The following is a 144,179-nucleotide window of genomic DNA, read 5'->3' as shown; positions in this document are numbered from 1 at the left end:
TTAATCAAGTAGGTGAATCCAGCAAGGGAAGCTGAATTAAAGGTACACCAAAGCAACTTCTTATGAGTCTAAGGTTACCTCAGAGTAGTTTATCAGATTTTTATAAATCATTGGCTAAATGATGCTAGGATAATTGGCTCTTTGGGGGAAACATCACTGCTGTTCTTTCCGGATGCCATACTTCAAAAAGATATTTCAGATGGATCCCAGGGTTATCTGTAAAAAGTCAACTTTGTAAAAAATCAAAATGAAAAGAATTAATCTAAACCTTAAAGAAATGGAAGAAATCCAAAGGTAAAAATGGAAAACTTTGATTACATAAATGTAAAATTCCTGTTAAACATTGTAAACAAAGTTAAATTTTCCTTAAAAGGCAATTTCAATTAAAAGGCAAATGATGGTTGGTGGAAAACTTATTTGTAACATGGATGGTTAAGCTGTGTGGCCTCGATTTGCCACTGCCCATGCAGACAGTGCTGCAGCCCTGAAGCTGAACTCAAGAAGTAGTCAAGTGCCATCTGACTTAGATTAGTGGCAGTGATCTCTCTATTCACATGATTCCAGAGGCCCTGGTACAGGGAGTTAACGATACCCAGCTCTAAAAGCTCTCCACCCACACTTCAAAGAGCAGTGCTGACTTGTATTTTAATGTGACTAATTCTCCACTCAGTTCCTCCAAGGAGAGAGCCCAAGTGGAGATTCTGTCTGCATCATGGTAGTCATCATGATAGTCTCTTTAGTAGGCGACTGGGGAGAATTTAGAGGAATAAGGCAGGGAGGTACATGAGCTTGTTGAGAGGCTGTGTTTGCGCAGGAAGGTGGCCTTACACATGCATTCCCAAACATAAAAGGTGTTCCGCATGTCAGCTCTTTCTAGTATTTTGGCACAATCTGTAGCTTAATATATAAAGAATTCTTAGAAACCAGTAAGGAAAAGAACCATAGGACATGGAAAATTGAAAAATAAGCAAAAAACATAAAGAGGCAATTCACAGAAGAGATACAGATGATCAGTAAATACATAAAAATAGCTTAATTTCACTATTGGTAAAAAAAAAAAAAATGCAAATATTGCAATGCCAGTTTTCACCTACAAAATTAGTCAAATATTTAAAAGTAATACTAATTGTTCAGTGCTAGTGTATTTCTGAAATATAATAATTTTTCTAAATTGATTTTTGGATCCTGCAAGCTTGCTGAATTCACTTATTAATTGCATAGTATTTTCTGCAAACAGTTGTTTATCTGTGAATAGAAAGTATTACTTCCCTTTTTTTTTTTCCCCTCTTGCCTTAAGGTACTAGCTTAAGACTGCTAACACAGTGCTGTACAGGAATAGTAAGAACTGCTCTCGGTGCCTTATTTCCATCTTATAGAGAAAGGACTCGGCCTCTTACCATTGAGGGTGATGTTAGCTATAGGTTTTTTATTGGTGCCCCTTAATCATCAGATTGAAGAACTTTCCTTCTGTTCCTAGTTTGCTGAGAGTTTTTATTATGAATGGAGGTTGAATTGCCAAATGCTCTTTCTGCATCTATTAATATGATTACATGTTGTTTCTCCTTTATTTTGTTAATATGGTGAATTACATGGATTTTCAAATATTGAACCATCCTTGAGTTCTAAGGATACATCTCTCTTGGTCCCAGTGTAATATCCTTATTATGTATTGCTGGATTTTATTTACTAATATTTCAAACAAATAAAAATTATAAGCAAATTTTATGCATAAAACCATGAGGAATTTTTGTCTGCAGTTTTCCTTTACTCGTAATAATATCTTTGTGAGGTTTTGGTATCAGGGTAACAATGGCTTCACAAAATGAATTGAGAAGTGTTCCTTCCTCTCTTACGTAGAACTGGTATTTTTCCCTTAAATGTATGAATTTATCAGTGAAGGCATTTGGACCTGAAATTTTCTTTCTGGGAAGATTTTAAACTACAAATTCAATTTCTTAAGTAGTTAGAGATTTAGTGATAGCTTGTGTCTATCAAAGAATTTGTACATTTTAAAAAATGTATTAGTATAAGTTTGTTCCTCATCTAAGGATCCCACATTGTTCCTAATATAGGATAAATTGTGATAGCATCTCTTTCATTCCTAATATTGGTAACTTGCTTTCTTTTTCCTGCTCAGTTTTGCTGGGGTTTATCAATTTTAAAGACATTTTCAAAAACAAACAAACAAACAGATTTTAGTTTCATCAATTTTTCTTTACTGGTTTTCCTTTTTCTGTTTCATGGGTTTCTGCTGTTTATTGCCTTTCTTTTTCTTACCACTAGACGGGCTACAATTAAAAGGACAGGCAATGTCAACTTTTGGAGAGTCTGTAAATCAACTGAAACTCTCATATTGCCGGTAGGGATGTAAAACGGCGCAATCACTTTAGAAAAGTTTGACAGTTTCTTATAAAGTTAAGCATACTTATAAGACCCAGGACTTTTAGTCCTATCTATTCAGCTAAGAGAAATGGAAAACATGTATTTACTACTAAAACTTCAAACAGTACAGGAATAAAGAGGCTTGGAATCCAGTAGGAATTGGTAGGTCACACCACAGTAAAAGTCATAGGTGCTTATTTATATTGATTTTATTTACTAAGGAAATAACATCATGTCTCTATCAATATGATAAGCTCATTCTGTGCTCCCAAGTCAGTGGATTTCTAAGTGACTCTATTCTTGGTGAATTTCACATGTCTCCAGTAGATTTGGGTGGAATGGTGAGTAGAGAGAAGTACTCCGGGGATTCTAGGGCATCTGGTTGTAAGACCACCATGGAAATTGTTTAAAACAAGTTCTTCAGATTCCTCATTTGTTACTGAGCACAACAAATGAGTCTCCTCTCTTTGGAAGCTGATGGGTTCTCTTTCACATTGGCTGTGAAATAAAAGTGTACCAAGCCTTGCAACTTGTAAGAACACTAAGGCAAATAAAACATCCAGGTACGTAGTAGAGTGTCAGTTTCAGAATAAATAGACTGGGTGGCTTAAATAGCAAATATTTATTTTTCACAATTCTGGAGGCTGGAAGTCCAAGATCAAGGCGCCAGCAGACCTGGTATCTGGTGAGAACACTCTTTCTGATTCACAGACAGCTGCTTTCTTGCTGTGTTCTCACATGAAGGAAAGCAGAGAAAGAGAGAGATCATCCCTTTCATGTCTATTTTTATAAGGACACTAATCCCATTCATGAGGGCTCCATCTTCACACCCTAATTACTTCTGGAAGGCCCCACTTCCAGATACCATCACATTGGGGATTTAGGCTTCAACATATGAATTTTGGGGAGCTACGAATATTCAGTCCATAGTAGTGTCCTAAAGCACTCTACACACAACAGTTCATAGATGTTCTTCTCACTCAGGGAGAAAAAAGAAAAACCGTTCAGTACCTTTTAGCTCATTTGCTTATATAAATAATTTGGTACATTGATTATAGTTTCTAGATAGGAATTAGGAAACCTAGCTTCTTGACCTGCTTCTAGCATTAGCTGGCTGCACAATGTAGACCTAGGCCAACTCACTTAACCTCTCTGAATATTAGTTCTTTCATCCTTAAAATGGAGATGTTAAAACCAGTCACACCACCAGTGTGGAATGACATATGTGAAAGTAATTGTATTAAAAAAAAGAGCTATTAAATGCACAGAATTATACCATGTATAATTGCATTACCTGGGAGCCTGCCTGGGTAAATTTTCCTTGGAAGGCACAGATGGGTTGGAAGGGAATGGAGAGCTTGTAGTTGCTTCCTCTGTTCTTCAAGAGGAATGTCAGCTTTGGATAGCACATCTGTTCTTAGCCAGAAGAGAAGAAATCCTGAGTTAGGTAGAGAGATGCCCAGGAAATAGAACTCTAGAAGGAAGAATAGGAAGAAGGCTAATGGGAAGTTAAAACAACTAAGGTGTGGGAGAGAGGAAAACATATGCCTGTTTAGCAGCAGTTAAGTTTACTTTAATAAGACCTTATTAAAGGTCCAACATTAATAACAGAGAAACAAAGTAGAAGCACCTAAACATCCCATATCTTTAGCTGTGACTTGCTGTCAACAGACTTCTATTTTGGTCTCCTGTGTTACTGAGAACTCTTAGATTGAGACTTTATTAATTTTAAGGTCATTCAGGTGTAAGTGTAGTGCCTTAAGGCCTTTTGTTTTTGTTTTTTGCCTGTGGTCATGATCATCTTTGTTTGTTTTTGTGACCAACTTTTATTTATATCTGTTTCAGAAAAGGTATTGTTTTTCCCACTTACCTAGCCTGATTTCAAGCTGCTCCCTCAAAAGTTTAGCTGGTGTTTGTAAAATATTTTTATAACTTAATTTAATTCAGTTGCACTTAAAATGTACAGTGTCCTGTGCTGGTCAAAAATAATAAGTCATCTCGGTGATTTGTAAAATGAGATATCAGTTTATTATTACCACCATTACCCTATTGTAAACAAAGTTGTAATATTTTCATTAGCATATATGTATCCTTAATAGAATTTATTAAATCCCTAGGGTTCAAGGGATATATATGTTAATTTTTCAGGGGTGATAGATCCGTTTCACCACTTAAAATATTCTTTCTGATTATAAAAGTAACATAATTATTGCAGAAAATCTAAGTAGAAAAGATAGAAAAACAATTTCTTAGCTATTGTTAATATTTTTTCATTTTCTTTTCTCTATACATCTTATTTTGTGTATTTGAACTCATAATGTATATAAAGTGTTTTAATCTTTTTTCTGTTAACATTGTAATCATTTTCTCTCATCATTAAAACTAAATTCCTGTTTAGTGATTATATAAATTCATAGTACAGATATTCCATCATTTTCATAATAATTTCCTAAAGTTGAATGCTTAAATTGCTTCTGGTATTTGGAAATGTTTGCTAAGTTGATAAGTGAATAATATCTCTGTAAAGTATGTATTTCTTTAATTACTAATAATATTACATTTGAATATTTTTCAGATGTTAGCCAATTTTTTAATGAACTGTCCAGTTTTATCCAAATGTTCTTAGTAGTTCTTACTAGTTAATTCATATAATTTTTTTTTCATATAATATTTTATATTAAGGATATTAGCTATTTGGTAATACTTGTAAATACTCACAATTTGGCTTAACATTTTTTCTGATTATAAAAGTAAAATTCAATCATTAAATTTTTAAAGTACAAATGAGTACATAGAAGAAAATAAAACTTATTCCATCAGCAATAACATGTGTAATTTTAATGGAATTAACACTAGACAGTCTTGTTGGTACTCTGCTTAGTTCAGGTGACAATATAGAATACTAGAAAAATTTTATTAAATATTTACATTTAGAATTGTTACATAGTATTCCACTGTACACATATGCCATAATTAATTAAGGATGGAAATTTAGTGTTCAATTTTTCACTACTCGAAACCCTGTGGTATTCTTAAGATAAATTATAAGTGAAATTACTGGACCCAAGTATGTTCACACCTTTACTTGATACAAATTACCCTTCCGAAAGGCTGTGTAATTCAGTTCCCATTGGCAGTATTCAGAATACCTGTTTCCTTGTTGCTCACTAAAAATCCATAGTTCTAATTTTTAATCAACTTTGTTGTATAGTTTACATATAATAAATGTACCCATTTTAAGTATACTGATCAATGAGTTTTAACAAACACATACATATACTCTTGTAACCACCCCCCCAATCAAGATGTAAAATGCTTCCATTACCCCAAAAAGTTCCCTCTTGCACATTTTCATCAATCATCAATTCCCTCCTCCTACCCCAGGTAACTTGAGTAACCACAGATGTTTCCTGTCAGCATAGATTATATTCTATCACTATAAATTATATGGAGATTTATATATATATATATATATATATATATATATATATATATATATATATATAAATGGAATCATATAGTACACGTATTCTTTGGGGTCTAGATTCTTTTGCTCAGCATGTCTTTGAGATCCATCACTGTTGCTGCCTGAATCACTATGTTCTATTGTTGAGTAAAAAGCCATTTTACTGATATACCAAAATGTGTCTATCACCAGGTGAATGATGAAACATTTGGGTTGACTCCAGGCTGGGGCTTTTGTGAATAAAGCTGCATATATGTGCACAGGTCTTTAAGCTATGACTCTCTAAAAGGAGATCCTTCATTTTCTTACCTGGGAGAAGATTTGTGGACTCTAGGTATATCACCTACTGTTTCAGGTCAAGCAGATTTCTCAAAGGCAAGCCAAACCTTGTTTTAGGGTCCGATGAGCAGGATGAGGCAATGGGGCAGGATATGATTTTGAGAGCATCTTGGAAAGCTATCTGGGGAGCACCTGATCGCCTCCTCCTGTAGCAACCGCAAGCATAAGGCTCCCATTGCTCACAGCCCTCCCCCACAATGTCTTCTGGCTCCTGACAAGTCTAAGAACCCTGCTAAGTCAGGCCTGGCCTCCTCCCATGACGGCGGGTGGGTCAGAGGAGAAAATAACGACAGGCATCATGCTGTTTACTGCCGCATCCCCTAAATAGCTCCAGGAGGCAGTGGCAGGGTCAGGCTACACTACAGGCCACTTGAGCCCCTGCCCAATGGCCTCTAGGGTATTCTGTGCCCTCCTCAGCTACATGAGAATTGTGTGCTCATGACTCCATAGAATTCCGTGCAGTGTGTGCAGGGCCTACCTTCTGGAAGTAGAATGCAAACTTCTTGAGAGCAAAGGATCATGCCTTATACAAATTTTTCTATGTACGAGGCACACGGTAGGTACTCAAATAGGGTCTTGGGTAATGTAAAATCAGAACCTGAGACATGGGCATGGCTTATAAACACTCAATAGTATTTGAAAGTTAAAGTAGGGTCTCTAACAAGCAAATGCTTCCGATAACGTAGTTTTCCCTGGAATTGAAATTAACGATGGGAGGGCAGTTGTAGCTTTTGTTTCGTGTTGTTGTGCACATGTTATTTTATACAGCTATTTTTCAAACAAGAAACCAAAGACAATCATTAAACACCATTCCCTCTCTTCTCTTCCCAATCTCCCTTCTGTGGCAACCTCTGAAATTCTGAGATTCTAAGAGAAGTTTCCAGAACTTAAATATGGGAAACAGCTACATTTGGGGAGTTATTTGTATTAAAGGCAATATGATAACAAATGCCATGAGTGGGATGGGAATAAGATTTTATAGAGAAATAAATGGTTTACAGACAGCTTTTCAGGAAAATCTCTCTCATAATAAAGGAAGATAGTTCGTTAGAGTAAGGGCCTAAGCTTTCAGACCACAAGAGCCTGGAGTGATTACACAGATTACACCTCATTACACAGTACATCTGTTACTAAGTCTAAAGTCATTCTGCTCACTGCATGACAGGCAGTAAATCGGGAGACAAGTTATTGGGGGAACTTTATTTGGAAAGCCAGCAGACTGAGAAGGTGGCCGACTAATGTCCTAGAGAACCATATTACCACAGTCAGAATTCAGGCTTCTTTTATACTAAAAGGTGAAGGGCAGGGGGTGAAGGGGGGAGTTGGTTGTTGTAAACTTCTTGGTGCAGGAATCCTTTGTTCTTGCAGCTGTCCACATAGGTCAGGTCACTATGTTCCTGTAAACTTCCAACAAGACAAATGTTATTCTCTGTTCTGCAACTTTTTGTCTTTATATGAATGGGAAAGTGTACTCTTAAAGGTCAGAGCCTTGAGAATGGGCTGTCCTGTATATTGCAGGCTATAGGCAACATTCTTAACTCGAAGCAAAAGCCATAGAATACAAAGGTTGAAGTAAAAGAAACAGATCTAATATGGAGTCAGATTTGTTCTTCCCTATTACATCTCTTTCACGAACATCAACTCTTATGTTTGCTCATGGCAGAATGAGGTTTTGATGGGGCGTGTTTCTCTTCCCTCAGTTCACTGACATTGGGACCTTCGAGACGGTGTGGCAGGTCAAGTTTTACAATTACCACAAGCGAGATCACTGCCAGTGGGGAAGCCCCTTCTCCGTCATTGAGTACGAATGCAAGCCCAATGAGACCCGCAGTCTCATGTGGGTGAACAAGGAGTCCTTCCTCTGAAGATGGCGCTTTCTGATGCTGTTGGACAATGTCTTCAGAGATCCACTTTTAGATAACCCAGCACAAGCCTTCACCAAGGCACACCACTCCATTGCTGTCTCCCATTGGGTGCCAATTATCTACTAGCCCTGATTATTCTGAAAGTGTAATTCCCCTCTGATGCAATGTCCCTGACATAAAAGATCATGATGTACCCTGCCCGAGAGACTCCCTTTCTGTATTCTGTGTTGGTGTTCCTGCCTCCAGTTGTTCTTGGTCTTGCTGGTGACCACTTGGAGGAGCTCCATGGAATCCGCAGGCTGTGTCCCACACTTAACTTTTCCACTGAATGCTGTTTTGTTTCCAAGTTGAGTGCTTCCCTCTTTTTTGTTAAATGTTAAATAAAAAATAACAATGTGCTTGGGTTCCATGCCAAGTGTGCAAGGGTAACATGTAACTTGGGATGTTTTGCAGCTGTGTCAAAGTAGGCTTTGTGAAAATGTGATGCAAACAGCAGTCAATGGGACTCAAGTGTTGTGCTTTCTATAAACAGCTCGGCTATTTCAGGGAAGAATAATGACGAAAGAAAAGGACAAATATTTAAGAAGAACGTATTACAACTCAAATAATGTAAGGTATTGTGCTGTGGCCTAGTGGAAGTGGGAAAGAGCCTTGTGTGGACCACTGTTAAACAAGGTGACCAAAGTGACAGGGTTAACTCTTTGGCAAGTGACTGTGGTGTCCAAACAGGCATGCTGATGGCCTCCCTACATTCCCCTTCACTTGAACTTTGTAAAACTGTGTATGGAACTATAATCAACTTTTGATATTTCTTAATAAAGGCATTGAAAATCATCCCTGACTTGCCTTCTTAATTTGGGCAATATCTGTCTAGCAGGTGGACCTCTGCTCCAGGCCAGCTCTACTAAGATTGCTACTGAATCCAGGCTGGTACTGCTCACCACACAACAGGCCAGTAAATCAAGAGATGAGGTGAAGGGGCACAGAATAACGACTTTATTCGGAAAGCCAGCAGACCAGGAAGATGGTGGACTACTGTCCCAAAGATTAGAATTCAGGCATCTTTTATATTAAAAGGGGAGGCAGTGTGGCTGTTTGTTGCAAACTTCTTGGTGCCGGAATCCTTTGTTCTTGCAGCTGTCCACGTAGGTCAGGTCATGATGTTCCTGTAAACCTCCAACAAAACAAATGTTATTTTCTGCAACTTTTTAATCTCTATATGATTGGGAAAGTGTCATACTTTTAAAGGTCAGAGCCTTGAGAATGGGCTGTCCTGTATATTTCAGACTATAGGCAACATTCTTTTACCGAAGGTGCAGAGCCAGCATGACAAAGCACAGGCAACAGAGCACAAGGGTTAGAGCTAAAGGAATAGATCCAATATGGAGTCAGGTTTGTTCTTCTCTGTTACAAGACCACCGTCTGTGTTGCAGGGTGAGGGGGATATACCTGGAGTAGAATTAGCACACTTAACTCATAGATCAATTCTGACCATTAAACAGGGAATACTCTACCGGCTGCAACAAAGCTAGCACAGTCTCGGGCTCTTGGTGGACAATCAAAAAATGCTTGTCCCTATCCTCTCTCCATTCCTCCTTCCAGGGTGACCACACCCCTATCAGCCAGCTATGTAGCTGAGCAGCTTTAGGATGTGGTGCTGTAACAGTGGATGTGCATCAGGATGGAGACCTCCTTGCCTGCTCCCAGGCACTGCAAGGTACCTGGCACAAAGCCTGTACTCCATGTAGATTGAGGATGAATTCCCTAAGAAGCAAAGAAACATTCTCTTGAAAAGTAATAATATTGTAATGTTCACTTGGGAAGCACAAATCCTATTGGGTTGGAAAAAGTTAGTTGGGGATTTGTTTTTTTGCTGCCTGTGAACCTTCCATGTAAGAATATGCAAGGTTAATGGGACTATTGCAAAGAATCAATTTCTTGTGGAAATGAATTTGGAAGGCTGGCCCCAAACCCTCTGCACCTGTGTTACTTACCTGCAATGAGGCTGTGCTGCCAGCAGGGCACAGTAATGCCTTGGATTTGGGCTAATCACGAGCGGTGTTAAAACAGAGGAGTATGCTTCTCAATTCGCTTGTTTTTCCAAAATGATAGTGTCAGGCTTCCCTGGTGGCGCAGTGGTTGAGAGTCTGCCTGCCTAATGCAGGGGACACGGGTTCGAGCCCTGGTCTGGGAGGATTCCACATGCCACGGAGCGACTGGGCCCGTGACCCACAACTACTGAGCCTGCGCGTCTGGAGCCTGTGCTCCGCAACAAGAGAGGCCGCGACAGTGAGAGGCCCGCGCACCGCGATGAAGAGTGGCCCCCGCTTGCCGCAACTAGAGAAAGCCCTCGCACAGAAACGAAGACCCAACACAGCCAAAAATAAATAAATAATAATTTTTAAAAAAATGATAGTGTCTATTAACTGCTGCTAAATATAAGCACGAATCCATTCCTAATTACTGTATTTTAAAAGCCAACACTCTTCAAACACTGAGATATTTCAAGCAATGGGTTTACTGTAGACAGAGGCTTAAGTTTTATTCCAGAATATCCAGTGGAAATGCAGTTATTAGAAGGTGGGAAAATGTGAAAACTACATATCTTAGCCTATTGAAACATTTGATGAGTAAATATTTTCATTTGGGAAACAAGAACTCTCAAGCTAGTGACTCATCCATCAGAGTCTTAGTATTTGCTTTGAGGGGTGGAAGCAATATTGCGGCTTTTGCCCGTTTCCATTTTTGAGTTGGGAATGACTTAAGGCAGGGCTGGGGGAAATATGGCCCATGTCACCGGACACACCTTCCCACCGAAGAGCCCCAGCCCAGAAGCTGGAGCATCGAAGTCCCAGAGACACACTGGGTGAGTTCAAGTGTGCACCATCATTCTGCTTGTGGCTAAGGTGAGTTCGGCTAGTGGACTTCTAAAGCACATTAGGATTTATGGTTTGTACCTCTACTTTATTCTCCTTATTTTGTTCAGATGTGTGTGTGTGCGTGCATGTGTGTATGTTTCCCTTGAGGCTAAGAGGTAAGGTTGAATCAAGGGAGGTGGGGAGGAGATGGAGAAGAAGTAAACAGGAAATCTTAACAGCTAATCTGCCACGTTAAGTGATCTCTCCTGGCATCTACTGTTCTACTTATGATTGGACTCAAGCCCGGTCTCTCTGGCTACTTCTCAGCATAGCTCTCCTCCTACTCCCAGATTCAAGTGCTCAGCTATATCAAGCTGCTGAGTTGTAACTTTGCCCCTCAGCCATCTGGAAGGCTATTTTTATACAAGTTGTAGCCATGTCTCTCTACTTCTAAGCATCGGTGGCTACCAAGAAGCTTGAGGAACTAGGCCATCCTTCTAATTATTATGATGACTGAAACCCTTTGGAACAGGTGGGAGAGTAGAAATGCCTTGAATTTCTATCTTGTGACACCTTGCTTATTGAGAAGTCACTTATCCAACCATCTAAGCCATCCAGATCCCAGTTGAGAACAGAAAACATGCCAAAAAGTAAAGATCTCTGTCACAGATGTCACCAAGTCCATCCACTAAAGGCTTGGGTCTTCTCTCAAAGCCTCATGACTCATATTTTAAAGACGGTTCTAACTTATAAGGTGATCTAGTTTCTGGCTCTTAGGAAATTGGAAGCAGAATAATTAGAGGAAAGAAGGCAATTTGTAGAGACAGATATACTGAAAATAATTTTTTTTCACAGAGGACCAAGAAAAAATGTTGAAAGAAGATAAAATAAGTCAAAAACTATAATAGATAGGGACATAATCCTGAATTAAACCACAATAGTTTCTGTGGCTATCAAATAACAATTGATATACATAATCATGACTCTTATTTAGGAAGATTATCCATTATTTTCAGAAATGTTTCATCATGACCCAGTGTTTAAGAGTTCAGATTCTGGAGCCAAGATGCCTCAATTCAAATCCTTATTAACTGTGTGACGTTAGACAGGTCACTTAATATCTCTGCGCTTACATTTTTTTAAATTAATTAATTATTTTTGGCTGCATTGGGTCTTCGTTGCTGCACGCGGGCTTTCTCTAGTTGCAGCGAGAGGGGGCTACTCTTCGTTGCGGTGCGCGGGCTTCTCATTGTGGTGGCTTCTCTTGTTGTGGAGCACGGGCTCTAGGCACACGGGCTTCAGTAGGTGGGGCTCACGGGTTCTAGAGCGCAGGCTCAGTAGTTATGGCACACGGGCTTTGTTGCTCCGTGGCATGTGGGATCTTCCCGGACCAGGGATCGAACCCACGTCCCCTGCATTGTCAGGTCGATTCTTAACCACTGCGCCACCAGGGAAGTCCTGTGTTTAAAGTTTTTCATTTGGAAAATGGAGATAATAAAAATATTTACTTTAAAGAGTGGTTGTGAGGATTAAATAAGTTAATGTATATAAAATTAACTGTGACTGGCACGTAACATTATTACTTGGTACATTTTGTTTAAAAAGTCAGCGAGGACAAAATACATTTTTAAACAAAAGTATTAAAAATGCAAAGAGGAAAACTGAAGGTGTTTAAAAGAATATTCCATGCATGGATAACGGCCAAAGTTTGTGCTCTGGTCTTATACAAAAAATGAAGAAGCAGAAGATAAAGAAGATGATGAAGGAGAAGGAGGAGAGGGAGAGGGAGAAGAAGGAGAAGGAGGAAGAGGAAGATGAGAGGGAGGAGGGGAAGGAAGGAGAGGAGGAGGAGGAAGAGGAGGAGGAGGAAGAGAAAGAAGAAGGAGGAGGAGAAGGAGAAAGAGAAGGAAAAGAAGAAGGAAAGAGAGGAGGGGAAGGAAGGGGAGGAGGGGGAGGGGGAAGAGAAGGAGAAGAAGGAGAAGGAGAATGTATGTAGAGACAATATTTTTAATTATTTAAAAATAAATAGCTTGGGGCTTCCCTGGTGGCGCAGTGGTTGAGAACCTGCCTGCCAATGCAGGGGACACGGGTTCGAGCCCTGGTCTGGGAAGATCCCACATGCCGCGGAGCAACTAGGCCCGTGAGCCACAACTACTGAGTCTGTGCGTCTGGAGCCTGTGGTCTGCAACAAGAGAGGCCGCGATAGTGAGAGGCCCGCGCACCGCGATGAAGAGTGGCCCCCGCTTGCCGCAACTGGAGAAAGCCCTCGCACAGAAACGGAAGACCCAACGCAGCCATAAATAAATAAATAAATAAATGGATCATCACGTTTAAAAAAAATTATAATAATAAAATAAAATAAATAGCTTGAAGTAATGTATTATAAGGTATGTTAGGGAAAGACTTTCTCCACAAACAGGCTTCATAGAGTCTCTTTTACAAGGACCCAGTTCTTAATAATATGCAAACATCCGGACAGAATCAGAGAACTTAAAATCTGATAAATGTCAAGAGTGATGTCAAAAGTTCTATTTGTTATTTCTTCTTTTTTTAAAAATAAATTTATTTATTTTTGGCTGTGTTGGGTCTTCGTTGCTGCGCACCGGCTTTCTCTATTTGCAGCGAGCGGGGGCTACTATTCGTTGCGGTGCACGGGCTTCTCATTGTGGTGGTTCCTCTTGTGGAGCACGGGCTCTACGTGCGCGGGCTCAGTAGTTGTGGCACGTGGGCTCAGTAGTTGTGGCTCGCAGGCTGTAGAGCACAGGCTCAGTAGTTGTGGCGCACGGGCTTAGTTGCTCCGTGGCATGTGGGATCTTCCTGGACCACAGATCGAACCGTGTTCCCTGCATTGGCAGGCAGATTCTTAACCACTGCGCCACCAGGGAAGTCCCTATTTGTTATTTCTTTTAATCCTCCCAACAGCTCTGTGAGGTAGGCAGCGCATGTCATATGTCCATTTTACAGAAGAAAAATGTCTCAGATTTTGAAAAATAAGGCTCAAGTTTTAAACAGCTGATTTTACAAGAAACGACTTTATTTGATCCTCAGTTTTCTCGTTTGTGAAATGGTGACAATACTATCCACTTCACAGAGTGTGTTAGGATTAAATAATATGTCACAAGCAAAACACCTTCCTTCTCTTCTCCTCATCACCCTCCTTCTGATGCATTTTATTTAAAACGACTTCATCCTGTGCCCACACTCCTGCCGTGTTTGTTTTTTTAACTGGTGGTTTTGCCTTCCTTTATTTGCAGTCTAGTAGATCAATGCCTTTCCCCCCCAAATTACTGTGAATTGATTAAGTCTATATAGATGACTCTAATTATTGTCAATAAATAAAAGTATTCCATTTCTAGAAACTCTGTTTTCAGTTAGAAACCTATAGCTCTCTGCACAGCAAATTACTTGAAGAGGACCTTGACTCTTTGAAGTCGTAGGAACTACTGTTAAAGCACTAGATAAGACTAATTCTGTTGTTTTTCTTAACAGGTATGGTATTTTATTCCCCATTTACTGACCAATGAAAAATATGACAATATTTTTGGCCTTACTCTCGTGCTGGAATAGTAATCCTGACAGGCACTCTAGCCTCTGGCCACGGTGGATTTCTGATTCTCCTTCAGGTATTCAGAGCTGGGACAGTCTCCTTGACACCGCACAGCCTGTACCCTCTGCTTGGAATGCCCTGCTCCATTTTCTTCCTAGCAGATGCCTTCAAGTGCCAACTTAAATGTCACCTCAGCTATGAAGTCTTTCCTGACTCCTCTAAAATGTGGAGTCAAGAATAATTTTGAAATCGTGTTTATTCAAATATTTTCTTTGATGAGCCCGTTTCTGAAAAGCGTCACCAGCTTCCATCTAACTTCTGCCTTTCTGAAGTTCTCTGGATGGCTTCCACGTTTTCTGACTGACTCAGTGAGAATGAGCTGACTCAATAAAAAAAAGTGATGAGATTCTAGAAAGAGCTAGCTGGCTGGCTGACTGGCTGGAAAAAAAAAAAAGCCAGCAAGGAGTTTGGAATATATTAGTCTTTAATGGGTTAGTTCTGCTCCCTTTAAAGGAGACTGAAAGAAGGCAGGTAGATGAGTAAGAAAAAGCATCCGAGTTTTCTCTCTGATGTTTCTTGAAGTGAATATGCCTTTTCATGTTAGTATGATTAATGATGACGGGGTTAAGGTGTGCAGTGCTTTGAAGGAGTCTATTTATGTCAGGGTCGTCATTTTGTGCTGCCCACAAAATGTTTCCAGCCCTCCCCTGCCTAGGCACATGACAGGACTGCACTCTCATGATTGGGGTAGGGCCATGTGAGAGGAGCTCAGGCCAATGAGTTGTGAGCAGAAACGATGTGTGTTGCTTCCAGGCTGAAATAGCCAACCGCCTGTGCAATACCCAGCAGAGCTCTCTTTCCCTTTGCCATGGCAACCATCTGCTTTCAAGATGATCCATCATCCTGCATCCTGGAGTGAGAAGACATGGAGCAGAACCCTAGCCAACCTTTACTGGACCTGGAGCATAAGTGAGAAATAAACTTTTCTCCCTAAACTCTTATTGTGAAAAATGTTGAAATAGGCAGAAAACTTGAAAGAAGTGTACAACAGAAATCCACAACCCATCACCTGGATTTTATAGTTAACGTTTTGCTATCATTGCTTTATCACTTATCTATCCATCCATCCATTCCTCTATGCTACATCAATCCCTCTTTTTGGAGGGGGGAAGAATGAGAAACTATTGTAAAACACTACTGAGATTTGGGGATTGTTTATTATCACAACATAATCCAGCCTTTCCTTCTCTACAGCATCTGAGTTGCCCCGGCCAGCTACTCTCTTTTTCTGCTGAGGACCCTATAGTGGAACTACTCCAAAAAGAAAAATTGTTTTCAGTTGGTTTTAATTGTTTTAAGTTAGTTCTAAGAAATCATTTCCTGCCAGGGAAAGTTAAAAATCCTGGGATGAGTTAGGAGAAAGATTAAGCCATCTTTTTTCTCTTATGGGCTTAAAAATAAGATAAACTCTGACTGAGCTAGTTTGGATAGGGTTCTGTTTAGAGGCGGGTTGTGGGGGATGGATTAAATGGGGAAAAGAAACGCAAAAACTCACATTCACTGTGCACCTGTTTTGTGGCAGATAGTCTATGTATAGGATCTTGTGACATCCTTCAAACCACCCCATAATATACATAAGATTTTCATTGTTAACATGAGGATATTAAGCTCAGAGAGGTTAGGCAGCCTGCTCAAAGTCACACAGCTAGTGTGAGTGGAAGAGGCAGAATGAAAACCCAAATGATTCCAATACATTTATCCTCCACTAGAAGTCAAGGAGGTATGGGGATATAGGTAGATGTATAGCTGATTCACTTTGTTATAAAGCAGAAACTAACACACCATTGTAAAGCAATTACACTCCAATAAAGATGTTAAAAAAAGAAAAAAAGAGGTCTACGAACCCTTGATCTCTGACAGCCCCAGAAGGTGACATTTCCCTCCCACTGAAAAGGCTGTCCACAGAGAGACATGGCCCATGAGCTAAGTAGCTCTTGCTTGTCTGAGTAGGAAGGGAGAGCTGAGCCAACTTGCTTGGGAAGACAACCTAAGAACCCATTTAGAACTTGGGATTGTGAGAATCTGTCCTCATCCTGTAGAAGTAATTCAATCCTGAATGACCATTCCCTTCAAACATTGAACACAGGTTATCTTCTTTAACTTTGCTATGGAGCTTAACCTTTCCCTAGCGATCTTTATGAGATTTAAGGCCTTAAAATAAAACTTGGATACTCAAAGGGACAGCATGAGGGAGTTTCCTAGGTGATGGAATTGTTCTGTATCCTGGTAGTGGTGGTATTTGCATGAATCTATAAAGGTGCTAAAACTCATAGAAATGGACGCAACACACACATACACACACAGAGTTAATTTTACTGTATGTTTACTTTTTTAAAACCTGAAGACACTGATGCAAAAGGGCCCCTGAGACTGGAAATCAAGCTGTCAGGGTCAAACCATCTCCACAAAGCATCAGGGAATAAAATTTCAGAGGGCAGACCACTGAACAGACTTCCAAGGGGTAGGTGCCAGTGCAGTCCTCTCCTCTTTCCTTCATTTATATAAATCCTTCCGGAAAACTGACAAGTCAAATGTTCCTCATAAACCATCGGAGAAGAGTTCACTGTTTTCCACAGATGGTCTGCTGATCCTCTGTGTGTCTTCATCGAGGCTGGAGTCATGAGGCTGAAGACCAGGCAGGCCAAGAAGGCCATGCCTGAGAAGGCAGGACCTAGCAAGTGTGGGTCAGAGAAGAACCTAAATCAGAAACTGTGTTAATTCAACTGGGTTAACCTCAGCGGATCTGAGGAAATCAGAGTCTGTAGAGCTGAGAGGCGTTTATCAGAAGGAAAGTCACGGGAATGAGAAGTCAGGGCAAGTCTAGGCAGATCCACGTGGCCGAGGCTGGAACGCCTGGACTCCCAGAGAACTGGAGCTCTGCCCCCGGTGGACATCTGCTGCCTGAAAGTCCCACCTCTGCACAGGAGCCTAAGCTGTGTCCACCTCTGTCTCCGCAAGAGCCCTTTGGTTAGTGGTTTCGAGCCTTCACTTTGGCCAAATACATGTGGTCCTTGGCAGTCCCGCACTGTCTAGAGCCTGTGAATCTTTTCGGAGCTCATTTATCTCAGGAGGGAAATTGCCTGAGCAGACTTGAAGGCAGGGGTGGGAGCCACCTGCTGAAGACACCAGGGAGCATTTGGCAGGGTGGGTGGGGAAAGGAGACGGAACAGAGGAGAGGGGGCTGGGAGCTATCCCACTCTTTCCCTCCCTCCTGCATCTGGTGCCCCAGGAGCTGCTCTGAGCAATGCCTCTCGAATGCGTTGGCGTGAACTTGTACTTGTTCCTCCCTCAGGGAATGAGAGAAGACAGGCTGAAAGCTGCTAAAATGCTTGGAGAACATCCAAGGAGAGGCTTGTCAGAAATGCAGTATATTAATGAAAACAGCTTGGGCCTGGCTAAATAGTGACTCTTGGAACAAAACAAACAGATGGGAGTTGACGACAACTGATCTGAAAAAGAAAGAGTCCAGGCCTTGTATACATAGAGCCTGGTGCTTCATGGGAGTCTTCACGGAGTTCACTGCACCCTGGTCTTCTTCAGCTTAGGCCAGTATTCATTTATTCTCAGGAGCGCCAACAACCACTACATCAAGGCATCCCTTATGGGCATAAGCACATTCTCCAGTGTCTGCCATCTCCAGGAACAAAGGTTCTTTGCTTTTTCTTTTTTTTTCAGATTATTTGCTTTGCATTAATAATCTGCAAAGGGCCTCTCACAGGCCATCGGAGTGATCTCAGATGCTTGTTAAAATGTAGATTCCTGAGCTCTGCATTTTCACACCTGACAAATTAGGTGGACTCTCTGAGAGTAATTCCAAAGCATCTGCACGGTGGTTACCAAGGGGGAGGGGGTCGGGGGAGGGATGGAGTAGGAGATTGGGGTTAGCAGATGTAAGATATTATGTATGCAATGGATAAACAGCAAGGTCCTAGCACAGAGAACTATATTCAGTATCGTATGATAAACCGTAAAGGCAAAGAATATTTAAAAAAAGAATGTGTGTATATATATATATATATATATATATATATATATATATATAACTGAATCACTTTGCTGTACAGCAGAAATTAACCCAACATTGTAAATCAGCTATACTTCAACAAGAATAAAAAGCATCTGCATTTTAACAAGCACCTTCATGATCCTTATCTCAGTAAAGTTTAGAAACCACTGCCCTAAGGTCTATTGACTGTAGTCCTCCTCTTTCTTTAATGTTCATTTACTTGTTCAACAAACCTTCATGTGCCATCTACTCTGTGGGACAGGAAATGGTGAGGGTACTACGATAAATATTCCAGTTGCTCATCGCCAAATAGTTATAATTAAATGTGGTAAACGCTCTACTGGAAGGGGATACAAGATACATGAAAGGATAGAGGAGGAGCCTGCAGGAGTTGAAGGCAGCTTCGTAGATGGTATTTGAGCTGCATCTTGACAAACGATTCTCTTCAGGAGGATGAGAGAAAGCACATCTGGGGCATAGAGGAGGTGTGACAGGGTATCGCAGGTGAAGGCATATGATCCGCTCCAGAAGAAGGGATTCTGGAGCACAGGGAATGGTGGAGGAGGAAAGAGGCACAGCCTTGACCGTGAGGCGCTTTGCACAGATGCTGAGCAGCTTTGGCTTTGCCCAGGCCACGGGATGGAGAGGTAGAGGGGCTGGAGCTCAGGACAGAGAACGAGGTTGGTACACATTCAGCAGGGCACGTGATAATGGCCATTCTGAGTCAAGAAGCTCATCCAAGGGAAGGTACTTTCAATGCTCACATAACTCCTCCAGCTCAGAATTTGAAAGCCAACCTGACACTGGAGCTTGTGAGCATATTGTCATGTCTGGGCCCTTTGGTGATAGTTTCTGCTGTGCTAGGGAATAGGTTTAAAGATATCTGGTAAGTCAGACAACAAGGTCCCACTGTATAGCACAGGGAACTATAGTCAATATCCTGAGATAAACCATAATGGAAAAGAATATGAAGAAGAATGTACATATATATATGTATAACGGCAGAAATTAACAAAACATTGTAAATCAACTCTACTTCAATTAAAAAAGATATCTGGGAAGTGGAAAAAATCACCCCATAATATTTAGTTTGATTCCATTTCTGTTTTTAGAAACTAAGTGCAGGGAGACAGACATTGTGAGAGAGAGAGAAGGAGAAAGAGAGAGAGAGAGACAGAGAGAGAGGTCGGGATTTGAGGAAATACATAGCAAAGGCAGGTTACTATTAACAAGGAAGAGTAGTGGGGTTGGGAGAGAGAACAGTAGGACCCTTGACAATTTACTCTGAATTCTTGCACATTTTTAAACTGTTCTTAACAATGAGTTCTATTGATGTATGCTTTTTGTAACTTTTTACAGCAATTTTTTAAAAGATACTTACACATGTTCTTGGCTGCCACTAGGTGGTACCGGCGGCAGGACAGACTGGACGACCTTGAAGCTTCTTGGGCTCGTCCATGACACCTGAATGTGGGTCTAACTTCCTAACTTCAAAGAGTGAAACAAATTAATGCACCAACTATTAGAGCTCAGGGCTCCAAGCCCCAGACTTCCCTCTTATTCCTCTTTAGATGTGAGAAGAGGATTTTCTATTTAATTGGTATAAAAATATTTTCAAGTAAAAAAAAGTTCTTTCCGTATCAATCTAAGTTGTACACAGTTTGGTTCACATATATTCAGTTCATCTCAAGATCTCCACCTTACAATGATATTCCCAAGTCAAATCTTAATCAGATTCATAAAAATAATCGAACTCTTCTCTGCGATGCAACCTCATTACCCAAGGTTCCCTAATTCCAGGACCAGGCCTTTCTTTCCATCCACTTACCCTTAATTCTCTTGGGCAGTCACATCTTCCATCACCTCAATTGATGTGGGCAGGAGAGAAATGTTACACTTATCTTCTTTCTCCATCCCATGATAATGCAACATTTGTGATTTCAACAGGGCTCTTCAGCAGGGCTTCTCTCCTCTCCTATTCTGGACTGGTCTGAACTAGCTAATGTTTTGTTCTTTGTTCTAAAGCAATATTTCATTCCAAAACCACGTGCCTAAGATTCCCAATCCCCAAGATAGCATAGCCTAGCAGGAAGCAGTGAAAATACTCACGTGCTCTCTTCAGGACACCAATGAGGCCAGCCTGGCACACAGAAGCTACTCAGTCCCAAAGGGTGGAATGCCAAGAGGTGTCTGCAGTGGCTCTCGCTTGGCTAAGGCATGCTCCTGGTCGTAATCCCCACTGCACCTGGCATGATTTTTCACCTTCTTACCCCCAACTCCCACCCCATCCTTCCCACAGGGGCATTGTGCTGAGTTGGTCTCTGGATAAAACCCAAGGAGAAGGGCACCAAGGTTACAGAGTTGTACTTGACACTCCCTGTATGGCCAGTTGAGCCGCAGATAAATACCAGAGGGCAGAGTCAGGAACATTCCATGCAAAGGACACTAGATATTAAATGAATATTAGCCACTATCCATCATTAATAATAGTAAAGACTACTATTCATTCGAGTTCTTGCTATTTGCCAAACCCTGTGCTAAGTATTTCATACATTTCATCTTATTTGATTTCCTCAACCACCCTGTGGCTGAGCATTATTGCTCCCTTTTACAGATACGGGAACAGAGACTTGGAAACTTTCAAGTGACAGGCTCAGGTTCATCTATTTTCAAAGCTTGTCTTCTTAATCCTTATCCTGTTCTGAAGCTAGTGAAGGGCTCTGATTGTTCAGAGATCTGTTTACACTCCATTTCAGAGACTACTGAGAACCCCGAGTCTTCCTCTTCCCGACCCTGCAGTTCATTATCCTCTCCAAGGGGAGAGAAAATGTCAAGGCGAGAAAGTGAATGTAAACAACCACATGCTGGGCTTCCCTGGTGGCGCAGTGGTTAAGAATCCGCCTGCCGATGCAGGGGACACGGGTTCGAGCCCTGGTCCGGGAAGATCCCACATGCCGCGGAGCAACTAAGCCCGTGCGCCACAACTCCTGAGCCTGCGTTCTAGAGCCCGTGAGCCACAACTACTGAGCCCACGTGCCACAACTACCGAAGCCCACGCGCCTAGAGCCCATGCTTCACAAGAGAAGCCACCGCAATGAGGAGCCCGCGCACCGCAGCGAAGAGTAGCCCCCGCTCACCGCAACCAGAGAAAAGCCTGCGCGCAGCAACCAAGACCCAACGCAGCCAAAAATAAAATAAATAAAATAAAATAAATAAAATAAAATAATAAATTTATAGAAATAAAAAAACAACCACATGCTTTGTACTAATATTTAGACTTTGTCATACACTTTTTAAAGGTAAGAACTATGCTTTTCCATTACTTCTTGTCTCCCCTCGGCACCTCCCAATATGCTCCACCCACAACAGTTTTTTAATACTGTGTTGCCTCAGGGACTGACTGGCCTCTTGTTCACATCTGGAGTCAAGAAGGTGAGTGATGGGCTATAACCCAAGGTTTGTGATTTTCTGTGGCTCAAGATTATTTTTCCCATCTGTTTTCCCTTACCATGAATCCTTGACAATGAAATGTCATTTGGTTTCCAAATTGAAATATTTCATCTAATCAGATGAGTCTAATTTCATTATTTTAAGAAAAACTTATCAAGTGTGGTCGGTTGAAAGGAGTAAACAAGAATAAATCTACCACTACCTTCTCTTTCCTAGGAACTTGGAGCTGGTGCTTGTTTTCATGATATAATTAGGCAGGGACTTCTGTGACTTAATTTAAAAGCCTGAAGAGTATAATCACCTTTCTTTTCTTTTTTTTTTTTTTTTGTTTCAAAACAGTTTTCTTCTCTGCTACCCCCGGGTGAACCTGGCTCTGCTTTTCCAAATTCAGGGATGTCAGGTCAGCAGGGAGCAAATTTGAGACTGTACAATTCCCATCAGCTATTAGCTGGGGACATCTTTCTGTCCCTAAGGTCTAAGTTAGTTCTAAAGGACAGGTTTTCTTTTCAACAAATGTGGTTATCCCTATTAACGGTAATGGGTGTTTCACGTGAATGGGCAGAAGACTTCGTACCCCTAAGTTTTTCCCAAGAGTGAATTACGTGAGGCCAAATTAAACACAGTTTGAATCTTTGGCTCCGTCCTCCTTTGTGTTCAGATAAATGTTGATACTCGAATAAGATTCTAAGTAATGAAATGCCAACACATGTGGCTTCTGCATCTGTCATCTAAAGGATGTGCCTTTAAAAATGGATTCCTTTCTTCTCTGTTTAATTCTTGGCCTGGTAAACCACTGTAACCCTGCGAGAGAGGCAAGGAGACATTTCTGAACAGTTTTTTTCTGCTCCAACATCAAAAAAACTTGTGCCAGTGAGTGAGATATACCCAGTACCGCATTAACATCCTATTCTGAAATGCTTGTACCCTAGGCTACCTCCATTGATTTGATCAGTATCAGATACTCTGACGTCATGAAGTGAAAAACAGGCATGAAAAAAAAAAGCGACTGAAATATGGATAACAAACTGTTCAAGAGGAGACAGCCAGTTCTAGAGGGCTGGCTCCACTGGCTTAGACGTGTGTACCAACGCCAAATAAGACGAAATAAGAGGCAGCCTTGTTTGTGTAGTAGTTAATAGGCCCCAGAGGGGAAAGTGACAGCTCAATGAAACAATCTTGCCTAATTTTTTCTTAGGTTCTTTACTCTATTGCATGTAACTCATGATTTAGAAAGGCCTCTAAAATATGACGGTTGTAAGAACATCAATCAGCCAAGGCTCTTAAAATGTACGTTAACAGCTTTGACCTCGTTGTCTACGAAGCTATCTATCGAAGCAATGGCATTTCACATGTATTTAAACTCAGTAACTTCTACAAAGGAAGGCCTTTACTGGCATTTATAAACTCTTCACTAGAAAAAAAGTCGGAAATAACATGATTAATAGTGAGCTGAAGACTTTCATTTCTTCTGAAATTATTTTTAAGGATATAAACAACTCACCCCCTTCTTTGCTGGTATTAACCTACAAAACACAAAAAGTCAACTTGTGGTTATTTTTTCATGACGGTTGACCTCAATTCCTGGCTCAGGAGACAATATAAAGCAGTTCAACTGGTTTTGTCTTGTTTGAGAAACTAAAATTAAAATCTCAGGAGTTATTTATTTTAACCCACAAACAGGAAAGAAAGCTGTCTGTGAGAAAAAGTCATAAAGACAATTCCCAAATGTGTGGATCTTTTTAACTTAGTACCAATCTAAAAAAAAAAAAAGTGCTCTTTAAAAATATTTTTAATGTGGGTTTTTTATGGCTCTCTCTAGTTGCAACTGGACACTTTAGGTTTTATTCTCATCTTTCAGCTACTGGCATGTCATAATCTACTCTAGGGAATAACTGCTTAAATTACTATATCCATAAATATTCTAGTGGAAAACACTTGCAAGGCTTATTTTCAGAAGTATGCTGCAGTTACCTCAATGCTGAATCCTAGCTCATAAGACCAAATTCAATAAATGAGGAGGAAAAAAAAAGACCAAATTCAATTCTATTTTTCTGTATTATAGTCAACAATTTCCAGGTGTTATTTTGAACATGGAAACTCCAAAAGTATAACAGAAACGAGTTATATGGATGCTACATAAACCAATATTGCAGTTTATTATGGAAAAAAATCTACCCAGTGATGGTGATTTCCATCTTTCATACTACCCAATACTGATGATCAAGTACCCTCTGTTATTTACTCTTGGCTAGGATAAGTGATTTTTTGGAAAACAAAATTTGGACAATGTATGTTTTTCTGACTCTTGACACATTCAATCTCTTTCTGTTTTTAAAAAGTCATAAATCAGACTCCTGTTGTCAAAGTTTTAGCTTTTGAAGAAGAAATCGCACGAGGTGTTTATTTATCAAAGTTAACTGAGCTGAAGTCATAATGGCTAATTCTGGCTCATTCTTCTAATCACAAATTACTTGGTTAAACCAGTAAATGTGCTTTATTAATTGAATATTTGAATAAGTAGCTGTGTATACACTGTGTTATCAATTATAAAACTTTCTATAATAGTCACTGGTCGATCTATAACTGGGAGGGGTATCTGTGTTTCAACCAATAAGTCTTTATTGAGTGCCCTTTAAACACTCAGAAGAGGAGATTGTAAAATAATCTGTGGGTTACCTTACAAGTTACAATGTTGAGACAAAAATGTAAAAGTAAAACCACAATAAACAAGTAAATCACTTATCTGCTTAGGGAGAAGATCTTTTATTTTCTTTGTTGCTTTTGATTTTTATTGTTTTTATTCAATTCCATTTTTAATCCATTTATAGGAACAATTTGAAATTTACTAAGTAAATTTAGATCTCAAAGTTTGAAGTGTTAGTACTACCAACACATGATTTGTGATTGCAGGTCCTGGAAACAAATAGCTAACATTTTTGAGAGTCTCAGGAGGACACATAAACCACTCTCCCTCAACTATATCAATCTAAAGAGAAGCAGAAATGTTTTTATATATAAGGAACGAGTCTCTTCTTAAGTTGTAAACACACAGGGCTCTGATCCCAACCTTCTCTGATTCCCTTTTCTGGCTGGGCAACTTCTTCCACATATCCCCAGGGTAAGTCACTTGGCCTCATGGAATCTTCATCTCCCTGCCTGTTAAAAGGGGAGGAGGGGTAATAAAGCTGTTACCACAGGGTGTTGGTAAAAATTAATTAATATTTATAACGTGCTCCATTAATGTCCTCAGGTAATTCATAACTCAGAATTATATGGCACTTGATCACTGCTTAAAGTTTTTAAAACCGTCCTTGGTTTTTCGATTCCGGCAAAAAAGATAACAAATCTTTATACTTCAAACAGTAGGATTAAGCGTAGGAACATTTGTCTTTCCTAGGAACAATTATTTTCCTGAGGTGAAAATATTAGCATGTTACAAAAGCTTATTTCCTCAGCTTTAGACTATGAATAGAGTAGCTTTCATTTATAGTTGATAAAAGCCAAAGGAAGAAGGTTTTTTTTTATAAAACCCATTTTAATAGCTTATTCTGCCATCTTTGGGGATGTTTTCAACTACTTACTATTGAAAGGGAATTGGTTCATCTATTTTACAATGAGTTAAGTCTAGCATTTAAAGGACATCCAAGGGGTCGTTTGGTTGATGTCTCCTGCCTGCAGTAATGGTATTGAGCACCTACTCTGCAAAGCCACATTCTCATATTAGAGATGAGGAAACCGAGGCTCGGTGAGCTTAAATAACAGAGCAGAGATTGAAACCCGCACAATTGGACAGTCCATGCTCTTTTCACCACCTCAAACAGCCACTTCCAAGAAGTTATACCAAAAGCTCCCCTGCTCTGCACACACATGCGTTTCTTCTCTGTCCCCGTCCTCTCTCTGAACTTAAAAATTAAACTAAGATATTCTAACAGAACTTCAATCCCATCCCCAGAGAGCCCAAGAGCACCTCCAAATCATGTGGTAAAACTTATTTTGAAGGATAGACAGTTTATCACTTCAAAAAAGACACTTTTATAAATTTTTATTGAAGCAAAAAAAAAAGCTACCTATATCTTTTCTTGAGAATTGACTTAGTTCACTCAGTCTTAGTAATTTCTTATACCGAATCAAAATGCATGTTATATTATCAAAGTCTTTAAACTTTGTATTGAAGTATAATACACATATAGAAATGAAGTATACTGGGCTTCCCTGGTGGCACAATGGTTAAGAATCCGCCTGCCAAGGCAGGGGACACGGGTTCAAGCCCTGGTCCGGGAAGATCCCACATGCCGCGGACCAACTAAGCCCGTGCGCCACAACTACTGAAGCCCGTGTGCCTAGATCCCGTGCTCCGCAACAAGAGAAGCCACCACGATGAGAAACCCATGCACTGCAAGGAAGAGCAGCCCCCGCTCGCCGCAACTAGAGAAAGGCCGCGTGCAACAAGGAAGACCCAACGCAGCCAAAAATAAATAATAAATTAATTAATTAATTAAAAAAAAAAAAGAAATGAAGTATACTTAATTTTTGAAATGTCTAAAATCCATCCCATCTTCACCTTGTGAAGACAAGATGCCATTTCACATCTCAGAAAAATGTATATAAGGAATAATAAGCTCTAATAATGTATAAATTAGCTCATATACCTAAGAGTGCTTTGAAAGGTTAAGCTCATTATTTATATTAAGGCATTATTGGTAAAGCATTATTATAATTGTGATTATCACTTAAATGATAATAATATATTTTCTTATGTCTTTGGACAGCAGGCAAGACAAGATAAAGATAATTAAACAGTTGTAGGCACACTATCACTATATTTAAACAGTGATTAACAACCTATACAATGTATAATATGCACAAAATTTACCTCCACATAAATGGAATAAATCATCTTCATTGCCTATTATTGGTATGATATGGCCTTAAAGTCCAGAAGTACCTAAGAATTTGAATAGCAATTGAGAGAAGTCAGTCTTAAGTAGATATTCATCTTTGTCCTTTCATTTTGACTCATATTCCTGTTTAACATTCACTCACAGTTAAATGGGTGGAGAGCCTTTATCAAACTCACATCACTGTTCTAAGCTGGTAAATATCAGACTCCCAATTATGGAGACTCAGTGATGCCCCTGGGCTGGGAACACATATTTATTGAAATATTACCCATGAGCAGAGGTCTTTTATTGTACTTGGTTGCACTCTTCTTTTCTCTAGACAATGAATCAACTCAGCCCTACCTTTAACTTAGGTAGAAGGACATAGGCCACCAAATATCCTGCCCTATGCCAAGACTCAAATTAAATGAAAACAAAGTAGCCATTCCCCACATACTACCTTGAAAGATTGGCTTGGACTTAATCCCTATTCTCAGTGTCTATTGTGGCAGGTACAACAGCTAAGCGGCCCCCTGGGTACCACATCTCAGCTGTGCAGCTCCCTTCTGGTCATGGGGCTCTGGCACCATAACCAGAAAACACCCCGAGGAGATCCCCTGAGGGCCTGAATTCAGCTTTTGTCTGCCTGGTGAAAAACATAATTCTTCTCCAACAATTCCCCTAGGGTTTTCCCCAGGGAGTAACATATAACACTAAACCAACTCAATTTGAAGGACAAGTTAGCTAGATGAGAAAGAAAACAATGTTCCATAAACTCACTGACTGAAACCTCAGTAGTTTGAATTTAACCTGCTATTAGAAGTTGATTAATTATACTCATAGCACTAAATCCTGGCTGTAAGATTTCAGGGGAAAAAAAATCATATTTTTAAAGAGTATTAAATATAAATGCAGATATTTAAAAGATCATAAAAAACTTTTTTATTTAAGAGCTTTGTTGAGAGTAACTTATTTATGAAATTTATAGTCCAATATAATGACTTATTTAAATCATTTGATTTTCTAACTTCTCTTTAGAGTTGAAATTTTTACACTGTTTTAGTTCCCCCCAAAATTTATTTATATAGAAATAGGTTTGGGACTTCCCTGGTGGTGCAGTGCTTAAGAATCCGCCTGCCAATTCAGGGGACACGGGTTCGAGCCCTGGTCTGGGAAGATCCCACATGCCGCGGAGCAACTAAGCCGGCGCACCACAACTACTGAGCCTGCGCTCTAGAGCCTGCGAGCCACAACTACTGAGCCCACGCACCACAACTACTGAAGCGCGCGCGCCTAAAGCCCGTGCTCCGCAACAAGAGAGAAACCACCGCAAGGAGAAGCCGGCGCACCGCAACAAAGCAACAAAGAGTAGCCCCCGCTCACAGCAACGAGAGAAAGCTCGCGTGCAGCAACGAAGACCCAATGCAGCCAAAAATAAATAAATTAATAAATTAATAAGAAAAAGAAATAGGTTTAAAGGTCTTCATTTTGTAAACACTATATGGTCGAAGAATTTAAAAAATAAAACAACCAATTTAAAAAAGAAGTTATGGGGTGAGGGGTGGAGAGGAATTAGAATTAATCCATTGGTCATATAATACGTCCTCCTGCTAAATCAGACAGAGGAATTCCAGGTCAGTGGATAAAAAGCTATTCCAATTTCCCTTATAAATGCTTGCTATCACTTTAACAAATCCCATGGTGGGAAAGTGCTTTCAAGTATCCAAAATCAATGATCAAGAATGAGGGGTCATTATCTGCATAGAAACACTGTATTTTTGGTACAATTAAGTCAAAAATGAAATTCATAAAGAAACTAAAAATAAGTAAACAGAAAGTCTTTATGAATCTATTTCAGAGACAAGTCTTTTGACTAATTCAGAAAGTATTGGTCTTCCCTCCCCTTCCAACACTCACTTGATTTCCTTAACTCATCTAGTTACATAACTGATTCTAAGACTTGTAAACAAACAGCCCCATTGCTTGACAATTCTGGATCTGTGGGTTTGTACTGCTGTTTCCCTGTGGAGGTTGAGAGCTGCGTAATGATTTATTCTTTCCCCGCCCCTGCCTTCTTTTCCTATTTTGCTCCTTTTTTTTTTTTTTTTTTTTGTCAAAGTAGGTTAAAAAAAAAAAAAACCCAGGGGAACTAAGTAAGTGTGAAAACAAACCCTGGTGCTGTAGGATTGAGGCCACCAATTTAAACACCCTAGGCGCAAGGAATGCAAAACGTGAGGGTCTCATACTCAGACGAGCTCCCCAGAAAGAGACTACTAATATGTAGTATTTTTCAGCATCCCCTGGACTCCAAAGCATATGCTTTTGTATAAGGCAGCTTTGATTCCCCTGATTTCCCACGCATGAAGCTCTCACAGCTTCAAAGAGAGCTCTGCATGCAAAAGGTACATGGGGGTGTAGTTCAGGAGGAGAATGGGGCTAGTAGGCAGAACGTGGGTGAATTAACATTCGGGTCTATGCTTTAATTCCAGTGCTACCTTCCAGCGGTGTACCCCAGTTATAACACTGACTGCTGGCAAATTAGAAGTTTTCTATTTTGGTAATTAGACCTAATCAATTACCTGGAATTAAAACGCACCTAATTCCACCATAAAGAAGTTAGATTTCAGATTGGTTCTTAGGTTGTGGATTCGATTTATTTTTGATAGCATAGATTAAGAACAATTTATACTATGGCATGTGTGCCATGCACACACTGTGTCGCTGATGGAATCTTCAGGAAACATTTTCATTGCGTAATAATTTAATACAGATAAAATAAATACAGAATAAATTAAGTATTTTGAGTTTTTAAAAATCTAGAAATGTATGCGGGCTTAAGTGAAGGAAGACAACAGAGCCTTTAAATACCTTAAGTGATTACATGAAATTTTAACTAATTCTCCTTTTGTGTGTGCTATTTTAGGAGATCTTTATTTATAAATAAACAGATTTTCAAACTGTTTTCTCTCCCATTTATCACCTACTCTTCTAGTAGTACGGGCATTGAAAATTATTTCTACGCCAAAGATTCTCTTGGAACGTTAGAGTCTAATCTACTAGTAGACTTTCTTCTTTAAAAAAGCTCCAGGGGACTTCCCTGGTGGTGCAGTGGTTAAGAATCTGCCTGCCAGTTCAGGGGGCCCAGCTTCGATCCCTAGTCAGGGAACTAGATCCCACACACCACAACTAAGACTTGGTGCAGCCAAATAAATAAATAAATATTTTAAAAAAAAATTATTTTGTCATGGGAAATTTCTTCTATCAGTATATTCCCTAGCTTTAGTTTTTAAATTTATTTTCAGGTGTATATCCTGAATAAGAATGCCCGATTCTCTCTGACTTTGATCCATGTGATTCTGGTTGAAATGAAAGTGGCAGGTCCCAGTTTTGCAGCCGCTAAAATGAGATTCTGAAGTGAAATAGTTACTGAGCCCAAGAAATGAAGAGGAGCCTCTTTGTTCTCTCAGAGGCTGCAGTTGGAGCTTGCTGGGTTTTGTTCTGGCAGGTTCACAAGGTCTGTTAGAAACAATGGAAGCATAGACCTTTAGAGCTGGAAGGAATGAGGCTTAGTCCTCATTTATTCTAAATCCTTCATGTTAGAGATGTGAAAATGCATCCCAGATAGGGATTGTGATCTTGAGAGGCATGTTTTCTATTTTTATTTTTCTAAAGCCATTTTTAAAATTCCAGTTCAACAATATTTATACCCTACTAACACACAGGGCCCCCCAAATTTGTTGTGATTACTCCATCCACATGGTGGAGGAATTGGAGGGAAGGACTATTTTGCTCCCCTGAAAAAAGGGAGCAAATGCAGAGCAAAACTCTGGACAAAACTTAAGGACCTGGATCTGATTCACCAACCTCCATATTAATAAAATACAGTCTCTGATGTACTTTATATAATCACAAACTCCAAACATGAAATATAAAAATAAAACAGTATTATGGAGGACAACATGTTCAAGCAAGGAAACTATAGCTGGGTTTAAAATGAAAAAAAGATAGTTTAAAAATTCACTTTCTTCATATATCTGCTTCCTGTGTATCTTGGAAACACATTTATTTACTGTATAAACAAAGTTGTAATTTTTTTAAAGTTTACTGTTACATATGATTATCTAATAGGTAGAAACACTAGTTGAGAAGACAGTGGAGAAGATTATATTTCTGCTATTTCTACATAATACCCCATTCCAAATAAGAAAAACATTCCAAATGAGAAAAAGTTGGTGAGTCTGTGGTCATGAATGTTCCCAAATGTATCCATGATTTGGCTGTTTTCACAAAGTCAGAGAAGTTGGACCATTGTCTTTCCCCTCATCTCAACTTCTGGGCTTGCTATCTGACAGACTAAAGGCTCAAGTCATTGGTAGCTTTAGTATGGCCTTCTGGGATGATTCTTTATGGAGGGAATTGACCTTTGTTTAAATATGCTTCTTAGGCTTAGGGTTGGGGCCCTGGAACCATTGTTACCAGAGCTCTCCAAAGCCTAGTGTGTTACATGAACAAAAGAGTTACAAGACAGAATGACCTTATTTTATTTGATTATTATTTTTTAATTTTTTATTGGGGTATAGTTGATTTACAATGTTGTGCTAGTTTCTGCTGTACAGCAAAGTGATTCAGTTATACATATACATATATCCACTCTTTTTAGATTCTTTTCCCATATAGGTCATTACAGGTGTTGAGTAGAGTTCCCTGTGCTATATAGTAGGTCCTTATTAGTTATCTGTTTTATATAAAGTAGTGTGTAAATATCAATCCCAATCTCCCAATTTATCCCTCCCCTCCTTTCCCCCCTGGTGACCATAACTTTGCTTTCTATATCTGTGACTCTATTTCTGTTTTGTAAATAAGTTCATTTGTACCATCTTTTTAGATTCCACATATAAGTGATATCATATGATATGTTTTTCTCTGTCTGAATAACTTCACTTAGTATGATAATCTCTAGGTCCATCCATGTTGCTGCAAATGGCATTATTTCATTCTTTTTATGGCTGACCATTGTGTGTGTGTGTGTGTGTGTATATATATATATATATATATATATATATATATATATATAGACATACACTGCATCTTCTTTATCAATTCATTTGTCAATGGACATTTAGGTTACTTCCATGTCTTGGCTATTGTAAACACTCCTGCAATGAACACTGCGGTGCATGTATCCTTTCAGATTACGGTTTTCTCAGATATATGCCCAGGAGTGGGATTGCTGGATCATATGGTATTTCTATTTTTAGTTTTTTAAGGAACCTCTGTACTGTTCTCCATAGTGGCTGCACCAATTTACATTCACACCAACAGTGTGGGAGGGTTCCCTTTTCTCCACACCCTCTCCAGCATTTAGATCCTATTTTATTTTATTTTTTTGATAAATTTATTTATTTATTTATTTATTTATTTATTTATTTATTTATTTATTTATTTATTTATTTATGGCTGCGTTGGGTCTTTGTTGCTGCGCGCGGGCTTTCTTTAGTTGTGGTGAGCGGGGACTACTCTTCGTTGCGGTGCACGGGCTTCTCATAGCGGTGGCTTCTCTTGTTGCGGAGCACAGGCTCTAGGGGTGAGGGCTTCAGTAGTTGTGGCTCGTGGGCTCAGTAGCTATGGCTCACGAGCTCTAGAGCACAGGCTCAGTAGTTGTGGCGCACGGGCTTAGTTGCTCCACGGCATGCAGGATCTTCCCGGACCAGGGATAAAACCCGTGTCCCCTGCATTGGCAGGTGGATTCTTAACCACTGTGCCACTAGGGAAGCCTAGTTACTATTTTATTTTAAAAGGAAAATCAAACACATAAAAACGGTGCATGTGTGCATACACACACACACACACACACACTCACACAGGCATACACCATGGTTATGCACCAAACAGCAGTATAACATGGTGAAAAGCTTGAGTTTTGGAGTCACACAGACCTGAGTTCTACCTCCAGGCCCAGAACTTAATCTCCACTCTTCTTAGACCCACAAAATTATTTTCAGTCAACTAAAAATATTAAAAATATGGTATGAGTTTCAAAGTACTTAAGTTTGTATCTTTATAAATTGTTCATACTCATTCCCACGCCCTTCCAGTAACACCTATGATTCTCTATACCCTGCTAGCCAGCCAAGCTCAGATCCCTCTTTGCTTCACCAACGCTTGGTACTGGAGCACTCTTTTGGGGTTCACAGTTCTTAAACTCAGTCTTTATAGTGCCTAATCCTTCCACCCACCACTGTGTAAACATCCTGAAGACCCTGCCTGTCCGATGCCTATTCACTCTATGACAGGAACATGCGCACTTCAGCCACTAGTTGATTTGAGTCTGCTGAGCCCCCTTTCCTGATCTCAACCCCCTAAGTCCTTACTCTTAAACACACACACTTTGATCACCAGGATCACTTTGTCTTCGTCCTCCAAAGACCAGTCTTTTCCTCAAGGCATCTGCTAAAGGCAAATGATGAACTTCAACATCTCTGGTGTCCCGATTAATGAGGTTTTATTCTACACTGAAAATATCCATTACTAATCAGATCTTGAACATGCAAATATTTAGTTAACTTAAAATGACTACTATTATGCAAAAAGTTTTCATTTTATCAAACCTTTCTTTATCCTATATCGTTAAGAAGAGTTTCCTGTATTGCTGCATATCTTAGAAAAGGTAAAAATGAGAGATATAGTCACAGTTTAAAAGGACCATAGGGTTTCAGACTTCTCTATTAGAAGAAAGTCTTTCTTCTATAGCATCAAGATTGTTTTGTAGTGAATAGCAGATTAAAATATATCATGATGGGTTGTGCTCTTACTTTGCAATTTATTCAGCTGCATGACAGACAGAAGGAGGTTCTATTCAGTCATAGCCAAGTATTTCCCCAGCATTTAGACATCCCAATAAATTTTAAAGAACTTTCTGTAACCTGCTTTCTGCAAATAAAACCATCCTTTGGCTCTTGGATGGATACATTCTAATTGCTAATTTTAGTGTTTTATAGCATCCCATCAAAGGAAACAAGGAAACAGGGAGACCCAGGGACTGAGTGTGGGTTGGAAGAGAGTATAAGGTGAGGATATCAAAGCCCAGAGCTTGGGCTTCCCTGGTGGCGCAGTGGTTGAGAATCTGCCTGCCAATGCAGGGGACACGGGTTCGAGCCCTGGTCTGGGAAGATCCCACATGCCGCGGAGCAACTGGGCCCGTGAGCCATCACTACTGAGCCTGCGCTCTGCAACAAGAGAGGCCGCGGTAGTGAGAGGCCCGCGCACCGCGATGAAGAGTGGCCCCCGCTTGCCACACTAGAGAAAGCCCTCGCACAGAAACGAAGACCCAACACAGCCATAAATAAATAAATAAACAAAACAAAAAACAAAACAAAAAGCTCAGAGCTTGAGATTAGTGTAGGGGCGAGAAAGGAGGGGTGGTGATCAGGAAGAGTACAATTAGAATCTGGATTTCTGGGTGGACCTGGATGCAGTTGTTATGCTGGACCGGAGGCTCTGCTGTTTCCTCCTTCTATTACCCTTCACTGTTCCCCATTGTCTTTTGCAGAGTCCTTTTGTTTCTTGGCAAACTGTGCTTCTAAGGCTACTGATGCTGCCACTGGGAAGGGACAAAGGTCCTGCTAATTGTAAATACTTTGATAGTGAAAGAGAGAGTCTTCTCTGCTGAGAAGTAATTAATGATTATAGTAGTGTCTTGGAACTAATATGAGCAGCTATTTAAGGAAAAAAAAATGGAAAAAGCTAATTGAGACTAAGCACAATCATCATTGACAAAATTCGTGTGTAAGGTGGAATGGGCCCTGAAACTCAATTGCTTCTGGGCAAAGGTGATATGCTTGTATGTTTTTTTGTTTGTTTTAAATTTTTTATTATTATTCGTTTTTTTTCTTTTTTTTTCGAAGTTGCTTTTTTCAAAAATTAATTAATTAATTAATTAATTTTATTTTTGGCTGTGTTGGGTCTTTGTTTCTGTGCGAGGGCTTTCTCCAGTTGCGGCAAGCGGGGGGCGACTCTTCATCGCGGTGCGCGGGCCTCCCACCGTCGCGGCCTCTCCCATTGCGGAGCACAGGCTCCAGACGCGCAGGCTCAGCAGCTGTGGCTCACGGGCCCAGCCGCTCTGTGGCATGTGGGATCCTCCCAGACCAGGGCTCGAACCCACATACCCGGCATTGGCAAGCAGATTCTCAACCACTGCGCCACCAGGGAAGCCCCTGCTTGTATGTTAACATCTCTCTTCTTTTTGATTTGTCACTCAGAGTGGTTAAGAGAATGTTATCTGATTTTAAGATGACCTGAAGATGCTCTTTAAAATCATGGAAAACAGAATTCACTGGACGAAACTTATTTACCAAACATTTCAGCCTTACTCAAAAATATACAACTTTTTAATTAAGACACTTTCTTAGAAATACAATCAACTTCCCCAATCTGAAAAAATGCATAAAATATATCTACACTGCAATTTCAAGCTATGACCTTGAGAATTTTAACACTAGTGCAATTTGCCAATTTTACCGAACAAGTTCTATTTATAGTATTATAAATTTTTTGTATCTCATATATGTTTATAAATTCTTTTCAAAAGAGGAAATTACTTTTTAAAAAGCATACTCAATTTTAGCGATACAATCTTGAATATGCAGGCATGGTTCATTTACTGAATATTCTTAATTTACAACATTATATTGTATATTTTTATTTCCACAAGTATATTTCTTTAAAATATGCCTTTTTGTTCACTCTTACATTTTCTGGAAGAACAGCATTATAGAGAATATGCTAGTGAGAAATTCAAATTTTTGTTCCAACCAGTTTGCCCTGAAAAAACGAATTTCTATGATAAATTAATCATTACAAGGAAAACTGATATAACTAGTCAATTCTTTTTTTACAAAAAAGATATTTCTTTTTTAAAAATTTTATTTATTTATTTATTTGCCTGCATTGGGTCTTAGTTGTGGCACGCGGGATCTTTCGTTGGGGCGCGTGGGCTTCTCTCTAGTTGTGGCGTGTGGGCTTTAGAGATTAGCTGCCCCGCGGTATGTGGGATCTTAGTTCCCCGACCAGGGATCGAACCCACGTCCCCTGCATTGGAAGGATTCTTAACCACTGGACCACCAGGGAAGTCCCCAAAAGATATTTCTAATTTAAAATATTGCACAAGGAAGAACCCATTCCAGCAGAAAAACAGAATGCGAATTAACTACCCAGAATGGATCTTGGGCTTATGACTGTACTTAGTTATGATGTTACTTTTGTTGAAGCAGATTGTTTTCATGTATTCATAGAATGTAAATGTAGAGGAACTATGTTGCAGTTACATTTATGTACAAATAATAGGCTGGTTTAATTTTCTGTAATTTACCTTACTTAGGATACCATGGAGAGAAAGAAAAATATGATATACATTTTTGTGTAATTTTTTGAGTAGTGTATGTACTTGATAGAGAAAAAACATAAAGTAATGTGTATCACACATACCATTTTATAACCATATACATTGTATAGGCTATGTGTGCAACTGATACAAAATTATGACAAAATAATGCACACAGTTGACCCTAGGTCATTGACAATTTCAGAAGGTATCTTCAGCGGTTTTCAGTCTCTGAAGATTTAATTTTTGGTTGCGTGTGTAGTTCATTACGTGGCTTTGATTCAACATTTTCATACGTTACTTTCCTCTTCATTGAAGAATATGATTGACAGATCAGTTTTGCTTCTCTTTAAGGTCAAATGAAGTTTTGAATGAATTGGATTCGCTATTCAATAGAAAACAGAGTAAGTAGCCACGGTCAAGTCAGCCTTAATTAACACATACTCTGTAAGTAAATAGTGGTTGGTAATTTACTAGATAGTCTACCTTCCAGTTTAACCATTGAATATATATTCTAGAATGTTCAGCATAGGAGAGATAGATTAATTATATGAAAAAAGTTCTTACTTAACTAGAAGGATATTTATATATTAAAGGTATGAACTTTTTAATTGTCATCCATATGTTATTTTCCCCCCATATGCAGAATGGAAAAATAATCTTTAAAAATGCCACAAATAGAATCAAAAGTCAAACTACAAGCTTGGGTGAAATCAACCTAACACATGATAAGGGGATCATATCCTTCATATACAAAAAGTTTTTATAAATCACTAAAAATGACAAATTTCCCCAAGAAAAGTGAGCAATGAACAGGTATGTCACAGGAATATATTCTCAGCAGTTGAGTTAAAAGATCAAAACTTAAGAAAAATGTTCAATATTACCAGTAAACTAAGAAATGCAAATTATGATGAGGTGCCAGTTTTTTAGAAACCTACATTTAAAAGAAATCTCAATACATAGTTTGTACAGTTGTTGGGAAATATGCACTGCTGGTGGGAGTCTACAATAAGTACAAACTTTCTTGAGAGTAATCTGAGACTCTTGTCTCTCTCTCTATATATATATATATGATACAAAACCTTTAAAATGTTTATACCCTTTGGTTCTATAATTCCACTACTATGAATGTATCCTAAAAAAACAATCAGAGATGTGCACAAAGATTTACAAAAATGTTTAATATACTGTTGTCTGTAATAGGAAAAACTGAAAACCAAAATCAAAATTAAGTTATAGGAGTCATTAAATAAATTATGGCATACATTAACATTACTGAATATATAAAAATTAAAAATCACATTCTTGAAGAATATGTATAGGTGTGGGAAACATTTCCAAAATAGTAAGTAGAAAAATATGTTATAAGACAGTAGGTCCCAATTTTTAACATATATATAATATACTTATATATTATATATTAATATATTATATACATTTATATATTATATATACATAATTTTTTTCCTGTGTATATACATAGAAAAAAGATTGGATACACATCCAAATATAAATAATGATATCTCCTGCTAACATGATTACAGATGATTTTTCTTTTTTGTAATTTTCTGTATGTAAAACATTTTCCATAATAACCATGTTACTGATCCAATGGTTTTCCCCCAAGGGCCCTTTCGAATTAAACTCTTCCATTTATGTCACTAAACAATAACCCAGGGTCCAGTGTCACGTGAAAGAGAGAACCAGGCTTGCTTAAAAGTGGAACGTTCAGAGTAGTTCCCTCTAGTGGAAACAATGGAGGTAAAGGACAGGTTACTAATGCCTCATATTGAGCTTCAGAGTTCCCCACTCTCCACACATCCGTCTAGAAAATGCCATCCTAAGCTATGACCCAGTTATGGTTTACCATACCGTAAGGGTATGGTTTTCCCTTAATGGCACTGCAATGGCATTGCATTGCCTCCTCACTCCCAAGAGAAGTCTGGGGGCACTTCTGAGATCTGCCATCTAAAATGAGTAATCCCTAGTACCTGTGGGTTATAATCTGCAAAACACTGTTCCCTTTTCTAGGGCTTAGCCTGATCCTTGTGTGCCTACCTTTTCATATATCAGCTGGGTTAAGTCAGTGAATGGATATTCTATGCCAAACCAATCTTGTTTTGCCAGTTTACTCCTTTCCTTTCCTTTGGAAGCCAAGGCCTACCTTGAAAATTCCCTGAGAAAAACCCTGATCATTGAAAGAAGAGGATTCAGTATGCTGTATGCTCAAAGTCCTGATTCAGCACTAAGGAATGTTATTTTTAGATGGAATATAAAACTGAAACCCCGATCCCTTATTTACTAAAGATCTCTTAGGAATCTTTGTGAGATGACAGGTTTCATACTTTATCCCTTATACATTCTCTTTGCATTTTAAAGCTTCTCTATAGTGTCCTGATTGCTACTTGAAATCTGTATTAATGCTGTGGATAAAATATGGAAATCAGATTACAGTAAAAAATAAAACTCTTTTGGGCTTCCCTGGTGGCGCAGTGGTTAAGAATCTGCCTGCCAGTGCAGGAGACACGGGTTCGAGCCCTGGTCCGGGAAGATCCCACATGCCGCGGAGCAACTAAGCTCATGCGCCACAACTACTAAGCCTGCGCGTCTGGAGCCCGTGAGCCACAACTACTGAGCCCATGTGCCACAACTATTGAAGCCCACACGCCTAGAGCCTGTGCTCCGCAACAAAAGCCACCACAATGAGAAGCCCGCGCACCGCAATGAAGAGTAGCCCCCGCTCACCACAACTAGAGAAAGCCCGCACGCAGCAACGAAGACCCAACTCAGTCAAAAATAAATAAATTAATTAATTTTAAAAAATGTCTTTAATGAAAACAAAGTAAATTAACTATTAATTCTATGCAGTTGCTAAAAATATTTTTATAACTAAATTTTTTATTATGTTTGTTGCAATACAGTTAGATGTTGAAAAAGCTAAACATTTTAATATAGAATATATGCATTTTTTGTCAGTAAAAGTACTGACAATAATCTTTAAATTTTTAATTTTTCAGTCTCTCTCTCTCTTTCTAATATATTCACATTGCAGTTTTTTCCTGAGATTAGTACATTTTCATTTGTTCAGATATACTTTTCTGTTTTGTGTGTGTGTGTGTGTGTCCATTACATGTTTGTTCAAATGCCAAGGGCACCTAAGCTAGTTTCAATTAACTTGTTGTATTTGAAATTTGCTTACCCTCATAATAAACAAACATTATGTTACTGGTTGGTGATGAATATTTTCAGGTAAAGGACTTCGATGAGTGCTGTTCAATAGGACTTTTTGTGATGGCCAATATGATAGCCCTTAGATATACAGCTATCAAGCACTTGAAATGTAGCTAATGAGACAGAAGAACTGAATTTTAATTTTATTCAATTTTAATTAACTTAAGTGTAAACAGCCACAAGTGGCTGGAGGCTACCACACTACACAGCACAGACTTAGATTTAAACAACTATCCAAAATTCATAAATGGAAAATTCATAATTCATTCAGAAGCGTACTGGAGCCAGAGGTGGGATTAGAAGTAGGGTCTCACTCTAGTGCTACACATCGTCTTGTGTGGAGCATGTGGGGATAATGTGAGTGTGCAAGTATATATGAGAGTTAACAAGTATGACAAACAGGTTTTCTCTAGTGTTATATCTGTTTTTCATTTAAATCATATTTTCTGTTATGTTTAGGTAAATACTGTTTAGGTAAATGCTATAAGGTAAATACTCTTCGTAAACTAGTAAAATGGAAATACTATCAGAGTCCAAATAAATGGCTTTTTCTTGGTCCTCATTTTTATGTGTAAGAGAGCAAAGAAATAAGTGAGAATTCTAATTCAGAAAAACTATTTCAAGACACACTCTAGGACATCTCAATGGATATGTATGAATGTAAACCAATTGCCTGCGCTACTCCATCTGTCTTGGTCCTCTTTGACAACACTGCTGGACCACCCCTTTCTCTTGAACCCCTCTCCTTCAGCTTCCTGAGCATCCTCGCTGGGTCTCCTGCCCTTCTGCCTAGCCCATTTTCTTTTCTGTCACTTCTTTCTCTTTCAGCCACTTAAATGTAGATGTTATCTTTGGTTCTGCCCTTAGTCTGGCCCTATTGCTTCTATGCTTTCTGATTTCTGTCCTCTCTCTCATGGTTTCAACTGTCATCTTTATGCAGACAATTACTTAATTGTAATGTACTTATCATCTAGAAGAATAATCAGTATAGAAATATAATAAAGTGCATCATGTAAAAGGTGTTTGTTAACATATTGCCTTTAAAAACACTGTGGATTTTTTGTTCAGCACATGGAATTAGATGTGGATTTAAGAGGTTCAGGAATAAATCTCAGGAAGCTCCTTCACCCCCTTTTCTTTTTTGTCCAGTATATAATACAGGAATAACTTATATAGCCAGTTTACCACATAATTTTTGGAAACTTTTCCTAATTAAGAAATATTTCTAATCTGGATTTCATCTGAAAAGTAAATGATAGAGAATATTTTATTTTGAACAGATTCAATATTATTAATTCTCTTTACGGGAATTAGAAAAGCTGCATACGCTCCATAATTTAAAAAGTAGTTAAGCTTAAAATTAAAAAAAAATATTCCATCCATCACTTGGTATACATTTCCCTCAAACTCATTAATTCATAAAGCTATATATTTTTAACAGCACTGTTTTCTATCATTGTGTTTTTAATAGCAAATACAGAGTTTCAGCTACATTATAATTTAAGTAGGCTTTTGTAAGAAGGCCATTGTTTATAGAACTCTTTGTGAAATGGTTTCTATGGAGAAATGAGTTTCCCAGATGGAACTCAGAATCCTTGGCTCATACCTCTGCTGCTTAGCAAGAGGGGAACTAGCCACTTCCCTGCCATCTCAGGTGCCAAGGAACCTTTGCTCAACCACACCTTGGAGCAGGGGGCTAGCTGGCATCCCTGCTTTCCTCTCAGTATAAAAAGGGATTCTGGGAAAGAAGGTGATTTCTTCCCCATGCAACCTTGGTGCCCACAGCAAAGAGAATTGTGTGTGAAACTAGGTGGCAGAAAGGTACAAAATATTCTTAAATCTTGGTTTCTTGAGCTGGGACATATATATTTTATCTAGGAGGAGAGGTAGATGTTTCCTCTAAATGTATGTTAACAGATGTGTACTAAAAAGGAACAGACATTACTGATAAGTTGTTTTAATTGAGTCTCTTTTTCAATTGGCATTTTCTTCCCATGTACGCGTATAAAATTAAATGTGGTTTCTCGTTGACGTTAGTCAATATAATCATGAATGAAAGTGGGTATTTTGGGGTAATACTGCACTGGAATGTCTTAAACAACTACAGAAATGGTAATTTAGCTTTTCTGCCACTTTTATATATGATATATAAGTAAATAACAGCAATCAGACCTTTACTATTAGGCAGATTTCTGGATATCACAATGATCTGGGTAAAATTACCTGTGACATATCTAACTTCTTAAAGATAACCATGGAGATACTGAAACCTAAAGCTGCTGTGGTCAAATATGACTGTAAACATTACCCTCTCTCTTCCTTAAAACTTAAAAAAATTTTTTTCTACTTAGCAGCTTTACTACGATCTTGGGGTCCTTTCTTTTTCTTATCACTAAGTAAGGGGACATTTGAAGATTTCAACTGCAATCTCTTTTTCAGTTGATTCCCACATCTCTCTCCCTTTCTACCCTGCACCTCCGGCTTCTTTCTACTTGGATGCTTCCACAAAGATATCTCATCAGCAACACAGATTTAGCATTTTAAAATCCAATCTCATCTCTTTCACTCAGCAATCAAACTCCTCCTGACTTCTCTATTTCTCTCAATGGTAACACTATTTTCTGTCATCCAAACTAAAACTAGTCATCTTATATTTCTCCCTCTTCTTGTTTCCTACATCCGCTAAGTTGCATAGTCAGTCCATTTTTACTCCATGTCTTTCCTATTGACCCCTTCCTTTGTCCACCATTGGTACCTCTCATTACTGCATGCCTAGCTGTTACCATTCTTGTAACTGGTATCTCTATCTTAAGTGTCTCTCCTTCCAACTCACCTCCATAATACTTCCCAAGAATTATCTTTTGGTTGCTAAGCTTTCTAGGAATAACAATCCACTTATTAGATATGTCCTTTGACTCTTCACTTTTCTAATTATTTAAAAACATGTGCGTTTTTGGCAGGGCTATTTGGTACCTGTTGCCTTAGTGGAAAATGACAAAAAGGAGAATGATTATTTATCATACTTCCTTTTTTGACCTCAGGGGAAAAACATGGATATTAAAGGTGCATTTTGGATTTACCTCTCTTAATGGAGTCCGAATAATTTGTTTCAGTGTCAGAGATGCTACCTGCTACGTGTCTGTATTTTATGCAGTATACACAAAGCTGGGAGAATGTAAGTGGTGAACTCGGGTACATTTGCAGGATGGGAAGAAACAAGTGAACTGGCCTTGTGTCTCTTGCTTTCATCAGGCACAGAGGCTAACCAACCTTTCACAGTGCTCAGCTCCTGAATTCCTGATTTAGGTTCACAATAGATATCTGTTAAATGATTATACTCTGAATTGGCTCAAATCATGACAAAATTATGGGTTACTCTAAACCTACTGCATCCCATATAGCTCAAATTCCTTCTTAGTATTTAATCCTCAGTCAAAATGATAAATTTGATTTTCACTAAATATGTCCGAGGGACACACACACACACACACACACAAACGCAGTTACAGTGATTATATTATCTCTGAGATGTGGAGCTGAGGGGGAGGAATGTTTAAAATATTGCACTTAAAAAAAATGAGCCTGTCTTAATTATATGATGAAAAACTAATTAAAAATAATATACCTAGAAAACGTAAACGACAATTTGCCTTAGGGATTTCCCCCTGTTTTGGAATACATTTCAGAATCTAAATAGCAATATATCTAAGTCAAGACTCTTAAACGGTGGAAGAAACAGGGTCATTTCTTGGCCTTTCCTTGATACATTCACTGTGTGATACAGCTTGTCATCAAAGTTACTTTTCCTTACTTATTCTGACAGGGAAACAAAGTAGTTCTTAAAGAAACGGAGGAGTGGTGGGGAGACCTAGCGCACATCACTGAGCTTCTGTTACAAAAGATAAGTGCTTATCACAGCGCATAAGAATAAAACTCTCACGTAAGGAGCTTTAACAGACTGCCTTTAAAAACACTATAGCTTTTTACAAAACTACTCAAAAGGATTTGTCGATAAGGAATTTCTGACCACTCAGTAAACATCTCTTGCTCTCTTTCACTCACTCACACACACGCACGAGATTATCCAGACTTGAAAAGGAGTTAAGTGGTTAAAACTGCTGCAAAATGTTTTCTTCATTATCTTTATCACACCTCTCCTGGCAGCTTTTTCATAACTTTCCTCCTTATGCTTTTCTGGACTCCATTTCCCACCGCTGTCTGAATTTTCCGGGAATGGTAACTGCCACCAAAGTGGATACAGCCCGACTAAAGGGACAAGTGATCAATCTGTTTTATAACGTTTTTCCAAAACAAACACTGCCTCCCCGCGTCAAAAGGTAGCCTGGAGGGTTTAAGGAAAATCCAGAGCTGGGTGACAAGGGCTTTGCGGCAGTGGGAAGCAGCCCCTCTACTCGGTTGTCCTGTGACTCCCCGCGCCTCAAGCTGCGGCCAACTCTGGCTCTTCTCCTGTCTTTCCAACCCGGCTCCTGACTGCCAACCCATATTGGAGTGTGGGCCTGCGGGTGCTGCACCGGGGTGACAACTGTCTAGATGCAACATGCATTCTGTAGGGGGTCCAAGCCATCACATTGGTGCAAAGATACCTGTCTTCGACTGCAAACTGATTCCCTCTAGCCCCAGAGCCGAGATTGTCTTTTTTTTTTTTCTTGGTGAGGAACCTGGGTGGTTCCGACCTTAAGGCCGCTCATCTGCTCCTCCTTCCCGACGAGGCTCCCACTCCAGGGTCCAGGGCTCCCTACGCCCGGTGTTCGCGCACCCCTCGCATTTCCTCCCTCGCGGGGCACCCTCGTATTTCCTCCTTCCCCTCCCGGCCCTGCCTCTCCTCTCTTCACCCTCCCACCCCGCCCGCCTGCAGCCACATGACAGGAAGGGCTCCGCCACACGACGTCACCAACGTCCGCGCCCCCGCTCCCGCGCTCCCCCCGCCCCGCACGCAGGGGGCGACCGGCGGAGGGGCGAACGTGATCGGCGCGCTCCGAACTCCCCAACCAGAGCTCGCCAGAGCGCCGCCACGGCGGCCGCCGCCGAGCCGGCGCGCGGGTTCCCGGATGTGCGGCGCTCGCAGAAGCCCCGCCCCCGCTGCCGGCTCCGCGCGCGCCCCCGCCCTCCGCCCAGCGCGCCGCTGCGCTCCGCTTTCCCCTCCCTGTCCCGCCCTCCCCCTTTTTCGTGCCTTGAGGTTGCGGGTCAGCGCGAGCCACTGCAGTGAGTCCGTTACGGCTCCTGCGCGGGCGCGAGCACGAGCGCGAGGCTGCAGCCCCCGAGCCTCCTGGCCCCCTTTCCCCCCCGTTTCTGTCTCTCCCCCTTCTCGCCGTCTCTCCTCCCGCGCTCTCCGTCTCTGAATCTCGACCTTAATTTCTCTTCTCCCTGCCCGATCCCGCGTGCCCAGTCACCCGGCCGGCGCGGTCCCCGCGGCGCCGCCTCCCCTCCCCCAGCCCGCACCCCCTCCCCCGCGGGCGTCCCGAGGGCCGCAGCCTCCCCAGCAGACCGTAGTTGGGCCGCCGCCGCCGCCGCCGCCGCCGCCGCCGCTTCCTGCGGGAGCCAGTCTGAGCGCCGACACTCCTCCGCGCGAGCGAGCCGCCGACCGCCCAGCAAAATGGTGAGCCTTTGGCTTCCCCACGCACCATCGCTCCCCGCCCGCCGCTTCCAGGGGCGGGGGGCGGGGGCGAGTCCGGACGCCCCGGGGCGGCTTCCCCCAGTGGAAAATTCGAGAGACCCGAAAGAGCCCCAGCGGCCCGGGGGCGGCGGGCGGCCTATTGACAGCACGGCGGGGCCCCCGCCGTCCGCCCCCGGGCCTCCGCGGGGCGCCCCTCCGCACCACCCCCCCCCCCCCACGCCCCCGGGATTCCGCCCCGGCCTTGACCCCCCGCTGCCTGGGCCATCCGCTCCGGACAGTCCTCAGATCGGCCTGCCTTCCGTTTCTCCGGACCCTCTTCCACGTGGAGCCCCCCCTCACCCCCAGATTCACTCTCTCAAGTTCGGGGAGATTCCGGAATCATATGGAAATCATGTGTGGCAAATGGCCCTTTATATAAGACCCACTTTCTCTCCAGGGCTGTTCTTTCTCCCACTCATACTCTGTTTTCAAGCAACGAGCCTTGGAAGGAATCCTGCCTTACTTCCCCCTCTCTAGTTCGTGTTTATTTCACTGCTGTTTGCAAACGTACGAGGTTTTTTGTTTTTTGGTTGTTTTTTGCTGCTGCTTTACTCTGCAGTGGCGAACCGGAGAGGTCTAAGGTGTAGATTCATGAAAACAAGTCTAAACTCGGTTTGTGATAAACGGAGATACTTGTCTTTTAGTGCTTACTTACTGCCAAGGGTTTTTCGTTTTCTTTGTTACCTTCGTAAGTCTCTCCTGTGCTGGTTGTTTTTGAATCATGGCGATTTAAATTTGTCTTTCCTTAGCCTCACATTAATCCCTAGGTAGAATTCACTGCTGTAGTGTTTCCGACCGACGCTAGGGGTGTGTCTCCCGCCTCTGTCACTGTAGCCAAGAAATCAACGACACCCTTTTAGCTTGTTACCCTACCGGTTTTCTCGCTCTGGCTAGCCGGTGCAGTTTCCTCTTTGTAATCAAGAATTGCATGCATAGTAGAAAAAGTTTGCAGTGCTTTTTCATCTATATCAGATAACCAAACAGGTGATTTGGTCGTTAGGCTTTTTCTATAAGTCTTTAAACAGTTGTCCGAAGATTTTTCGACGGATTTCTTGGCGTAGAGTAATGTCTTGCACCTTGTAATTGCATTTATTTCACCTTGTATGTAGAATTTAAGCATTTCAAAATAGAGCGGTGGGTGAGTGAAGAGAGAAATTCTGTGGACTTCAACTTGGGATCAGTTTGTGTGATTGGGGGGGAAGAAAGTGACATTAGTCAAGTAAGTCAGCTTTTATTTAAAACAGGACAAATGATTAAGTGCACCTATTAGTGTCCTTAAAATTCAGATTAGGAGCAGACTTAATAAATGATTAGTGGTTTTGATATGTAGAGGAAGTTTTACCCTGCCAACTTTGGAGGCAGCTCAGAGACGATTTTGGCCTTCAGAGTCAAAACTTAGGCTTTTCGAGACTTACAGAAAACAAGTTAGAGCGGAGCCAGCCATTCATAGTGCAACCTTTTTTTTTTTTTTTTTGCATAATCTTTTGGAGTTATGAATTGAACTTTAGTGCTTTAATGCAACTTCTTTATACATGTATTTTACCTGAAGGTCCAGATATTGAAGATCTTTGTCCAGTGTTTTTACCTTTATTTATAAAGGTAAAATACATTTTGAGGAACAGTGACCTAGTCTTGTTGTTTATGCAGTGTATAGCAGAATGATCTGCTTTCCAAATAGTTTTTTTTTCTTGAACAACAGGCTGAATTTTGAAAATTCTCTTTTAGGTCTTAAATTTATCTTCCTGATACTCAGTGTTTCCTTATTTTTCAAAAATATTTTAAAATCACTGTATGAGATTTTTTTCTTCCAGGTCATTATTTCTCTCTTCTTTACAGTTTCCTTTTTAGTATTTATTTTCTGATTCACTCTTGGCTTTCTTTCCTGCCGTCCTCTCAATAACAGTTCAGGACATAATTTGTTGTGACAGTGGCCCCTCAACTTTTAGGATTATGTTGGTCTGCTGAATATAGCACTGGTTCAAAAGTGTCAGGACTGTAGCTCAACTCTGCCATATGGAATATTGATTAATTCAAATAAATTGGACTTTGGAGTGATCTGGTTCATTTATCTTGTTAATTGGGCATACAGTTCTGAAAACTTTCATTCCCTTTGGAAAATCTTTATAACTTTTACTGAGTATTATGGGCATACATTTTTGTCAACAGATTTTAATTTATGAATATCAGTGATTAATTCAAGTAAGGGGAAAGTAAAAAGGCTTGAGATTGAATTGAGCCTATCAAGAATCTTTTTTGACAGGTATTAATTTTACTTGCTACCTTAAGAGTAGCCTACTTCTTTTTTTTCCTGTTATATCCCTTCATCTCTATTTGGGTCTTATTAAACTGTTGAGTAGGTGGGTTGAAAATTATGCATATGCATATAAAAATGTGAGTACTGAGCTCCAAAGAATTTTTCTTGAACCATTAATGGTCAGTTGTCTATGATTAAATAAATAAATGGATGTTTATTTATTGAAATAAATATATCATCACAATATTTTCTCTAGGTAGATATGTATAGTTTTAGATAGAGTACTTCAGTGTTACTGACACACAGAGGTAAAATAAGAATAAAATAATCAAGTAGAATGTTTAGATCGGTGTGATTGAAAACAGTCTCTCAGTAATTTTTGAAGGAGTAAATTTTGTAGGGGCATTTTTAGAAACAGTTAACTTTTTATGTATCAGATGTAGTTTTTACTGTGTCATTAGCGTAACTCAGAAATATGACCAGGTTTTTTGGTATCTTTTTTTCGTTGGAATAGGTAATATAAATTTTGTTTTAGATGCATATATGAACATAGTGCATAAATAATTAGCTATTCTTTTAAGTTTTGTTTCTTAGGCCAACCTTACATTTCATAAGTGACCTTTTTTATGTTTTTGTGTTTTTAAACTTTGTATTACAATTATCTCCACCATCTGTAAATAGAACCTAAAACACATTTATTGCTGTCTACAATAACTGCACTTGGAGTTGTACACAGCATATTTTAGTTTGGATTCTCTGACCAAGAAAGGCTACTTGAGAAAAAAGCAAGCAACCTGTCTTATGGCCAGCAGAATTAAAATTCACGTCAGTCATAAAGAGTAAATTTCTCCATTTACTATGTCCCATAGTGGTTAAGAAAATAAAAGGGTTCAGAGTACAAGGTAAAGAAGCTGACTAAGGGTCAGTCAGCAATGAGAGAGGGACAGACAAGTGTGGGAGGGTCAGGCATCTGTCACAGGTTGTAAGGCAAGCAAAAGTACAAGGCAGTGTAAGAAGTCAGCTTGGGCCAGGAGGATTAAGCGAGTCAGACAGACCCGTGGGCCCAGAGTCCGGGCAGTCTGCAGGGATTCATTCAGATGAACAAATACTTGTAGATTTTGTTTGCATTTCACTGGTTACCGTGCCAGGTTGTGGAGGATATCAAAATGATTAAGGCAGGTTTCCTCCCTTCATTTAAGTAGAGAACATAAGACAACTGCCAATAGGTGTGAAAGAAAGTTAGCATGTTACCATATGAATAATATGTACAAAGCTGGACAGAAATTGAGGAAAGAGCAAAATCAGTTTCTTTGGGGATTAGGGCAAGTTTTATGAAGGAGGTGACAATTGAGCTGGGTCTAAAAAGATGAGCATGGCAGTAGGCAGAGTTGGAGGTAGCTAGGAAAAGACTCTAAATCCTGGAGCTAGGAAGAGACAACATAGATTTGGAGCACTGTCACTCAAAATGTGATTCCTGGACAGCATCAGCATCATCTGGGAACCTGTTAGGTCCCACCCTGAACCAGCTGAATCTATAACTCCGGGGCTGGGGCCAAGCAGTCTAGATTTATATACCTCTGGGTAATTCTGATCTATGCTAAATTTTGAGAGCCACTGTTTAGAGAGTAGCATGGAATGTATTTATTTAAATTTTAGTTGAGTGTCTGTTAATATACCTAGCATTGACTATACAAACAGAAGACATAATTATAGTTTCCAAGGAACTTAGTCAACTAGGTGAACAAGACAATTATTATGCAGTGTGATATGTGCTATTAACAAACTAAACATGGGGTGCTGTAAGAGCACATGGCAGGGGAGAGGTGTAATCCAAACTGAGGTGGGGATTGGATGGAGAGATGAATGAATGTCACTCAAAGAAGGCTTCATGGAAGAGATGGTGCCTGAGCTGAGGCTTAAAAGGATGAATATTTAGCCAGTGGGAAAGACACTCTAGGTAGAAAGCTTTATGTTTAAAGCCACTGAGGCATGAAAATATAAGCCAGTTCAGCATGGCTGGAGGGTAGGGGGGTAGGGTGGAATGGAGAGAGAGGGTGGTCAGGTAGATTGATGCAGGATCCTAGAAGGGTTTGCATATTACATGAAGGAATTAATTTTTTTTCCTTGAAGCCTGTGGGAAGTTATTGTTTGTAAGCAGGAGAATGACATCGTCTCACTTACTGTTTTAGAGAGATCAATCTTATGGTCATGTGGATAAAATAGGATAGCTGATTGTAGACATGGGGACCAATTAAAAAATTATTACCGTAAAGTGAGATATTAAGGACCTGAAAGAATGTAATAACAGTGCAGATGGAGAGGAGGGACCAGGTATGAGACACATTTAGGAGATAGAAGATAGGACTTGGTGACTTGGATTATGGGGAAGGAAGGGGTGAATCTTGCTGTGGCTTCTGGCTTGGGTGACTGGATAGATAATACTGCCATCCACTCAGCAAATATTTATCAAGAGCCTATGTACTTGGGTAAGATTTGATTCGAGGGATACACTAGAATGCTATTCCGCCCTCAAGAAACATCCAGCTTTCTGGGATGACTGTTGTTTCATCTCTAGTCTTCTCTTATCATTTGGTAATTAATGCTTAGAATGCTATGTTGCAAGAGTCTAAGTTCAATAAGATAGAGTGTTGTGAAATATGAACAGTGCCTGCTGCATAGATATCATGGTCTAGGAGGTAGCAGAAGGAACCTGACAGCCTGGAGGTAGGAAGAGACAGCATATGTTTGAGCAGTGATTCTCAGAATATGGATCCTGAACTAGCAGCATCCGCATCATCTGGGGCCTTGTTAGAAATGCACATTCTCTGTCTAGGAGATACAGGAGAAGTAGATTTGGAGGAGTGGTGATGATTTCTACCTTGCACATGGTGAATTTAAAGTAGTCATGGGGGCGCTTCCCTGGTTGCACAGTGATTGGGAGTCCGCCTGCCAATGCGGGGGACACGGGTTCGGGCCCTGGTCCGGGAGGGTCCCACGTGCGGTGGAGCGGCTAGGCCGGTGCGCCACGACTGCTGAGGCCCGCGCGCCTGGAGCCCGTGCTCCGCAGCAGGAGAGGCCGCCGCGGTGGGAGGCCCGCGCACCGCTTGCCGCAGCTGGAGAAAGCCCGCGTGCACCAACGGAGACCCGACGCAGCCAAAAATTAAAACAAATTTATTTAAAATAAATAAATAAAGTAGTCATGGGTCACCTAGGTGGATATGACCAACAGGTAATTGGCTATATCTGGATCTGGAAGAGAAATCTGGGCTTATATTAAAGATTTGAGTGTTGTGCGTATTTGTTCAAGGTAGTAGTTGAAGCCATGAAACTGAATGAAATCCCATAGAGAAAGAACATAAAACGGTAAGAGAAGAGGACAAACCCTAAAGAATCCTGCATTTAAGAGGCAGGTAGAAGATGAGGAACCCGTCAGTGTTGTCTGAGAATAAATAGGTAGTTGGAAAATTAGCAGAGTGATGTCATATTTGAACGAGTCAACAGTGTCTAGATTTTGCAGAGATCAGGAAAGAGAAGAACTTAAAAGTGTCTTTTGGGGACTTCCTTGGTGGCGCAGTGGTTAAGAATCCGCCTGCCAATGCAGGGGACACGGATTCGAGCCCTGGTCCAGGAAGATCCCACATGCCGCGGAGCAACTAAGCCCGTGCGCCACAACTACTGAAGCCTGCGCTCTAGAGCCCGCGAGCCATAACTACTGAAGCCCGTGTGCCTAGAGCCCGTGCTCCACAACAAGAGAAGCCATCACAATGAAAAGCCCGTGCACCGCAACGAAGAGTAGCCCCTGCTCGCCGCAGTTAGAGAAAGCCCACGCGCAGCAACGAAGACCCAACGCAGCCAAATAAATAAATAAATAAATAAATAAATTCATAGTGACTGTACCAATTTACATTCCCACTAACAGTATACTAGGGTTCCCTTTAAAAAAAAAAGTGTCTTTTGGAGGGATCAGGAGAGTTCTGGTGACTTTGGCAATAGTACAGAAAAACACCATTTTGTACTGGTAGCAAGGAAAGCCAGGATGCTGTGAGTTGAGTAACAAATGGGTGGCCAGAGATTGAGTATAGACTGTTCTTTAATGCTTTGACTTAAGGAGAGATGATGAAAGTTAGAAAATTTAGGTTTGAGGAAGAATTTATTTTGGGGGTTAAGGGAACAAGCCAGGAAGGAGGGAGCAGTTGAAGACTCAAAGAGAAAAGATGGAATTCTTAATAGTTTGAGGGCCCCAGGGAGGTAGGAGGGTATATGAGTCTCCTTAGACAAGAAGAGAGATTTTTCTCATCCATTAACATGGGAGAGAAGGAGATAAAAATGAAAACTATTATAGAGGTCATAATCTTTGAGACAGCAACTTCAATTAAGCCCTAGGTAATGAAAATAAAATTGCAAAGAAATGTAAACTGAGAATGCAGAGGCCTTGTCTTTGTCTTTTTATTGTTATATTCCAAATACTTGATATATGATAGATAATTAAGTAGCGTTTGAAGAAGGAATATGTGGACAAATAAGTAGAATAAAGGAGTAAGTGCTGATGAGACAGTGGAGGCAGTGAGCATCAGTTTTGAGACATTTATGGAAAAATGGACAAAGAAAAGTTAACTCTAGTGGTTTACAGTTGGGGTAATTCTTTGCAGGATAGGAGATGTCAGTATTTTTATTTTTATTTTTTGGCTGCGTTGGGTCTTCGTTGCTGCGCACGGGCTTTCCTCTAGTTGCGGCGAGCGGGGGCTACTCTTCATTGTGGTGCACGAGCTCTAGGCACACAGGCTTCAGTAGCTGTGGCACGCAAGCTCAGTAGTTGTGGCTCGCGGGCTCTAGAGAGCAGGCTCAGTAGTTGTGGCCCATGGGCTTTGTTGCTCTGAGGCATGTGGGATCTTCCTGGACCAGGGCTCGAACCCGTGTCCCCTGCATTGGCAGGCGGATTCTTAACCACTGCGCCACCAGGGAAGTCCCAATGTCAGTATTCTTTAGAGTTAGAAGAGAAGCCGGGAGAGGGAGCTGTGAGGAAGAGGATGATTAGTGGAATGAGCCCTAGAAGTGGTAGAAAGAAGATGGATAAAAGGAAAGGAGGGACATCAAAAAAGAGGGAAAAAAACAAGGTGAGGAGAGTAGGCCATGACGACAGGTATGTTTTAATAATGGAGTTCAAACTAGGTGACCTAAAATCACCTCAGCAACTGGGGATAGTTTGAGGCAAGATCATCTGCTGAAGTTGAGACTGAGGCTGAGGTGAATGAGGTGAGGTTGAGGGTGAGGAATATGGAAAACAATTATAATATAGATTTTGAAAGATTTGATAGGCAGTTAACAGGGTATTAAGTAAACCTTATTAAATAGCAGGTGGACCCAGGACCTAGGAAATTAATCTAGGAAACAGGAGTTTTAACAAGAAAAGAGCTTAATACTTTGTCAGTCTTTGCATTAGTAATTTCTGATCAAATTACATAGTTCTAAAAGGAACTGTTTTCTGAGTTCAGGTTTTATGGTAAGGGGAACATCTAGTTGAAGATTAATACTCTTAAAACTTTTTTAAAGTTCTAAACACACAAAACTTCTAAACACACAATACATTTGCTTAAAAAATAATACCACACTGAAAGGTATACAATGGAAAGTCTTTCCTGGCCATCCATTCTCCTTGTGTTGATCATTGTTAAGTTTCTTGTATATTCTTCCAAGTTTTTTTTAGTGGGTTCCCCCCATCCTTTTTTTTTAAGCTATGCCAGTGTGTGGATTTATTAATTTTTTATAATTTTGCTTTTGTTAAGTAAGATTACAAAGGTCAGACTTAAAGAGATTTTTAATGATGTCATGCTCTAGTTTACAAATTACAGTCAGTTTTATTCCAAAGTTTTGAACCATCTTTGAAATGTAAGCATTGAGTCAAAAACAATTCAGCATAATTTTTAAAATTAGTTAGCAATTTCATAATGGTTGAGGTTGGTACTTCAGCTAGGGTCTGAACTATGTCAGTATTCTTATGAAATTACTCTAGGGAAAATACTATTTTACTAGAACATTTTTTGTACTTATTTTTCCACTTAGCACCTTATTAACAACATGGGTAATGATTTTTTAAATTAAAAAGAGAAAATGATCCCTGAAGCGTAGTGGAGAAAGCATCTATTTTATTTCAAGCTTGCCAGATTAAAATTTCTTCCTCACTTTTGCCCTTCCAACTAAACTTTTTATTCAACAGTCCATATTCACTTTCTCCCTTTCCTGATTTTTCCTTGGACTCCCATGTCCACTTTGTGGTCACGGGTTGACAGTACTTGTAGCTAATGTATAGATCTGGTGCAGGAATGAAATTTTGAAATGAAATGTGACTAATTAATGTTTCTGGGTTTGTCTTTGGTTTTTATAGTCTTGTACTATAAAAATATTTAAAACATTTGAAGATTTCTATAGGAAATCCTTTAAAGTTTAGCACAGGTAATTCAGCAAGTCATAGGTTCTTATAGGTTACTTTCTCAGAGTGTTGTTTTGTTAGTTAAAGCCCTTTCTTACCAGTATCATCAGGAGGGCCACGTGGTAGCCCCATTGCTATCCCAGAAAACATTTCTGTAAATGAGATAGCACTTTGACTTGTGTTCTGGGAGCATTATTAAATTCATCTGTGCTCTAGCCAGGTCTCTCTTGACTTTTGTGAACAATACAGAGAATTCATTTTTACTTGTATGTTAGAATTAGGTATGCAGGACTTCCCTGGTGACGCAGTGGTTAAGAATCTGCCTGCCAATGCAGGGGACACAGGTTCAAGCCCTGGTCCGGGAAGATCCCACATGCCACGGAGCATCTAAGCCCGTGTGCCACAACTACGGAGCCTGTGCTCTAGAGCCCGCAAGCCACAACTACTGAGCCTGCATGCCACAACTACTGAAGCCCGTGCGCCTAGAGCCCCTGCACCTAGAGCCTGTGCTCCTCAACAAGAGAAGCCACCGCAATGAGAAGCCCACGCACCGCAATGAAGAGTAGTCCCCGCTCACCGTAGCTAGAGAAAGCCCGCGTGCAGCAGCGAAGGCCCAATGCAGCCAAACATATATACATACATACATACATACATAAATTTATTAATTAAAAAAAAAGAAGTATGCAGTTTAAAACCTAGGGATGAGAGTGTGAAGCACAGGCACCTACAAAAATAGTCAAGCCTTTACCATTGGCATTGTTAGAGCTGTCTGTTAGCACTTTTATTTATTTATACTTTATCTAGTTTCAGGGATGGTTTTCTTTCATATGCTCCTGAGTGCAGTGCCACAAGCAACCTCCTATTATAGGCATGCAGTAAGCTGGCATCCAGCTTACTGCATGCCAGCTTGTAAGGCAATCTTTAATTATTTGCTTATAAGGTAATCTTTAATAAAAATTAGAATGTCAGGAAAAACAAGGGCTAATAGGTAAATAAGGGAAAGCTGTGATTTTATGTGTGCTCACGTTGCAACTGTTTTCCTAATAAATAGAAATTCATGGATTATAAACTAGCTCATAGTAATCTTTCTCAAATAGTGAATTTATGAATGACCAGGTATACTTCAGCTCTGCCTTCCTGTCTAGCTGTCATTCTTTCTTTACCATCATACTTTTGACTCATCTGTATTTGCTTATTTTCTTGTTTTTCAGTCTGCTACAGTCTAGATCTGTGATGTCCAGTTCAGTAGCTGCTAGCTACGTGTGGCTATTTAAACTTTAATTAAAATGAAATAAAATTGTGAATTCAGTTCTTCACAATATCTACGTTTCAGGTGCTCAGTAGCTGCTTGTGGCTAGTAGTTACTGCATTAGCGCAGATATAGACGATTTCCAGCATTGCATGAATGTCTGTTAGATAGCGCTGGTCCAGAATGATTACGCATCTGCATTTCACTGAAACTTTCGATGTTGGCAGTACTCTTCTAATTATCAGCATGAGGTTGGGAGTTGGGAAGATTTGACTTTAGATTCTGGTTCTGCCATTTTCTAGCTAAGTGACCTTGAACAAATGCTATAAACTCTCTAGACCTTGTTTAGTACATGTGTAAAATGGGAATCACAGCACCTGAGATAGTGGTGACAATAGAGAGTGTCTGGAAATCACTCATTAAATGTATTTGGTTCTTCATTCTTCTTACTTGACTTCTTTGTTATGTTGGGCCTTGTAGGGAACTCTTCAAATTCTCTCCTCTTTTGGCTTTTGTAACGTTTTCTGCTAGTGGCTCCTCTACCTCCCTGACCATTTTTGATCTTTGTTGCTTGCCTCTCATCTGGCTTTGGTCCAGGGCCCTCTTAAATATGATTGTATCACTTTCCCATTTAAAATCTCATACATTGTAGAGACTAAATCCTTAATATGATTGTATCACTTTCCCATTTAAAATCTCATACATTGTAGAGACTAAATCCTTAATATGATTGTATCACTTTCCCATTTAAAATCTCATACATTGTAGAGACTAGATCCTTAGCATAGCCTGTAGACTTCATTCGTTCTACCTGCTGTTTACTTCAGCTTCTTCCACCATGTTCTGCTTTCTCTCTGTACTGTAGCCACTTACACCTTACATTTATTCAGTATTTTATGCTATGTTTGTTCTTCCACCTGTTTATTCTACTCTGAGAGCCTTTTGCATGGACTATGTTTGGAATGCCTCAAAAGTCCCTCAAGTAAGTGACTGAGCCTCCCACCCCCGTGCCAGGTCAGGCCATGTTCCTGTGTTATACTCTTTTAGTACCTTTTATGTCTTTGTAGCACATGATTAATTAGCTCTATAGGTGTTTGGCTGTTTTCTGTCTCCCCATGATATAATGTGAGTTCTGTGGGAGTGGGCATCATGGCGGGCTTGTTCTTCCCTCTTATGCACCCCTCACTGCCAGCGTAGGCGCGTATATATTATATAAATAGTTACTGAATGAGTGAATTGAGTAAATGCATGAATTCTTTGTTTATTCTCAAAGTTTCATCATCTCCTATGTACTGATGATTCATATTTTCAGCCCCCATCATTCTCTTCTTCTCTAGTCCAGAGTTCTAACTGCTTACTTGATATTTATCTAAATAAGGATGTCTGTAAGGCGCCTCAAACTCAGCGTAACGAAAACCACATGCATTATATTATCTTCATATTCATGCTTCATTATTCCCTAATTTTTCTTAACGGAAACAGTATCTGTCCATTCACCCCTATCTGGAAACCTGGTATCATACGTTTTACTCCCCTTCACTACTACCTAAAGCAATCATCAGTTACAGTCTGTACTAAAATTATGACACACAACACCTCCTGACCTGGTTTGGAGGTGGGAGGCTTAGTCACTCACTCGAGGGACTTTTGAGGCATTCCAGTCTGGCTCACATACTGTCCATAAAGAAGAAAATGTACTTAACAACGTTCCCAGCATATTAATGCTTCCTGCCGTAAGCAGTGGCAGCTGAATCTAAAATACACTAACACAGCTGAAAGCAGCAAGCTACTGAAGAACAGAGTTCTATATACTCTATCCGTATACCACATTCTTCCTCTTGACTGATTTTGGCCATGTATCTGTGTTGAAAGAATTTATGGCGCATTTCCCCCAGATGTTTGTGCATTTTTTCTTTGTTTCTGTAACTTAGCTTCAAATACCCTTTACACTTTTTTCTATTACATTTGATCCTCGAACAACGTGGGCTTGAACTACGTGTGTCTACTTACTTAACACGCGAATTGTTTTCAATAACTACAGTACTGCGAACGTGGGGGTTGGTTGAACCTGCTGATGCGAACCGCGGATACCGAGGGCCGACTATGGGGCTGGAGCATCTGCGGACTTTGGTGTCTGTGGCAGGTCCTGGAAGCAATCCCTGTGAATACTGAGGGACAGCTGTACTTTGTTTGAGCTGTGCCTTTAGAAAGTGCCAGGCTTATTAGTTACTTAGCACATCTTTAACTATGTTAATATGCTTATTAGGATTCTTGTTGGTTTTGTTAATACTCTGGTTACAGAGTTGCACAGGTTTCGAGTGTCTTGCTTCCAACTCTTTTCCTTAAGCCATGTTATTTTTAATGTGCGATTGTTTGTTTTAATGTGTAGTTTTAAGAACATGGAGATTTTTCAGGAACATAAGTATCATGTTATGGTAAGTGTGTCCTGTCATTTAGATCCCCAAATATCTCTTGAATCAAACTCTTCTTTATCCCCGCTGCCACTGGCATCATTGCAGTTTCATTTATTTCTCACCTGGACTATTTCTATAGCCTACTTGAGGCTTTGCTCTTTTTACCTCCAAGTTCTTCTTCATTCTGTCTTCCATACTGCCACTAGTTTTTCTTCTGAAAAGGAAATCTAGTGTCACTACCTTATTTAAAAGTCAGTGACACATCTTCAGAATTAAACATTTAAACTCCTTTTCATGGCACTCATGTTCTGATCCTTATTTCTAGCCAGGCTTACGCTATAACCAAGTCAAACTACTTGGTTCTCAAATGCCTCATCATTTTTCACTTATTGGTGCTTTTGTATGTACTTTCTTTTCCCCATCTGAATGGCCTTCCGCTTGCTTCCTCTGTCTGGCAAACATCAAGATCCTGCTCCAGTTGCATTTCCCAGCTCCTCCAGGCAATCAGTGGCCATTTGTAAGTAACTGTCGTTACAGTACACCCCATGTTTCATTGTGTTTCATTGCCTCCTCTCCCAAGCCATGGGCAGAGCATGCATTTTTATTCATCTTGGTAAAGCCAGTTCCCTGTGTAGTATCTCTCATGGAATGTAAATGCTAATGCAGGATGGGTAGGTAGGCACTTGTCCTGGTGGCTTGGGAAGCTAACTGAGGTGCAACTGAATTAGTTATATCTGTCGTCTAGGGATAGGGAGGTCTTTGAAAGTCCTGTGAGTAAACAGTTAGAAAGCACAAGTGTGTTAGGCACAACGGGAAAGCTACCAAAAAGGAAACTGCTGTTGATTTCTAAAAGTTATAGGACTCTTTTATGCTTTAAGATTCTTTTTACATATCTGAGTAAAGTGTCAGTTATATGTGAGAGTGTTACTTTCATTTGTTAAATGGTAAGCAAACTTTTTCATAAATAACACTCAAAATTTATAAAGAACGTTTAATTTTGTTTACTTAAACTGATTTATCTTAACATTTTCTAGATGTATTCTAGAACAGCTGGTAAAGGGGGACTGAGACTCTAAATCTTTGATTGCTTAATTTAGCAAACATACTACACATATCGAACATAGTGTTAGGTGCAGAGATGTCAGGAAAAAATAAATAGCCCCAAAGACTTCACAGCCTAGATTGAGTCAGGCATGTAGAGGGAAAATTTTTAATACAATGTAAGTGCTTCAGTAGAGCTATTAGAAGGTGCTAGATTTCTTCTGGTCACTCTGCTTGCCTAATTTAAACTTAACATATAGCAGCTCTTTGGACATTTTATTATTCATTTTAGTCACATTACTCATAGAGTTGTATAATGTCAAGCAGTTATTTAAGTGCTGAAAGAATACTGTAATCATTTTGTTGTTGATTATGTTGCTTTCTTTTGAAGTGTAGTTGATTTACAGTGCGGTGCCACTCTCTGCCGCACAACAGAGAGACTCAGTTACACTACTCATACGGACGTTCTTCTTTTATATTCTTTTCCATTATGGTTTATCGATTATATTGCTTTTAATGCATTATATTTGATACTATGAGACATACCGTGATGTGGTGGAACACACATGGGATATAGAATTGGAAGACGTATACTGGAGGATTATATGTATACATCTGTAAAATAGCCACAAGACTGCCTGATTTAGAGTTCTGGTGGGTATTGGGTAAGTTAGTACCTAAGATGCTTGATAAAGTGCAAAATACTGTTTACATGTTTAAAAATCAAATTACTGAAAACTAGTATGTAGTGTTCTAGGCAGATCTAGCTTTCATAATCACTTCATTCTAATTTCTGCATAGCTCTGTCCAGTAGTGTGCTTATTGACAAAGTGGAAAATGTATCAGAATGTTTTGGTTTACAAGTAACAGTATCCTCCCATCTAAAAGTGGCCTAAATAATGAGGAATGTATTATTTCACAGAATAAGAAGGCCAGGGCCAGACAGTTACAGGTGGTTTAGCAGTTCATCAGTTTCATCAGAGACATAGGCCCAGTGTACTTTAAAGCTCTGCATGTCAGGAGAGGGCTGTCATAATTTGACACTACCATCTGGCTGAAGAAGAGCAGGGAACACTTCCTCAAGTTCTCTTTATTAGAGAGGAAAAACTTTCTTGCGAGTCTCATAGCAAGTTCTTTCTTAGGTCTCGTTGTGATTTTCATGTTTCTTGCATACCACAAAAAAGACCGAATTCCTTATTCAGGCAGCTGAGCTTTTATTAGCTGGCTAGCTTACTTTATTACATCACCAGAGGATATAAGGCCTTATAGTACTGAAAACAGCCTCGTCAATATTTTATTTGGTACTCTGAACAAGAGTCGCAGATTTTTGATGGGAACATTGGCAGTGAGAATTATATCTGGCTTCTGATGCTATACTGTACCTCTTCCCTCACCAATACATAGCTGTCACCCCGTGTTGTCAGCCTCGTTAACACAGATATTTTCTGTACCAAGTTTACCATAACCAAAATCGTAGATCTGATAAGATACTTCTACCCAGAATATATAACAAATCCTTAAAACTAAACAATAAAAAGACAGCCCAACTAAAAAATGGGTAAAGGATCTGAATAGACATTTCTCCAGAGAAGACAAACAGATGTCCAGTAAACACATGAAAAGATGCACAACATCATTAGTCATTAGGGAAATACAAATCAAAACCACAGTGAGATACCACTTAACACCCCACTAGCATGGCTGTAATCAAAAAGACCAGGTAAGTGTTGAAGATGTGGAGAAATTGGAACCCTCATAACATTGCTGGTGGGAATGTAAATGGTTGTGGCTGCTTTAGAAAACAGTTCCTCAAAATGTTAAACACGGAGTTGCCATAAGACCTGGTAATTCCATTCCTAAGTATATACTCATAAGACATAAAATGAAAAACACGTACACAAATGTTCCAGAATAGCCCCCAAAATGGGAACAGTTCAAATGTCCATTAACTGATGAATGGATAAATAAAATGTGGTATATCCATACAACGAAGCATTATTTGGCCGTAAAAAGAAATGTATTGATTTTTGCTTCAACATGGATGAATCTTGAAAACATTCTGCTGAGTAAAAGAAACCAGTTACAAAAGAACACATATTGTATGATTCCATTAATATGTAATATCCAAAATAGGCAAATATGTAGAAGAGACAGAAAGTTAGATTAGTGGTTGTCTATGGCTGGGGTGAAGCTGGGAAATGGGAGTGACTGCCAGTGGATATGGACTTTCTTTTTGGGGTGATGAAAATGCTCTAAATTTAATTGTGGTAATGGCTGCAGAGCTCTGTCAATGTACTAAAAACCACTGAATTGTACACTTTAGATGGTTGAATTGTATGGTATATGAATTATATCTCAATAAAGCTATTATTTAAAAAAAAAAACCCTTACAAAGCTGTAGTAATCAAAACAGTATGGTGTTGGCATAAAAACAGACACATAGATCAATGGAACAGAATAGAGAGCCCAGAAATAAACCTATGCATCCATGGTCAATAAATTTATGGCAGAGGAACCAAGAATATAAAATGGGGGAAAGGACAGTCTCTTCTATAAATGGTGTTGGGAAAACTGGACCACTATCTTACACCATACACAAAAATCAACTCAAAATTGTTTAAAGACTTGAACATAAAGCCTGAAACCATAAAATTCCTAGAAGAAAACATAGGCAATAAGCTCCTTGACGTCAGTCTTGGCCATGATTTTTTTGGATACGACACCAAAAGCAAAGGCAACAAAAACAAAAATAAACAAGTGGGACTACTAAAAAGCTTCTGCACAGCAAAGGAAACCATCAACAAAATAAAAGAGACCTACCAAATGGGAGAAAATATTTGCAAATTATGTATCCAGTAAGGAGTTAATATCCAAAATATATAAAGAACTCATACAGCTCAATAGCATAAAAACAGTCTGATTGAAAAATGGGCAGAGAATCTAAATAGACATTTTCCCAAAGAAGACGTACAGATAGCCAACAGGTACATACATGAAAATATGCTCAACATCACTAATCATCGGGGAGGTGCAAATCAAAACCATAACAAGATATCACCTTACACCTGTTAGAATGACTATTAGCAAAAATACAAGAGATACCAAGTGTTGACAAGGATATGGAGAAAAAGGGACCCTTGTGCACTGTTGGTGGGAATGTAAATTGTTACAGCCACTATGGAAAACAGTATGGAGTTTCCTTAATAAATTAAAAATAGAACTACTGTATAATCCAGCAATCCCACTTCTGGGTATTTACTCAAAAGAAATGAAAAAACTAACTCAAAAAGATATATGCATCCCCATCCATTGTAGCATTTACAGTAGTCAAGACATGGAAGCAATCTAAGTGTCCATGGATGGATGGATGAAGAAATTGTGGTATATATATTCGTATATGCAATGGAATATTAGCCATAAAAAAGAAGGAAGTCTTGCCATTTGCAACATTATGGACAGACCCTGAGGGCATTTTGCTAAATGAAATAAGTCAGAGAAAAACAAATACCGTATCTCACTTATATGTGGAATCTTAGAAACAGAAACAAAACCCCAAAACCAAACTTACCCGTAACAGGTAACAGTTGGTGTTTGCCAGAGGCAAGGGGTGGTGGGTGGGGGAAATGGGTAAAGGTGTCAAAAGGTACAAACTTACAGGTATAAAATAAACAACTCATGGGGATGTAATGTACAGCATGGCAACTATAGTTAATACTGTGTTGCATATTTAAAAGTGGCTGGGAGAGTAGATCTTAAAAGTTCCCATTATAAGAAAAAAAATTATTAACTATGTATGGTGTTGGGTGTTAACTAGACTTATTGTGATCATTTTGCAACGTATACAAATATCAAATCATTGTGTTATACACCTGAAACTAATATAACATTATATGTCAATTATGTATATATCTCAATTTAAAAAAGTACTTGAGGTGGTAAGCCTGATTTGGCTACCTAACAGATTATTACTTCTAATTTCTCCTGCAAAGTCATTTCTTCTATCTGACTGAACCTTCCTTATTTCTTCTCATTGTTATCATCTAACATCTTTCTGGATACAACAGTTTTTCATTCAGAATTTAAGTACCTGTGTCATATTGTCCCTTTAGGTTCCACTATCACTTTGTCTTCGTGTACACCCTTGCTTTAGCAACATTAACCTTCTCCATAACCCCATATACTTTCTCTCTACTAAAACTATATCCTATGGCCATAGGCAGGGTGGTCTCTTACCATAATCCAGAACTCTTCCACAGCTAGGACTTTATTTCCTCTGTTTTGAGATTATTTTCTCAGTTATAATTATTGAAAATGCTGTGACTTTAGAGTTTTCTGTTTTGGGATTGTGTGTGTTTTTAAATTAAAATATAGTGCCAAATTAGTATTGTGCTCTACAAGAAGTTGTTGGACAGTTTGTTTCCATGTGAAGTATTCCATCCCTTTACTCCTCCTCTTCTCAGCTGTCTCCACCTATCTCACACCCTCTCATTGTCATGTTTCTGTGATTGTTACTACTGTGTTAGATATATGAACAACACGTTTTTAAATGGCTATGTGTGAGTTGTCAGCAACAAGACACTTGAATTTAAGTGTTCTAAGTTGCGATGAAAACAGTTTCACTAACTTCTTCTCTTGTATAATACAGAAAGGGTGTGGCTTTATGATATATTGGTAAGAATACTATGGGAATTATATTAGCTTGAGTTCAAATTTGATCTCTACTACTACCAACCATGTGACCTTGTGCAAACTGTTTAACCTTGACATCCCATTTACCCAGAAGATTGTTTGGAGGATAAATGAGAAGGTATATAAAGTCTCTAACAGAGTACCCAGCACATAATACTTCTTCTTTTTTGTATTCTGTAATGTTAACTTTCCTTTTTCCATCCATGTTTATGTTCACCAAGCTAACTTTTAAAGATTGTTTTCTAGATCCATCAGTTTTTACCTTTAAAAAAATCCATTAGAACTCGACAGAGTAACAACATTTATTGTATTGCATGTTTAGTTTGTTTGTTTGTTTTCATGGAAGGGCATTTTATTAGCAGTGTGTACATGTCAATCCCAATTGCAGGGACCTCCCTGGTGGTGCAGTGGTTAAGAATCCGCCTGCAGTTAGGTGCAGGATGTAATTCACACACAGAGTCAGAGTGTTAAGAGGTTAGCTTTGTGAAGGACAAATCTAGTTACAGATAATACAGATTAGTAACAGTTACAAGATAACTAGGATTGATTTAACTCTTTCAGGCCAGTTTATGCTGCTTCCCTAGCCTGTTCACTACTCCCTTTATTTTCCTTGTTACCAGGAGAGGAGAAACCTCATTTCTATTTTTTGTTGCAACAGGAGCATTCCTTCTTCGATAATGTTAAATGTGTAAGTTGTAACATGTGAAACATTTTTAACAGTTTTTCTCAAAGTTTTGAAACACTATTAGCCAGGATCATAGTGCAATAAGATAGAATGTTATTCCTTGCAAAACTTTGTGTGTGTGTAGAGTTAAGAAGCAGTTGTACGTTTATGATTTAATAAAATAATTCTAAAGGAAAAAAAAAAAAAAGAAGAATCTGCCTGCCAATGCAGAGGACATGGGTTTGAGCCCTGGTCCAGGAAGATCCCACATGCTGTGGAGCAGCTAAGCCTGTGCGCCACAACTACTGAGCCTGCGCTCTAGAGCCCGCGAGCCACAACTACTGAAGCCCGCGTGCCTAGACCCTGTGCTCCGCACATGAGAAGAGAAGCCTGTGCACCGCAATGAAGAGTAGCCCCCGCTCGCCGCAGCTAGGGAAAGCCTGCGCGCAGCAACGAAGACCCAATGCAGCCAAAAAGTAATAATAATAAATAAATTAAAAAAAAAAAGAAAGGTATCACCATAGACCCTGCAGATATGAAAAAGATAATAAAGGGAATACTATGAACAACTCTACAAACATAAATTTGACAACTTTGATGTATGGACCAGTTTCTTGAAAAATACAGACCACCACATCTCACCCAATATGAATTAGGTAGTTTAACTAGCCCTATTGCCTTGATACAAAAAAAAAAAAAAAATCCCAAGAAGAAAATTGTAGGTCAATATTATATATCAATGTAGATGCAAAAGTCCTTAACAAAATATAAGCAAATAGAATTTATGGCTCATTGCAGGGATGGAGCAGGGCTGCTTCACTATTTGAAAATCAACTAATACACCATATTAACATGCTAAAGAAGAAAAATTACATGATCATATCAGTTGATGAAGAAAAAGCATTTGATAAAATTCAGGACCCATTCATAATTTGAAAAAAAAAAAAAACATTTAGGAAAAAGATACTTAGGGGGAACCAACTCAGTTGGATAAGGAACATTTATAAAAACCTACTTTATCCTTAATGGTATATTGGGAGAATCAAATTCTTAAAATTTCAGTTATTAAAAAACTTCAGATTTTTACTTTCCTTGATGCTCACTTTTATCTTTTAAGCATTTATATGCACTTCAGATAAGCAAGCAGTTACTCTTATTACTGAAATAATATTTATAGTTCGCAAGGAGAGTCTATAACCAAATAAGACAATGCTGTCACTTCTTAAAGTCTGCTAGATAAAGATGGATGTCTAAATATTCTGACAGCATGCCCTTTGAAAATATTCTAAACTTTACAGTATGCATCTATAAAATTTATTTTTGTTTTCTCACATCTTGACGCTTTAAGATCAAAGAAACTCTAAACAAAATGAGATAAAAGAGATCCAAAAATATTTTTTTCATTTCTTTGCCAGAAAATTTCTTTAGAACATTATTTTCATATTCTTACTGATTTTTATGTATACCAAAATTGATAAACATAATAAATTTATTTTTAAAATGCTGAATAATATGGACTTGAGGAAGAAGTTAGAATCAGTCCAAATGTCTTTATTTGCTGAAAGACAAAGCTTGCCAATTTACCACAAATCAGTTTTTTTCTAGGATAAAATCAGACCATCTTAGTAACTTCTAAAACAGATATTCTTTATTCTCAGAAGTATAAGACAAGCGTTAAATCTTTTTTATAGTCCCACAGTTCCCTGAGGCTCTGTAGATTATTTTTTTCAGTCTTTTTTCTTTCTGTTGTTCAGACTGGGTAATTTGTTTTCCTCCATCTGCCAGCTTACTGACTCTTTCCTCTGTCAGCTCTATTCTGTTGCGTTTACTCACTGCGTTACTGTATCAGTTATTGTTTTTCAGTTCTAAAATTGCTATTTGGTTCTTTTTAATTTCTTTGCTGAGGTTTTCTATATTTCATGTTTCATGTGTCAGTTATTTTCCTCAAAGTGACAGGCTCACTGTTCAACACGTTGATGCTTAAAATTCCACTTAAACCAAGTTCCTTAAGGCTATGTAGATTTTTACATGCACCTGTAAAACTCTTCCTTCAATAAATTTAGGATAATATTAAATCTGGCTAGGGATATAAAAAGATAATAAGAGATTGTTGCCATCCTGGACTTTATAATCTGAGAAAGGGACTAAGTAAAGGATGAAAAAAATTATAAGGGTCAAGATTACTAATAAATAGTTTCTGGTTCCTCATGATACTACAAGATAATCTGAAGAATATATAATTTGCTATCTTGAAATGCATATGTGTCGTATAAAAATAAAGATCCCTTATGGTTTTGGACTAATAGCATGACAGGAAACTATATTATTATTTTTTAAGAAGTGATAAGATTTTTATCTTAACTAGAGACTTAAATTTATGTGTTATGAAGCAATTCCATTATACCTGGGACTCCTTATTAAGTTTTAAAAATCAGCTTTATTGAGGTATAACTTGCCATATAATAAAGTTAACCAATTTCATGTGTACAGTTAATGTGTCCTATAGTTTTTAAAGCATCACCACAATCAAGATGTAGAACATTTCTGTTACCCTCAAATGTTACTTGGTACCCCATTGCATTCACCCTCCGATCCATGGCAACCCCTGATCTTTCAGTAACTATAGTTTGCCTTTTCTAGGATTTATAAATGGAATCATGCTGCATGTAACCTTTTGTATCTGGGTTCTTTTAACATAACTTTTGAGAATTATCTATGTTATGTGTATCAGTAGTCTTTGCCTGTTCATTAGTGAGTAGCACTCCATTGTTTGGATACACCGCAGTATTATCTATTTGACAGCTGATGGACATTTAAGTTGTGTCTTGTTTAGGCTATTAATAATAAAGCTTCTATGGACATATGAGTACAAGTCTTTGTGTGGCCATGTTTTCATTTTAGTTCCCACCAGCAATGTATAAGAGTTTCATTTTTAGTTGACACTTGATATGTCAACATTTTCCTTTTAGCTACATGTATTGTGTGCCTGAGTGTTAGTTTTCTATTGCTGAGTAACAAATTACCAAAAACCTAGTAGCTTAAAACAGCACCTATTTATTGTTTCATAGTTCTGTAGATCAGAAATTTAGCATGGGGTCTTCAGGGATCACAGGGCTGAAATCCAGATATCCACCAGACTGAATTCTCATCTGGGGGTTTTGAGGAAGATCCTGTTTCCAAGCTTATTTACGTTATTGGCAGAATTCAGTTCTTTGCCGTTGTAGGATTGAGATCTTTGTTTCCTTGCTCACTGTCAGCTGGAGGCCACTCTCAGCTCTTAGAGGCTCACTCCATCTCCCTGGTGTTGAATTCTTAGGCTTTGAATCTTTGACTTCCCCTCTCTCTCTTTTTTTTTTTTTAATTAATTTTTAAAATTTTTGGCTGTGTTGGGTCTTCGTTTCTGTGCGAGGGCTGTCTCTAGTTGAGGCGAGCGGGGGCCGCTCTTCATCGTGGTGCGCGGGCCTCTCACTGTCGTGGCCTCTCTTGTTGCGGAGCACAGGCTCCAGACGCGCAGGCTCAGTAGTTGTGGCTCACGGGCCCAGTTGCTCCGCGGCATGTGGGATCTTCCCAGACCAGGGCTCGAACCCGTGTCCCCTAGCACTGGCAGGCGGATTCTTAACCACTGCGCCACCAGGGAACCCCCTCCCCTCTTTCTTTTTAAAAGGCTCTTATGACTAGAACAGATACACCTGAATAATCTTATCCTAAGGTCGATTGTTTTGGAACCTTAATTACATATACAAAATCACTTTGCAGCGGTACCTAGATTAGTGTTTGAATAACTGGGAGATGTTTATATACCAGAGGCTGGAAATTTCAGGACATCCTGGGATTCTGCACAACACACAACCATTTGTTCTACATTTTCAGTAACACTTGGTATCTCTGTTTTTAAATTTTAGCCCCCCACCCCCACACACACACTAGTGGCACATATAGTGGTATCGCATTGTAGTTTAAATTTGCATTTCTCTAATATCTAATGGTGTGAAACATCTTTTCATGTGCTTATTTGTTATGTATATATCTTTTGTTGTAAAATATCTATTCAGATCTTTGGGGTTTATTTTTCTTTTTTTTTTTCTTTTGTATACTGCTATCCATTTGTTTTAGCATCACTTGTGCAGAGGTTTTCCCCCATTGAATTACCTGGACATCTTTGTCAGATATCACTTGACTCTGTGTTTATGTATTTTTTTTTTCATTTTATTCTGCTCCATTGAACTTTATGTCTACTCTTATACCACTGTCACTCTGTTGATGACTTTAGATTTATAATAATTCTAAAAGTCAGAGAGTTTTAAGTCCTTCAACATTGTTCTTCTTTTTCAAATTATTTGCTGTTTATATCCTTTGCATTTCCATATACATTTTAGAATCAGTGTATTGACTTCTATAAAATATTTTACTGGGATTTGAATTGGGATTGTTTTTTATCTGTTAATCAGTATGGGAAGAATTGCCATCTTAATGAGTCTTCTGATCTATGCACATGATATAGCTTTCTGTTTTTTCAGATCATCTTGAATTTCTCTCAGTTATGTTTCATGGTCTTCATTGTACAATCCTTGCACATATTTTACTAAATATTTTGTATTTTTGATGATTTTCTAAGTGAACATGATCCTAATTTCATTTTTCATTGCTTGCAGAATGTAGAAATACGTTGGATTTTATATATTGACCTTGTATCCTGTGACCTTGTTTCATTCATTTATTAGTTCTGATAGCTTTTTTGTAGTTTGTCTAGGATTTGTCTACATGTACAATGATGTCATTTGCAAATAAAGGCAGTTTAACTCCCTCTTTCCAATCTGTATGTCTTTTATTTCTTTTGTCTTGCCTTATTGCACTGGTGCAGATAACTTTATGTTGTTCCTGATCTTGGGGAGAAGGCATTCCTTCACGATATTAAGTATGATGTTAGCTGTAGGCTTTTTGTAGATAGCCTTTACAGACTGAGGAAGATTCTTAGTTTACTGAGTTGTTCTTGTTTTGTTGCGAAGGGGTATTTAAATTTGTCAGATGCTTTTATTCTATCTGTTGAGATGACCATAGGTATGGTATTTTTTATTCTGTTAGTATAATGAACCATGTTAATTTTGAATATTAAACCAACCTTGCATTACTGGGATAATCCTCAGTTGCTCATGATTTTTATTCTTTAAAATTTTTTTCTGGGTTTAATTTGATCAAATATTGTTAAGGATTTTTCCATCCATGGTCGTGAAGAAATATTATAGTTTTCTTTTTTGTAATGTCACTGTCTGATTTTGCTGTCAGGGTAAGCTGGCCTCATAAAATGAGTTTAAGAACTATTCCTTCCCCTTCTGCTTTCTGAATGAATTTGTATAGGATTGGTATGTTTTTCAGACTTTGAATATATGATAGAATTGACCAGTGAAGCCATCAAGTCTTTAGTTTTCTTTGTTAAGAAGGTTTTGTGTGTTTTTTTTAAACTCAAATTCAGTTTATTTTAATAGCAATAGAGCTGCTCAACTTTATTTTTTTCTTGAGTCAGTTTTGGTGGATTTTATCCTTCAAGAAACTTGTCCATTTCATCTAAGTTATAAAATTTATTTTCATAACTTTTAAAAAATATCCATTTATTTTTCTTTTAATGTCTGTAGAATCTCTAGTGATTTGCCTGGGGTGTTAGTTATTGACCTTTTCCAAAAAATGAGTTTTGGTTTTACTGATTTTTCTTTCTGTTTGTCCATTTTCTAGTTCATTAATTTCTGCTTTTTTTCTCTTTCTCCCCTTGCCTTGGGTTTAATTTATTCTTTTTCTAGCTTTTTAAGGTGGGAACAGATCATTGTGTCTTGGACTTCCCTTGTAATAGCGTTTTCCTCAAAAGATTGCTTAACCTGCATCCTTTAAATTCTGATAGCTTCAGTTTTTACTCTGTTCAAAATATTTTCTGATTTCTCTCATCATTTCTTCTGTGACTCATGGGTTATTTAGAATTGTGTTGTTCATTTTCAGATATTTGGATGTTTCTAAATACCTCTCTTGCTTAATTCCATTGTAATGAAACAATATATTCTGTGTGATTTCAAACCTTTAAAGTTTATTGAGACTTTTTTTGAGGCTCAGAATAATGTCTGTCTTCGTGAATGTTCGTGTGCAGTAGAAAAGAATATTTTGTTGTTTTAGGACATCTTGGTTGATAGTGTGTTGTTCTGATCTTCCACAACTTATTTTTTCCTTTGGTCTACTTATTTTCTGTTATTTACTGTGAGAGAAATGTTAAAATCTCCAAATATGACTATCTATTTAACTTTCAGTTCTCTGTATTTGACACATTTAATTTTGAAGCCCTGTTATTAAGTATATACAGTTGGCCCTTGAGCAACAGATGTTTGAACTGTGTGAGTCCACTAATACAGGGATTTTTTTCAATAAATACTGTAGTATCGATACTACATGATCCAAGTAAATCCATGGATTCGGGTATCTGCCAGGGTCCTGGAACCCACCCCCTGTAGATACTTAGGGATAACTATATATGAAAGGGTTCTGGGACCCAGTTACAATGTATGTTTCCCTACACATCCACAGACTTCTCAGATAGCAGCTGGGTGTCCTACAATTTAACTCAATTCTGACACTATCTAGAGATAGCATCAGCTTCCGCGGGTTAAGGGCTCAGTCCTACAAGACTGCCCCCTCCCCCCCTCCTTTAGATGCAAATTGCAAGTCCAGGTTGTTACCTGAAGTTCTGACCAACCGGTTATAGATTGGAGGTTCCAACAACCCCCACCTTGAGTTTGAGTAATTTGCTAGTGCCACTCAGAACTCAGAGAAACATTTTACTTCCTAGATCACTGACATATTATAAAAGATGTAACTCAGGAACAGCCAGACTGAAGAGATGTCTAGGGCAAGGGACATGGGAAGGGGTGTGGAGCTTCCATGCCCTCTCCAGGTGCTCCAGTCTCCCTGCATCTCCACATGCCCCCCAACCGAGAAGCCCTCCAACCCATCCTTTTGGTTTTTCTGGAGGCTTCATTAGATAGGCATGATTGATTAAATCACTTACCAGTGGTGATTGAGCTCAATCTCCAGCCCAGCTTAAATCATTGGCGAATGGTTTAACCCCCAGCCTATCTCTCTTCCCTAGAGATTGGAAGGTGGGACTGGAAGGTCCAACCTCTAATCACATGATTGGTTCTCCTGGCCACCAACCCCTACCTTTAGTCCTTTCCCATAGTCACCTCATTAACCTAACAAAAGAAATCTTTATAGCTCTCGTCGCTTGAGACATTCTAAGGAGCTCTTGTGCTAGAAATGAATGAGGACCCAAGGATATTTCTCATTATATATCACAATATATTTAGGATTGTTACATCTTCCTAATGAATTGACTCTTTTAAGGTTATGAAATAGTCCTCTTTATCCCTGGTAATATTCCTTGTTCTGAATTCTACATTGTCCAGTATTCCTAGCCACTGTATCTTTCTTTTGATTATTACTTGTGTGGTATATCTCCTCCTGTCTTCTTAGTTTCAGCCTATCTGTAAAGTAGACTTCGTGTAGATAGTATATAGTTGTATTTTCTTTGAATTGGAGTTATTAGACCATTTACATTGAACGTAATTAATATAATTCTCAAAATGCTTGGATTTAAATCTACCTTCTTGCTAGTTACTTTGTATCTTTTTTCTCGTTTGATTTTTGATCCTTGCCTCCTATTTATCTGCCTTTCTTTGGATTGAGTATTTTTATTAGTATGTATTGCTCTAGGGTTTACAATATGCATCTTCAACATCATGCTCTACTTTCAAATAATGTTGTAATGTTTCCCTCACATTGTAAGATCTTGACAAATATATCAATATTTCTGTCTTACATTTGTGCTGTTTTTGTCAAACCTTTTACTTCTACACATTATATACCCTACAGTTTGTTATGTTTGTGTTAAATAGTCGATTATATTTTAAAGATATTTTAAAATGAGGAAAATGTCTTTTATATTTACCTACATATTTACCATTTCTGGTAATCTTCATCCCTTGGTCTAGATCCAGATTTCCATCTAATATCATTTTTCTTCTGCCTGAAGAATTTTCTTCTGACATTCTTCTAGTGCATGTGTATTACAGCCCAATTTTTTTAGTTTTTGGTTATCTGGGAAAAACATTTTACCTTAATATTTGAAAGATATCTTTTCTGGGTATAAAATTAGACAGGTTAAGGTTGAAATAAGTTTAGGAGAGAGATGAGGCATTCATTGTTGACGGAAAAGCCCTAAAGCCCTAGCCAGATTGGTTCTTGGGGCTTGTGGATGTTAGCTAGCAGGGAGTGATACAGATAGAGGATGGATGGTATCATTTATAAAGAATTGATAACACTGTAAAGGTCAGTGGGCTGAAGAAACAAGGACCTGGTTTCAAAGTCCTCCCTGAAAGTACCACATAACCCTTTTGCCCTCACTTATGAAACAATTACAACATTATTATAAAACAAACAAGCAAACCTCACAGTGACAATCTAGGGATCGTTATACTTTTTTGAGAGCCTCATAAGAAACATACTAAATTGTAAGGTAGACTGGAATAATATTTTTTAAAGGGTATTTAAAAAATTTAGACATGAAAGAATATGTGAGACAGTAAAAGACAGGAATCATGGTAAGAATCTTAAGGTCAATTAAGTAAGGTGCAAAATAAGTAGAACTCCATCTCTGCTAATTAATAATGTCATTTTTATTAATGTTTGCTATTCCTGTCTCTATTTTAATATATATTTGATGTTTAAAGTGATCTAAAACTAGATTAACCAGTAAAATTATCTGCTGTAATTTTCAAGGAAAAGACTAATTATCGTCAGCAAGATAAGAATTAAAGATGCTAATTTACTGATAAACTTTTCTCAGACCTTAAGTTTACTCAGAATAAGAGATACTTTTCAGAGTTTAAAAGCTAGCCAGCCACACTAAAATGGTACTTCTTATTTCAGGCTGCGCTCAATGACTTCTTAGGATACATAGGTATATTCAAATATCAATATTTAAATGTTAATCCCATTGTACACTAGCTGCTAGACAGGGTCAAGATTAGATAGATGGGATATAGGATGCATGGTATACTCAATTTATTGTTGAACTTTAAAAATTCAATTTGTATTACTTTAAATTCTGTAGACTTTTTTTTTTTTTTTTTAAATTTTATTTATTTATTTATTTATTTGGCTGTGTTGGGTCTTCGTTTCTGTGCGAGGGCTTTCTCTAGTTGCGGCGAGTGGGGGCCACTCTTCATCGCGGTGCGCAGGCCTCTCACTGTCGTGGCCTCTCTTGTTGCGGAGCACAGGCTCCAGATGCGCAGGCTCAGTAGTTGTGGCTCACGGGCCCAGTTGCTCCGCGGCATATGGGATCTTCCCAGACCGGGGCTCGAACCCGTGTCCCCTGCATTGGCAGGCAGATTCTCAAGCACTGCGCCACCAGGGAAGCCCTAAATTCTGTAGACTTTTAAAAAGATTTTCTTCATGATTTTTACTTCGTGTGAGTCTGTTATACTTGGAATTTTTACAGTTTTAGATTTAGAACTATTTCTGGTTCCATTGCTAATCAAATGGTGTGATCTTTCACCAGCTTACTTGACGTCCGTGGACCCAGTCATGAAGAATTTTAAAATGTAGGCATTGGGTCAGGTCTGTAGTTTTTCTAGAGCACTTTTTTCTTTAAGTAAACTTCTTGTAAATTAGGAGTTCAGGTGAATTATATTGGAGTTTATCCATGAGATAAGACTTCTCATGAAAAGAAAAATTTGGAGTTCAAGTGGCTGGCTGTCTTCCATTGGACCTACCTTCCTATTAATATTTTTCTTATTTTTGTTGCATAGCGTACAGAAAATTCTGTTTCAATGCAGGTATAAAAGGATTTTTGTTTTCTTAACAGCTTTGCAGTCTCAGTAAACTCTTCAATTAAATAGAAATGGCAGGAGAAGGTTTATTCTGAGCTCTACCCAAAAATGAGTTCATCCAGCAAGACAAGTTAGAGCACTGACAGTGTGTAGTGTGTTAAAATTCGATATACAGTATGTTTAGGGTGCTAAAAATATTTAAAATAAATTTTAATCAAATCTTTGCATAAGTCTTACGTGACAAGGCCACAACTCAGGCCTGTTTGATGCAAGAGCTCTTTCTATCATACTGTATAATTTTTTTATCAAAAAATATTTATAGATCTAGACACATTCGTTTATGGCTTATTTCCCAATGTTTTGTGACTCAGAATATTTAAGTTCAATCTTTTAAAGACTTTTGTGCCAATTTTGTGACTAATTATTATTATTTTTTTCCTCCAGGGAAATGAGGCAAGTTATCCTTTGGAAATGTGCTCACACTGTAAGTCAAATATTCTTATCAAGAACTTCTTTTATTTTCACATTCTATATATGTATGTATGTAAATCTTACGCCTCTATAAATTTATATAGCAAAGTTAGCCCTTAACCATTTTAAATGGCAGTGAATTTGACTTAGAGTCTTTCTGAGTTACCAGAATAGGGAAAGATTTTTTTATAGACCTCTTTATTGTTAGCGTCTGCACTATGTTGTAATTACAAATCGACCCTCAAATCTCAGTGGCTTAACCCAACTGAAGTTTTTCAGATTAACAAAGCTTCAAGTAAACAGTTAACTTACTTAACTTGTGGTTATGTAAAATAAACTGCTTATTGAAGGCAAAACTGATAGACTAAGGGGCTATATCGTACAAGACATTTCTGGGGAGGATGAGGAGTATAAGAAGTGTGGGTGGGCTGGCTATTTCTGACTATACTGGAGAACATAAGGAAAGAAAATGACAATCTTAGAAATTCTTGATTCAAGTGTCAGAGGACCAGGGAGCTTAAATAAAAATCAAAAGGTCTCTTGTGTGGAAGTACAATGATTGGGGAAGACGGAGATCATGAGAATCGGAATGGGGACACTGGTAAATTTATAGATACCATCCTGAGGTCCCAGAATTCCCAAACTCTTCTGAACCTTCCTTGCCCTTTCTGCCATCCCTGTTTGATGAAGCTGGTCCTGCCTTGTTTGGAGACATCTTACTTTGCAATGAGATGTCTCTTCTTTTTTGTCTCATTAAAACCATTTCCCCATTGCTCATTGTTTCATTAGTCTCCTTTCTTTTCCCAGAACACTTGTCAGTTTCTTTCATTCTCATCAACACCTTTGCTTGCTTATGAGCTCTGGTTAAATACTCTTCCATCAGCTCTTTTCTTGAGCGACTTCATCGTCTTTCAGATCTCAGCATAAATGTCCCCTATAAAATGTCCCCTCTTTGGAGATGTTTTCTCTTTCTCTGCTCTCTTCAGATTCTCTCTAACATGGGCAGTACCCTGTTTATTTTCTTTAGAGCAGTTACCATAAGCTTAAATTACTTGTTTATTAATCCATTTTATTTTCCATTTTGTAATTTCTACAATTTTTTAAACTTTTTTTTTATGGTGATACTCTATGACCAATGACCCATAGTTTGGCCATCCCTACTACTATTTACATTTTATTTTACTGTTTCCTCCCAGGCTTTCCTTTATGAATTTCTTATATAATTTTGATCATATGTAGATGTGTATTTCTGTTTTAAACATGAAGATAAAATGTTGTATCCAGTGTATTGTTAGAATTGACCAAAACCAAATCTAATTATGACTCTCTAGACCAGAGGTTGGTAAACTACTGCCTACCAACAGTTTTTTTAATAAAGTTTTATTGGAACACAGCCATGCCCATTTGCTCACATTGTCTATGGCTGTTTTTGTTTGACCTCTGCAATGTGCTCAAGATAGAGTACTTACAGACTAGTGCTCCGAGTGTTATCTAGATCTATAATTCTTGTCTGTGCCATAATTGACATGTCAGTTGTATAGTTTCTTTAGAATTGAAAGAGTTCTGCTCAGAATTGTGCCTTGCCACTTACTGTTCAGCTTGAGCCTGTGGTGTTTTCCTCCCGTTGCTAGTGGGCAAGAAGGAGGTGTAGAAGCCTGTAATTAGCTAGGATTCAGGCTGCAAATAGAGTTGGGGTAGGCTGTTGGGAGTACAGCTCTGAAAAGTAAGTATGAGGTACTAGGAGGTTAGTTTTTGTTTCTTGGTCAGGGAACAGAGGTCCTAAGGGGGCAAGACGTCCCAGGTTCTTACCTTCTGCACTCCTTTAAAATCTGGGACTGAGGGTCATTTACCTGATTGCAGAGAAAAATGTCCCAGGGCAAAAGGCAAGATGGATGTTCCCTTCGATACATCCAGGATGGTGAAAGCCAAGTTTTTTTAAATAGTAAGTATTTGAAATAGATTTCATACACTGTTAAAAGCTATCTCTTTCAGTTTTATCTTCAGAACTTAGTAAGTCTTCTTTCTTATGACATCATCTGTGCTTTGATGAAACTTGAGCCTTGTCACTAAAGATCTGTACTTGTCAGTGATTGTTCAACTAGATATGAATCTGTCTGAATTCTTCTGTCATCCTGTAAAAATGTAGTTTTCCTCTATTTTCTAATTGGTTCACTAGAATATAATATATTTTATACATGATTTTGATGAATTTGAACTTATTCACATTAAAACCACCACTTTTTTCCCCACCCACACATGGTAGTAAGTCTTTTTTTGCTCATTTGCAAAACTTCTTTATTAATGGGAGAGCTTAGTGTTATTTGTAAACAGCTGTTACCGTGTTTAAAATGTTAAAACCAATCCTTGAGGCACTTTACTTTTTACACTTCCCCTGTTCAAGTTGTGCCTTCTCTTCCCTTCCAGACCTAGCTCAGGTCTGTGTTCTCTGTGAGGCCTTCAGTAGTCCTCTCACCTCTTTAGTAGTTACTGTCTCTTTTGTTCTTTTAGTATTTAAATTATGCTATTTTTTAAAAAGGCAGTAAGATTCTAAATTGTATGCTGTGAAGTACTGTTTTTAACCCTGGGACACACAGATAAGTAAGTACCCACAGAATGCTTACAGTCTAGCTACTGGGAAAAAGAGAAGAAATGCATTAATTTTTACAGTGGAAACAAACCATTATGAGCAATAAAAGCAAAGGTTCCAAGGAGGGAAAATTACCTTTGGTTAAGAAAATTAAGAAAAGCTTCATGGAAGGGGTGCTGTTTGAAATTGTTTTTTGAAATCTACATAAGATTTGAATGCTGATTAATTCTTTCACCTGTTTGGTCATTTGTCCCTTTCAGTTTCCTTAAATTCCAACCAGATCTTCAATATTTTATCTAACCCCCTTGCATAATTCTTTCCAGTGCCCTACTTTTAATCAGTGATTTTCGTCTCCTAATGCTGAAGAAAACCGAGAACATTTTTAAGTGTTAGCCTCATTACCTCCCCACCCCATCACCCCCTGCCTGCCACACACAGAAATTTCCCCATTTTCGTACTCATGCTTAATAACTCCTTCCTTTCAATATCAGAGTTTAGGTTATACCTCTCTTATTCAAGGTCAGCCTTGGCACTTATGCTTTTGATCTCATCCCCTCTCATCTCTAGGACCTTACGTTTTTAGTTTCTCTTTGTTTTTACCTGTGTCTCAGCTTCTTCATTTTTCTTCAGTTTACAGACATAATCAACTCCCCTTTGGTCCTGATCCTGCGTGTACCTCCCAGTTCTTCTCCTTTCTTTCTCGTATTTGAGCTTTGCCTGAGCATATACAGTGATCTCCATTTCCTTATTTCTGCCTGCTCAAATCTGGCTTTCATCTCCTACTACTTTGCTGAAACTGTTATTATTAAGGTCACCTTCATTGTATTTATTTATTTTGTTTTATTTATTTATTTATTTTTTGGCCACACCGTGTGGCTTGTGGGATCTTAGTTCCCCGACCAGGGATCGAACCTGGGCCCTCGGCAGTGAGAACACAGAGTCCTCACCACTGGACCGCCAGCGAATTCCCATGGTCGCCTTCATTTTATTGGCACATTGCCTAATTGCTAAATCTGATGGAGTGAAAAAACCTGTAAAATCATTTGTGCTATTTGGGAAAATTTGAGCACTGACTATTTAAGAATTAATTATTAATAATTAATGTTTTAGTTGTAATAATATTGTGGTTTAAAAGAATACCTTAGAGATAGATGATAAATACTGAACAGTTACAAGGACATGGTACGTCTGGGATTCGCTCTAAAATAATTGAAGTGGGTGTATAAATAAGATTTCTAATGTGTCAGTGGTTGAAACTGGGTGATAGATATGTGGGATTCATTATATGAGTCTCTCAACCTTTGTATGTGTTTGAAAGTTTCCTTTATAAAGTTTTTTTTTTTTTTCATGAGTGGAAAAAGGAGGCGGGAAATAACTAAGAGTAATATCAAGGAGAAGTAATTATTTAATTATAGTTAAGTATGGCATGCAGCACAGCAAGCCTTAATAATAAGAGGCGGTTGAGCTCATTTTCACCCATAAAAGAATTGAGGTATTGACAGTGGAAGTGGAAGTGCGATGCCTGGCGTAGAGCAGATACTGAGTAAGTATCTGTTGACTGAATAAGCTAGTGAGAGCTCAGAGCTGGACTGTAGAGACAGCTAGTTGGATAATTTTAAAGGCTGTATCTTTAGAAAAACCCAGTAGTTACCAATCACCCCATTTGTTTTCATAAATAATAACAAGTACTTACATGGCATTAACACATGCCAGGCACTGTTCTAAGCATTTCACATACATTTATTTACCTTCTTAATCCTCACAGCAGCCTCATGAAAGAGGTATTGTTACTTTCCCCATTGTATAGATGAGAAAACAGGCATCAATAACTGGCCTAAGATCACACAGCAGCAGGTAGAGTAACAAAGCCATGATTTGATCTCAAGCAGTCATGCTCTGGAGTTATATTTTTAATCACAATACTGTACAGCCTCTCTTACAGTAACTCTTACAAGATTAATGTTATGTTTGTCTATGTTTGAACGATTTTAGGCAAAACTGGACTTGTCTAAGACATAGTTAGGTATTCTCTGATTTTTTTTTTTTTTTTGTCTCTTAATTGAGTGTTTGCTTTTTGTTGAGTTAAATTATTCTAGGCCATTGTGACTTTGTTTCTGTCTGTTGGCTAACCTGTCTGGAGTAGGAAATGTACACTCTGTTGGGGTGATTTGCTCAAAGTTGAGACTGTGGTTGTAACTTGGCATGATAATTTGGAAAAGTGGCTGAGTGCAAGACACTAGGTTAGATAGTTCAGCAGAGGGCTAGATTGGAGCACGGGAGGAGGTGTGAGTGGAAAGTCAGATTCAACTAATATTTTTTTACTGTTGCTAAAACCAGTATAATTCTGAATAATTTTGATAAAATTGGTGAACAGAGGGCCTATTTTGTAGATTGAATGTAGATGAAAAACTAAAACAGTCTTTTATCTGAAGAGCTTTCTCAATTTTCTTTCGTTAGAAGGTGACCCAAGAGGAGCTTGGCAGCCTCTGAAGGAACGTTTCCCTTTGCATAATGAACTGTCTGTAGAAACCTTGAAGACACCTTTAGCCATTAGGACACTGCTCTCATTTTGAGTAAACAGTCTCATATTCAATCAGTTTTGTTTCTGGTTTAAATACTTACAATTGACTTGAAAACATAGAGATATTGACTTCAATTTGTGCTGTTAATTTCTGCTCACAATCAGTTGTCTCAGCGAGGTTTACATGTTCATATTCTTTGCTTAGACTAGGGTTTTTCTTTGTTTTGAAAACAGAAAACTTTTTCACAGAAAAGGTTAATCTAAAGTTAATTTGATTTCCTCCTTCATTTCTGCATTCTTTTGTTTCCTTTCTTATATGTACTAGCTTAGCTCACTTTAATTTTTTTTGTTGTTGCTGAAATGATTTTAATCTATAGGTGAAACACTCTTTAAATGATACTCAGAATACATTACAATTTGGTTTTAAGATAGATTTGAGTTTAAAACAGGTCTTACAATGATTCCAGTAAATCAAGTGCTCCAGAACACAATTCAGAGATGTAACAATTATGTGATGACTTCTTAAATGTCCAAGGGGATAAAGATCTTCTTCAAATATGGAAAGAAATTAAATCATTCTATAGTACTAACCTCCAAGAGTTCTTCTCTTTTATAGACTACAATATTATTGTCAGTTTCATATACTTTTACTTTATGAAGAACTCCCGCAGGAAGAAATTTCTGAAGGTCTTCCCAGATATAAACAGCTACATTTTCTGTCGTCTTACGACATCTGCAAAATACGGCACATCCAGATCCAGATTCTTATGATCAAGGGGCTTCATAATTGCCTCCTGTGGAGCCGATGGGTCGCGCTGAAGGAGAGCAGGCGGGACACTCGCGCCCACCGTTGAGGGCCCGAACCCGCTTCGCTCGTGGTTTTGCAGGCCCACGTCCCGCCAGCGCCTCCCGCCCTCCAGTTCACTTTAATTTTTCAATGATGTGTGTTCTAAAGAGTAATTTCTGGTTTACTCCCAAATCTTTATTTATCATCTCAGAAATCTTTGGAGGAAACTTTTAATATCCATAAAAACTTTATGTCACTGACTTTGAAATTGACTTGTACACTTGTTACTTTAGATTTAAATCTTCATAAATGTATCAAATAATTCATGCCATGATTTATCATTTACTTAGTAATTAGTGATCCTGAACTCTAATTTATTTCACCTAGTCCACTGAGAATTACTTATATTCTGTTTTCTTTCAGTAAAGCTTTATTGCTGAGTAATGAAGTATAGTGCACAAACTTGAACGCCTAGGCTTGAAGTTGCTACCTTGTTTTGCCATCACAGTACCTTTTTAAAAAACAATGCCTGGATTATTTACTATATTCTAAATATTTCAGGTTTTTAGATGAGTAGTCTTAAGAAAAGTGAAGTGCTAGCTCTGTTTTCTTTATCCATACTGTCAAATTTTGGCATCATGGTAGCACTTAACAAATTTGTAGTTTCAGCAGTGAAGTCCATGGCATGTAGTAATTTCATAGTCTACCACAAAATTGAGTAATTTTGTAGCTGGTATGTAGAAGACAGTTACTTCAGCTGGTTTAAGAAAGCCTAGCTAGCCATTTAGCAAAAGTATAAATTCTTGGATCTCCCTCAGAATGTTAGAGCAAAAGAGATGGAAAAATATGCAAGAAAAGAGGAACTTGGAGAACAAATACAGAGTGTAATAGCATCTGTCTAAAAGACATCTCAAAAGTTATATTACATGAAATAAAAGCAAAAATAGTCAGTGAAATAGTAGAAAATTTTCTTCACCTAAAAAATCGTATCTTCTGATTGAAAGAGCATTCTGATACTCGGGAAGTTCAGATGAAAAAAGATCTCCATTTGGTGTCAACCTCTTTTGTAGTTTTAGAAATCCAAGAGCAAAAAGAAAACCCTAAAAGCTGCTAGACAGGGAAAAGGTTGGCCTCAAAAAGAATAAGAGTCTACTGGCATTGGATTTCTTAGCAGCAGCAGTAGATATTAGAAAGCAATAGGGCGGTTAATTCAAAGTTCGTTCTGAGTTCCTAAATCTAGAATTTGATAGCAACCAAATGATTACTCAGGTGAGAGGCCAAATTAAAGACATTTCCAGAAATATAAGGACTTGGGAAATCTACCTTTCATACGTTCTTGAATATGTACCCAGAAAAATGAAGGAGAAGTTAGAGAAAAAAGATGAAACAAGATCCAAGAAACGAAATCTCTTAAGACACCAGTGAAGATCCCGAGATAACAACTATGCCGGGGACCTGGAAAGCAGGTGGTTCAAATTAGAGCAAGAAGCCAGAATTGTCTGTGGAAAATGTCATCAAGAAGAAAGTAAAAGTCATTATATAAATTGTATGCTGGAATTTCTTAATGTTAAGGTAAAAGGCAAGGCAGTAAGAAAAAAAAGCAGAGACTGGGGATGCAGTATTACATTCTTGGCGATAAACCAGATTGAGCTCTCGAGAAGCCATAAATAAGTCTTTTGACTAAATGGTGCTGAAAGTAAAAGAAGACTCTTGAATATGCATGCTTTTGTGAAAATACCATATTTGGGGGGGGAGTTGGTGGTGGGGACTGATACAAAGCTTAAGAAGAGTGCAACTAACATGTTTAACTGCAGCATATCATAGGAAAAGATAAAAGGAAAGCTTGGAGAATGTGATATAATGGGTTAGAGTTGGATTTGACGTACAAAAACAGTGGAACTCTTTGAGAGCCACATCTTTTGATTAAGATATGTTACTGACCTACACAGTATACTTAGGTTAAAAGAAAAAAAGAGTGTGACTTTCAAGCCAGGGTTATTAATAACTTAGTGAGAAAACTTGAAGATGTGTTTTTGTTTTTTTTTTAAATTTTTAAAAACATTTCTTTTTTTAATTAATTAATTTATTTACTTTTGGCTGTGTTGGGTCTTCGTTTCTGTGTGAGGGCTTTCTCTAGTTGTGGCAAGCGGGGGCCACTCTTCATCGCGGTGCGCGGGCCTCTCACTATCGCGACCTCTCTTGTTGCGGAGCACAGGCTCCAGACGCGCAGGCTCAGTAATTGTGGCTCACGGGCCCAGCTGCTCCACGGCATGTGGGATCTTCCCAGACCAGGGCTCGAACTCATGTCCCCTGCATTGGCAGGCAGATTCCCAACCACTGCGCCACCAGGGAAGCCGGAAGATGTGTTTTTATGATCTTATAAATATATGCCTATTGCATATTCTCATTTGAACCACAATGTAAATAAACCAAAAGGAGAAGAACAACAGCAATACAAACACCTTCAGCAGGAAAACCAGTAGTATACCAGTAGGAGAACGTCTTAAAAATATGTTGTTTGATTTTTATCTACCTGAAGTGGAAATATTCTTATTATTCCCTTTTCTCCATACTTGGCCCAAGAGTGCAGGTTGAGGAACAGCAGTGTTTAGTATCTCTTAGCCTAACCTTCTATGTTAACTCTTCTGATGTAACTAACAAGGAAAGAAATTAGATCCGAAAGTATTTCAAGAAATCCCGTCACCCAGCTTTTGCCATCAAGCTTTACAGACTGAGCAACTTACTTAACTCTCTGGGTCTTTATCCTCATCTGGAGTTTTTCATCTCCAAGCTTTCTTCCAACTTTTTACGTTACAAGGCTTTTCTATTACAGATTTTCTTCTGAAACTCAGTGAGCTTTGAAGACAATTCTAAGAATGTGTTTTTAGGATTAAGTGTGTAGCTTCTTTTGTGACATCTTTGGACAATATTCATTTGCCTTTGTGAGTTTTGAGGTGGTGAATCATTTTTGACTGTATCTTTTACGAAGTTAGTGGTACATAGCATTCACATTTTGAAGGAGCATTCTAGAAGAAAGAAAACACAGTTAACAATATTAGTAACGAAACAACTGAAATCACTTACAGATCCTACAGATGTTAAAAGAATAACTAGGGAATTTTATAAACAGTTTTATTCCAATAAGTTCTATGCATTGGATGAAACAAGACAAATTCCTTGAAAAAACGAATACAGGCAGACCTCTTTTCATTGTACTTCACTTTATCGTGCTTCACAGATACTGTTTTTTGTTTTTTGGCTTTTCAAAAATTTTTAAACAAACTGGAGGTTTGTGGCAACCCTGTATAAAGCAAGTGTATTGATACCATTGTTCCAGCAGCACTTGCTCACTTTGCGGCTGTTTGTCACATTTTGGTAATTCTCGCGATATTTCAATCTTTTTCACTATTGTTATCATATTTGTTATGGTGATCTGTGATCAGTGATCTTTGATGTTTCTGTTACGACTTGCTGAAGGCTCAGATGATGGTTAGCATTTTTAGCATAATTTATTAATTAAATTTAGCATAATTTAATTTACCTTTAAATTAAGGTATGTACATTGTTTTTTTTAGACAATGCTGTTGCATATGTAATAGACTACAGTATAGTGTAAACATAACTTTTATACACATTGGGAAACCAAAAAATTCATGTGACTTGCTATTTTGCAGTGGTCTAGAACCAAACCTGCGATATCTTCAAGGTATGCCTGTTCCTAAAACTGACACAAAAGGAAATAGAAAATCTTAATAGCATCATATCTATTAATGAAATTGAATTTTTTCCCACAAAGAAAACTCTAGGGCCCAGATGCCTTTACTGGTAAATTCTAGCAAACATTTAATGGAAAAAAATAAAGAATCCTTCAGAAAATAGAAACTAGTGTTATACCGATAGCAATACCAAAGACATTATAGCAAACTGTAGATCAGTATTCACCGTGAACATATGTGTAAAAATCCTTAAATATTTGTAAGTCAAATCCAGCAGTATGTAAAAAGGACAATAAAGCATGGTCAAGTGGAGTTTGTCCCAGGAGTATGATTTTATTTAGAAATATCAATTAATAATGTAATTCACTATATTGATGTAATAAAAGAGAAAAAACATCTTCTCAATAGTTGTAGCAAAGTATTTGTTTGACAGAGTTCAGTAGCCATTCATGATAAATAGTTTTGGCAAATTAGGAATAGAAGGGAACTATATCAACCTGATAAAGGGCACCTACCAAAAACCTATAGCTAACATCATACTTATTTAATGATGAAAGACTGAATGCTTTCCATGGGGAAAAAAGTAGTTTTTCACTCTGACCAGTTGTAGTCAAAATTGTACTAGAAGTTCTAGCCAGTACATTAAGTCCAGTAGAGGAAATGTAATACATTCAGACTGGAAAGGAAGGAGTAAAGTTGTCTTTATTCTCAGATGACATGGTTGTGTATGTAGTAAATCCTGTTCCTAGAAATAAGAAGTGAACTTATTAGCAAGATTGTAGGATACAAGGGCAATATACAAAAAGCAGTGGAATCTCTCTATAACAGCGGTGAACAATTGAAAAAAAAATGAAATTGACAAAAATACCATTTATAATAGAATAAAAACATTGGGATATTCAAGTGTAAATTTAACCAAATATATGTAAGATCTATACACCGAACTATGAAACGTCACTGAGAGAAACTTAAAAAGACCTAAGTAAATGGAGGGAGGTACCATATTCATAGATTGGAAGACTTTGATACTGTTAAGGTATCAGTTCTACTCAGATTGATCTGTAGATTCAAGACAATCCCAGTCGTTTTCAGTAGGGTTTTAATGAAAATTACCAAATAATCATTCATTCTATATGGGAAAGCCCAGGTCTTAGAAGAGCTGGCACAATTTTGAAAAAGAACAACAAAGTGTGGGGACAGTGTTCCCTGATTTAAAGACTAAAACATAAAACTGTGGTATTGGCATAAGATAAATAAATCAGTGGAACAGAGTAGAGGGTATAAACCCATGTGTGTGTATTCGATTGATTTTTTTTTTTTAAATAACTCTAGTCTTTTATTCAGGTATACTTTAAAAAAATTTTTTTTTAAATTAATTATTTATTTATTTTTGGCTGTGTTGGGTCTTCGTTGTTGCGAGCGGGGGCTACTCTTCGTTGCGGTGCACAGGCTTCTCATTGTGGTGGCTTCTCTTGTTACGGAGCACGGGCTCTAGGCGCGCCGGCTTCAGTAGCTGTGGCACACGGGCTCTAGAGCGCAGGCTCAGTAGCTACAGCACGCGGACTTAGTTGCTCCACAGCCTGTGGGATCTTCCCGGACCAGGGCTTGAACCCGTGTCCCCTGCATTGGCAGGCGGATTCTTAACCACTGCGCCACCAGGGCAGTCCATTGATTGATTTAAAAAAATTTTTTTAATTGGATATTTGACATGTAACATTGTGTAAATTTAAGGTGTACAACATGTTACTTTATACAGTTAATTGATTTTTGACAAAAACATCAAAGATACCATTGTAAGGGGAGCCTTTTGAACAAAATAGCTGGAATAAAAGTTTACCCTTACTTGTGTACAAAAAACATGGGTCATAAATTTAAACATAAAAGCCACAACTATGGAACTTCTAGAAGAAAACATCAGAGAAAATCTTCACGACCAGCATAGGCAAGGATTTTTAGTTTATTTGTAAAACATGAATCATAAAAGAAAAAAATGGGTTTCATCAAAATTGAAGGTTTTTGCTCCTTAACGGCAGCTTATAAGCTGGGAGAAGATACTTGAAATGCCTACACCTGACAAAGGACTTGCACCAATCAGTAGAAAGAGAGAGTCACACAACTTTTTAAAGACAGCCCACCTTTTAAAAGGGTAAAATATTTGAAGTCACTTAAATGAAGATATATCAGCTACAATAATCACATGAAAAGCATGCTCAAGATAATTAATCCTCAGAGAAATGCAGGTTAAAACTATAATTGCATACTGCTGCCACCCAGCAGAGTGGCTAAACTTAAAAAGACTCACAATTTCATGAGTTGGCAAGGAGGTAGAGCTCCTGGAATTCTCAGGTATTGCCAGTGGGAGTATAAAATGGTACACCACTTTGGAAAACTTAACAGTTTCTGAAAGTCAAATGTATGCTTACCCTATGATTCAGCAATTCCAGGAAAACATTTGTTTACAAAAAGACTTAAGTATAAGTATAATATTCTTAGAATCTTTATTCCTAATAGTCCCAAACAGGAAACAATAGGCATGTCTGTTAACAGATGAATGCATAAACTGATTGTAGTATATCCATACAATGGACTATATATATACTACTGTGCCATAAAAAGGAAGAAACTACTGACATATGAAACAACTTGGATTAATGTCAAAAACTTAATGAGAAAAGGAAGATGGACACAGGAGTACGTATCTATGATCCCATTTATGTGAAATTCTAGACAGAATTTAGTTACAGAAAGCAGAACAGTGGTTGCCTAGGGTTGTGGTGGGGAGGGGGTGCGGTGTGTTTGTGATTGACTGGAAAGGACCCGAGGAAACATCTTGGTATGATAGAAATGTGCTTCTTTTGTCTTGATTGCAGTGCTGCTTACGTAGGTGTATACGTTTGTCAAAACCTGTAGAACTATATATTTAATAATGCGTTTTTGGAATATCAGTTATTTCCCAAAGTTGGTTTAAAATTTCTTTTTAGCATTTTGATTACAACTTGATAATTCTTTTGTTGGTGCTGATGTGTAGCTCTTGTATATTTGATAATTAATGATTTTTTAAGTGTGTAATAATTTTAATCTAGAAACACCAAAAGCATGTGTTGCCTCTTGCATTAGAAAATTATGATATACCTCTAGAATCTAGACCTTTTAAAGTGGATGAAAGTTTTTCATTTGTAAGGAAAAGACACAGCACAAATGCCCATTTTTCATAATATGCCTTTTTGATTCTATTTCAGTATTAATAGGGAGCTTTCTTTGCTTTCTTCTGTTAAAGTATTCTGTGCAGAATATAAATATTAGACTGCTAGTCTACTCACAAGGTTGTTATAAAATTAGGCGGTTTTTTGGAGCTGCTTGTGAAGGTTTTATCTGCGCCCCCTGGTGGTTTTGATTTCTCATTTGGGATAACATTGGAAATACAGTCATTACTTTTGTAGAAGATGAATTTTACAGAAGACTTTAAAACTTTTAAATTAATCTTTATGTTGAAAAACTACCCAATAGCTTCTATTGACAACACTATAAGGCTTTATTCTTGTGGTAGTCTTTACAAGGTTATTCAGTACATGTTTCTCGGGGCTTCTGGTGGCACAGTGGTTAAGAATCCGCCTGCCAATGCAGGGGACACGGGTTCGAGCCCTGGTCCGGGAAGATCCCACATGCCGTGCAGCAGCTAAGCCCGTGCGCCACAACTACTGAGCCTGCGCTCTAGAGCCCGCGAGCCACAACTACTGAGCCCGCGCATCACAAATGCTGAAGCCCGCGCACCTAGAGCCTGTGCTCCGCAACAAGAGAAGCCACCGCAATAGGAAGCCTGCGCACCGCAACAAGAGTAGCCCCCGCTCGCCGCAACTAGAGAAAACGCACACGTGCAGCAACGAAGACCCAACGCAGCCAGAAATAAAAATAAATTTAAAAAAAAAAACATGTTTCTCCATAGGTAATTTTATCATATCTGAGGGCTCTTTCCACAGTACCTTTAAGATCCCTTATTAGGGATCTATAGTTTTCATTCTATAGTATAGTTCTAAATATCCTGCCATACAAAAGAGATTGGGGCATATCTTCTTAGAAATACATAGTCAGGATGAGACTGGAACATTTTATGGTGCCAGAAAATAAGGAAATGCTCAAATTGGGGATTGTTGAAAAGTCACACAGGAGCCAGCTTGAGGTAGTACCTAACAAAGAACAAAGCTGGAATAATTTGGTTAACAGGTAAAATGACATTGGATTTTAACCCATAGGGTAAAATAAGTACCCATGAATCCATGCTGATACAAATAATTGAATAAAGAAACAAATAAGGAAAGGGGACAGGTTTGTTTTGTTTTGTTTTTTAACAGGAACAGTCCAGTTAATAATGAGGGAAAAAGAAAATCGTTATTAGGCAATACCACAGTCATAAAATTTTGCAAACAAGACCTACCTAGATGATGCTCAAATTAGATCAGAGTTTGAGGAGAAAGTAGGATATTTGAATAGTCTCAGAGTATTCCCCCCCAATATTTTTTAATACAGAGGGAAAGATAGTATATTTATAGTGGAGACATCTGGCAGAAACCACCTTGGCCAAGTGATCAAAATTAGCATCACTAGTGAAAAGACATGTTGACATCATGAACCCCTTGATAATGGTGCACTGAGAAGGACATATCATTTCTATGGTATTCTTGCCCCAAAGCATTCTAATCATGAAAAAACATCAGCAACTCACTCTGAGGGATATTTTACAAAATACTGGATCAGAAGTTTCAAAGTCATGAAACACAAGGAAAAAATTAAGAGTTGTTACAAATAGGAGGGGGCTTAAGGAAAAATTACAAAAATGTTGCAAAATTAATAGAGTTCCCAAATATCACTCACCCAAGCTTCCTCTGATGTTAACATCTCACAGACTTAAAGTGCAATTATCATTATCAAAATCAAGAAATTAACATTCTTACAATACTGTTAAACTGTATATTTTAGTGAAAAAAGAAATTGTGACACTGGAAAGTTTTTCTTTTCCAGGATTCTATTCAGGATCCCACATTACATTTAGTTGTTTCTTTGAAAATACTATTGTCACTAGGAGGATTTGATAAGACTTGCTGTATTTTGTTTTTAAATTGTTAATGGACTAATAGGTAATAAATTATTTATAAAGTGGCTATTAAAAGAATTTCCTGAAGGAGTAGTCTTGTTGCTACTTATTACTATTTTACAAATTTGGGGAATTGGCTAAAATTTGAGGAAAGTTTATTTTTCTACCATTCTGCTTATTTCTTTTCCTTTTCATTCTGAGAAACCTCAAAATCACCTAACAGTGGAGTAGCAGCTTGGTGTGTGTGTATAGTAATGACAGTGCTTGAAGAGCCAGAGGCCTACATCTCTTTGCTACTGTTGGGAATCTCTTACATTCTTTTTTTCTAAATGATAAAAAATATATGTATAATAAAGAGAGGTGGTTAATGTTTCTTCATCTGAGAAGATGATGAATGAATAAGCAACCTTTCTATCTCTATTAATATTATATACTCTCTAGCGTTAATATGTCCAGTTGGAAATATTTATTTAAATTTATTGTAGCAACATGAGCTCTCTAAAAGCAACTTCTTAATTATTTTATGTGGTAATATTAATAAGATTCTTGAAATCACTTGTTAAAATAGGAAACCATCTAGATTTCACATTTATTCCTGAGTATATTCAAGGGTGCAGTGATCTGGGTATGGTCTCAGCAATTTAATTTGCTGTTTTCCACGTAAACATTCCATAGTAATACCTATATTATTATAATATATACCTATATTATAAACTCAGACTAAAATATCTAAGTTTTTAATATCTTCAATTTTAGAGACATACATATATGTATGACTATAAGATTAACTATTACAATACTTTGTATAATATAATGTAAATTGAATATGTAGGCACTTGCAACTACTAAAAAAGATAGTCCTCCCAAAGGTATCCTTACAAAAAGTGGAAAAATAACATGAGTTTCAGCTTGGCAAAACATATGAAACACAGTATCTCTGAGTCACAAGATGAGTCAAAAGGGTGAGGTTTGTTTGTTTTTCCTTGTTCATCTGTTTTAAGGGAGTATGATCCCAAGTAGCAGAAAAAAATCTTTGATGAAAGTTGGTGCCAGAAGTTGGAATTCTTTATATTTAGCTTGTACAAAGTGCAGAGCTGAAGCGTTTAATGGTGCTGCCAAGGTGGGTTTGATCTGTTTTAAAGATCTGTGCCTGACTTTTAAGATATTGGTAATAACTGTAAACGGAAAGTAACCTTTAAAAATTTAACCTTTATAAAATTTTTTCTTAAAAATTTAATTAAAGAATTAAAATCGAAAAATGCTGGGTTTTCTTTGCTCATACTTGCAAAGAATATCTTTAGAAGAATATTCAAGAAGCTGGCAACGTTGGAGGGAGGCTTTGAATATTGAACTGTGTTCAAACCATGTTCAAATTTTGAACCATGAATTGCTAGAAATAAACTAAATTAAAATTTTACAAGATAAGTGAAAATTAGAGTGCCTGGTACATAGAGATTGATTTAGTCTGTCTGGTAAGAACCACCTGACTTCCATGATCAGCTTAGCATTGTTAATCCTGTAATATCTTACTCAGCATACAGTTGGTTGTATGTTATGGCAGGTGCAGACAAACAAAAGGGTAAAAAGAAATTTTTTATGATATATTTTCTTTGTTATAAGAAATTAGTCCATCGTATATGCAACTCTTTAAATTGGAAATTAAACTCTTGGGTAAGTGGTGAATTTTTTTCCTATAATTATCACAAAATCGTTTGGTAAATCATGCTGCCTCTTTTTGTTTGCTTTTAGTTGATGCTGATGAAATTAAAAGGCTAGGAAAGAGATTTAAGAAGCTCGATTTGGACAATTCTGGTTCTTTGAGTGTGGAAGAGTTCATGTCTCTGCCTGAGTTACAACAGAATCCCTTAGTACAGCGAGTAATAGATATATTTGACACAGATGGGAATGGAGAAGTAGACTTTAAAGGTAAGGAAGTAGTTTTTTTTTAAACTACAAGTTAGATAATCTATGAATAGTCTTACAGCTCTGTGTACAAAAATGTCTGAAAAATTTAGTTTTTCTTCAATGTCTTTGTATTACTGGTTTTCTTATAAAGATAGATTACGTTAAAACCTCAAAATCTGTGATATATGAACCTTAATGGACTAATAAGATCTTTTACTTTTGGGGTCATAAATGATCAAATTGCCCTTTAAGGTAATCTAAAAAAATGGGATTTAGTATTTCTTTTGTTGTTAGAAAATTAGTCTCACTTTAGGGAAACTTATAATATTAGAAGCTACATTTTTAAAACCTTTTATAAAAGAATGAGACTTAATACTAAGTCAGCAATAAAAAGTAAGCTGAAGTAATAAGGATATGAGTATTATCATAGAAAGGATTAATTTAGTTAATCTAGATTTTACAAAGACAGTAGTGCTTTTGCTAATATTAACCATTTGATTCTACACTTTAAAGTAAATGAACATTTCATTTCACCAGGGAATCAACAGATTTTGTTATTTTAGTTTGAGGAACTGGATTATAAGTGAAGGGCTTTAAAACTGGTTATGATTTAGTGTGTATCAGGCAGTGAAGAAAAATGACCATTTGTTATGAAACTTCCAACAGTTTATTTAAATGATTCTGAATTTTGGAACCAGAAATCCAAAATTATTTTTTTTCTGCCAAACAATGTAAATTTTTTTTAAAGCCCCCTTTTGTCATATTCTAAGAAAAAAGAGTTAAATAGCTTAAAGAATATGTTTTTGAGTGTTATGGTCTGTAGCATAAGTAAATATTTGTTTAAATTGATTTGACTTTAGAGAACTCCAAGTTCAAATTAAAATGTATATATATAGAACCTCGTTTGTTGCGAAGTTTCAAATTTGGTTTTTTCAATTTTAAACACCACTAGTAATATTTTCTTTTGCAGCAAGAAAATATCTTTTTGTGAGCATGTAGGGGTTTGTGTGTGTGTGTGTGTGTGTGTGTGTATGTGGGTACATATTGTTTTTCTTTGTGAAAAATTGAAACTTCTGATTTGTAAACATTTTTTATTCTTATTCAGAGTTCATTGAGGGAGTCTCTCAGTTCAGTGTCAAAGGAGATAAGGAACAGAAGTTGAGGTGTAAGTATTTCTCTTCACTGAGTTCATTCTCCCTCTTAGACCACTACCCCATACTGCATTATAACCTCCTTTTAAAATATTCTAAAAGATGTCTTTTATTCTAGATCCTTAGTAAACATAACAAAAATTTTACATTCTGGAGAAAATCCTTTCTGGACATTTGCAGTTTGCATTTTTTAATGATGTGTCGTTGTTGCTTTTAGTTGGATAGAAGGAAAATAGAATTTCCTTCTACAGCCATATGAATTACATGTCTTAGATAAGAGATTTATTTTTAATTGAAGTATAGTTGATGTACAGTGTTTTATAAGTTACAGGTGTACAATATAGTGATTCACAATTTTAAAGATTATATTCCATTTATAGTTATTATAAAATGTTGGCATGAAAGTGAGAAGAAATGCTCTAATGTGATTAGATTAACTTCATTTACACTCGTATTCAGAATTATTTAGCCAGAAGTCCACTATTTTGGTTTACGTAGGCTGCCTCTATCATAGGGAACATCTGATATCTTTTTAAAACATTCAGCTCTTAACTAGAGAGATGTTGTATTTAATAACAGTTCTCTGAGGTGCAGGCTATATGCAAACATCCTTTGCAAACGAACTCTTTTTGATGTAAATGAGAATAATAGTAATAACAGTTGCTGTCTTTGATTGTATATTATCTCATTCAGTACTGTAAAGAACCTGGGAGGTTAGAACTATTATTAGCCCCTATTTTATATGTGCAGAAAATGAAGCTTAGGAAGGGTAAATAACTTACCTCTAGGCTACACTAATTGACCAAAGCAGTCTTGACTCCATAGCCCATATACTCTCTTTTTTTTTTAAAGATTTCTTTGATGTAGACCTTTTTTTTTTTTTTTTTAAATCTTTGGCTGCATTGGGTCTTCGTTGCTGTGCGTGGGCTTTCTCTAGTTGCAGCGAGCGGGGGCTACTCTTTGTTGTAGTGCATGGGCTTCTCGTTGTGGTGGCTTCTCTTGTTGCAGAGCACGGGCTTTAGCACGCAGGCTTCAGTAGTTGTGGCGCACAGGCTCAGTAGTTGTGGCTCGCGGGCTCTAGAGCACAGGCTCAGTAGTTGTGGCGCACAGGCTTAGTTGCTCCGCGGCATGTGGGATCTTCCAGGACCAGGGCTCGAACCCGTGTCTCCTGCACTGGCAGGCGGATTCAGGGAAACCCAATGTGGACCATTTTTAAAGTCTTTATTGAATTTGTTACAATGTTGCTTCTGTTTTATGTTTTGGTTTTTTGGCCCTGAGGCATGTGAGATCTTAGCTCCCCGACCGGAGATCAAACCCACCCCCTGCATTGGAAGGCGAAGTCTTAACCACTGGACTGCCAGGGAAGTCCCATAGCCCATATACTCTTAACCATTTTCACCTAAAGACATCTCTGGGTAGGAAGGAGCTGTCCTCATAGTAGAATTCTAATTGTTTGGCAGCTTATTGTTCTCTCTCTCATTGAAAGTATTCGTTTGTGAGTGCCTTTGATTTTGCCATTGATTTTCCTTACTCTCTTTTTAGTTGCTTTCCGTATCTATGACATGGATAAAGATGGCTATATTTCCAATGGGGAACTCTTCCAGGTGCTGAAGATGATGGTGGGGAACAATCTGAAAGATACACAGTTACAGCAAATCGTGGACAAAACCATAATAAATGCAGATAAGGATGGAGATGGAAGAATATCCTTTGAAGAATTCTGTGCTGTAAGTACATTCGTTAGTTACGTTTCATGAAAACATTTTTAATACCACTTAATAGAGAATTCCTTTATTTTGCCCTAGACATTTCTATTTTTGATTTTGTGTAATTGCCCCATATTCAAGGTTTTGAAATGTTCTTTGTTGTAATTGTTACTAATTTTATTCTCAATAATTAATATTTTCAGTGATTGTCTGATAAAACGCCACAAGAATGGTACTAGTAACTTTTACTTATTAATGGTAGCCTCCCAAATGAACAACTAGGTTGTTTGAAAATACTTTTGTGGGAAATATGAGTTCATGAGTTTCAGCTAGGAATCCAGAGGCTTGGTTTCACGAGGACAACAGAAATGGAGTCCCTGTCCGTCTTAAACTCAGCAGCTAGGCATTGTAAAAAGGTGATTTTATTTTTCTAAGCTACTGATGGGTAGGTAGTTCTTGTAATCTGGGGCAAGGGCTCCACAGAGGCAGGGACTACAGTTGTGGGAAGGCCTAGACAACTAGCTCTAGGTGGAAACTGGGGCAACGGCTCAGCTTCCATTTTACTGCTTCTCTTCATTACTCCCGCCCCTAAAGCAAAGATGCTAACTTTTTGATGTGTTAAAAGCAGTTTTAACTGTAAGCTAGAGATACTGGACAGTGCAAAGGAAGGGCAAAGATAACAAAGAAAAAGGTTTGAAAAATTTCAGTCATGACTGGGAAATCTTTCTATAAAAGATTTTCCTCCTCTTCTTCTTTTCATTTTTTACTTAGATGACACCAGGGAAAACAAATTACTTTGGTTGTGTGTTATATAAGGACTTAAGTATCTACTTCAGCATTAAGTAGAAGTTCACGTGATCCTTTAAGGATCTTTCTTCATCTCAAGGGAATACTATCTTTGCATTTTGTTTCAAAAAGTAGGGTGGTGCTCTAGTTTAAAGAACACTCTAGGGGGCTTCCCTGGTGGCGCAGTGGTTGAGAATCTGCCTGCCAATGCGGGGAACACGGGTTCGAGCCCTGGTCTGGGAAGATCCCACATGCCGCGGAGCGACTAGGCCCGTGAGCCACAGTTGCTGAGCCTGCGCGTCTGGAGCCTGTGCTCCGCAGCAAGAGAGGCCGCGATAGTGAGAGGCCCGCGCACCGCGATGAAGAGTGGCCCCCACTTGCTGCAACTAGAGAAAGCCCTCGCACAGAAACGAAGACCCAACACAGCCATAAATAAATAAATAAATAAAATTAAAAAAAAAAACAAAAACCACTCTAGGTCTTTTTGAAAGAGAGTTAGATAGGCTTGAGCCTTGAGATTTGGAACCCGTGCCAGGTGGTACTGCTCTGTGTCCTGTCCCTCCGTTGTGTCTCCTCCCTCACTGTTTTTTAATAAATAAATTAATTAATTTATTTATTTTTGGCTGCGTTGGGTCTTTGTTGCTGTGCGCGGGCTTTCTCTAGGTGTGGCGAGCGGGGGCTACTCTTCATTGTGGTGCGCGGGCTTCTCATTGTGGTGGCTTCTCTTGTTGCAGAGCGCAGGCTCTAGGCACGTGGGCTTCAGTAGTTGTGGCACATGGGCTCAGTAGTTGTGCCTTGTGGGCTCTAGAGCGAAGGCTGAGTAGTTGTGGTTCACGGGCTTAGTTGCTCCGCGGCATGTGGGATCTTCCCGGACCAGGACTTGAACCCGTGTCCCCTGCATTGGCAGGTGGATTCTTAACCACTGCACCACCAGGGAAGTCCTTCCTCCTTCACTGTTGCCAGCACTTGCTGAAGGACTCCCGTGGACGGACATCGCATTGTGTGTGACATGAGACCATGCTGGTAGTGGCATCATAGGTAGCAGCCAGTTTTCGAAAGAAGGAAAAAAAAAATTAATTCCAAGACTTGAGGGAACAAAACGAAGAAGGGAAACTCTTGACTGGAGTGTTAATGGAAGGGATGTATATAAGTGAAGACTACTTGCATTTAGTAAATATAAACTGAAACTTGCATGTAAGTCACTTACCAGTGAAAGGAAATTAAAATACATCCCTAGGTATCATTTCTAGGTATAGAAATGATACTATTTACACTGAAGATATAAGCTAAGCTTTGAGTTTGTTTTTCAGCATTTTGTGATAAATTGCCTTTATTTGTATTTTTGGAGGGCATAGTTCAGGAATGAAGAAAAATGTTTTGTGTATTAAGCCAACTTTTTGGAACATTTATCAAGCTCTTAACTTTGGCTTCATTGATTTCTCTTTATTCTGATTTCTTAAGCTATAACAGTGAAAGAGAAAGGACAGTTTATTTGTGTATGTATGTATGTATGGCTGCATTGGGTCTTCATTGCTGTCCACGGGCTTTCTCTAGTTGCGACGAGCGCAGTCTACTCTTCGTTGTGGTGTGCGGGCTTCTCATTGCGGTAGCTTCTCTTGTTGCGGAGCATGGGTTCTAGGCGCATGGGCTTCAGTAGTTGTGGTGCGTGGGCTCAGTAGTTGTGGCTCATGGGCTCTAGAGCGCAGGCTCAATAGTTGTGGCACACGGGCTTAATTGCTCCATGGCGTGGGATCTTCCCAGACCAGGGCTTGAACTCGTGTCCCCTGCATTGACAGGTGGATTCTTAACCACTGAGCCACCAGGGAAGTCCCAAGGAAGTTATTTTAAAAGATCGCATACTACATATCTACTTTAACATTTTCAGAATACCTTACCATGCACAAATATTATAAATTATTAGTGACAGGATTAAAGTTGTTGGATTGAACACATGTATTTACTTTTGCTTCCTCTCAAAACTCCACTGAAATTAAATGGGTTAAAAAGAAAAGATTATAAACCCACAAGGACCAAGTGAATAGCAGAGAGGATAGTAACTAGATTTGGCAACTTATAAAGTTGAATGGTTAATTGGTTTAGCAGACAGGAGTAAAAATTCTGAGCTAGAAACTTGGAAAGCTGAGCAGCAACTTGGTTTATAAGGTGGAATCCCTGAAAGGCTCAGAAAGTGGTGATATAATGTAAGTTGAAACTGGGTGTGAAGGTGAGGCTAACAGAATTGCTTAAAAGTTTAAGAAGCAATTAGAGCAACTTCCCTGGCGGTCCAGTGGCTAACACTCCACGCTTCCACTACAGGGAGCATGGGTTTGATCCCTGGTCAGGGAATTAAGATCCCGCATGCTGCACGGTGTGGCCAAAAAGTAAAAGAACAAAACAAGCAAATAAATAAATAAAAAGAAGCAATTAGAACACAAGATCTCCTTCCGACTCTGTTCAGCTTCTCCTGCACTTTTAGTGTGAGATTGGAGAAAGTGAAATAGGGCTGGATGTGTGTGTGTGTGTGTGTGTGTGTGTGGGTATTGGGGAATCAAGTGAAGATAAGCGTATTTGTATTTTGACACCTCCAGCCTTCTTCCCTAACCTGATTCCCTGGCAGCTAGACTTGTACCCTCCAGGCAAGTGGTGGGACAGCCCTCTTTGGGAAATCTGATCTCCAGAAATGGTCTTACCTGATCACTCAAAGCACAGCCCACAGTCAACAGCCCCATTTTGTATGTGGAGGCTCTAGTGCCCTTTCCACAGGAGCAGAGAGCCACGGATCACCAGACATTCAAGGAAAGCCTCTAATATGGATTATAGAGATGAGATCAAACCTGAAAAAGAAGCTTGGAGAAGCAGGCTATGCAAGGCCAGTAACAACTTTCAAAGTAGAACAAAAATCTGTCATGGTTATCCTCAGGGATATAATATATTGGATCTTTGAAACAAAAATTGGAGAATATATAAAAGAGCTCTCGGACATTTAAACTTTGAAATACATTCTAGGAGGTCTAACACCCAGATGCTAGGGTTCCAGAAAGAAAATGCAGGGAAGGAAATGTCAAAAATGAATCAAGAAAATATGTCAGAATCAAAAGTAATGAGCTTCTTTGACCAAAAGGACTTACTAAATACCCAGCATAGTATATAAAAATAATGTGGGCCTAGGCACATTGTCATGAAATTTTAAAACAAACAGATGGTTCTACAAACTTCCAATGAGCTAAAGTAGAGGGGTAGGGGAAGGGTGTCATACAAAGGTTCAAGAATCATAATGGTGGCAGATTTCTCAGCAGAGTTGGGAACTAGAAGACAATGGAAGCATTGCCTTCACAATTTTGAGGGACAGTTATTTCCAAGTGAGAACTGTCAATAAACTCAAACTAGATGGTAGAAATAAAGACATTTTCAGGTATGCAAGGCCTCCCTTTTTGGGAAACTACTAGGGGATGTGCTCCCACTATAAAAAGGTTATAAATCAAAAAAAGAAGACAATGTGGGATCCAGGAAGCAGAAGGTCCAACATGAAAGAAGGAAATCTCTAGGATGATGGTGAAGGAGGATCCATAGATGACAGGCCTGGATTGGAGCAGGTTGGAAAGCTCTGGGAGTGATTTCAAGACAGTAAAATTGATAGAATTACATAATATATTTAAGTGCGTTTAGAACAAAGTTTAGGGTTGAATTAATGATAAATACATAGAACACCTGGCAAAGAAAAAGATCAGTTATTAACTGTAGCAAAACAAATGTGCAGGAAAGAAAAAGTAACTATAGTACACAGTTCTCTTCTGCTGTAAGTAGTAGTCTATATAGTCATAAATAAAATGCTGAATTTCTGTCTAATCAAAAAAAAAAGATACAACTATTTGAAGCGTGGGAGAGGTGGGAAGTATATGGGGTAGGAGACAGAAGGGAGAGCTGTGTGTGTGAAAGTATAATCTTGATCTTCTGTGGTGGGAAGTCAGTGGATGATGCCGAAAACTTTGAATCCAAGAAAAAGCAATGTAGGGGTGTTATTTGGAGACCTGTAGGTAAATACTGAGAATCAGCTGAAAATTCTAAATGATTGCCTCTAAGTAAAAAGAAACTTGAGGGCAGGATAGCGAACTGCTGTTTTCATAACAGAAGTTGTAGAACTAGCTGGCTGTTTACGCTTTCTTTTTCAAAAAAAAAATTTTAAGGTTTAAAAATAATACAGATGCAGCTATGCACAACAACGTGGGTGAATCTCACAAACATGACGTTGAGTGAAACAAGCCAGACACAGAAGATTTCATTTATGAAATGTATAAAAGCAGACCAGAGTAACCTATGGTGTTAAACCATGGTAGTGACCACCTCTGGCGGGCGGTGGCTTGGGAGGAGGGAGGTGGCCAGTGCGGGAAGGGGGCCACGGAAGAGCCCCGGTGATGCCCTCCCTGGCTGCTGTTTCCTTGGGTGTTCACTCTGAAAATGCGTCAAGCTGTGAACATTTGTGGTTTACTTTCTTTATGTAGGTTATACTTAATAGAACTTATCCCCCAAATAATAATACAGGTAATTGCACTTCACGTGGACATGTCAGTATTCACTGAGGTGCCTGCAACAACTTTACAAGTATTTGACTCCATGGGAAAGTAATGTGCAGAAAATTTTATTCATTTGTTACTTTTTGACATATTCTAGAACAGACTGACAGTGAAGCCTGCATTTGGTTTCTGACAGTTTTTATGGTAACATCTGGTTATCATTTAATATTAAATTACTAAAGGCCATGTCGAAACGACAGACGAAAGAGTGGGCCAAATCCTGCATGTGGCCTGTTTTTGTATGTTTTTGAGCTAAAAAAGTTTTTTCATTTTAAAGTGGTGTTTAAAAAAAAAAATGGGAGAAGAAAATTCAAGAGAAACTATACATGGCCTACAGAGCTTGAAATATTTACCGCCTAGCCCTTTACAGAAAAATTTGCCAGCCCTAGTGCTAGAACACAAGAAAATGTTATCCTAGGAGAAAGAAGCCATGAAAGTTCTAACAAAAGGCAATGCAGGTTTTTAAAAACAACAGCTTCTGGAAATGGCTAAAGTAGTATGTTTTTTAAGCTGCAGTTTTGGTAAGGTGGCTAGATTAGTACAAAGGAGTCCCTCGAACCTGGTCAAGTTTGATTTGTTCTGTCTGTTGCAGGTTGTAGGTGGCCTCGATATTCACAAAAAGATGGTGGTAGACGTGTGACTCTTCTGTAAAGAGTACCACCCAACACTTTTGCTTTCTTCTCCATCTCTGAAGATCTGCTCAAGACGTCCAGCAATGCTCTCTGTGTATTTAAATGGAAGTATTTTTCTCTGTGAAGCCACATTTTCCAACATGAGCCTCATGAAGCCAACTAAGTGTTATTGAACTCTTATTCTCTCAATAACTCAGTGTAGCACTTTAAAGCTGAAGGACAGCAGCATGAAAAGAGCATATCAATGTGGTGAAGAAAGGGAAGGGGTTGGCTTTTTAATTTATTTTTCTTCATCTTTTATAACAAGAAAGTATCTATATATACATATGTAAATATTTATATATAGATATATGTAGCTTTCTATATGTGTAGTAGGTTGGCTTTAATTTAATATACTTGATTCAGAAACAAAATGATAGAGTACAAAAGTGCCAAGCAGAACATTCGACATCCTCACTTTTATTTCACACAGTTTTATATATAGATTGAAGATTGTACGATTTGAGCCGGGTGTTAGGCCAGCTATTTTCCTTTTCCTGCTCTTTCTCTTTTGAGAGATTGACAAAGCATTTGTTAACATCTTATTCTTTACCTTGATGACATTTTTGTAACAGAGGAGTTTGTAACTTTACTTACACCTATGATATGTTTCCAGGGACTGTGTCTCGTTGCTGTGCAGCTTTGACGACACCTGTGCTTGAGCAGAAAGTATAGTTCAGGGCTGCTGCTCTCGTGTTCACATAGTAACAGCACAGAGCTTACGGCCGCCTCACTCTGTTACTTCATGACTAGGAGCCTTTGCATTCATTAGATGTCCCTGAGTAAGTGTCAGTTTGTTGTGATTTTATTCATAAAGGACAGAAGCGATCTGAGGCAATCCTGATTTATCTCGGGCATGACTTATTGAAGAGTTCCTGAAATAATCATGTTAACTGCTTAGGATATCCGTTTATTTGTTTCATTACATGGGTGGTAAATTGTCATTAAACTTACGTTTAAACCATAAATTTCCTTTCTCTGTTTCAAAAGACTTGCAGCTGATCTAAAACTGGTGATATTTAATGTGCATGTGTGTATCTATACACCCACATATACTTATTTATGACTTACATGGGAGAAACCTTACTAATCTATATGCCACAGAAGAGCAAAATTATATCCAAATTTATACCTCTTAAATTTCTTTACCACAAGGCATAGAGAGTGCATGATGGTGTTCTTGATTTGCCCACATATGTAACAGGTAACTTAATAAATTTGTGTGATATAAAAGTAGTGTACCATGTTCCACCACTTGATATTATCCCTTCCCTTTTCTGCAAAGGTACTATTGGCTGGAAGAAGACATTCTGGTTAGCTTTGTAGGACTGTAGTCTTTCCCTATATCGTTTTTCTAGAAAACTGGTTTTATAATCATGAGTGGGAAAAGGCAGGTTGAATCAAGAGGAAAGAATCTTAATTTGGGCACACCCGCCTGCCATCGCTGTTCCTTCAACTGAGTGCTGCACGCCATGGGCTCTGTCTGTGAGAGAAATCCCGGTGCTTGGTGTCCTTGCATGACATGGAGTTTTGCATGTAGATCGATTTAAAATATGTACCTCTTGTTTACATAATTTGCATAATTTTAAAACATAATGTTGCCAAACTTTGGAAATGTTAATGTTCAAACTGAAAATCTCCACTACATGTAACTTTCTTTCTCTGGATCAGTACGTGGCTTATAATCCCAGCCAGTGGTTTGATCTGTTCCAGTGTCAACTGCCATGTGCTCTGCTTCACGGGGGGAACTAGTCTTTTGTGAATTTTTTGTACATAAGTATTTGTTACAAATATTTTAGCAAATGCTTTCTATTTCTCTTGCTTGTGCATATCTTGGCTGGCATTACAGAAAAATAGTGCAAACATTATTTCCTTACTGGGGACTGAGGGTTTTTTCTTTCTTTCTTTTTTTTTTTTTTTTTTTTTTTAGCGTGCGTGGGTTCGGGGGGGAGGGATGGTTTATGTTGAATGTTTAGTTTTTCTTCTGCATGAGACATCATGTTGTGGGATCTTTAGAAAACTTCATACTGTATGAATAAGAAAATAAAATATTTGAAACTTGATTGAGTGTATTCACAGTGGTCTTCAGGCTTTCCCAGCCATTGGATAGTCTTTTTTCATTCTTTCAGATTTTTAAAAAACTCTAGTAAGTTGACATTTGATCTTTGACTATGAGCCATAAGTAAGTCCGCTCTGTCACTGGGTGAAAACACAAGTCATCATAATGACCCGCAGAACCCGGTGTGTCACCCTTCCTCTGCTTCCAGCCTCCTTCGCCTCCGTGCTTCCCCAAGCCTTTGGCGTGCTTCCTCTGTGGGCCTGTGCACCGTCTCTTCCCCCTCAGGCTACCCACAGGGAATGCTTCCAAGGGTTTCAGCCGTGTCCTGGTTCAACAGGAACTCTCCTGGCCGCCATTTAAACACACTAATACACCTGATTCTCCTTTACCCCACTGTTTTCTTCCATAGCATTTAACCTCTTCTGACATGATTCACTTAAGCATTTTGTATTTGTCTTCCCCGGTTATGGAAATGACACGAATGAAAGCTCCCCAAGGGCAGGGATTTCTGTCCCTTGTTCACTGATAGACCTGGTTGTCTAGATTCTGCCTAGTTCTTAGTGTTTAATAAATACGTAATCAATGAATTAGGTAATAGGAGACACCTTGTTTCTACAGGTCGTGATGTTAAATTCTATCCACTACTTTCTCACTCTTCATAAAAGGTAAGCATTAGTATAATTTTGAGACTTTTATTCATTCAACAGCTCTGTAGGGTTCCTACGCCATGCCTGCGCTGTAATAAGCACTTGAGGTTCTTGTGACGGGAAATGATGTACCTGGCCCAGATGAATGATGGGCTCTTGGTGTTCTATACCCAAGACACCCATATTGTCAGGCATGCACTAGTTATGAGATACTATGCACTGGATTCCTTGGCTCTTTGAACTAGGAGTATAAGTTAGTTAGGCCTAAACCAATAGTTAACATTTTAAACCCTAGGTCTCCCTTTCTTTACCTAGTTCTAATGGTCTTAAGAGTAGAAAAGATGACAAAGTGAAACAGCAATGCACGGAATGGGAGAAAATATTTGTAAATCACGTATCTGCTAAGAGATTGCTATCTAGAATATGTAAAGGCTACGACTCAAAAACCACCTGATTAAAAAGTGGGCAAAAGGACGTGAATAGATATTTCTCCAGAAAGATAAGATACACAAATGGCCAACACCACACGAAAAGATGCTCAATATCACTAGTCATTATGGAGATGCAAATTAAAACAAGATACCACTTCATACCCATTCGCATTGCCATTAGCAAAATAAAAGTGTTGGTAAGGATATGAAGCAGCTGGAAGGCTTGTGCATTGCTGGTGTGGATATCAAATGGTGTAGTCATTGTGGAAAAATGGTATAATGGTTCCTCAAATTAAACACAGATTTACCATATGACCCAGCAATTCCACTTCAGGACACTTGCCCAAGAGACGTGGCAGTAGGGACTAGAAGAGGTGTTTGCACACGCATGTTCACAGCGGCATTATTCACAGTAGCCGAAACTTGAAAGCAGCCAAAACACCCATGACAGATGATGGATAATCAAAATGTGGTATACACATACAATGGGATGTTATTCAGCCATGAAAGGAAGGAAATTTTGACACATGCTGTAACACAGATGAACTTTGAAGACATGCTAAGAAAAAAGAGCCAGTCACAAAAGAACAAATACTGTATTTTTTATATAAGTTCCTGGAGTTGTCAGACTCAGAGAGACAGAAAGTAGAATGGTGGTTCCCAAGGGCCAGGAGGAGGGGGAAGTAGGGAGTTAGTGTTGAATGGGTACACTGTCAGATGGGGAAGATCAAAGTTCTGGAAATGGTGGATGATGGTTGCATGAGAACGTACTTAGTGTCACTGAGCTGTACAGTTCGAAATGGCTAGAATGGTGAATCATGTATATTTTACCACAGTTTAAAAGAAAGAGTAGACAAGGTGGTAGAAATCTTTCTGGATACTTTCCAGGACTTAGAAAGAAATGCTGTTCAAGCTCATATATGTCTTGAAACAATTTTTTTTTTGTTTTATAGAATGGATTTCTTTTTTTTTTTTTTGGCTGCACTGGGTCTTCGCTGCCGCACGCGGGCTTTCTCTAGTTGCGGCGAGCGGGGGCTACTCTTCGTTGCGGTGCGCAGGCTTCTCTTATTGCGGAGCACGGGCTCTAGGCGTGCTGGCTTCAGTAGTTGTGGCTCGCATGCTGCAGAGCACAGGCTCAGTAGTTGTGGCGCGCTGGCTTAGTTGCTGCGTGGCATGTGGGCTCTTCCCAGACCGGGGCTCGAACCGGTGTCCCCTGCATTGGCAGGCGGATTCTTAACCACTGCGCCACCAGGGAAGTCCTTGAAACAATTCTTAGTCTTCAAAAATTCCCACATGCTCAAAAATCGCTCATTAAATTAGCTCACATTTTAAGCTAAAGTCCACTGCCACTTCAACCTTTTACTAACCTTGGGCATTATAAATTTATCAGCTAACCAGATCAAATTAGCGAGTCCTTGCTCTCCCAAACCTCCTTCAAATTACTGGTGTCTTTGAAGATTACTGATTTCTTTCACCAAATGAGTAATTAACATTTGTATAATACAAGCATTTTGCAAGTTGTAGGATGGTTATGTACACTGTCACCGTGTACTCAATAATCTAACATTAAGCATGCTGTCCCATGGCTCTGGAATCAGGAAAATCAGGTCTCTTTCCCAGATGCTCGATGAACATGAGCTTTCTTCTGTAGATAGGATGAGAAATGGAGTCCAAATCTTCTGGAATGACTAGGAGGAAACACCAAGGTCTCTTCCCTTACCGGCCACTGAATATCTAAGAAAATACTCCTCTTTCATGCCCGTTCCCCAGCCAAGTAGCAATTAATATGTTAATAAACTGTTACATGATGTGTCCGAAATTGTACTAGATACTGAGAATCTAAAGATCAGAGGCTTTAGGGTGGGAGGCAGACACTAAAATAATCACAGGATAGCATGACAGATGCCATAGAAATATGGATAAGCATCGCTAAGGTTTTTGGTATTAGATTTCATGTCCAGGCCTTAGAGAAGAATTTGAAGAAGTGATTTGATCCAGGTCAAGATCAGCTCCCACTGCAGCTACCACTGTGATGCAGTCAGATTTATTACCTCTATTTTTTCTTCATTATTCCATTCCAGGAATTAGCTGTGTTTCCTCTCACATTTTGTTTCCCTTTCAAGCCCCAAGCACTGCTGATTCCCTGGGGGGTGGGGATGTTTGCCCAGGGAGAGGCCCAAAACTCAAGACGGTAAAAGTTCAGTATCCCAAATTTTAGCAACTGCCAAAGAAATTTATTTGCTCCTCTTATATTACTGATAGTTCTAACTATGTAAGAAATCTTCAAAAGGAAGTAAATGCAAACAATACCAAAAGATTACTTCACTTTAACATAGAAAACCCGTGTTTTTCCAATCAAAATTATGCTCTTTAAGAATCAACACAAAATGTTTATGGTTACGTAGTGATGGTTCATCTCAGCGAAGCGCTTTGGAAACCTGATTAAAATTGTGGACCCATTCCTTAGAAAAGTACACCCTAAGTACTCACAATTTTGCATATAACTTCCTGGACAAAGCGTGGGGGGTAGGCAAGTACCTCCTGAAGCCTTTGCAGGCTCCAGAATAAGACAGTCCCAACAAATTCCTTTTCAAAAGGATATGAGTAAAATGATATCAACATACACATACACTCTCCATGCTGTTGTGTTGCCAAAGGATTAAAAAATTACTGCTGGGACATTTCCAGCAATTTCCCACTGGATTCCCACTGTAATATTAAGTATATCTAATCCCAATGCAATGTACAAACTAGTTTGGGACAGTGACACATGTAACTAATAGAAAGCTTAATAGCAATACTTAAAAACAACACTTTTTCTAGTTCTTACATGTACTTTCTAATACTCCTATCATTAAGGTTTAAAGTTCTGGTCAAGGGTTGTAGAGATGTACAAGAGAATAACATCCCACAGTTTAATGAAGTGGGTTCCTTTCATTTAAAAAATGCATAATATAAATCAGAACATTTAGGCAGACACCTGTTAAAACAATCTATTACATTTGCAGAATATAGTAGTTTTCTTAGGGGTAGAAATATTCTTTTATCATATTTCACCTTTACTACTTAGAAGAAGTATACCCAAACACTGGTAAGGTCTGACTGCTTTCATTAAACACTTACTTAAAAAATAAAACTCTTTCCTCACATCAACCTTGTGATGTAGTCTTTAATTTTACAAACTGCAAAAATAGGTACAAATATTAGCCTTCCTTGGTTCACAGAGTATATCCAAACTGCTGCTTATGACCTGGATCTAAAATATTCACACACCATCCAGTATTAAGGGTCACAAGTCAGAGAGGTTTTCTGAGATAATTCTTTTATTACAACTCATAGAGAAGAAATAACTTTTTATAAATTTATAAACAAAAAATTAGAAGCTAATATAGAACTGTTTTTTTAAATGTTTCCCTCCAAATGAGAGGATTATAAACTATGCAAATCTACATGTGATTTAAAATGGAAAAAATAAATTATACTTAATGTGCTAGTATAAATAATGGTATCCATGACTGAAAAGTTCTTCACATGGTGTCTGGTGACCACTTGTAGAGGGGAAAGGCTTTTTCTCTAGAGTTCAAAGACAAGATGAGAAGTCTCTGATTTGAAATCAGAATCGGTCTGCCACTCTGCTAGCCACAGCACGAATATTGCCATAAACCTTTGATGGAGGATTTCCTGCAGGAGAAAATAAAAAAGCTTATCCACACGTATACATATAGATGCTACATGGAAAATGGTCTGCAACTCTACAAAGGACAGGGACATTTTCCATTGGATCTACCTTAAATTAACAAAAGAACCATAAAGGAAACCACATAAATATTCTCCAAAGAACATTTTAAATCCTAACAGCCAAAGACACCGAGTTGTCAAAATGTTTCGAAAAGCAGCCAGTCAGACCTGGGCACAACTGACCTGGGCACCGCGGTGAATCCCACACATTTCCCGAGCGAGCGCTACAACCCACGGCTCTGACCGCAAGTGCCTGTACTTCGTGGTTTGAAAATGGGACTAAGTAGGTCAATTAAGATGACTGATGCTACTCAGCAGCTCCCTTTCGGCTGAACCTACAACAATGCTGCCTGCTATTCTGGAAGGGCTCCCTACTGCGCCTCATCAGGGGACGCAGCGATGAGGTAAGCAATGTAATCCAATAAACCCTTTCTCTCGGGTTTGCAGATGGAATCCAAGCAAAAATATTCCTGCTTTCTCTCTGGGCCCACATTTGCCAACCCCCAAGCAAGTTTCTGCTTGCTACCTTTATCATCACCCTGACCCTAAAGAGATCTGCAAATGTGATCTGAGTTCCTCAATTCCCTGTTCTTTTCTTTCAGAGAAAACACCATAGGAAGAAACTGCTGTTACCCAGGATGAGGTTGCAGAGGGCAGTTCTTGCCATCTTGATGTTTTGGAAAGAACCGAGGATGTGAACTTTCCTGCAAGAGATAAAGTGAGACAGGTCAGCAACAAAAAGCATTTCCTTCACTAAGTCCCATGATCCAGAAACTCTGGAAACTCATGATAGATACAGATGCCTAAAGAAAGGTGGTGGTGATGGTTGCACAACTCTGTAAGTATACTGAAAACCACTCTGAAGGGGAATGATAAGTGCATTAGATCCCAGTAAAAAATTATGAGGGAAAGACATGAAAAATTAAAAAACAAAACTCAGTTCTTTAAGACGCTTGGTGAATAATGGCTCCTATCCACTGAGTGCTCTCCAATACGCTAGGGCTTTACATACATGTTCTCATTTCATCCTCGCATGAGCTTTATCAGGCAGAAGTTACTCCCACTTTACATATGAGGAAAACAAGTTCGTGAGAAATCAAAACACCTGTCCGAGATGACACACTGGCAGAGCTGGGAATATTAAAGTACCCAGATGCAGGTAATACCGTACTTAGCTAAAACATATTTGTATTTTAACTGCAAAGCTTTCTAAAGATTATTTAGGGACTTCCCTGGTGGCGCAGTGGTTAAGAATCCGCGTGCCAATTCAGGGGACATGGGTTCGATCCCTGGCCCGGGACGATCCCACATGCCCCAGAGCAACTAAGTCCATGAGCCGCAACTACTGAGTCTGCGCTCTAGAGCCCGCATGCCACAACTACTGAGCCCGCGTGCCACAACTACTGAGCCCGCGTGCCACAACTACTGAAGCCCGCGTGCCTAGAGCCCGTGCTCCGCAACAAGAGAAGCCACCGCAATGAGAAGCCCACTCGCTGCAACTAGAGAAAGCCTGCGTGCAGCAACGAAGACCCAACACAGCCAAATATAAATAAATAAAAATACATTAAAACAAAAAAAAAAGATTTGAGATTCTTTAAATTTCTTCACTACTCTCTGAAGATCATCCAGACCTTTTTAATGGGCATTCCTTGCCAAATGGTTCAAATCAGACTGACAATATAGCATTTTGCTTTTCTGAGCCCATCTTCCAAAATATCAGTAAACTTAGTAAACTGACACCAAAATCTTCAGGGGGGGGACGTCAAACAGAACCGTCTCCCTTCCACAGGCTCAGGCATTTCTGAAATTGGGGTAAAAATGAGGCTAAAAACAAGAGAATTAGTTAAAGTCTGTTCAGGATGATCCCCAGGTTTCCTTCCCCACTCCGGGCAACCAGACAACCACCCTACTACCCCTCTGTAACTCTGGTAAAATTAAGGGGTGGGGCTGCTCACTGCCGAAGGTGAAGACCTGGCGTCTGGACCAGGGGCACCAGGCACAGTGGAAGCCAGGAGCACCATGACGAAAACAGGGGCAATGTCAAGCAAACGTCTGCGCAATGAGCGGTGAGACTTCCAACTGTCTTCCGTAACTGGGCTCCAAGAGTCTGTCAGCAGAGAGACTGGAGAATGCTTCTCTGGGGAACCTGGCCTGCTCAATGGGAACGACTAAAGATACTGACATCAGGGCTTCCCCAAAGAAACAGCCTGGCAATCATCCTAAGTGAAGCCTACAGGCCACCAGCCCCCCACCCCTAGCCCACCCGCAAGCATCCCGAGCCCAGGTTTCTAGTCTGCTCCTTATGGCCCCACTCTTAATATATGACGCCCACACTGAGGAACCAGAATCCGAGGAAAGCATCCAGTGCAAAAGAGTAGAAGGCACAACCAGCAAGCGGAATAAAGCAGTACAGAAACAGAAACTGCAGGGAGAAAAGAAGAAAAACAAACCAAGAAAACCCCAAAACCGGTGAGATTAGAAAAGCAGTTTTCAGGCACTCATGAATCAACAACAGGATGTTAAGAAAACTGAATAGAAGGATTAGAAGATGAAGTTGCAGGAAGGAATTCTGAATGAGAATGATTTACAACAGATTTGTATGCTCGGCCAGAATAGAAGGCATCTTCCCAACCAGGTCTCACAAAATGTCCTTCCTGTGCTAAGCGAGCTCCAGGACTACCTACGCCACCAAAACAAGGAGGACGCAGGACAAAGAATCCAAGAACCGAGGAATTCAAACACCAGAGGGGCAATGGTGAAAGAAGGAGCCGGGATGGCAGCTGTGTGCCAGGCAGAGGGTAGCAGTGCTTCTGGAACAGAAGGCTCCAGGAGAGATTTCTAAAATGTCTGATGCATCTGAGTCCACCAAGCGGAGATACAGACAATGTATGGCTTTCTATTCAATTAGTACGCTGAAATGTTGAGAAAGCACACAGAAACATAAGAATTATTTCTTCACGTGACAACAAAGTTGCAGAGGACAGATAAAGTAACCACAGTACACCACCTGGCTCAGCTGTTAATACCCTGAGCACCGATTTCATGCTCAGGTAACACTGAGCTTGAGTCGAACCAAACCCACAGTGTAGAGGGAGGGGCAAGCAAACGGGACCGCTGGAAAGGTTGAGCATGCGGGCGGAGGTGGGGAAGTCCAAAAGAGAAATCTTCATCTTTCACAGGAGAAAAGCAACAGTGAATCTGAGGGGAAAAAATTAAGCTGCTATACAAAGATATTTGGAAAGACAGAGGAAAAATAACTTTTACAAATTAGCTAGCTGAACTTGAAGACTTGAAATTTCCTCCCTCAGAGGAGGGGGAAATGGAAGCAGACAGGAGGAATTTTTTTAAAGTATGTGTATGTGTAACTTCGATAAAAACAAAATTCTGTGAAGTACAGCATGAAAGATGAGGAGGTACAGAAAGAAGCAAGGATACATACAGCGTGAGTAGTTTTGTTGCTAAAACAACCAAAGCAATGGGGCAGTAGTTGGAATGGCATACAGGTCTCAGGACACATAGGCAACATTCTTTCCCATTCGATATCCTGAATGTATCTGGAACAAATGGTTTTCAGTTTCATATTTTGTTCACATCCTACTGTGAACTTTGCCAGGTTTTCAGCAACTCATCAAAAATAACATTTATGGGTGCATAACAGTCCATCTTATGGCTGTATCACAACTAATATAAACTGTTGAACATGTGGATTCCAATTAGCCTATTTATAGCAAAAACTGCAAGACAGTACGTTTCTTTGCCAGTACTTGGCACTGAAAAAAACCTACTACTAACCCCCAACAAAATGGAGAAACTGGAAACAACATGCTAATTAAAAGAAGCCATGTAACAAAGACTACGTATTGTGTATTTCCACCTATATGAATTTCGAGAAAAGGCAAAACCATAGTGACAGAAAGGAGATGAGTGATTGCCTGGGAATTGGGAGGGGCTGAAAAGATGCACAAGGAACTTTTGGGGTGATGGAAATGAGCGCGGTGGGATCACAGGACTGCAGAGTATTTGCCAAAAACCCATGGAATTATATACCTAAAACAGGTGACTTTAATTGTATGTAAACCATACTGTAATATAGCTGTTTAAAAAATTAGTTCAATGAGTACATTTTAAGTTAACCCTTAGAAATACACTGATACATTTATAAATTATAAACTTAATATGATGTGTTAACCATAACTGGACTAGCAAATCACTTACATTTTAAAATTTCTAAACTAACAAAAACTTTTAGGGCTGTTTATGATATTTTAAAGTGTGGTAAACATTTCAATTTTTGAAATTTCTAGTTCAAAAGAGCTTTTCCCAAGGCTCCGTGGTCCCAACTCCAGGCTCAAGTCATAAAAGGTCAAAATTATAACACACCTGTCTTCAGGTAAACAGAGCCACCAATGTAGTGTTAATAGTTTTCTATTTACAGTATGAAAAATAGTCTAAAATTCAGATTGGAAAATAATGGTGAGCCCCTTGGTTCAGAGCAAAGATGAGATGATTTTAAATAAAATTACTTCTGGATTTAGCAGTAGGCAGGTCCCTGCTCCTCTCAGTCAACTGCTTCGTTTCCCAACTTCACGGCATTATATAATCTCTGTGCCATCTGCCAGTAACCCCAAGCTGGCAACAGAGCGGCTTCAACCTCCGGCAGGGAAGGGTAATCCCAGCTTGACTTCCTGCACCTTTATTTTAAGCCTGTATCATCTTATTGATGTTCACATATAACTGCTCTCTAGTTTTTCCCACAATGTGCAATGCTCACCTTCCTTTTATGAAAGGCCTTTACATATACGTGCATGTGTGTGTATATACATTTATGTTTTTCTTTTTTAAAGGCAAGCCTCATGATGGCATTCAACACACTCCTTGCTCTCCTCTACTGATTTAATAGATTCTCCTGAGATACTATTTCAATCTTCACCTGTCATATAATTTCTTTTAACAGTGATTCTAAACATTTCCTTCATTACTAATTGAGAAAAAAGCTATAATATCTAAGATTTTCTCAACTAAATCTGTTTTCAAAGTAGGTAACTATTCATCCAGAACCATATCCTGACAAAGATTTAGTGTCAACGTTATACGTTAAATACAATCTTTATCACTTCTTGAAACCAGCAAACGATGAACTATAAATTATGACAATAATTTTCTCAAGATCACATACTTACACATCAGCTAAAACTATCCGCGTCCGTGTCACGTTCTCGATGGTGAATTTGGTTTTTCCTCCTTTGCCAGCGATTCTTCCTATTGCCCTCGACAGGTGGTCTCCCTTTAAGGGCTTAACTAAATGAGAAAAGCAAGACCTCAGGAGGGAAGCCATCCCAGCATCACCCACTTCCATGGGAAGTTTAATCATTAGCCAAATTTCCCTACTGAAAGACACAAAACACGCATTTTTGAAAAAGCTGCTAATAATGCAACTCAACTGATGTGACTGGAAAGCTGAGACTCAGGTACAAGACAAAGCAATACAAAAGTACCACCCAGTAGTTCATGTGAAAAAACCACCATACACTCACCATCTGTAATTTCAAAAGACTCTAGGAAGAGGTCATCCAACCTAATGAGGGCAAGTGCATCCTACAATACAGAAATGCATACTGTGAAGCTCTTCCATTCAGGTACCTGCGAATGAGTGTTAAGCTAACTCTCATAAATTGTAGAACTACAACACTCAAATTAAAAAACAAAAAAAAAAAATGCCCAAATCCATCAAAACTGTCATATGGCGTATTTTCCGAGCCCCCATTTCAGATATCGTGAAATCACTCACCTCTACCTGAAACCCAAGAAGAAAGGCTTTCACAAAATCAGCTGCTTTTGTCAGAGCGCTAACATCTTTGGTTTCTTTACAAGTCTGTTTAAAAAAAAAAAAAAAAAAAAAAAGGTGGGGTAGGGAGCACAAATTATAGCTCGGAATGAAAAAGATAATATTCTAACAAACTACTAGGGTTGACCTTTCCAATTATTATAATTTCACCACCACCCTTCCCCAATATATTCTCTATGACCCAGTTTTTGGTGAGGTAAGTATCGTGTTTAATTTTCAAAACAAAACTTTGCTAACTCCAGAACTGGGCAGTGCCCCCTAAAGACTGTCAAATGACTGACTGTACTCCAAGGCTGATCTGACTCTGGAGTTACCAGCAAGATTCCTCCAATGGCTCCCATTCTGAAGGACCTCCATCCTCGGCCCATCTCCACCCAAGCTGGTCCTCTTCTCTTCTCCTTCAATGCAGTCTCCCTGGGAGTCCTGATCTAATCTCCTGACTTCAGCCATCATTCCTGTGCTGATGTTTCTTTCCCAAAGCAACAACTCTAGTACTAATTACCAAGAATGGTTTAAGCAGGGATCCTGCCCTCAAAGAGTTTATTCGATAATCACAGATATAGGTGCTAGTCATAAAATGCCCATCCCTGTAAATGATGTGTACTACAAAGGTGCTTGACACACTATAGCTCTAATCGTCATGTCAACCTAAATTTAAGTAAGATAAATAAGTTTATATTTGAGGAAACTCAAGTACCAAAAAGTGAAAAAATAAGATTTGAACACAGATCTGATTCCAAAACCATCATTTCTCCTCCCCCCCACAGACTCACAAATCGAGTTGAGGAGACCACGTATTTGACAAATTTGAAACATACAGGGCTGTGTAATGGCACATTTAAAACTAGACCCCAGTTGCAAATCTATATGTGACTTTAGGCAAGTCCCATGAATGCTCTAGGTCTTAAGTTTTCTCATCTGTAAAATAAGGAGGTTGGAATGGAAGAGTCCCTACTAGCATTAATGACTTTGGCCAAGAAACTCCTTGGCAAGTTTCCTCACATCTGTTAGATGGGGTATGTCATCTACCTCACAGGGCTGTCCTGAAGACCAAAATGATGTAGTGCCTGCCAAACACCACTATGTGTCTGGCACAAAGCAGTATCAACAAATGTCAGTGGAATCCAAATTGATGGTGCTGCAATTCATAAGACAGTTAAGCACAATAAACGTTTAGGCCCTGAAGACAAGATTGAAAAATGGACTGATGGTAAAGGAGAAAGAACTTGAGCTAGACTCTGAAAGATGATGAAACTGAGGAAGAAAAAGGGAGTAGGGAGGAGAGGGCCTTCAGAGAGCAAATCCATCCATAATGACGGACAGAAAAATGTTCAAAGAGATGGTGAGAGAACTTGGGAATGAGACTCCTACTTGAAAGGCAAATTCAGTCAAAAACTTTTATCTTTCAGAAATACTGAAGATACCAAGATATCAATAAAACCAGTGTGGTCTGAGAAAATTAATCTGGCTCTGGCGTAGAGGACAGAGTGGTGAAAGGAGGTTTAAAGCAATGAGGTAAAGGAAACTTATAAGCAAACAAGAGGTTTTGGCAGAAAGCCATAAAAACCTGAATGAAAGTGCCAATGGGAACAAAGAGGAATTCTACCGTCAAGTTCTGTATTTTAAACTTTGCCAACTATTTAGACCAGTGCCTCTTTGCTTTATTCCATTATTCTAGTCCTTCAAGAGAGATGAGTCTATACCAGTCCTGATAATGAATCGTTAAAAAGGAAGACATAATTACTTTTGGTCACTGATTTTGATACAAAATTGGCAGCCTGAAAAAAAACCCCTGGCTTCCCTGGTGGCGCAGTGGTTAGGAATCTGCCTGCCAGTGCAGGGGACAGGGGTTCGAGCCCTGGTCCGGGAAGATCCCACATGCCGCGGAGCAACTAAGCCCGTGAGCTACAACTACTGAGCCTGCGCTCTAGAGCCCACGAGCCATAACTACTGAGCCTGTGCGCCACAACTACTGAAGCCCACGTGCCTAGAGCCCATGCTCCCCAACAAGAGAAGCCACCACAGTGAGCAGCCCGCGCACCTCAACGAAGAGTAGCCCCCGCTCGTTGCAACTAGAGAAAGTCCGCACGCAGCAACGAAGACCCAACACAGCCAAAAATAAATAAATAAATAATTTTTAAAAAACCAAAAAAACCCGAAGTTTACTAATTTTATTTGTCTAACTCCTAGACTGACATCATGGAATGAACAAATGAATAAGTAAACACATTTATACATAATTTACACTTATTCTTAAAATAATACTTTTTTCAAAAAAATACCACTAAAATATATAGCACCTGTACTGCAGCAAATACTTTGGTTGCTTATTTAAATACTTCTGTTTATGGCAACCTCTTTACTAAGCCTTTTCTCAATTAAAACAGAACGTTATTAAAAGTCTTCTAAGACACAGCTGGTATTTTATTATGATCTCATCCCGAACTTATGAATTCAACTAATAATTGTGTTGTATGCAGATTCTGAAGGCATTTGAGAGGTTCAAACACTAAAATATATTAGAAAACTGGAAGAAAATCATTCAACAAAATAAGCCTCATTAAGGGAAGTCTATTCATGCTTTTTCATCCCCGTAGAAAAGAGAAACCGCAGTATATTTGAAAATGGTTAATATTATCCTCACCCTGATTTCTATATTCCTCGATTTCAAGTTAAAGCGTATCTGAAGTCCCAAATGCTCCACAATAGGAGTAAATATCTTCATCCAGTTCTCTTTTAAGGGAGTGTATCTGTTAGCTGGGACTGGAATTTTTCTGGTTTCTTCTTTCCCACCCTATGATACAAGAAAACACAACTCAGGAGTTGTCTGGAGAAATAGGGGGTGGGTGGAGACATGAAACAACAGCTGATTATCAAAAAGCCTCCTTTAACTGGACGAATTAAACATCAGGAGAGTCACCTCTCTAAGAGCTTCACGCCAGAAGAAGCTTCAACATCACCCAGAGGCCACCGTCCTGACCCGCCTCTGGCCCCTGCCCCGTTCCTGTCCTTTGGTCCCCGCCAGTACCAGAAACCCGTCCCCGGAGAGGGGCGGGAAGAAGGGCCTCTTGGCGGGCCGGGCCTCCTCGGTGTCCATGCGGGACGCGTCCCCGCCCTCCTCCGGCGCGGACAGCTGCTCAGCCTGCCGTTTCTTCGCCCGCCGGCTACCTTTTCGGGTGACCTGGGTGAAGCCGGCCTCGGCCAAGGGACTCTGTGCCTCCATCTCGGTTTGCATTCTCAAGAAACTCCAGCGCCAGCGGAAGCTTGAGGCTGGAACACGTGCGGGGCTGTACGGCGCAGGCGCGCCTCGCAGGACCCAGCCTTCGCCGACCAGCCCTAGGGCTCCGCCCCCTTTCCTAAGAAGTCCCATTCAGGGGACCTGAAGCAGGAGTTTGTATGTGTTTGTTGGGGAGGGGGAAGGGCTGTCCTAAAATATGACTGATTCTTATGGTCACCCTCTGCCCTGCCGCTCGCAGCCAAAACGTTTTGTAATCTCTAACCTGTATATGTAAGAAAGGTAAAAGGTAAATGCATAAACAAGTCTGTTGTTGGTGAAGAAAAATCTTCTGTGCCTTCAGTAGAGCATCCGGCATTATCTGAGACACCTAAAACCAACTTGCTAGGGCGTCTGGGGGCGCGTACGGCAAGCGGGAGGGACAAACTACCCTTGACGTTTGGAGTCTGGTTTCCGGGTTAGTGTTTTGTTAGGGTTTGTCGGCAGTGTGCCCGTTGGCGGAGGCGAAATCAATCGTCTGGACCATGTCGGCCTTCGAGAAGCCTCAGATCATCACCCATATCCAGAAGGGCCTCAATTACACGGTGTTTGACTGTAAGTGGGTGCCCTGCAGCGCCAAATTTGTAACCATGGGCAACTTCGCACGCGGCACCGGCGTCATTCAGCTGTACGAGATCCAGCAGGGGGACCTAAAGCTGCTTCGGGAGGTAGGTGCCGGCTCGAGACTGCCCAGTTCCAAGAACTGGGACTGCCGTTGGGGGGAGAGTGCGGATCTCGGGGGTCGGGGGGTCTGCATTCCTTTTGGCCAAAGCGTTTGCCCAGCGTCCTCCCAAAGCTCCGCTCGAGCTGCGCGGGAGTAGCTAAGCTGACCGAGATTGAGGAATACTTCGGAGGTAAAACGCTTTGGTTGGACACTTGAATTCTCGTCGGGCTAGTTCATCCGCGCGCTGCGGGTCCCTTTTTCCAGCCACCGCCGAGCCACTCTCCCAGTCTAGCGCGAGGCCCCTGGAAGTGACGTAACGACTTCCTGTTTAAATTCGAGGCCCTTCTGGGCAGTGCGCAGTTGTTTGAGGAGAGTCTGTTAATAGGCACAAGTTAGTAAAATGTTTTTTCAGACCAGCAGAGCCAAAGTAGGCACTGGAATGCCTGCTATGTAATTGGAGGAGACAACCTTACAACAATTATTTATTCAACAAGTATCAGCTGATTGCCTGGTATTCCCAGGCATGTAAATGACAATGTCCCCGATATCATGGACTTTATTTTCTAGTGGGAGAGAGAATCAGTTAAAGAATCAAACCAACGATACATAAAACACAAACCGAGATGAATTCTCTAACCTAAAGGAACACGGTTCTTTGAGAGTAAGCAAAAACAAAAACAAAAAACCAAATTTGGGTTGAGTAGAAGCTAACTAGGCCAAATTAGGAGTAGAGGGAGTTCCAGAGGAAGCAGCTCAGCGATGGGAGACACATTTATCTCCTTCAGAAACAAAAAGAGTAGTAAGCAGGGACCAGACATTGCAAGAGCTGTAGGTCATTTAAAAGATTTATACCTTTTTTTGTAAGAAAAATGGGACATCACTGAAGGGCTTTAAGCGGGGTGTGGCACGATCAGGTTTACAAGTTTTGTAAAAGATTACTGGAAAGAATTGGAGAATAACGATATTAAATAACACTTTCATACCTGTTTACAGTTTTTAAAATGCCTTTATTTGGGTTGCCTGAAAAAAAAAAAGATCAGTCATACTCAGATGTTTAGAGTCCTAATAGACTGCAGGGAAGTCTGTAACTCCAGGGACCAAAAGCTATGGAGAGAATCTGCTTGGAGGAGTTAGGGTTTTTAGGGCTTAAACTGGTAGGTAATGGATGAATACACTTGCAATAAGAAGGATTAGATTAGAAGGTACATAAGGCCTCATTCCCACTTTAAATTTCTATGAATGCCGCTTTTCTTGTTCAGTTTGTCTTCTCTAGCCAGGCACTCTACTCCTAAACATGGCTTGATCTTTCCTACCTTTCCTTATGTTGTTCATCACTTAGTCTCCAGTCAACACAAAGTAACTTTTCTTTACATTGCATTCCTATAGTACCTATTATCTGTGCCAGAAATATATCATTCTGTCCCATGTATCTCTAATTAGATTGTAAGCTCCCGGAGAGTAAGGACAGTAGTTCTTTCTTTAATGTGTTATGTAAGGAGCAGCCGCTCAATAAATTACTTGTTAAAAGAATGAATAAATTTATGTCTGTAAAAAGATATAACTTGGGACATTTAAATATTGGTTTATTGATCATTAGTCACTTGGGGTCAGGAGTTGGAACAAATAGGAAACATTGGAATTGCAGAAAGAAACTTAAAAGTGAATTATTAGGAACAAATACTAGTCAAAGCTTAACCAGAGAGTATCTATAGACTCCTGACTTTTTTTTATAAGGCTGTATGACTTGGGTACATTTCAGGAATACACTTGTTCTGTAAAGAGAAACAGTGCTCTTCTAGAGATTCAGGAAGATTCTAGCAGGTTTTTTTTTTTTTAAATAACTTTGCTTTTTAATGAAAGTAATGTGTGTTCATGATAGAATATACCAAAAATATAGATAGGGAAAAGGAGAAAAGTAATGTCACCCATCTCAACACTAGGAGTAACCACTTTTTATGTTTTTGCCTGTATCCTTTGGCTCTTCTCTTTTTCTGCCATAAACTGTCCATTGAGAACCTATCATTTCAAGGTACTATGCTAAAGAAGGACCAAAGATATTTGAAAGGTGATCCTTCCTCCTAAAGAACCTACTGTCTAAAGAGAGGATAAAACAAGTGCACAAACAAATTTGAGAGCTTACATTGTATTTAGCTGCGATGATGCAGTGGAAAGAATACAGGTTAAATACAATCTCAGTGATTCTCAACTCTTACTGTGCATCAGGATCACCCAAATGTGTATTGATGCTGTTGTGGGGGGTGTGTGTGTGTGTGTGTGTGTCTATGTGTGTGTGTGTGTGTGTGTGTCTATGTGTGTGTGTGTGTTTTAAAATATTCATGCCTTGGTCCCACCCCTAGAAATTCTGATGCACTGGGACTCTTGCCTCTAGACTAGAGTGAGTCCTGGACATCGGTATTTTTTAAACTTCCCCCAGGTGATTCTAATAAGTACTAGGGTTGACTATCATTGGGCTAGATGAATTATTTAAAATATTAGGAAACATACTTGATTATATCCTTGTAGAACTCAAGCCTTGTCCAAGATAAAATGAAGGAAGCAAATGGGTATTTGTTGGTGCCTCCTTATCTTGTTACTAAGCAGATAGATAGGGAGTGAAGGCAGGGCCTTCATATATAGTTCAGCAGTTTGTTGAAGTGCACACAGGTATCTGGCCAAGGGTTCAAGTGAGAGCTGAAATCCATCTCTGTCTCTCATCAAGCCTTGCGTGTGTGAGACTTCCCTCAGCCCATAGCGGGCACCTTTTTTTCTAATTGGCCCAAAGGACTATGGGTGGCTCTGCAAAGTGGAATCACAGTTGGGGATGTTTACACTTTAAAAATTAGTGATAGGCTAATAAAGTTCTGCTTTTTTAGCCCCTGTGCCGCAGAGTTCACTGCTTGTTATCGTTTGGGTGACTAAACCTTTTAACGTTAATTAAGTAGTGCCAGGATGTGGAGGAGGAGACACTGACAAGCTGTACTAGACCCACCCACAGACAGAACAAAAATACCTCTGCTGGGAATTATGGATCATGGGCTTCCTTAATCAGGTTAACTTATTAGAGCAAAGAGAACCAACAGCTAGGTCAAATATGCTCATCACTGATGGTCATTTTCAGTATCATATGGCAAAAATTAACATACACTAAATTTCTTTGTGGGACAAATTTCGCAAAATAGATCTTTATTTTTTTTAACCAGTTTTCCAGCAAGAAAAATTTTAAATGCTGAATTCTTTGCATCTTTCCTTTTCCAAAGGTAAAACATTTAACAGGGACAGGGAGGGGGCCCTTTTATGAACTATAAAAAAAATTAGCTTCATTCCAATGTCCTCTTAATTTAGCTACTATTATGATTTCCATGAATGTCTAAGGAAAGAGTAAACACCTCTGCTTTTTTAAGTCCACTTACCAGCGTAGCTCAGACTTTCTGAGCAAAGTGCAGCCCTCGCTGCAGTGCAGATGACAAGATGCTTATACATTTGAGTTTATTTTTCAGTAGGTTTCTATATTTTGAGTCTAATTTGATTCTTGCAGAACAGACCACTAGTACCTATAAATCTTTGATATAAGTATACAAGGATAAAAGAGATTTGATTTAAGGATGAAAGAGAACATCAGGGAAGCATGAATACCATATATTTGTATTTTATAAAGACATGAATGAAGGTAAAACCAAAGGGCACAAATCTGAAAGTAGGTTTAATTCAGGCCTCATTTACTTCACCAGTCTAGTTCAGGATTGGAACATTTCTTTGGTATTTCTAATGACTCAGGTTGACAGAATGGGGGCTACATAAGAAAATGTTTATTTAATTGATTTACATACAGACCTGGAGACAGCCTAATTTAGTAGAAAGAGCTTGAAATCTACTTGGCTCTGGGGACCTTGGGCAAGTCACTTAGTCCTCCGGACCTGTTCCTCATTGGGAAAAGGGGTGTCCCAAACACTTAGTTTGCAGTTGCATGTGTTAGAAAGAGAAGGGATGGTCTAGTACAAAAGAGCATCCAGAATAGTGTCTGATACATTAGTGTTCCATGTATGGATGCCATTTTCATTATTGCATATAAACGACACCGGAAACTGTACAGTCTGTCAGGTGAAAACATGGTGGGAGAAATAGGAACATGACCTCTGGCAGTGGTTTCTCTCTCCCCAGCACTAGGACTGAGGGATTAATCCATGTTCATTTATACTTTGATTTAACAAATGTTGAGCGCCATCTACGTGTTGAACAAGTTGGACACGGCCCCCTTCCCCTGGTACTCATTCTAGAAAGGGAGGAGATAGATAATTGAATGAATAAAAGAATTTTGTTGATAAGTGAAATGAAGATTAAAGAGGGCAAGTGATAGTGATTTGGGGGTTTCACTTCAGATTGGAAGGGTAGGGAAGGCCTCTTAGAGGTGGTGACATTTAAACTGAAATCTGAGTTGGGAGAAGACATGATGACCTGAGGGAAGAGCAGTCCGGGCAGTGGGAACAGTAAATGCAAATTCCCTGAGGTAGAAACGACGTCAGTGAATCTGAAAAACAAAAAGCCGCAGGTGTGGCTGGAGTGTGGAAGGGAAGAAGGAGGAAATGAGGTCAAAGAGACAGGCAAGGCCAGACTTCAAAGGGCTTTGTACATTTTATATACCACAGGCCTTGGTGCTCCTCTTGTGAGTCTGTGCCTCTAAATGTAGATACATGTTGTTTCATTTCATTCATTGTATTTGCAACAAAACCCACTTTTAGAATCTGTGATGACAAATGTGAAACTAGTATAGGGCCCATCATGTAATGGAGTGGTTCCCAGTTTGGGTTCTCCTAAGGTAGGAATTCTCAGATGTGTTCAGATGTCAGAACATCTGGACATTGTGGTGCTGTTTTTGGAACACCATGAAATATTGCAATAATCAGTTCCACCTCTGCACAAGGAAGGGTTTTCCCAGTAGAAAAATCTGACTATATTATACGTACTCTGATCTTTAGATCACAAGAAGTAACCATACATAAAATTTTTAATCCTCATTTCCAGGTTTTCTTATTGGTGTTTATTAGCTAGTATTTCCTAATAGACAAGGTAAAAAAATTACTGAAGAAAACTTAAATTTGAGTAAAACATATCCATTAGCTGTGTGTGTGTGTGTGTGTGTGTGTGTGTGTGTGTGAGAGAGAGAGAGAGAGAGAGAGAGAAAGAGAATTTATGTTGGTGCTGGAAGATCAGTGGTTCCAGTTGCATGGTTTCTCTATTCCAAAGGCCCTAAAGGCAAAAGTTAGGTAAAGCCATAACAGAGAGGAGAGCTTTTGCTTCCCAATTTTTTATTAGCAGCAATAAACTCTTGGAACTGTGTGCTTACTGTAGGGACTGAAAAGTAGGGGTCAGCTTTTATCTCTTCCATGGGCTAGGAAGAATAGAGATCCCATCAGAGGCTCCCGGGGATAGCAGTGGAATTACAGGAAGCAGAACGCTCTAGCTGGTGGAAGAGAAGAAAATGGGTGACCAGTCTTCCCAGGGCTACTTGGGGAAGAATTTTCCCAGAGAGTTATATCAGTGTATGGTGCAAGCCCCCCTGCAGCTCTTAATACCCGAATCCCTGGAAGCATATTCCTGTCCATCAGGACCCACCTGTTTCTTGCCTGAGAGGCCTGTCTTCACCCTCTGCCTTAGACCATGGGAGCCATTATCAGTGACTTGGAGCTGGGGGAGACAAATGGGAGGAAGGGGTGGGTAGCTATTTTATCAGTTGGCCTCAGTTGGAAGTCTGAATTAGTTTAGCCAAAAAAAGTGTGCTCTAATAGTGTGATTAGGTGATTAGCTACAGTGATTAATTAGATAATTAAGAATGATTAGCTGTATCACTATTTTTTTTTTTTAAGCAAAGCTTTCCTTTTTTAAAAAAAATTAATTTATTTTTGGCTGTGTTGGGTCTCCATTGCTACGTGCTGGCTTTCTCTAGTTGCGGCGAGCGGGGGCTACTCTTTGTTGGGGTGCGTGGGCTTTTCATTGCGATGGCTTCTCTTGTGGCGGAGCACGGGCTCTAGGCACACGGGCTTCAGTAGTTGTGGTTCATGGGCTCTAGAGCGCAGGCTCAGTAGTTGTGGCGCACGGGCTTAGTTGCTCCGCGGCATGTGGGATCTTCCCAGACCAGGGATCAAACCCGTGTCCCCTGCATTGGCAGGCGGATTCTTAACCACTGTGCCACTGGGGAAGTCTGCTATATCACTATTAATGTGTTATTTCAGGTACTTTTATTTGGGGGGAGGGGATGGTGAGGAGAACATAAGTGATTTGGAGTTGGAAACTGTCTGCTTTATTAAATTGACAAAATTTTGATCCTCCATGCTGCCCCATTGTGAGATACGTTTTTCATAAAATTGGAAAAATAGCGAAATAAATGAATATCAGTTTTCTGGTGTAGTGAATTACTGATGCTCTCTTGGACCACCAATATTAAAAAGGAGAAAAATAACATTCTGTGGTTCTGGGCTTCTCATCAATACGGTCTTTTACAACCGTGTTATTATAGGCGACTGATTAAACACAATTTAATCAAAGTTTACCGGACAATTCCAAGGAGGCTGTGAATGCTTTATTTTAGACCAGGCTACATAGTAACTGCTAATTTATCCAGATCCCAAACAGTGAGAAAGCTCAGCAGGCCGGGAGTTTCCAAAGCCCTGGAGCATATGTTGATGTCTTTTGAATCATGAAAGAAAAGTTCAGTTATAGTTTGTGTTAAGTGAATTTTATTTTCTTCTTTGAAAATTGCTATGTATATCCTATGTGGAAATGCCCAACCAAACATTGAAAGTGGCGGGGAAATTATTTTCACAAAGTATGTGAATCGGGCCAACCCTAGTGGGGGGTGGGGGGTTGAAGATTGGCTCAGCAACGGAAGGGTTACAAGAGGAGTTGCCCTAGAAACTGGGGAACTCTGTGGAGCGGAAAAAAGTTCATCTGGATATACCGCTAAGTGAAAAAAAATCAAGTCAGCGAACAATATATTATGACCCTCTGTATATTAAAACAAATCTATATGTAGTTGTCAATGTGTAGAAAAGGGTCTAGAAGAATGGGGATTACTTATGAGGCGTGTCGAAGGGAAACTTACTTTTCATCCTTCAGTCTGGTTTTGTTTGAATTTTTTTTTTAATTTTATTTATTTTATACACCAGGTTCTTATCAGTTATCTATTTTATACATATTGGTGTATATATGTCAATCCCAGTCTCCCATTCCCCCCCACCCGCTTTCCCCCCTTGGTGTCCATATGTTTGTTCTCTACATCTGTATCTCTGTTTCTGCCTTGCAAACCGGTTCATCTGTACCATTTTTCTAGATTCCACAGTTTTGTTTGAATTTTTATAGGGAACACGTATTACTTTTGTAAACGTTAGGAATAAAAAAAATTAAAATAAATTAATAATTTTAAAAATTAAAAATAAAAAAAGATTGTAAGAGACTAAATAAGAGAAATCGTTTTGCCCTGTTGAGGCTGACAGTAAGTGGAAGGTGCTATTATACATCTAGAGTGCAGTGTGGGGCAGGCCTCAATTCCATATTGCCTAGAGTTTCTGGGGGCCAAGGCAGCCGGACAGGTAGACTCCAAGAGAGACTTCAGTGACTTGGGCAGGTGGAGTTTGCATGTGGTTGTTTTACTGATGTGATTACAGTTGATCCTTGTACAGCATGGGTTTGAACTGCACGGGTCACTTATACTCAGGTATTTTTTAAGAGTAAATACTACAGTACTACACAGTTCAAGGTTGGTTGAATCCACGGTTGCAGAGGAACCTCGGATACAGACGGCTGACTATAAGTTATATGTGTATTAACTCCTGTGCTGTTCAAGGGTCAACTGTTATATATAATACTTGGAGCAATAGTTTTGTTTTTGTTTTTGTTTTTGTTTTTTGGCCGCACTGTGTGGCTTGTGGAATCTTACTTCCTCCACCAGGGTTTGGACCCGGGCCTTCGGCAGTGAAAGCGCAGACTCCTAACCACTGGACTGCCAGAATTCCCAATAGTCTTTCAAATTAAAGAAACCTCAAAAGGTTGGCTAATCCATGCTGATAGCAGTGCCTTTGGTGCACACAGGTATACAAATCTCTGTGTACTGAAGGGGTCTCAGAGGACATAACCATTCTCAGTTTTTAGGGTTCTGCAGGGAAAACTATAAGAGACACATAAGCATTTTTTTTTTTAATTACTCTCTCTGTGGATGTGGTTTTTTTTTTTTTTAATTTTATTTATTTATTTATTTTTGGCTGTGTTGGGTCTTCGTTTACTGTGCGAGGGCTTTCTCTAGTTGCGGCAAGTGGGGGCCACTCTTCATCGCGGTGCGCGGGCCTCATTATTGCGGCCTCTCTTGTTGCGGAGCACAGGCTCCAGACGCACAGGCTCAGTAATTGTGGCTCACGGGCTTAGTTGCTTCGCGGCATGTGGGATCTTCCCAGACCAGGGCTCGAACCCGTATCCCCTGCATTGGCAGGCAGATTCTCAACCACTGCGCCACCAGGGAAGCCCCAAGGCACATAAGCATTTTTGTTTCTTTAGTCACTTGGAAAGAATAATACCTTCATTTTCTCCTTATTCTTTGAGGATCTTAAAGAAGAATACCACATTAAATGCTGAAATCTGCATATTTGCAAACCAGTGAATATGTTAGAGGTGCCAGCATTTGAATGTCTCATTAGCGAGATGAGAGGAAAGGCAAAACTCATTCTTTGGACATACAGGCATACCTCCTTTTATTGCACTTCTCTTTATTGCATTCGCAGATACTCCATTTTTTACAGATTGAGGGTTTTTGGTAACCCTGTGTTGACCAAGTCTGTCGACGCCATTTTTCCAATAGCACTTGCTCACTTTGTGTCTCTGTGTCACATTTTGGTAATTCTCACAATATATTTGTTATGGTGATCTGTGATCAGTGATCTTTGATGTTACTGTTGTAATTGTTTTGGGGCGCCACGAATCACACCCCGACAAGACTGCAAACTTAATTGGTAAATGTTGTATGTGTTCTGATTGCTCCACTGACTGGCCTTTCCCCATCCCTCTCCCTCTCCTTGGGCTCCTTATTCCCTGAGACACAACAATATTGAAATTAGCCGCTCAATGGCCTCTAAGTGTTCAGGTGAAAGGAAGAGTCATAGGTCTCTCACTTTAAATCAGAAACTAAGAATGTTTAAGCTCAGGGAGGAAGGCATGTTGAAAGCCGAAATAACCCAAAAGCTGGGCCTCTTGCACCAAATAGTTAGCCAAGTTGTGAACACAAAGGAAAAGTCCTCGAAGGAAATTAAAAGTTCTCCAGTGAACACATGAATGTCTCCATAACATAAAAGTACAAGATGAAGCAGCTAGTGCTGATGTAGAAGCCACAGCAAGTTATCCAGAAGATCTAGCTGAGATAATTCATGAAGGAAGGTACACTAAACAACAGATTTTCAGTGTAGATGAAACAGCATTCTATTGGAAGAAGATGCCATGTAGGACTTTCATAGCTAGAAAGGAGAAGTCAATGCCTGGCTTCAGAGGACAAGCTGACTTTCTTGTTAGGGGCTAATACAGCTGGTGACTCTAATTTTAAGCCAGTGCTCATTGACCATTCTGAATATCCTAGTGCCTTTAAGAATTATGCTAAATCTATTCTGGCTGTGCTCTATAAATGGGACAATAAAGCCTGGATAACAGCACATCTGTTTACAACATATTTTACTGAGTATTTTAAGCCCACTGTTGAGACCTACTGCTCAGGAAAAAAATGCCTTTCAAAATATTACTGCTCATTGACAATTCACCTGGTCACCCAAGAGCTCTGATAGAGATGTACCCATGGGGTTAACATTGTTTTCATGCCTGCTAGCACAACATCCATTTTGCAGCCCATGGATTAAGGAGTAATTCCAACTTTCAAGTCTTATTATTTAAGAAATACATTTCGTAAGGCTATAGCTGCCATAGATAATGATTCCTCTGATGGATCTGGACAAAGTAAATTGAAAACCTTCTGGAAAGGATTCACCATTCTCAATGCCATTAAGAACGTTAGTGATTCATGGAAGGAGGTCAAAATATCAACATGAACAGGAGTTTGAAAGAAGTTGATTCCAACCCTCATGGATGACCTTGAGGGGTTCAGGACTTCAGTGGAGGAAGTAATTGCAGTTGTGGTGGAAATAGCAAGAGAGCTAGAATTAGAAATGGAGCCTGAAGATGTGACTGAATTGCTGCAGTCTTACGAGAGAACATTAATGGATAAGGAGTTGCTTCTTATGGATGAGCAAAGAAAGTGGTTAGCATTTTTTGGCAATAAAGTATTTTTTAATTAAGGTATGTACATTGTCTTTTTAGACATAATGCTGTTGCACGCTTACTCAGCTACAGTATAGTATAAACATAACTTTTACATGCACTGAGAAACTAAAAAAGTCATGTGACTTGCTTTATTGCAACATTTGCTTCATTGTGGTGTTCTGGAACCGAACTTGCAATATCTCTGAGGTCTGCCTGTACTTCTAAACTATACAAAAATGACTAAAGGAAAAGCATGATCATTTTTTTAATCAGAAAACGTTTTAATTGCCTGTTTTATTGTGTGCCTTATTTATTTCCCATAATAGAGCCATAAATATCATGGATTATGAATAGCTGCTTACATAAATAATGTATCCTCTCTCTTTCCCTTGTATCAAGATTGAAAAGGCCAAACCCATTAAATGTGGAACATTTGGCGCCACATCTTTACAGCAGAGATACTTAGCTACTGGGGATTTTGCTGGGAACCTTCATATATGGTAAGATTATTTCATCAGTGTTAAGACATGAGATAAGCAATTTTTTTGATAGTCGTGTTACTCTTCCTCTGAAAGAATTCTAACTTTGAAATGTTTTTTGTTAAATTTTAAATTTTAACCTTTATAAGAATATGACAGTTACCTCATATATATTTTTAGATTTCATGTTCAGTATCCATTTTAAAATGCTAACATATTTTTCTTTAGCTATTTCAAATAATGTTTTTAATATTTATTTCCACACCTGCTGTTTGGTGCTAGCATTTAATATCCATATTTGTAAATAAAGGGCTCTTCCCCTCCACCATGAAGGATACAATATATAAAAATGCTCGTGTATAACACTAAAAAATTAGATATCATTTACATTTTAAAAAGATACTTGGCATTACAGAATGAAACACTGTATTTTTGTATGTTTTAATTTTTTAACATAGAACTCTCAATTCATTAAATGTTTTTCTTTTTCTTTTAATGCTTTAGCTGAGCACAAGTTTTTAGGAACACATCTGTTGAGTAAATCAAGATAAACCTGTTTCGAATGAGCAAAATCACAATTGTGCCAAATGCTTTTATAATTTTTTTTTTTTTAATGAATTTATTTATTTTTGGCTGCATTGGGTCTTTGTTGCTGCACGCAGGCTTTCTCTAGTTGTGGCAGGCGGGGGCTACTCTTCGTTGTGGTGCATGGGCTTCTCATTAAGTTGGCTTCTCATTGCGGTGGCTCCTCTTGTTGCGGAGCACTGGCTCTAGGTGTGCAGGCTCAGTAGTTGTGGTGCATGGGCTTAGTTGCTCCGTGGCATGTCAGATCTTCCCGGACCAGGGCTTGAACCCGTATCCCCTGCATTGGCAGGTGGATTCTCAACCACTGCGCCACCAGGGAAATCCCCCAAATGCTTTTAATTTTCTTGTTTTACCTAGAGTTATTTCCTCATATTTAAATTAGAGTTGAATGAATTGAAATTTCTCTGTAATTACTTTTCAACAATATCTCTTAATCGTGTAAAGTATACTGTAATGTTCTAGAGGAACTGTCTTCCCTACGTTATGTTTTCTATTGTGACCTTTCTTGATTCTAACTTAGAATTTGCTATTTGTAATTAAATTACATTGACATATTTATCTGTCTTAGAGTCATAATATAACATAGAATGAAGCTATTTTAATTTGCCTTGCTTTAACTACTTAATAATTAAGTTAGCATTTATTAGAATACATTAGTTTTTACCTGCTGTGTCATAAACTTTCAAAGAACTTGGGAGAGAGACCAGTCTGAGTGTTATTTTTTAAAATAAATACATTTCAACACAAGAATATGCAACAAATATAACGGTTGACTATCTCCCTGATAGAGCTTCCTAGTATAGTGCACGTATTACTGCTTTATTTTCACTGGTAAGTCATAATTTCATGTTAAAAGAAGTGATGTTTCAAAGTCTGTGGAAACAGTAAAAGTTCTTTTAAATAGAACCTCAGTCCTGTTTAGTCTCTTGATGCTTTCATAATTACGCCACAAAGATAAACATCATCTCTAAACTAGGTTGAACTTCTCAAATTTTGATTTGCAAGATTTTACTGATAAATCTGGGCCCAGTAATAAATTGGGATTACGTGTCATGAAGAGCTACGTTCATTAAAAAAGAAGAAATATAAGTTGTTAAAAACTGACTTGTTAAAAAGAAATGTGGAAGGAGGCTCCAGCAGAAAAGCAGAAGAGCGGGGGAAGGGCTGGGAGGCAAGAGAAGGGTGTATTAGCATAACCTACTTCAGCCACTCACCCAGCCCTGTAGTGTAGTCTTCAGACACACATAGGAGTGGGTACTTTCCTGCATTTCCTTCACTTAACTAACCTAGAATTAGACAAACTTCATCCAGTTTGACTATAATATTTATTGTGACCAGCATGATGATAAACTGAAAAACATAACTAGTTGAAAATCAGTGTGGAACTCAGTGAGAAAATATTATTAAGGAAGAAAGGTATACAAAGTAAACACTGCTCATATTTTAATCTCTCAAAAGATCCCAAGATCAAACTACCAAGACTACTTTGGAAATATTCTAAATTACTTTGCATTTACTCTGTATTTATTTTATTTTATTTTTTTATTTTTGGCTGTGTTGGGTCTTCGTTTCTGTGCGAGGGCTTTCTCTAGTTGTGGCGAGCGGGGGCCACTCTTCATCGCGGTGTGCGGGCCTCTCACTATCGCGGCCTCTCTTGTTGCGGAGCACAGGCTCCAGACGCACAGACTCAGTAGTTGTGGCTCACGGGCCTAGTTGCTCCGCGGCATGTGGGATCTTCCCAGACCAGGGCTCGAACCTGTGTCCCCTGCATTGGCAGGCAGATTCTCAACCACTGCGCCACCAGGGAAGCCCCTTACTCTGTATTTAAAGCAGTGATTATCAGACCTCAGTGTACCAGAAAGTCAGCAGATTTGGGGCCCCATCCCAGAGATACTTATTCATTATGTCTGGAGAGGAGCCCGTGAATCTGCATTTATTAACAAGCATGCGTGGTAATTCATGTGCAGAGGTCCTAGATCAATCATCTTTGAGGACCACTGAGTAAAGTGGGCTCAGGATTTAGAATTCCAAGTTGAATGATGACAGTTCTCATTGAGGCCTTGAAAGAAGCTAAAGTGGAGAGGAAAATTTGGAAGTAAGTGTGTAAATTACCTTAACTGCAAAACCCTTATTTTTAAACAAAAATCTCAATATGGCATGCATTCTTAAATTTGAGTAGTATACTAAACATTTGGGGCATGTGTAAGTAAGAAGCTGTGTTCTGTTGTTTAGGAATTTGGAAGCTCCAGAGATCCCAGTATATTCTGTACAGGGCCATAAAGAAATTATAAATACTATAGATGGTGTAGGTGGACTCGGAATCGGGGAAGGGGCACCTGAAATTGTGACTGGCAGCCGAGACGGTAAGTCAGAATATTCTGTGTATTTTAATTTTTTTATTTTTAGGTAAGTCTCTGTGCAACAGTATATTCTATGTGGAAATCTTCCTCAATCCTTGATCCCCTAAATCTAACATTCTACTTTTTTGATAGGCAGGTTTGATTGCATATCCCTCAATTGTTTCAGACTTTGGGGGTATTTCAAGTTAGAGGCATAGCACTTACTATTTTAGTTTTGAGCTAGTTCAACTATTAACAACCATAGTTTGCTCTGAACCTTGAGGATTTAAAATGTCTCTACAGCTTTTTGAGGCAGCTGATGATATACTGTGGGTGGCAGCTTTTTTCTTTTTTTGAAAAGCAGAATTAGTACTTGTGAAAATGGTCATATTGACAGCTGGTTGAACACTGCAGTTCTGTGGTCTTTCCACTGAGCATTGTAGAAAGCTCCAAGAGTGCCAACTCTCCTTTTCCCCCCTGCAGTGACGAACAAGGGACAGGTCTTTCGGTGTCCTGAGCTGTTCTGAATGTAACAGAGTCAGAATTTTTGTTGCTTCACAACGGGTATGTAAGTGATTTGGTACCTTAGTTGGTTCAGCTAGTTTTTTAGTGGCTGCGCAAGACCATGAGGAAATTGTTTTCAAAGAAAAGTGGAATTTAATTTTCTAATAGTTTCTCAAGAGCAGCTGTGTTTTAGAAATCAGGTATTTTTTTTCCAATCATAGAAACAGTGTGGAATATAGAAGGAAAAATAACAGTCTGCTACACCAGCGTAACTATTAGATTTGTTTTCCTTTCCAGTCATAGATACAATTTTACATGTATTATCAGTGTTAATACGATTTTGTATCTTAACCTTTTTATTTATTTAATGTTTTGTCCTTATGTAAATATTGCTGTTTCCATGTGGTTTTCATAATTATCGTTTTAATGACTTCATAATATTCCATCCTATGGATGTGTCACAGTGTCCTTAGCCATGCCCCTGTTAATGAGCATTCAATTTGCTTTAAGTTTTTGTTTATTGTTTTGGGAGAGCGACTTTCAAATAATGAAGAAATGAATATCATGTATATAGCTCTTTTGGAATAATCATACTTTATGATTTAAAAAAATTGTCAAACTTTCCAAAGTACCTGTTTGCCTTATCAGCTACAGTAGATGAGGTAGGTTTCCAGTCTACCCTACCAGCATTGATTTCCTTTTTTCCCCCCTAATTTTAGAGATAAAATGGTATTCCATTCCGACTTGTGTTAACTTCTTTCTAAATTTGTTTATTAGTTAATTTTGCTTTGTGAATTGTCTATTTGTGTCCTTCTCTTTTAACTGTTACAGACTTAATATAAATGTTATCAATTTGTATGAACCCTGTAGAATGATGTAACTCTTGTCACATTTGTAGGAAATTTATTTCTCCTTGAAGCAGCCTTTTTAATGACCAACTTTATTTTATCCCTGATGATAAGTCTAGTGGAATATCTTCCCTTTTCCTGGATTTATTATCCTTTTTAATAATTTTTTTTACCCTTTTCCTGTTCTCACTTAGGCCTTTTAGCCATTTTATTACGTCTTTGTGTTTCTCAAAGTTAGTGACACTAGTTAGTTAGTTATCCTGTAATTTGCATTAAAATGAGGGAGTTGAAATTAAATTGAGAAGAATTATTTGTTACTTTTATTAACTCCTTCTCTCTTCTTTATTGCCACGGGGAAATTAAACTTAATTGTATATGAAATGGTATTCTAAAACTCCATATAAGAAATCATAGACGTAAAAATTACTTTATTCATCTGCATAAGAAAAATGGCAATGATTATATGAGTAGTAAGGGAAAAACATTAAAATGACACTGGCTTTATTCTAAATAAATACTACATTTGTTCTAGTCTTCAAGAAAGTAAGGCATGATTTGAATTACATAACATTTATGTTTGCCTTGTCAATCATATCTTGTTGATGATGACTTAGGAACAGTTGTTGGCTTTTGTGTGTATCCCTTAATTGGAAATCAAGTCAGGCAGTAACATGTGGGTTATATCTCTGATATTAAGTGCAACTGGCCCAATTGGAAGTCAGAAAAAGGTGAATATTTTTCAGATATTTTAGCATCTATAATATGTCCACGTACATAGGAAGCCATATGAAGAGAATGCAGAAAGAAATGTCATCATTCACTATTGAATTTTGCCAACTCATTTTTTTGAATGTCAGGAACCGTGAAAGTGTGGGACCCAAGGCAAAAAGACGATCCTGTTGCTAATATGGAACCTGTACAAGGAGAAAACAAGAGAGACTGTTGGACGGTGGCATTTGGTAAATTACTGAAGTACCCTTGCATTTGAAGTATCAGATTGTAAAAAGGACAGTGCTTCGAGAAAGTCCTAATAGTCCCTTTATAGTCTGCTTTGTGGATTATCTGACAGTTTATTGAGGCAAATAGACGTGGTGTTTAATGGCAGCCTCTGGGGCCTAGGTTTGAATCCTCACTATTTATTGGTTGTGTGACCTGGGGCAAGTTATCAAGCTTCTCTGTTTTTTGCTTGCTTCATTTATAAAATGGAAGTAATAATAGCATTTACTTAATAGTGTTGTTATGAGGATTCAGTTAATACATGTACAGTGCTTAGAATTGTGCTTAGATATTAAGTGCTCAAAAATATTTGCCATTATTATGTACTTCTGTTTAACTTGATAATATTGACCTAGTTTAGAACCAAATGCCATTAGTGAAACTAAGTAGAGCCTCAGATGCGAATGGTAACCTAACAAATCCTACATTTTACTATATACAGAGTATGTTTATTTTCTAGAAAATAGTTATGCCATTACAGAATTATTTCTTATAAAGTTGTTAACCGTGTTCCTCTAGTAATATACTTAAAATGAATATTGATCTTGTAGGACTAATTGATTTTTGCCCTTGTGTCTCTTACTGAGCACCAAAATTACAATCATTTTTGCTAATAAAGGATATGGGCCGGGACTTCCCTGGTGGTCCCGTGGTTAAGACTCTGCCCTCCCAGTGCAGGGGGCACAGGTTTGATCCCCTGGTCCAGGAACTACGATCCCACATGCCACGCAGTACAGCCAAAGATTTTTTAAAAAAAAGGAAGAAAGGATATGGGCCATATTTCATTTTAAACCTTTATTTTCTTTCCCCTTTTTCTTATATAATCCAGTGTAGATAACAGACATAAAAGTGAGATTAAATAATATATGTGAACTGTTTAGCTTTTTATGTTATTTTTAAATTGAATTGTTATTTAATCAGAGGAAAGTTTTAGATTTTCGATTTTAAAAATAAATTACCACTGAAATTGAGAGGAGATTTCACTGTGTGTGTATATTATAATTACTATGTGTATATATATGTTATAAGCAATAATATAAACTGAAGATATGCACACTTGTGCAGAAATTTCAGAGTTAGTGTTTAGAATCATCATATAAAAATTTATGTAATAATTAAAAAGTAATTAACTTTGGGTCCATTAAAGGCTTTTTATCATTGATCTAAGGGACATAAGTGCCATTTTAAATATAGGACATTGAATTTAAAGAAAGAACATTTATCCATTGATCTGACCATTTTTTGTTTGTTTGTTTGTTTTTGTAAATGCCAAGTATGTGCATAGCTATGGTCATACAAAGGTGAAACAGACTCATATTCTTGCCTCAAGAAGCTTGTAATTTTAATAAAGAGGGCATGCTATCTACATTAATTATAGTACGAGGTAGGAGTGATAAAAGGTCACGGAAGCATGGATAAATGCAGAAGGAATCCCAAGGGAGTGATAACTGGAGAGGAAGAACATACTAACCTCAGACCAAGGATATGTAACATTTGAACCACTGAAATTGGGAGGGGATTGCAAGCATTGGGAGGAAAGTACATAGAAGGAATGGTGGTAGGAATAGCCTTAAAGCTGGCACAGGGCCATGGCCAGAGGTGTTTCGATGGTCTGGAGGTAGTGGTAAACCTTTGGAGGCTTTTGCAAGGATGAGATATGATCAGAGCTTTAGGAAAACTGAACTGGTGTCATGTAGGGGAGAGAGGTGAGTGGCAGTGGGAATATGAGTTCCGAAGCTCTTTGCAATATTCCAGGAAACACGTAGGTTAGATGCAATAAGAAGGGAGCAGAGCGGGTCGATTCAGAAGATAATATTGTGGCAAAAGAAATAAAATTTGGCAGGTTTTTTGAGATGAGGAACAAGGGAAAGGATTATGTCCAAGGTGACTGAATTTTGAGGCTGAATGTAGGGTGAATGATGTTATTAATTGAAGAAGTGCCACAGAGGATATGATGGTTTGTAAAGGAAGATGGTGAGGTCAGTTTTAGACATCATGAGTTTCAGATGCTGTCGTGTCATCTCGGTGGAGCCTACAGTGGAAATGCAGGGCTGGAGTTTATAAAAAAAAGGGAGTTGCAGGCAGCAGAGAACAAAGGCATTGGGTTAAGATGCCCACAGAGCCTGGCACAGTTAACAGGGGCTTCCCTCTCACCTAACACATTTTCCTCAGCAAGAGGTACTCTGGAAAAAAAAATCCCTGGATCCGAGCAGGATGTGTTTCACTGCAGATTATAGATTTACTTTGGGTGCGATCATCCATACAACTAAAAATACATCGCGGTGCACCACAGCTTATCTGAGGTTTCCTTGCAAAGACGAGATAACACCAGAGCAACATTTTGCAAAATATAAATAAGTTTAAAGTAGTTTCTATTGGCATTCAAATATAGTTACTGCCAAAGAAAGCAATGGAAGCCTAGCTGTATTTATTCTACCAAATCCTACCACCATTTGAACTGTTAGTCTTTGCAAATAGAGAATAGAGAGAATTTGAAATCCAATAAACACTTTCATATATCCCTTGAGTATAGAATCTCAGTGAATGAGCTTTTTCTTGTAAACAATATTAGATACCAAATTAATAATCTTGATGTCCTGTCAGGGTTAATAAAATGAGCTGAGATTCTACCTAATGTGATTTCTTCACCTGATTTGGTACAAGTTATCTGTGTAGTTTCGTAAGTTTTTTTTTTAGCAGTCTCCATATGAGCATTTATGAAGGTCTGAAATGTCGTGTTTTGATTTCCAGGCAGTGCTTACAATCAAGAGGAACGTGTAGTGTGTGCTGGCTATGACAACGGAGATATCAAGCTGTTTGATCTCAGAAATATGTCTTTACGGTGGGAGGCAAATATAAAAAATGGGGTAACGTACATTTGGATTCTTTCCAGATTCTCTGAATGTGTTTTCACCCACCCTGAACTACTACAAAAGGAAAGCTCCTCTAATAACTCATTTCAGTGAAACCCCTCTGTGCATGGTTTTAACCTTTTGGGGCTTAACCTTGGAGGGTCTGATAAAAATCAGGGATGCTCTCTTCAGAAAGTGAACACACACCCAGGTGTGGTGTGATGTACCAGGTGAGTCACTACGCCTGTGGCCCATCTGTGGACTCCTGTGGGCCATGCAGTGTGGTATTAAAATGACCTAGTAAGAGGCCTTCTGCTAATATCAGGAAGCTTGAACTTGTAATAGCCTCCCAAGTACTTTCAGGTTTTTGGTTCCCAGGTTGTACATCTTTAGTGAAGAATGTGGTTCCCTCCTGTTTTCTCTAGTCAGCCTTGACTTAACTTTATAAAATAATTACATAATAACAGTAAAAAGTTAAATTATGGCTTTCCAAATGTACCCACGAGATCAGGGTACCCTAGATGATTTTGTGGATCTAATTAACCAAGAAGAAATTTTTATAGTTACAAGTATTTGATATATGGATTCAAAGATAAAGTGATTATTTAAAATGCTTTCACATGAGCTGATAATGTTAACGTTGTTTTACTTAGTTTGAAAGAACCTCTTGAATAATAATCATTAAATGAATGATCACTAATAAATATTCTCTATTTTCAGGTATGTAGCTTGGAGTTTGACAGAAAAGACATAAGTATGAATAAGTTAGTAGCTACGTCTCTGGAAGGAAAGTTTCATGTTTTTGACATGAGAACACAGCATCCAACCAAAGGTTTTGCTTCTGTTTCAGAAAAGGTAAATATGAGGGAAATGTCTTTCTATGAAGAGGAATATTTGCTATAGCTTGTTTTAGACTGATAAATAGAATGAGTCACCAAGTTCCTTCCAGGTTTTTACATGAAGGGAGCTATTTTTAATATATTGTAGGATATTGACAAGTTTTTCTGTGCAAAGAGTACTTTTCTAAAGTTTGTCAATTTTAGACTTTTTTTTTTTTTAATTGAAGTGTAGTTGATTTACAATGTTGTGCCACTCTCTGCTAGACTTCTTGATTATAATAAAGGCCTCAGTTGGTAATGACTCTTATTTTGTAGTTTAGGAGCAATCACAAGAAAACAAGCTGGTTTAGGAATTTGGTCAACAAAACCTAGCCTGGTGTTTCCTAATATATATTTGTATTAATACCTAATTATATACTTTTAGGTATATGCCAATATATATTCAATACTAATTATATACTTTGCAAAGTATATCAACATATATACATTATGTCATTTCATCACATTTTATTTTATATTCCAGTTTGATATATTAAATGAGATTATTTAGAGTGCTAATCACCGTGATTGGTACATAGTAGCAATGTAAATACAAATTTATTTATTCATACATACATACATATATGCATACTTTGCCTTGTTCCAAATAGTATTTTAGGTAGCTTAGAGGGAAACATTTGGTATTACAACATTAGAAAAATTGATGAAGAAAGCCGCACAAATGGAAAACACTGGTTTAAAAAACTGAAGTTGATGTCTGGAGTTAAGGGGATTGCATAAAATTCATGCTGAAACATCCTGTCATTTGCAAGAGATGGGTTGGAAATGTCACTCTGAGCTTTCTTGAATATAAAAATAAAGAAAAATCAGTTATAGATTTGTAGTTTCCATAAGATTAAAATATGTAAGTTGCTCAGGAAATAAAAATTCACTCCCTTGCTCCCTTTCCCTATGTCATGGAGTCAGTAGTACTTCCCAAACCTTCCTATTTTGTCTTATTTCATTATTAAAATAATTATTATTGCATGTAAATTACTGTTACTGCCTGATGAACTGTATTCTTAAGGTAACTAACTATACACTATAATATTGTTTTGCCTCTGTCATTTCAGAAGTATCTATCCACAGCATAAAGCACTTACTAAATTGTTCCAAATACAAGTGCAACACATTTCTCATTAACTGGAAATTACAGTGTGTCTCCAAAATTTTTTTGTTACGTTTAGCTAATCCAGTAATTGCTAAATCTGTCAAATAAATGACTGGTGTATTTTAGCAAGTCATTTCCCCTCTTTTTGCTTTTTATCAACTTCCAGGAGAAAAAGAGAAGTTTAAGCTACAAAACAAATTAAGGTTTAACAGCTTGAACCTAATCACTTGAGGACTGTCACACACTTAAAGTGTGCGTTTTGAAATGTATGTTTTTCTCTGCTAATGGTAATTCTCTTAAAAGACTATTAAAATCAAATGTCAAGACTGATCATCAACTAAAATGCAAAGTGTCTTATGTGTGGCTTAGCTCAAGTTGGCTGGTCTCATTGCTTCTATAAAGCAGAAGTCTTTCCTCCCTCCCTCCCTCCCTCTCTCTCCCTCCCTCCCTCTCTCTCCCTCCCTCCCTCTCTCTCTCTCCTTCTCCCTGTCTTGTTAAATTCCCCACAGTGAATGTAGCATTATTAGGATTGATTTACAAGCTGTTAACCTTCATCCAGTTGCCATTTCTGTCTTTTTGTTTAATATGACTGATAAAGGCCTGGGCTTATTATAACCGTAAACACCGTCTATAAGTCCTCCTGGTACTTATTTTGAAGACTAGACAAGTCAAATAGTGTAAATTGAAGAGAAGACTCTGAGAGCTTTACATTAAAATTCATTCTGTTTATGGGAACTCTCAGTACTTTCCACTCAGTTTGCTGTGAACATAAAACTGCTCTAAAAAAATAAAGTCTATTAAAAAGAAGTTCAATCTATCCTTTTTTTCCCTTTAGGAAGAAGTATTTCTTTGTATTTTGAGGCTTTTTTCCTCCTTAGAGTGAGCTAGAGATATTTAAATGTATAAAATCTATTTGTGTAATTTGTATGATACTATAAGGTTAAATGTTAAGACTTTTCATCTGATAATCTTTTTTTTTAATCCAGCAGAACTTTGTTTTGTAAAACAGTATAGAGGAATTGTTCTTTTCCTAATTCCTGATGGGCCCCTGTAACTCTCTGTAGCCATTATAAAGAGAAGTGCCAGAAAATAGTTACTTTTATAATCGTAACTATAATTGAAGTGATAGAAGCTGTTGAAATTGTTGTTGAAGTGATAGAGGTAAAAATCTTTTTTTTTACAGGTTTCTCTTCTAGGACAGTCTTTTTTTTTTTCCTCTATTTTATTAAAGTGTAGTTGATTTACAATGTTGTGTTAATTTCTGCTGTACAGCAAGGTGATTCAGTTAACATATATATACATTCTTTTTCACATTCTTTTCCGTTATGGTTTATCACAGGATATTGAATATAGTTCCCTGCGCTATACAGTAGGACCTTGTTGTTTACCATCCTGTATATAATAGTTTGCATCTGCTAATCCCAAGCTCCCAATCCTTCCCTCCCTCACCCCTCTTCTCCCTTGGCAACCACAAATGTGTTCTCTGTGTAGGATAGTCTTTCTTTATCATATAAACTTATAAACCACTTGTGTGCCTCTCATTCTGTTCAGGCTCATAAATCTACTGTGTGGCAGGTCCGACACCTGCCGCAGAGCAGAGAGCTCTTCCTGACAGCGGGAGGCGCCGGCAGCCTGCACCTCTGGAAGTAGTAAGTCCCTACCAGTGCACAGCGCTCCTTTTTAAGTTACTTGTGGGTGTAAAGTAGGATTCGATTGAACTTTTTGTCTGTGTTTCCTCCTTTGACTTGGTTCATTTTGATATGATTTTAAATTTCATGGTATTACATAAGCATTATTCTCGAAGGCTTTTTTTTTTACTAATATACTTATTTTATACTTTGTAAATATTAACCTTCTTTTGACACACCAAATATGTTTTTTAGTGACATCTTCCATGTATTAGAGTAGCTCATGAACAATTCTTTTCATAGATTTGAAATCATGGTTTTTGCTAGTTTTTTTTAAAAAATAGGAAAACTTTGACCAAAAGCTTTTGTGAAATATTATAATTCAGCCATTAGAACAGTACCTCTAGAAGAAAGGAGAAGGGTTGAAATTCTTAGTTTTGGTTCCTGGTAATTGACTTGCCCAAGTTCAGGTAACATCGCTATGATAGAACGGACACAGAGCATGAGGACCCTGATTGGTCTCCAGGAAAAGCCTTGTCGTTGCGTTTGAGCGTCAGCCCTTACTATATATTTGCCTTTTCCAGTGGGATTTTCTCTTTCCTATAGATTCTTTCTTCTTTTCCACTTAGAAAAGACCCTTTAACATTTCTTTTAAGGTAGATTTGGTATTGATGAACTCTTTTAGTTTTTGCTTGTCTGAGAAGTTTTTTATCTCTCCTTCTATTCTAAATGATAATCTTGCTGGGTAGAGTATCCTAGGTTGCAGATTCTTCCCTTGCAGAACTTTGAATATATCATGCCACTCCCTTCTGACCTGCAAAGTTTCTGCAGAAAAATTAGATGATAGCCTTATGGGGATTCCCTTGTATATGACTTTTTGTTTTTCTCTTGCTGCCTTTAGAATGTTTGTACACTTAATGTTATCCCAGAGATCTCTTAAACTGTTTTCACTTTTTTTTAATAAATTTATTTATTTTATTTATATATTTTTGGCTGCATTGGGTCTTCGTTGCTGTGCACGGGCTTTCTCTAGTTGCAGTGAGTGGGGGCTACTCTTCGTTGCGGTGTGCGGCTTCTCATTGCGGTGGCTTCTCTTGTTGCAGAGCATGGGCTCTAGGAGTGTGGGCTTCAGTAGCTGTGGCTCACGGGCTCTAGAGCGCAGGCTCGGTAGTTGTGGTGCACGGGCTTAGTTGCTCCGTGGCATGTGGGATCTTCCCGGACCAGGGCTCGAACCCGTGTCTCCTGCATTGGCAGGCGGATTCTTAACCACTGTGCCACCAGGGAAGTCCCTGTTTTCATTTTTTAAAATTTGTTTTTCTTTTTGCTCTTCTGATTGGGTGATTTTCATTATCCTAATTTCCAGATCATTTATGTGTTCTTTTGTATCACTTACTGCTATTCATTCCTTCTCGTATTTTTTTTTTTTCACCTATTGAGTTCATAATTTCTGATTGGGTCTTTTTTTTTTTTTTTTTTTTTTTTGTGCTGCATTGGGCCTTTGTTGCTGCATGCAGGCTTTCTCTAGTTGTCGTGAGCGAGGGCTACTGTTCATTGCGGTGCGTGGGCTTCTCGTTGCGGTGGTTTCTCTTGTTGCGGAGCACGGGCTCTGGAGCGCAGGCTCAGTAGTTGTGGCTCACGGGCTTAGTTGCTGCGTGGCATGTGGGATCTTCCCGGACCAGGGATCAAACCCGTGTCCCCTGCATTGGCAGGCGGATTCTTAACCACTGCGCCACCAGGGAAGTCCCTGATTGGGTCTTTTTATATTTTCCAGTTCTTTGTTAAAATTTTCACGTGTACATCTATTCTTTTCCCTAATTCAGTTAACATTTTTATTACTAGTGCTTTGAATTCTTTATCTGGTAAATTGTTTCATTATTTATTTTTTCAGGAGTTTTCTCTTGCCTTTTCAGTTGAGTGCAGTTCCTCTGCCTTTTCATTTTGCTTAACTTTCTCTGCCTCTATGAATTTAGTTGAAATAGTTACATATTTAAGTCTTAAAGGGGTGTTCTTATATGGGACACTCTTTTGGTGAGAGAGCTGGATTTGACATGGACGCAAGTTACATCTTTGGGGTGTGCTGGCAGCTATCAGCCTGGTCGGAGATGTAGGTGGAGATGGAGGGGCTAGAGCTGGAGCCAGGTATGAGGTGGGATGTCCCCTCTGTTCAGTGGCCATTATTGCCCTATCAGGGTAGGGGTCTGATCCCAAGTTGCTGGAACAGAAGCCAGGAGGGCCGGCCCAAGCTAGCTTTATTCTCTTTAAGTGTGTTTTTTCCTCCAGCAGCACCCTTGCCCTGGAGTGGGAAGGTGCTGAAGCAAGTGCGGCCCGTGCGGGCGCTCGGCTTGTGTTGGCCCCGGACCAAGGTCCGAGCTGTCTCTAATGCGCTGCCTGTGTGGGCGCCCACAGTTGTTTTCCCGGGCTCTGTTCAGATGTATCCACGGGTGCCAGTCCCCTTTGTCCCTCACAGCTGAGCACTGTCCCCAGCCCCCTCTGCCCCGCGCTGTTGTAGGGCCGCACTGCAGGGCAGGAGGGGCCTGTGTAGACTCTTGGCCTGTGTCCGGAGGGGTGAGCTGTGTGGGGCAGCGGCCGCCGTCAGAGGTACAGGCCGCTGCTGGTGTGCTGCTTGAGTGAAGAGCCAGCCAGGGGCACTGCTGCCTCACCGGCCTCCGCCCTGGGGCCGCTCGCCTCCGAGTTCCAAGATCCAGTCTTTTCCCTGATCATAGCTGCCCCAGATCCTGTGCCGTGCTGTGCCGTGGAGTCAGTGGGGCTGGCGTGTTCGCTTGTCTTGGGCTGGGGCGCGCGCCAAGGCAGTTGTGGGAAATCCAGCAGCCGCTAGGGCAGACCTTTCCGCCCTGCCTTGGGGACAAGCCAGCGTGTGGACACTCCTCACGAACAGAGCCTAGGTTTCTGACAGCCTTCCTGTTGGTCCCGGTGGCCCTCCAACCAGCCAAGGGGGCTGGTCTCCCCAACATAGGATCTGGGGACTTGGGGGCACCCAATCTGTAGCTCTCATCAGTCACTCTCCAGGGCGGGCGTCCACCTGTGTATTCTCCCTTTTCCTGAGTCCCCTCCCAGGGGCACATGTCCTGACCTGATCGCTTTTCTTCCCTTCCCACTTCCCTGTGTATGTCTCTTGCAGCCCTGGTTGTACAGGAGCCCCTCTGCCAGTTTCCAGTTAGTTTTCAGTGAGCTCTTAAAACTTTAATAGATGATATGGAGGATTAGAAAAAAAATCTTTATGTTATCTTTTAAATACTAAATAACTGCAGCCTCTGCCAAGAGACATGAAAAATGTTCTGTAACCTGTTTATCCATCTGAATGTTTTATTCCTTTTAAAAAATCAAAAGAAGGTGTAGGGTCTGTGAGGAAGGAAGAATAGAATGTTATCTGCTTATCACTACTTCTGTTTCTGTTCTGCTTCTGAGTTGCTTCATGCCTTTTAAAGTCTTGGTCTTTATTAGCACTTTTGAAATAAAGGTAGTATCATAGCTGATACCTAACAGGCTTTAAAAGACCTTCTGAGGAGGAATACCCCTGTATCCCTCCATGGGGGAGGGGTGTTCCATTTTTCCCTCTCTCAAATCTAGACCAAGTCATAGTTATGAGCTGTTAACCTTCAGCCCTTCTTATTTTATAAATTTATATTTTCAGCTGATAGAAAATCAAATGTTCTAGGAATCACTGTTTTCTTTTTTGAGGCAGTGATGTCTAGAGCACCAAGTCAATTTATTAAAGAATGCTAGATCAACCTAGAACTTTCATAGTAAAAGAGAAGATGCCTACTCATGCTGAATAGAAATGATGTTTAAACGTTTTTAGTAGATCGAATACTTCTTTATGAGACTTTGGGGGGTTGGGATTGAGGTTGAAATATTGTCTCCTTATTTCCATACAACTCAATATTAGAAAGATGCCTTAAGTATTTATCAGTTCCAATAGTCAAGTGAGAAATAAAAATAACTATTGGAGTATAAGAATGTATGTATGTATAAGAATAAAATGACGAATGCTAAGATTTATCTCCTCTTACCACTTTGATCTTGTTTTCAGCGAATACCCAATTCAGCGGTCAAAGAAAGATTCCGAGGGTGTAGAGATGGGAGTTGCGGGTTCGGTCAGCCTTCTGCAGAATGTTACATTGTCTACCCAGCCCATTTCAAGTTTGGACTGGAGTCCAGATAAGAGGGGTCTGTGCATCTGTAGTTCATTTGATCAAATGGTAAGAGTACTGATTGTTACAAAACTCAACAAAATTTGATCTGAAGGCTTTGGACTTGAAACCTTCCAAAGCAACACTCAGAGAATTTAGGCTACGTTCTGGGATCCTCTGATTCTCATTGAACAAAGTGGGATTTGACTGATGAAAAAAGGACCCAGATGCAAACCTCTGGGCCAGCATCCCTCCGGGTGAAAGGCCACACGGTGTGTCCAGCGACCTGACTGGATGGTGGTTTGCTGTTGCACATGGGGGCACCACAGTCTCCAGCGCCAACTCTGTTCCTCTCCCCTCCATTTCTAGTAAAAAGTTGACAGTTTTCTATATTTAATTATTTTAAATTCGTTTTGCATCCCCAGAGTTCCATATTCTATAATAATGCTTGTGTTGCATTTTAGAGTTTACAATTTTGTAGCAGTGACTTAATTTGGTTAAAATAGTTTGCCTTGGTAAGACTATTGTGAATTGACCTTCATAAATAAATACACTTTGAGACATTTCAGTGTCAGTAAATCTCTGTAAAGAACATTACTTTATAAAATACCAAAATGGCATGATCAGCCGAGATTTAGGCCATTGTTTTCGACCGTTTAACTCATAAAATGAAATACTATGATTGACAAAGACCTCTTTTTTAACTTAAAAAACAGGAGTTGAATTCCTGAGACTTTCTGGTTGTTGACTGTGGTTATGTTGTCTGAGATGTATAAGATTGTGGGGCTTTTGTAGCCTTGTTTTTTGTCAAACCTTTTAATATATTTTGTGAATAAATTTTGTTTTTGAAATCTATAGAAGTTTTGATTCTTTTTTTTTTAAATAAATTTATTTATTTTATTTTTGGCTGCATTGGGTTTTCGTTGCTGCACGTGGGCTTTCTCTAGTTGCGTAGAGCGGGGGCTACTCTGTTGCGGTACGCAGGCTTCTCATTGCCGTGTCTTCTCTTGTTGCGGAGCACGGGCTCTAGAGCGCAGGCTCAGTAGTTGTGGCGCACGGGCTTAGTTGCTCCGTGGCATGTGGGATCTTCCCGGACCAGGGCTTGAACCTGTGTTCCCTGCATTGGCAGGTGGATTCTTAACCACTGCACCACCAGGGAAGCCC

General features: G+C 39.0%; 4 protein-coding genes across 4 annotated transcripts in view; 3 read left to right on the top strand and 1 right to left on the bottom strand.

Annotated features, from left to right (window-relative positions):
- Positions 1 to 8,886, top strand: part of CNRIP1 (cannabinoid receptor interacting protein 1) — a 22,460-nt gene extending 13,574 nt beyond the window's left edge. The window contains exon 3 of the mRNA XM_061211087.1: positions 7,888 to 8,886. Coding sequence (XP_061067070.1) covers positions 7,888 to 8,052 — 165 coding nt within the window. The 3' untranslated portion in view covers positions 8,053 to 8,886. The remainder of the gene's footprint in view (positions 1 to 7,887) is intronic.
- A 35,700-nt stretch (positions 8,887 to 44,586) lies between these two features.
- PPP3R1 (protein phosphatase 3 regulatory subunit B, alpha) lies at positions 44,587 to 101,631 on the top strand. The gene is made up of 6 exons (XM_061210575.1): positions 44,587 to 45,083; positions 74,186 to 74,225; positions 90,662 to 90,838; positions 91,923 to 91,982; positions 93,511 to 93,695; positions 99,624 to 101,631. Exons 1-6 carry the CDS (start codon positions 45,081 to 45,083, stop codon positions 99,669 to 99,671), a joined length of 513 nt encoding a protein of 170 aa, XP_061066558.1. The 5' UTR covers positions 44,587 to 45,080; the 3' UTR covers positions 99,672 to 101,631.
- Positions 101,632 to 106,140: 4,509 nt separating this feature from the next.
- Positions 106,141 to 115,711, bottom strand: PNO1 (partner of NOB1 homolog). The gene is made up of 7 exons (XM_061210574.1): positions 115,451 to 115,711; positions 115,067 to 115,216; positions 112,366 to 112,449; positions 112,112 to 112,172; positions 111,758 to 111,875; positions 107,211 to 107,281; positions 106,141 to 106,520 (listed from the first exon to the last, which is right to left on the bottom strand). Exons 1-7 carry the CDS (start codon positions 115,655 to 115,657, stop codon positions 106,453 to 106,455), a joined length of 759 nt encoding a protein of 252 aa, XP_061066557.1. The 5' UTR covers positions 115,658 to 115,711; the 3' UTR covers positions 106,141 to 106,452.
- Positions 115,712 to 116,109: 398 nt separating this feature from the next.
- On the top strand, positions 116,110 to 143,817 carry DNAAF10 (dynein axonemal assembly factor 10). Its single transcript, XM_061210573.1, has 8 exons — positions 116,110 to 116,364; positions 127,044 to 127,144; positions 129,941 to 130,071; positions 132,257 to 132,358; positions 135,147 to 135,262; positions 135,968 to 136,102; positions 138,788 to 138,885; positions 142,916 to 143,817. The coding sequence occupies exons 1-8, from the start codon at positions 116,182 to 116,184 to the stop codon at positions 143,121 to 143,123; spliced, it is 1,074 nt and encodes a 357-aa protein (XP_061066556.1). The 5' UTR covers positions 116,110 to 116,181; the 3' UTR covers positions 143,124 to 143,817.
- Positions 143,818 to 144,179: the final 362 nt, after the last annotated feature.

The sequence above is a fragment of the Eubalaena glacialis genome, chromosome 14 (assembly GCF_028564815.1).
Source record: "Eubalaena glacialis isolate mEubGla1 chromosome 14, mEubGla1.1.hap2.+ XY, whole genome shotgun sequence".
NCBI classification, from domain to species: Eukaryota; Metazoa; Chordata; class Mammalia; order Artiodactyla; family Balaenidae; genus Eubalaena; species Eubalaena glacialis.
Note: the sequence above shows the minus strand (reverse complement) of the source record. Positions and strands in the feature narration are given on the sequence as shown.

Bases quoted from the DNA above. Each gene is read 5' to 3' on its own strand.
- PPP3R1 (XM_061210575.1), top strand. The intron at 74,226-90,661 runs GTAAGTCAAATA...GTTTGCTTTTAG, and splicing joins TTTGGAAATGTGCTCACACT to TTGATGCTGATGAAATTAAA. The intron at 91,983-93,510 runs GTAAGTATTTCT...CTCTCTTTTTAG, and splicing joins TAAGGAACAGAAGTTGAGGT to TTGCTTTCCGTATCTATGAC.
- DNAAF10 (XM_061210573.1), top strand. From the start codon at position 116,182: ATGTCGGCCTTCGAGAAGCCTCAGATCATCACCCATATCCAGAAGGGC. The intron at 132,359-135,146 runs GTAAATTACTGA...TTTGATTTCCAG, and splicing joins CTGTTGGACGGTGGCATTTG to GCAGTGCTTACAATCAAGAG. The intron at 138,886-142,915 runs GTAAGTCCCTAC...TCTTGTTTTCAG, and splicing joins AGCCTGCACCTCTGGAAGTA to CGAATACCCAATTCAGCGGT.
- PNO1 (XM_061210574.1), bottom strand. From the start codon at position 115,657: ATGCAAACCGAGATGGAGGCACAGAGTCCCTTGGCCGAGGCCGGCTTC. The intron at 115,217-115,450 runs GTACTGGCGGGG...CTTGTATCATAG, and splicing joins TCTCCGGGGACGGGTTTCTG to GGTGGGAAAGAAGAAACCAG. The intron at 112,173-112,365 runs GTGAGTGATTTC...TCTGTATTGTAG, and splicing joins TTCTTGGGTTTCAGGTAGAG to GATGCACTTGCCCTCATTAG.